At 41.5% G+C, this 144,179-nt stretch overlaps 5 protein-coding genes across 10 annotated transcripts; 3 read left to right on the top strand and 2 right to left on the bottom strand.

The window, feature by feature from the left end:
• The first annotated feature begins 9,966 nt into the window (after positions 1-9,966).
• Positions 9,967-12,398, top strand: LOC140104359 (germ cell nuclear acidic protein-like). Its single transcript, XM_072127883.1, has 8 exons — positions 9,967-10,100; positions 10,507-10,578; positions 10,703-10,784; positions 10,873-10,915; positions 11,098-11,248; positions 11,344-11,473; positions 11,556-11,763; positions 12,000-12,398. The coding sequence occupies exons 1-8, from the start codon at positions 10,029-10,031 to the stop codon at positions 12,085-12,087; spliced, it is 846 nt and encodes a 281-aa protein (XP_071983984.1). The 5' UTR covers positions 9,967-10,028; the 3' UTR covers positions 12,088-12,398.
• Positions 12,399-41,178: 28,780 nt separating this feature from the next.
• Positions 41,179-62,388, top strand: CSDC2 (cold shock domain containing C2). Of its 4 annotated transcripts, none has more exons than XM_072128101.1 (4): positions 41,179-41,334; positions 52,831-53,042; positions 55,035-55,157; positions 56,311-62,388. In XM_072128101.1, the coding sequence occupies exons 2-4, from the start codon at positions 52,873-52,875 to the stop codon at positions 56,471-56,473; spliced, it is 456 nt and encodes a 151-aa protein (XP_071984202.1). In that variant the 5' UTR covers positions 41,179-41,334; positions 52,831-52,872; the 3' UTR covers positions 56,474-62,388. The 4 variants fall into 4 exon arrangements, with proteins under 4 accessions (XP_071984202.1, XP_071984204.1, XP_071984205.1 ...); XM_072128103.1 differs by having other exon boundaries at positions 41,210-41,334; positions 52,865-53,042; XM_072128104.1 differs by having other exon boundaries at positions 41,212-41,436; positions 52,865-53,042.
• Positions 62,389-65,204: 2,816 nt separating this feature from the next.
• PMM1 (phosphomannomutase 1) lies at positions 65,205-90,195 on the bottom strand. Of its 2 annotated transcripts, XM_072127178.1 has the most exons (9): positions 90,001-90,106; positions 85,724-85,893; positions 76,097-76,214; positions 72,937-73,013; positions 72,051-72,142; positions 71,702-71,801; positions 71,146-71,221; positions 67,177-67,292; positions 65,205-67,035 (listed from the first exon to the last, which is right to left on the bottom strand). In XM_072127178.1, exons 2-9 carry the CDS (start codon positions 85,766-85,768, stop codon positions 66,913-66,915), a joined length of 747 nt encoding a protein of 248 aa, XP_071983279.1. In that variant the 5' UTR covers positions 85,769-85,893; positions 90,001-90,106; the 3' UTR covers positions 65,205-66,912. The 2 variants fall into 2 exon arrangements, with proteins under 2 accessions (XP_071983279.1, XP_071983278.1); XM_072127177.1 differs by lacking the exon at positions 85,724-85,893 and having other exon boundaries at positions 90,001-90,195.
• A 9,764-nt stretch (positions 90,196-99,959) lies between these two features.
• On the bottom strand, positions 99,960-117,851 carry DESI1 (desumoylating isopeptidase 1). Its single transcript, XM_072127044.1, has 6 exons — positions 117,593-117,851; positions 117,376-117,397; positions 116,593-116,662; positions 108,442-108,551; positions 107,214-107,336; positions 99,960-104,458 (listed from the first exon to the last, which is right to left on the bottom strand). The coding sequence occupies exons 1-6, from the start codon at positions 117,681-117,683 to the stop codon at positions 104,365-104,367; spliced, it is 510 nt and encodes a 169-aa protein (XP_071983145.1). The 5' UTR covers positions 117,684-117,851; the 3' UTR covers positions 99,960-104,364.
• A 69-nt stretch (positions 117,852-117,920) lies between these two features.
• Positions 117,921-140,229, top strand: XRCC6 (X-ray repair cross complementing 6). 2 transcript variants are annotated; one of them, XM_072127043.1, is made up of 13 exons: positions 117,921-118,048; positions 120,221-120,314; positions 121,406-121,515; positions 121,911-122,049; positions 126,374-126,628; positions 126,824-127,007; positions 127,784-127,970; positions 129,315-129,483; positions 129,979-130,140; positions 131,873-132,002; positions 137,320-137,420; positions 138,028-138,141; positions 139,816-140,229. In XM_072127043.1, exons 2-13 carry the CDS (start codon positions 120,233-120,235, stop codon positions 140,016-140,018), a joined length of 1,836 nt encoding a protein of 611 aa, XP_071983144.1. In that variant the 5' UTR covers positions 117,921-118,048; positions 120,221-120,232; the 3' UTR covers positions 140,019-140,229. The 2 variants fall into 2 exon arrangements, with proteins under 2 accessions (XP_071983144.1, XP_071983143.1); XM_072127042.1 differs by having other exon boundaries at positions 117,934-118,126.
• The last annotated feature ends 3,950 nt before the right edge of the window (positions 140,230-144,179 follow it).

Raw genomic sequence — 144,179 nt, 5'->3', positions numbered from 1 at the left:
CTTCCCATAGACCTCTATGGGAAGGTCTGATCCACAAATACAGAAAAGAATAAGACCTCCTTTGCGTTTTCTACAGCCTTCACACAGATCTGCGTAAAACGCATGAGTCCGTTGCAGTTAAGGGAAGAGGGTTATCATATGTCAGCGCTTTGCTATTGTGTGCATGTAGCCTTATATGACTTGGATGTGAAAGGATTATGAAAAAAATCTTTGAGCTTTGGTGCCACCGTTACATTTGCCACCGGGTGCCCAAACTTCAACCAAAACTCCTTATTTACCTTTGAGTGCCAACTTGACGATTTATACAGTAACTTACTGCTCTCTTTTGTTCTACAACAGTCAATCGTATCAGCCTCCTGAGGACACCAATACCACTGAAAGCAGGAAGGCAAATTCAGACATCATTGTAGCATCTCTCCAGGGTCTCTCTGTACAGGAAGAATCATGGGGCCAGTAGTAGGCCCTCCAAAAATATTCTGGCACTGTTCACACCTTCTTACTGTTCACTTTAAAAGAGTGCCAAGAGCTGCATCTCATTTTTCTAGGACTGTAGGAAGATTTAAGCCCTGTCTGGTGAACATTGTCCTGGGGCGACATCCTGGGTGCCCACAGAAAGGTCCCCGAGTGCCATCTCTGGCACCTGTGCCATCACTGTCTTAGGTCATGCAACTAAACATATGCACAAAGTAATAAAATGTGAATACGCATTTCTGGATCCTTCATTAGTTTGTTAGTGTCATAATTCAGAGTGGTTTTCAGGTTTGTAAAGTGTACTTTGCATTGTTTTCATACATTTTAGTGAACATGTATAATGCTTTCAAGCAGTTATATATTACTTCCTTCATTTATACTAATATAATGGTATGTCGGCTATTTCCCAGAGAGAACACTGTGTGTAGGAATATAATGCTCTGTGTCCTTGGGAAGTGTGCAGCACAGGATATACAGTGGGCAGTGGGTATTTTGCCAGCTAAACGAGATCACGTGAAACTGACTTAAACAAAGTTCATGTGAATTTATCTGTGAACTCTTCCCCTATATTCACATATTTATATATGTTTTAGCAATATTTAATTTTGTAAGGGTATTTCATGTAAATGTGTTTGGATCTCAAAATATTGATTGGCCAGGTACCTGCTGCTAGTCTAAAAATACATATGTGCACTTAGAAAAAAAATAAAATAAAGAAAATGTTCATGTACGATGTTCAGTCTTTAGACTGGATGCAGTATCAGGGGCATAACTACAGGAGTAGAAGCCATAGCAGCTGCTGAGGGGCCCAGAGTGTCAGGTGACCCAGCCATCCTACCTGCCACACTACAAAATGGAGGAGGTGCACTGTTATACAGTCATGGCCATAAGTTTTGAGAATGACACAAATATTATATTTTCACATGATCTGTTGCCCTCTGGTTTTTATGTGTTTGTCAGATGTTTTTATCACATACAGAAATACAAGTGCAATCATATTATGGGTAACAAAAGCTTTTATAGACAGTTAGAATGAGTTACTGCAGCAAGTCAATATTTGCAGTGTTGACCCTTCTTCTTCAGGACCTCTGCAATTCTCCCTGGCAGCTCTCAATCACCTTCTGGACCAAATCCTGACTGATAGCCGTCCATTCTTGCACAATCACTGCTGCATTTTGTCACAATTTGTTGGTTTTTGTTTGTCCACCCGTCTCTTGATGATTGACCACAAGTTCTTAATGGGATCAAGATCTGGGGAGTTTCCAGTTTATGGACCCAAAATCTCTATGTTTTGTTCCCTGAGCCATTTAGTTATCACCTTTGCTTTATGGCAAGGTGCTCCATCATGCTGGAAAAGGCATTATTCATCACCAAACTGCTCTTGGACGGTTGGGAGAAGTTGCTCTTGGAGGACATTCTGGTCCCATTCTTTATTCATGGATGTGTTTTTAGACAAGACTGTGAGAGCCGATTCCCTTGGCTGAGAAGCCGCCCCACACATGAATGGTTGCAGGATGCTTTACAGTTGGCATGAGACAAGACTGGTGGTATCGCTCACCTTGTCTTCTCCGAACAAGCTGTTTTCCAGATGTTCCAATCAATCGGAAAGGGGATTCATCAGAGAAAATTACTTTACCCCAGTCCTCAGCAGTCCACTCCCTGTACCTTGTGCAGAATATCAGTCTGTCCCTGATGTTTTTCTGGAGAGAAGTGGTTTCTTTGCTTTTCTCCTTGACACCAGGCCTTGCTCCAAGAGTCTCCACCTCACAGTGCATGTAGATGCACTCACAAATACCTGCTGCCATTCCTGAGCAAGCTCTGCACTGCTGGTAGCCCGATCCCGAAGCGGAAACACTTTTAAGAGACTGTCCTGGTGCTTGCTAGTTTTGTGCAGTGCAATGATGACTGCACATGTTTCTTTAGAGATAACCATGGTTAACAGAAGAGAAACAATGATGCCAAGCACCAGCCTCTAAAGCCTTTAAAGTGTCCAGTGGTGTTATTCTTACTTAAAGGGGTATTCCGGGAATATGAATGTCCGACACAAAAAACCATAATGAAATAAATAAATGAATACAATACTCAATGTAATTAGTCGCAAAATGAAGCTTAATTAGTTTGATTTTATGATTTACTAAATTTAAGGCCTCTCTAAAGTAGGTGGAGTTATTACTAAGATGGCCGCCACTGGAAAATACAAGGTCCATGATCCTTTAGTTCTCAGTAACTCCTCCCACCTCTTATGCTCTGCTCTCAGTGATGATGTAACAGACTTTCTTGCTCTGTTACCATAGTAATGATGTGTAACTGCCATCACCACAACACCGGCCATACTGGATGCACTGCAACCAACCAACCACAGCCAAACATAGTGTTGATCACATGACCTGCCCAGGCAGGTACAGGACATGTGATGTGGACATGTGACCAGCGGCCATCTTGTGTCCTGTGTATGCTCTGCAACGGACCGCGCGGAGGAAATTAACGGACTGATTAAAGGGCCAGTAGTATTTTAATTCTTCATTACAGTCTATGTCAGCAGCATTTTTCATCTAAGGGGAGCAAAATTTTAAATAACAACTAATTACACATTAGCTTATATTTTGAGTGCCCATTTGTATATGAATTATGTTTATTCCTGGAATACCCCTTTCATGATGACAGATTAATCTCCAGCCCTGTCCTCATCAACACCCACACCTGTGTTAATGGAGCAATCAGTGAAATGATGTTAGCTGCTACTTTTAAGGCAGGCCTGCAATGAAGTTGAAATGTGTTTTGGGGGAAAAGGTTCATTTTCTAGGCAAATATTGACTTTGCAATTAATTGCTGTTAAGCTGATCACTCTTTATAACATTCTGGAGTATATGCAAATTGACATTATAAAACCTGATGCAGTAGACTTTGTAAAAATTAACATTTGTATCATTCTCAAAACTTTTGGCCATGGCTGTTTACATATTGGGACACATTTACTTATTTACTTACTTATTTACTTACCTGGTCCATGGAGTTCACCGAAAGTACATTGTCCGAAGATAATGCACTCTGCCGCAAATTCACTACGATTGTGCGCCCAATATCCTGCATGTGGCGACTGAGTTCTTCTTCCTTGTGCATGTAAGTTCCTGGTCCTGAATGTTAAATCCCGTGCTCAGTCCGAATCAGTCAGATTGTCCGACGGCCCGCCCTCCGATTTCTGTCGCAGCGTGCGTCACATTGCCAGTGCAAACCCCTGTTAAATACCTGTTGAAACCATGCAAATCCCGAAACCGTCGGAAATTTTGGCGAAAGTGCGATCTGCGACCATACAGCAGTGCACATCTTCCCCAGCACTAAATTAAGCCGGGAGCTCAGGATAAGAAATGTTGGTGCAGGGCAAAGCAGAGGGGCAGGACAAGGAATCTCCTTGTAGTCTGCAATTATTGGGCTGCATGAAGTCAGATGTGCCCTTTTCATAAGAATAGACCAGGAAAAAATAGACCAGGATACCATGTATGGGGTATCAGCATATTCAGGAGAAATTGGGTACCAAACTTTATGGAGCTTTTCATCATTTCATCCATTATGAATGTTTAATTTTTGGGCAAAAATGAATGTATTGTCCAAATAAATTACAAATTGTAAATTCAACATCCATTTTGTTTTAACCCCTGTGCAACACCTAAATGTCAGGGTCAGAAGTAGTGGACCCACTGAACCACTGCGGGCAATGATGTAAGCTGACACCTGGGCGTGGAGTTTAACCCCTACGGGACTCGGCCTCTTTTGGCCTTAAGGACGTGGTCCCATTTTTCAAATCTGCCCTGTGTCACTATAAGTGGTTATAGCTTTGGACCGATATAAGATATCCAGGGGATTTTGAGATTGTTTTTGCGTGACACATTGTACTTCAAATTAGTTTAAAAATTTTGATAAAATCTTTTGTGTTTAGTTATGAAAAAAAACTGTGGCAAAATTTGGAAAAATTCTTTTCAAAGTTCTAAATTCTCTACTTTTGATGCAGATAGTCATATCACCCAAATAAGAAGACTCAGAATTTGGGTGCCATTTTTCAAATTTTTGGGAAAATCACCAAAACTAATATTTAAATGGACCTGCTGAACTTTTAATTGACTGTGAGAGGCCTAAATAATAGCTAGAATTGTTAATGACCCCATTATGGAAACTACACCCCTCAACGTATGAAAAAGCTTTTTTAAGAAGTTTGTTAACCCTTTAGGTGTTTTATAGGAGTTAAAACAAAATGGAGGTGGGGTCTACAAATTGTAATATTTTTTGACAATACATTCATTTTGGGTGGAAAATTAAACATTTGTAATGGATTAAATGAAAAAAGGCTCCACAAAGTTTGATACCCAATTTCTCCCGAGTACACTGGTACCCCATATGTGGTGGTTACCTGCTGTATGGGCGTACGGCCGGGCATAGAAGGGAAGGAGGTGCCATGCAGATCAGATGTCACATTGTACAGGCTATATATATATTTTTTTTTTTGTGGACCTATAGGGGCTTATTTTTTTGCCACATGAGATGCACTTTTATGGTACATAATTTTGGGGCATCTATAGCTAATTGGTGAGATTTTATTAACTCTTTCTTGGTGGAGGAAATGAAAATCATCAATTTTAAGGAACATTTTTTTGTGTTTCTTTTTTTGGCAGTTTACCATACTGTAAAAATAGTAAATTATTTTTATTCTATGGGTCACCATGATTACGAAAATACCTCATTTATATATTTTTTTAAATTTTTTTCCCCATTTTTACTGAATAGAAAGTAATTTGGCAAAAATGGTAATTTTAGCATCACCGACTTTCATATGCATAACTTTTTTATTTTTCTGCTTACAAATCTGGTTAAGGTCTTATTTTTTGAGAGAATATTTGTTCTTTTTAGTGGTCTTATTTTAGAGTACATAACTTTTTTAAATCACTTTTTAGAGCATTTTTTAAAGGGTATTAATTAAAAATCATCTTTTTTTCGGAGCATTTTTTGAGGTTGTTTTTTACGAGTTTCACTTCGTGGGTCCAATAACGATTCTGTTTTATTATGCAGATTGTCACGGACGTAGCGATACCAAATATGTGGGGGTTTTGCGTATTTTATTCAATTTTACTGAATAAAAACTAATTTGGAGAAAATTTTGTTCATTTTAGCATCGCCATCTTTTCATATGCAGAACTTTTTTCTTTTTCGGCTGACAAATCTGGTTAGGGGCTAATTTTTTGCGAGAAGAGTTGTTCTTTTTAGTGGTTTCATTTTAGAGTGTGTTAATTTAAAATTAGCTTTTTTCAGAATGATTTTTGCGTTTTTTTCCCCTGGGGTTTACCGTGCGGGTCCAGTAACAATTCTGTTTTATTATACAGATTGTTACGGACACGGCAATACTAAATATGTGACGTTTTTTGTGTGTTTGTGTTTTTATGGGAAAGTGACATTTTAGGGCTTATATTTTAATGTATTTATTTTTTATTTATTCTAATGTGTTAGACCGCGGCGTGTAAGGGGTTAACACCAGCGATCGGAGACGGTTCCGATCCCAGGTGTTAGCGCATGGTGTCAGCTGTAATTGACAGCTGACAGCCGCTTCTTCTGGTACTGGCTCCATTCGTGAGCCGGTGCCAGAACCAGGACGTTATAGTGCATCCTGGTGCGCTAAGTATCTAGCCACCGGGACGTACTATAACGTCCAGGTGCGCCTAGGGGTTAAGTGAGATCTAGTTTTCACCAGAGTTTGCAAAGTGGGTTGCACTTGCTGCGGTGGGATACCACCAGGTCGCTCCACAGGCGTGACTTTCGCTTGCAGTGGTGGCTAATGCGAGGTACCAAATCATAAGGCAGAGACAGAGTTGTGGGTAGGCAGGAGGTCAGGACAGGCGGCACAGGATGGGAGTCAGGAACAAGGCAGTTTTGGGATTTGTGCAGATTTGACAGGTATTTAACATGGCTTTGTGCTGGGATTGTGTCGCACGTGATCGGAGTGTGACGCCTCCAGCTTTCATGTGACAGAAATCGGGGGCGTGCCGCCTGACTGATTTGGACAGAGCGCAGGATATTCTGTAAGATTCAAATTGTGTCGTAAAACAATGCATTTATATGCACCAGGAAGAAGAAGGTGACCTGAGCAGGGAAGCAACACATGCAAGAAATCGGGTGCACAATCTCAGTGAATCGAGGTAAAGTGCATTATCACTGGGGAACTCCAGCAGATGGGTAAATAAATGTGCCCCATAGGCCAGAGATTTATTAGAAATCATCTCAAGTCTTGTGTACTTCATGAATTTGCAATTATTATTGCAACTATGCCACCTCCACGCCATGTGGGCATGAAGAGGTGGGTTGACATGGGGTGTCCCAGCCCTGTGCCTGCATACTTTTAAAAAATCTGCAAACTTTATTTCGGGTCGGGTCAGACCTGGTGTAACTTTGTCTGGCAGATGTGCCACCCGATGGATACATCAAAAGGACTAAGTCTCTTGATGTATCCGCCTGGACATGGGGGGCGGCACATGAGCGCTGGCATATGATGAATTCCCCAAAAAGTCAAGAGACATAAATGTAAATAGAGGAGGCTCTGGGTGCTGATTATGATCAGAGAGATTGACATGTGTTGAAGCTATGAATTTACAGAACTGCAAATACAGGCACCATTAGAAAGCAAAATTGAGACAGAAGTCATAAATTATAATGCACACACATTCATAGATGATACATTTGATGATACATTAATTAAGCCAAGAAATGTTCCTGTACTCGTTCAGATGAGGGAAAATTCTTTATTGTATAAAAGCCATTAACACAGAAACCATAACAGAATTTAGAACCGCTGAATTACGCATTTCAGCATGACTAAGGTGTTGCCGAAACGCATAGATCAGCAGTTTTACATTCTGTTATGCTTGCTGTGCTAATGGCTTTTATACAATACAGAATTGGATTTTTAGTTTTATCTGGACGAGTGCTGGAACATTTCTTTTCTACTGCTTCCTCCCCTCAAAGCCTCCGGACTAGTCCGCGCACCTGCATAGGTGAAGAGTTGGTGCTGGAATATGTTTTTCTATTAAACCAAGGTGAAAATTACATGACAACCTGCTCACAGCATCAGATGTAGATGTTGTGCATAACCACTGGGGCAAAAAACTCCACTGGGCTTCAGGACCACAGTGGTGTGTACTGCTAGAGCTGAGCAATGGCAAGGTACAGGGCAGTTAGAGCCACCTGCAACCTTATGACATATTAAGAGTTTTTCAGAATCAATGAAGAGGGGAAATATTAAAGAAAATGTCAAATTAATATACTAAAGTGATACATATATGATTCCTATAGGTCAATATATTCTAAACTATTGATACATAGAGGAAACATTTACTGCAATTCCAGGTTATGAGGCATCTCTCAGCAGATGCATGGCAGAAATGAGGACTGCTCATGAACCCTTTCATTTCAAGGATGATCTATTTAGATCTGATCTTCCTTTTTACTAGATTTGTTATTGCTGTCCTGCCTTTACAAACAAATATTTTGCATACATTTTTTTAAACATTTTTTGATGACCATTTGCATATTTTTAATTAAGAGTGATTTAAATTTATAAGGTTCATATTACTTGAGTCTCATCCAGGTCAACATCTGCAAAGTGTTTGTGTTTGCATGAGTTTCCTCCGGGTCCTCCAGTTTCCTCCCACACACCAAAACATATGGTAGGTTGATTAGATTGTGAGCCCCATGGGGACAGGGACTGATGTGACAAGCTCTGGGCAGCGCTGCATAATCTGTGTGCACTATATAAATAAAAAATTATTAAATTATTACCTTGTGTTTTGTGGGGTTTTTTAGGTTTGTTTCAAGGAGCATTTATACAATTTTGTGTTTTATTTTTATAAAAAATACGCAAATTGTGATTACTTTCAACAAAAATGACCAACCGATGTTAAAAATCGCAACATACGATTAATAAAATAAACCATTTGTATTTATGTTTTAAGACAAATTAGAAGAAATTTAAAAACATAGAACATGGAGACGTTTATCACAACATAAAAAAGACTATGTTAAATTAGGCACATAAATAGAACAAGGTCTATATCAATACGCCATTTCAAAAACAAAATAAATGTTAAATGTCCCCCTGAATATCTAGTTTTATCCCTATTATGCATTTTATTATTATTCATGGAGGAGGCAGGTTAAATGTTACCATAATATATCTATAATATGTATGTGATACGGTGCATGATTTTGCACAGTATTTGCATTTACGGAGCCCTGAAAATCCTGATGGCAGCGCTGCTCCTCCTGCTCTACAACATGCTGCTCGCAAATAAGACTGCATTTTTCAGGGACCTCCCTATCACACATGGTTGGAAACAACTACCCACATCTTGGAGAAGCGATGAGGCTAGTTTAACCTCTTCACGACCACGCCACATAAATTTACAGCAGCTTTTACTGTGACAGTCCTAAAAATAGAAGCATTGAAAACGGCATCAAAAGTCGCAAAAAATGACACCAAACACAGCTCCGTACACTGAAGTATGAAAAAGTTATTAGCACCAGAATATGGCAAAATAAAAAAAAATTGTACAGGAGGTTTTAATTTTAGTGTATGAAAACATTATAAAACCTATACAAATTTGGTATCCCTGTGATTTTACCGACCCAAAGAATAACATGTCATTTGGGGCGCACAATAAAAGCCGTAAAATCCAACCCCACGAGAAAACTGTGCAAATGTGTTTTTTTCACCAATTCACTGCAATTGGATTTTTTTTTCTGCTTCCCAGTACAGGGCATGGCATATAAAATACCGTCACTATGAAGTGCAATTTCTTACGCAGCCATCACACAGCTCTTTACATGGAAAAATAAAAAAGTTATGGGGTTTTGAAGGTGGGGAGTGAAAAATGAAAATGCAAAAACTAAAACAACTAAAATGGGCCTGGACGCTAAGGGGTTAAAGAAGTGCATAGCAAAACATCAAAAATTGACCTGATCATTAAGGCACCAATGACCATTGGCCATGAAGGGGTTAAAAAGTGGATTTTTTTTTTTGTTTTTTTTAAATGTTGTACAAACAAAAGATTTGACAGTGAAAAAAAAATTATGCTTTTTCATTATGTAGATGATGTGGTCGAACGTTTAAGCTCCTGTGATTAAGGTGTGAACCAGCACATGGATGTCAAAGAAAACTTGGAGCCTGAGGCCCACTATCTCAGTCTTCTATGACCCTATGACAAATTCAGCCGCTTTATATTGTACCTGTTACTACCTATATTATATAATGATATATCGCTGTTAGGTGATTTTATTACAGTTTTGCTTATATTTTTATCATCACTATGGATGTCTATATACTATCTATCTATATGTAATGTACGTGTGAGTATCATGGTAACCGTGATGTAACAACAGCCATCATGTTCCAGAATATGAGTGATGTCACACAAACTATGATTTCACAATATGAAGGACCTCCAAAGGTTCTGATTCCGCCCAGACCCGCTGAGGGTTATAGAGTTCGTGGTGCGAGACATTTGCTATCCAGTTGTGTAGAAATGTCCAAGCAAAAGCGAAAACATTGCATTGTTATTTCTTCTGATTCAGAAGACAGCGGCAGCGAGGACCAGGTAAGTTCCATTTTTTGGCCAAAAATTGCATCATTTTCATATCTTACATATAATATAAAAACTGACTACATCCACATTCCTGATATTATATCTGACTTTCCATGTTCTAGTTACATGTATACAGCAGGGTCACCCCTATCCCTAGTACTAGGGTCCTCATAGGAGAACTTAGGGGTCACCGCAGGAGCTGATTCTGGAGCTTTCTGCCCCCTCCATATACTGTAGGAGGGCTCAGACTTGTCCCCCAGCCATGTATCAGGGCACATATCCTCATGATAAATCACTGCACAATCCATCGTATATTAGTAGTAATAGTGTCAGTGTGATGTCCCCTTATACTAAACAACATGTATCTAGAATTTATCCAGGTAAAATTATGTCAATTTGTTAATATTTTCCTTCCTAGATTCTGGTCAGTAAGAAGCGCCGCACATTTATTGAGTCCAACACATTGGACGATGATGAGACTCAACATCAGGTAGGTGGCCGCTTCTCTACAGTCTTCTCTATGGCCCTGAGCGGCTCTACAGGATTTATTACACTTTTATACGGTTTCTTTTCCTTCCATTTAATAATCTGTCTCTTATATTTCTTTATTCCAGTCTCATCCATTTACTCCAAGTTCTCCATGGAGCCTTGAAGAGGAGGATGGTGGCTCTGGTCCCTACCAGCCACCCATAGCAGGTATAGAGGACACTTCTATAATGATCAGGAATATAATAAATTACACTTTTATTACTGATATGATGTTATTACTTGTTATATTTTCCAGATCTGAATTCTCCATCCTCGAGCATTGAGCTGGTGGAGGAAAGGTACAGTATTTATATATTCCCCATGTTATCAGGTTCATATTATCTGGTCGCTAGGTGGCAGTATAATTAGTTACACATTATATTGTCAGCTTAGCTATCAGATGTGTAGAGTCTGCATGTTGTGTATGTTCTTAGAATATATTGATAATTGATCTGTGATCCTCTATTATGTTTTCTTACAGTTTTGGGAGACCGGAGCGTCCCATCAATTACGGTCTCCTGACAGATCTTGCTTCTCCTCATTCAAAATATGTGAACAACTTCCATGAGAACAAAGAGGAGCTGACAAAACTTCTTTACGAGTTTTTTAACCATACCGTCTTTGACGATGAGGTATACAATGAGTAGATTGAGTGTATACATCATAGAATTATAGACATAAAGCTTATATTTCTTATATCTATATTGTTATTCTTCCTTCTTTGTAGCTTCCTGCAGACATGGAAGTGAGATGGAACAAAAGGATGACGTCAACAGCCGGTGTCACCAGATTGCTAGGGGACAGCGGCGATCCTTGTGCCATCATAGAGATATCAGAGAAGATCTGTGATTCTGCAGGTATGTGTCTCCTTACAGCTGCTCTGAAATCTTCCATGTCTCTTTATATACTGATTGGAAGTTTCTCTCACATTCTCTTCAGCACGACTTCGGGACACATTGATCCATGAAATGTGTCATGCTGCCTGCTGGGTCATTGATGGAGACGGAAACGCTGGACATGGCTGGCGTTGGCTGTTCTTCTGCCAGACGGCTGCACAGGCTCACCCTGACCTCCCACCGATCTCCAGATACCACGACTATGAGATCCACTACCCGTTCATGTATGAGTGCACAGGGTGCCAGTCCAGGTAAGATGCCACCTGTTATAATGTCCAGCATCGTGTCCTGGAGTGTGAGGTTCTTGTATTCCAGGAGTTTCTCTTTATAATTTGATCATGTACAATGTGTTAGTTACCACCACTGCTTGCTTCACTGATATCTACAGACTGTTTTCCACAGTAATGAATAAAGGAGGCTCTATAATTGTTTATATATTTTTCCTCTTATATATTTTACCATCAATATAATCTTTCTATCTCTCTAGGGTTGGACGCTGGAAAGCCTCTCTAGACACACAGAGGTTTGTGTGCAGCCGTTGTAAAGGAGACATCATCCTCCTAGACTCCACCTGAAGACATCAGTCAGTACATCTCCGACTCCATCATCAGTCAGAGTAAAGATCCACCCAAGATCCCAGCAGAGAGAAGTCACCCAGAAGACCCGTGATATATAACATCTATCATCTTACCATCTGGGCAGCACGGAGGCTCGGTGACTAGCACTGTGGCCTTGCAGCACTGGGTCTTCAATTCACCATCGTCTGCATGGAGTTTGTATGTTCTCCCCGTGTCTGCGTGGGTTTCCTCCGGGTACTCCGGTTTCCTCCCACATAACAAAAATATACTGATAGGTTAATTGGCTTTAGTAAATTTTTTAAATTTGGCCACAAATATTTGCAGAGTGTCATTAATTATTTTACAAAATAACTCAAAGCCGGTAGAATGGGGAGTTAAATGGAACAGTCCAAGTGATTCTATAACAGGTGAGGTGTATTCTAAGCAAAGTAACAACAGCAAAACTGGGGTGTGCAGGGTGTATACTTGGGTAGTGGCAACTCTCACATGGGGATATTAATAAGATAGTGAAAAGGATACGGCACATGGGGCACTGCACAATTTTTTGGCCTTTTGCCCATTTCTGTATGACACACTCCTAAACTACTGCATATCATTCACAAACAATATATATGACATCAATGAGCAGCCTATTAGGGTCCATAGCCACATTAGTATTTTTTAAGGAACTGGGTGTCCGTTCCATCAAAAAGTAGAGTAACTCCTTGTGAGTAAGTTTTTGGGGAAAAAATTAGTTTTTTTGCCAATTTCACCACATTTGGAATTTTTTTTCCAGCTTCCAAGTATGCGGCATGGAATAATAATAACATCACTGAGTAAGTAAAATTTGTTACGCACACATGTACTCACACAACAGAAACATTAAAAAGTTATAGTTTTTAATGTTATATAAGTTATAGTTTCAGCAGTACACATCCATACACTCAACTCCATAGAATCTTGTCACTCAATAGTTAAAATCAATCAGTAGCGTTACAGCCTCTACATAGCCCATGACTAATTGTCAACCAGGCGTTACTTTGTGAGAAAGTGTAAAGAGGACAACCCTCTGATTGGGGGGGGGGCATTTATTATTTTTGACCCTAGGTGTTTTTTGGTGCCCAATTTTAGCAGTGTTTTGCATTGTGACTATACATTGCAGCACACTGCCATAATCAGGCTTATTTACTAAGGTGGGCGTGCCATTAGGCGATGCGACTGATTTGGACTGAGCGCAGGATTTAACTTTCAAATTGTGTCGCAATACAATGCACTGACATGTATCACAAAGAAGGTGAACTCCAGCGGAATACTAGATAATCTTAGTGAATCGTGGCACCGAGCATTATCGTCGGACAATGCACTTTTGGTGAACTTCTCGGTCTGGGTAAGTAAATGTGCCCAAATGTGTTTGGTGCAGCATAAAATGAACAAATGAGAATCAAAAATGAAACTCCACATTCATGAAGGGGTTTAGAAGTTGTTAGACCTGCTTTTTGTTTGTCTTATTATTCATCAAAAATTGCACCAAAAAGTGTCAGAAAACTAGATGAGAAGGGGTACGACCCCCAAAAAATACGAAAAGAAAGTAAACCAAAATTGACAATTTTCTTTTCACCCATACATTCAAGAGTTAATAAAATCCCATCAATAAGCTAATGACCCACTAAAATGAAGTATTTGTAAAGTGCATCTCATGTCGCAGAAAATAAGCCCTTATATGTCCAAATTGCCAAAAAAATAAAGATTGTATAGCCAATAAAAATTGACTATGCATAATCTGCTCTGAATGGCGCAGCTCCCTTCGATGCCCTGGCGTGTGCCCATACAGCAGGTTACCACCACATATAGGGTATTATTATACACGGAAGAGATTGGGTATCAAATTTTGTGGAGCGTTTTGGTATTTTATCCACTGAGAATTTGTACATTTTTTGAAAAACATATTAATTTAGCCAAAAAAATTTTACTTTCAAAATTGCATCCGATTTTGCTTTAACCCCTGTAAAACAATTAAAGGGTTAACAAACTTCATAAAAGTTGTTTCACGTACGTTGAGGGGCGTAGTTTCTATAATAGGGTAATTTATGGGGTTTACTTTTATTTAGGTCTCTCAAAGTGAATTGAAACCTGAGCAGGTCACTCAATAGCAGGATTTTGCGTTTTTTATGAAAATGTGAAAAATCGCACCTAACGTTCAAAGGCCCATACCATCCTACAAAAATAAGAGTATGCATAAAAAACCATGTCCACATAAATTAGACATTTAGTGAATGTTAGTTATTACGTTTTTTTGCGGTTATGACTATGTATGGAAAAAGTAGAACATTTTGAAGTTCAAAAATAAAATTTTTTCACAATTTTCACCAAATATCTGATTTTCTCATAAATAAATGCAAAACATACCACCAAAATTTTTCAAATAACCTGAAGTACGATGTGTCACGAGAAAACAATTTTAAAATCACTTGGATATGTTAAAGCGTTCCGAAGTTATAACCACTTATAGTGACACAGGGCAGATTTGAAAAAATGGGCCGTGTCAGGAAGGTGAAAAGTGGCTTCAGCGTTAAGGGGTTAAGAAGTGTCTGCACCACAAATGTGTCACATACAACCCTTTTGTGGCGCATTAGGCATTATGCAACACAAATTAGGGGGCGTTCTTGTGCTCAGTCGGACCGTGCGCCAGATTTAACATGCAAAGTCTGTTGCGCGCCCCTTGTTAAAGGTGCACCACAAAAAGTTGGTGAACTCTGAACTCTGAACTCAAAAAGTGCAGGGAAGCAAAAGATTCATGATTTCTGGTGCACGTTCTTAATGAATCTGTCACACTGAGCATTATACACGGGCAGAGAACTTTTACTGCAGTTTCCTATATCTTACTAAATGTGCCCCAATGTGTCCCTTTATCAATATACCCTACACGTTTATTCTTACTTTATATAGAACACCCTTATATACAGAGCAACATTGACTAATATATATGTAGCCCCCCTAATGATTTAACATATAGACCCCTCTAATTCATTTATATGCAGACTCCTCTAATTTATAAATTTATATAAGGCTCTTATGTAAATGCCTCAATATGAAGAACCCCCACAATTGAAATTATTAAATTAATTAAAATATGGCCCCTATATTCCCTACCAAGTTTAATTATGTACAAAAAAACCCATATACAGCCCCCCCCCAGTTTAAATATTTATAGACCCCAGTTTAACTGCAGTTTATCATATACATATCCCCCAATTTAATAAAATACAGCTCCCCCAGATTAATAAAAATCCTGCCCTATATACAGATCCTCCTGTATAATTATATACAGCCCCCCCCATGTAGAGTTATAGAAATTCCCCTATACACAGTGTAATTATATGCAGATCCAATTTAGTTATAAACAGCCTCTCCAGTTTAATTAAAAGCATGCACCCATATAGATACCCCATGTAAAGTTGTACACATATATACTTATATACTGATCCCCCACACAAGTTTAACTAAAACTCTACCCTCCACTCCTGCCTCCTATATACAGAGCCCAAGTCATTTTATATGGTCCATAGCAAAATAATAAAACTGCATACTTGTCTCACCTTCCAGTGGTGAGACACTTCTGGCATGCAGCAGCCGCGCCGGCGCCCCACAGAGGATACAGCCGGAAAGGGAGAAATGCCAATGATGGACATGCTTATGGGTGCTTTAGATCCCGCTTGGATATAGTCAGCGACTCAGCTCAGGTGAGTGTTGAAACTAGTGGAGGCCTCGGGGCGCACACCCCGGGAGCCCTACCTATTTTCCGGCTCTGGGACTATCTCTTTTTGAACAGAACCATTGGGCTTGTCAAAATCAAGAATACCCAATGCCTGCATCTGAGGGGTAGATAGGAGGCGCTACACACAATACAGGGTCGACTTATCCCTCGGAAATCAGAGAGATATCTTACATGTGTTGTCACGGTCACCCACAGTTTACAATTCGGATGAAATATAATTGAAATAGTTGGGTCTTGATGGGTCTTCCTGGAAGCTGCCCTCCGAAAAGTGGGTTTAGGGCCTCACTCTCGCTCTTTGCTGATGATCTCTTGCTGTATGTGACCTTTCCCAGAACATCCCTCCCATCTATACTAAAAGAGTTCCGCGACTGATAGTGAGTAATTTCAAAATCAACACATATAACTTTGAGTTTCTCAACATCTCATTAACCCTCAAGGAACATAAACTTCTACAATCCACAATTCCCCTTCAAATGGTCATTCCCAGCTATCTATTATTGTGGGGCATATGTTGGACCTCAACTACACCCCTCTGCTGAGGAATATTGAACAGGATCTTGAGAAGTGGTCTAAGCTATCCGTCTCATGGTTCAGCATCTTGAAGATGGACGTTCTCCCCCATCTTCTTTTTCTATTTCAGACCATCACTAACTCCATTCCAAGATCCTTCTTTGATAGACTTCCTCCTGACCGCCTATTAAACGTTCCATACTGTCCCTGCACAAATCTGACGAGAGCACGGGGCTTACTGACTTCTTTACATGCCATAAGGCAGCCATTGCCACACATGTACTCGACATCTTTCATAAATGCTCATTTAAACTGTGGGTTGAGAGGGAACTGGAATTGAACCACGCAAATGCACTTGGAGCATTTTGCTGGAATACAAGCACCCCTTTGTGGGCGTCTAATGTATCACCTCTCCTGCACATATGACTGAAGACTTGGTGCAGAATTGTGCGCTCTTCAGCCTTAATAAAGGTTCTGGGCCCTCTCACCCCACTAATTGGCAATCCAGACCTGCCTGAGATACCCGCTGCTCTGACGGACATTTCTGCCCCCCTTCCTAGAGTTAAAGAGTTAATCTATGAGAACTGAATACGCCCCATGTCAGAGGCATCTGCCATCTTATGGGTAGCACCCTCCAGATGGTTCCACTTTGGATTCATATATTTATCTCTTAATAAACCTGAACAATGGCAGAAAGTGTCCTAACTAGAGATGAGCGAACATACTCGTCCGAGCTTGATGCTCGATCGAGCATTAGCGTACTCGTAACTGCTCGTTGCTCGGACGAGTATTTCGCCCGCTCGAGAAAATGGCAGCTCCCGCCGTTTTGCTTTTTGGCGGCCAGAAACAGAGCCAATCACAAGCCAGGAGACTCTGCACTCCACCCAGCATAACGTGGTACCCTTACACGTAGATAGCAGTGGTTGGCTGGCCAGATCAGGTGACCCTGGGATAGACTAGCCGCTGCCCGCGCTGCTCGGATCATTCTCTGTCTGGATGCCGCTAGGGAGAGAGCTGCTGCTGGTCAGGGAAAGCGTTAGGGTGTTCTATTAGCTTACTGTTAGGCAGGAGTGATTCTAAAAGAACCCAACAGCCCTTCTTAGGGCTACAATAACGTTATAATTTTTTTTTTTTTTTATTTGCAGCTAGTACCATATTGTGAGGAATTAGCAGGGGGACTTGCTACCGTTGTGTTTAGCTCTTAGTGACACACATATCCACCTCAAACACCAAAGTGGGAAAATTTATTAGGGGTTTGAGTAGAATTAGGCACAGTCTGCCAGTTTCTTTTTATTTTACGTTTATTTTTTTCATAACTCAGCGTCATCTCATCTGGCATAGTAGTGTGCTGTAATACTTGGCTAGAAAATAGCCATAGGAGAATACAAACGGCTTAATTACGCCTACAGTAGCGTTATATATATTTGATTTCTGGTTGATCTGCTGGTGGCTGTAGTTGTTGCAGTGCATCTACTAGCCAATTGTGAGCAATTTGGAGTCAGACTTGCGACCACTGTGTTTTAGTGACGCACATATCCATCGCAAAGACCGAAGTGGGAAAATTTATTAGGGCCCGGGGTTGTATTTCAATTAGGCACAGTCTGCCATTTCCTTTTTTATTTTACGTTTATTTTTTTCATAACTCAGCGTCATCTCATCTGGCATAGTAGTGTGCTGTAATACTTGGCTAGAAAATAGCCATAGGAGAATACAAACGGCTTAATTACGCCTACAGTAGCGTTATATATATTTGATTTCTGGTTGATCTGCTGGTGGCTGTAGTTGTTGCAGTGCATCTACTAGTAAATTGTGAGCAATTTGGAGTCAGACTTGCGACCACTGTGTTTTAGTGACGCACATATCCATCGCAAAGACCGAAGTGGGAAAATTTATTAGGGCCCGGGGTTGTATTTCAATTAGGCACAGTCTGCCATTTCCTTTTTTATTTTACGTTTATTTTTTTCATAACTCAGCGTCATCTCATCTGGCATAGTAGTGTGCTGTAATACTTGGCTAGAAAATAGCCATAGGAGAATACAAACGGCTTAATTACGCCTACAGTAGCGTTATATATATTTGATTTCTGGTTGATCTGCTGGTGGCTGTAGTTGTTGCAGTGCATCTACTAGCCAATTGTGAGCAATTTGGAGTCAGACTTGCGACCACTGTGTTTTAGTGACGCACATATCCATCGCAAAGACCGAAGTGGGAAAATTTATTAGGGCCCGGGGTTGTATTTCAATTAGGCACAGTCTGCCATTTCCTTTTTTATTTTACGTTTATTTTTTTCATAACTCAGCGTCATCTCATCTGGCATAGTAGTGTGCTGTAATACTTGGCTAGAAAATAGCCATAGGAGAATACAAACGGCTTAATTACGCCTACAGTAGCGTTATATATATTTGATTTCTGGTTGATCTGCTGGTGGCTGTAGTTGTTGCAGTGCATCTACTAGTAAATTGTGAGCAATTTGGAGTCAGACTTGCGACCACTGTGTTTTAGTGACGCACATATCCATCGCAAAGACCGAAGTGGGAAAATTTATTAGGGCCCGGGGTTGTATTTCAATTAGGCACAGTCTGCCATTTCCTTTTTTATTTTACGTTTATTTTTTTCATAACTCAGCGTCATCTCATCTGGCATAGTAGTGTGCTGTAATACTTGGCTAGAAAATAGCCATAGGAGAATACAAACGGCTTAATTACGCCTACAGTAGCGTTATATATATTTGATTTCTGGTTGATCTGCTGGTGGCTGTAGTTGTTGCAGTGCATCTACTAGTAAATTGTGAGCAATTTGGAGTCAGACTTGCGACCACTGTGTTTTAGTGACGCACATATCCATCGCAAAGACCGAAGTGGGAAAATTTATTAGGGCCCGGGGTTGTATTTCAATTAGGCACAGTCTGCCATTTCCTTTTTTATTTTACGTTTATTTTTTTCATAACTCAGCGTCATCTCATCTGGCATAGTAGTGTGCTGTAATACTTGGCTAGAAAATAGCCATAGGAGAATACAAACGGCTTAATTACGCCTACAGTAGCGTTATATATATTTGATTTCTGGTTGATCTGCTGGTGGCTGTAGTTGTTGCAGTGCATCTACTAGTAAATTGTGAGCAATTTGGAGTCAGACTTGCAACCACTGTGTTTTAGTGACGCACATATCCATCGCAAAGACCGAAGTGGGAAAATTTATTAGGGCCCGGGGTTGTATTTCAATTAGGCACAGTCTGCCATTTCCTTTTTTATTTTACGTTTATTTTTTTCATAACTCAGCGTCATCTCATCTGGCATAGTAGTGTGCTGTAATACTTGGCTAGAAAATAGCCATAGGAGAATACAAACGGCTTAATTACGCCTACAGTAGCGTTATATATATTTGATTTCTGGTTGATCTGCTGGTGGCTGTAGTTGTTGCAGTGCATCTACTAGTAAATTGTGAGCAATTTGGAGTCAGACTTGCGACCACTGTGTTTTAGTGACGCACATATCCATCGCAAAGACCGAAGTGGGAAAATTTATTAGGGCCCGGGGTTGTATTTCAATTAGGCACAGTCTGCCATTTCCTTTTTTATTTTACGTTTATTTTTTTCATAACTCAGCGTCATCTCATCTGGCATAGTAGTGTGCTGTAATACTTGGCTAGAAAATAGCCATAGGAGAATACAAACGGCTTAATTACGCCTACAGTAGCGTTATATATATTTGATTTCTGGTTGATCTGCTGGTGGCTGTAGTTGTTGCAGTGCATCTACTAGTAAATTGTGAGCAATTTGGAGTCAGACTTGGGACCACTGTGTTTTAGTGACGCACATATCCATCGCAAAGACCGAAGTGGGAAAATTTATTAGGGCCCGGGGTTGTATTTCAATTAGGCACATTCTGCCATTTCCTTTTTTATTTTACGTTTATTTTTTTCATAACTCAGCGTCATCTCATCTGGCATAGTAGTGTGCTGTAATACTTGGCTAGAAAATAGCCATAGGAGAATACAAACGGCTTAATTACGCCTACAGTAGCGTTATATATATTTGATTTCTGGTTGATCTGCTGGTGGCTGTAGTTGTTGCAGTGCATCTACTAGTAAATTGTGAGCAATTTGGAGTCAGACTTGCGACCACTGTGTTTTAGTGACGCACATATCCATCGCAAAGACCGAAGTGGGAAAATTTATTAGGGCCCGGGGTTGTATTTCAATTAGGCACATTCTGCCATTTCCTTTTTTATTTTACGTTTATTTTTTTCATAACTCAGCGTCATCTCATCTGGCATAGTAGTGTGCTGTAATACTTGGCTAGAAAATAGCCATAGGAGAATACAAACGGCTTAATTACGCCTACAGTAGCGTTATATATATTTGATTTCTGGTTGATCTGCTGGTGGCTGTAGTTGTTGCAGTGCATCTACTAGTAAATTGTGAGCAATTTGGAGTCAGACTTGCGACCACTGTGTTTTAGTGACGCACATATCCATCGCAAAGACCGAAGTGGGAAAATTTATTAGGGCCCGGGGTTGTATTTCAATTAGGCACAGTCTGCCATTTCCTTTTTTATTTTACGTTTATTTTTTTCATAACTCAGCGTCATCTCATCTGGCATAGTAGTGTGCTGTAATACTTGGCTAGAAAATAGCCATAGGAGAATACAAACGGCTTAATTACGCCTACAGTAGCGTTATATATATTTGATTTCTGGTTGATCTGCTGGTGGCTGTAGTTGTTGCAGTGCATCTACTAGTAAATTGTGAGCAATTTGGAGTCAGACTTGCGACCACTGTGTTTTAGTGACGCACATATCCATCGCAAAAACCGAAGTGGGAAAATTTATTAGGGCCCGGGGTTGTATTTCAATTAGGCACAGTCTGCCATTTCCTTTTTTATTTTACGTTTATTTTTTTCATAACTCAGCGTCATCTCATCTGGCATAGCAGTGTGCTTTCATACTTGGCTAGAAAATAGCCATAGCAATAGGATAGCATCGTTTGGTTTTAAAAACTAAAAAACACACAAAAAAAAAAAAACACAAAAAAAAGTTAAAAAAAAAATTAAAGTTATAACTCTCATTTTCAAAATGTTTAACCCGAGGGCTAGGGGTAGAGGACGAGGGCGGGGACGTGGGCGTCCAACTACTGCAGGGGTCAGAGGCCGTGGTCCTGGGCGGGGTGAGACACCACCTGCTTATGAGGGAGCAGGGGAACGCCGCAGAGCTACACTCCCTAGGTTCATGTCCGAAGTTACTGGGACTCGTGGTAGAGCACTGTTGAGGCCAGAACAGTGCGAACAGGTGATGTCGTGGATTGCCGACAATGCTTCGAGCAATTTGTCCACCAGTCAGTCTTCCACGCAGTCCACCCATGTCACCGAAATCGGCACTCCTCCAGCTCCTGCACCTCAGCCTCCTCCCCCCCAGTCTGCCCCCTCCCAGCAAAATTTGCCATTTGAACCGGCATACTCTGAGGAACTGTTTTCTGGACCCTTCCCACAGTCACAAACCACTTGTCCGGTTGCTGATGAGCAATTTTCCGATGCCCAGGTTTTCCACCAGTCGCAGTCTGTGGGTGATGATGACCTTGTTGACGTACTGGAAGAAGTGTGTAAAGAGGTGTCCGACGATGAGGAGACACGGTTGTCAGACAGTGGGGAAGTTGTTGTCAGGGCAGGAAGTCCGAGGGGGGAGCAGACTGAGGGATCGGAGGATGATGAGGTGACAGACCCCAGCTGGGTTGATAGGCCGGGTGAACACAGTGCTTCTGAGACGGAGGAGAGTCCTCGACCAGAACAGGTTGGAAGAGGTAGTGGTGGGGCCAGACGGAGAGGCAGGGCCAGAGCTGGTGCATCAGCGCCAAATGTGTCAACTAGTGAAGCTCCCGTGGCGAGGGCTCCTGCGGCGAGGGCTAGATTTTCAGAAGTCTGGAGGTTCTTTAAGGAAACACCGGATGACCGACGGACTGTGGTGTGTCACATTTGGCAAACCAGGATCAGCAGGGGTTCCACCACTACTAGCTTAACTACCACCAGTATGCGCAGGCATATGAATGCTAAACACCCCACTCAGTGGCAACAAGCGCGTTCACCTCCGGCCGTGCACACCACTGCTCCTTCCCCTGTGTCAGCTGATAGTCAGCCCCCTGCCCAGGACCCTGCCACAAAAACCCCATCGTCGCCTCCACGATCCTCCACAGCATCCACCAGCGTTCAGCTCTCCATACCCCAGACGCTGGAGCGGAAACGCAAATATAGTGCAACCCACCCGCACGCCCAAGCCCTTAATGTGCACATCTCCAGATTGCTAAGCCTGGAGATGCTGCCCTATAGGCTAGTAGAGACCGAGGCCTTTCGCAGCCTCATGGCGGCGGCCCCCCCCGCGGTATTCGGTCCCCAGCCGCCACTACTTTTCCCGATGTGCCGTCCCAGCCCTGCACCAGCACGTGTCAGACAACATAATCCGTGCCCTGACCAACGCCGTTTCTGACAAGGTCCACCTGACCACGGACACGTGGACGAGTGCTGCCGGGCAGGGCCACTATATATCTCTGACGGCACATTGGGTTAACTTGGTGGAGGCTGGGACCGAGTGTGACCCTGCGGCTGGTCATATACTGCCGACGCCGAGGATTGCGGGGCCTACCTCGGTCCAGGTGTTTGAGGCCTACTATGCCTCCTCCTCCTCCCACCCCTCCTCCACCTCCTCCTCCGAACGACCATCCGTGGGCATGGCGCCATCAGTCGGTAGCTCTAGGCACAGCAGCAGTGCCGTCGCTAAGCGACAGCAGGCGGTGCTCAAACTGCTGAGCCTAGGCGATAAAAGGCACACCGCCCAAGAACTATTACAGGGCATCACGGCGCAGACTGATCTGTGGCTGGCACCGCTGAACCTGAAGCCAGGCATGGTTGTGTGTGACAACGGCCGTAACCTGGTGGCGGCTCTGCAACTCGGCAGACTGACACATGTGCCATGCCTGGCCCATGTGTTAAATCTGATAGTTCAGCGTTTCCTCAAGACATACCCCAATCTGTCTGATTTGCTCACGGAGGTGCGCCGCATCTGTGCGCATTTCAGGAAGTCCAGCACAGATGCTGCCACTCTCAGGGCAGCGCAGCGCCGCCTCCAACTGCCCGCTCACCGACTGTTGTGCGACGTGCCCACGAGGTGGAATTCAACACTGACCATGTTATCCAGAGTTTACCAGCAGCGCCGAGCGATTGTAGACTGCCAGATGTCAACTTCCACCAGAACTGGTAGTCAGGTCAGTCAGCTTCCTCAAGTCTACAATGAGGAGTGGACGTGGATGTCTGATATCTGTCAGGTGCTGAGTAACTTTGAGGAGTCAACACAGATGGTCAGTGGCGTTGCCGCCATCATCAGCCTCACCATCCCGCTGCTTGGCCTGTTGAAAAACTCTCTGGTCAGCATGAAGTCGGAAGCTTTGCGCTCCTCACAAGAGACGGGGGAAGAAGATTCCCTTGTTGATAGCCAAAGCACCCTTAGGTCTGTTTCTCAGCGCATATCGGAGGAGGTGGAGGTGGAGGAGGAAGAGGAGGAGAATGTTGGCGAGACACAAGAGGGGACCATTGTTGAGTCCTTCACTGTTGAGCGTGTATGGGCAGAAGAAGAGGAATTGGAGGAGTTGGAGGAGGAGGAAATGGACAGTCAGGCCAGTGAGGGGAGTGAATTCTTACGCGTTGGTACTCTGGCGCATATGGCAGATTTCATGCTAGGCTGCCTATCCCGTGACCCTCGCGTTCAAAGAATTTATTCCAGCACCGATTACTGGGTGTTCACTCTCCTGGACCCACGGTACAAGCAAAATCTTTCCACTCTCATCCCTGGAGAGGAAAGGAGTGTGAGAATGCATGAATACCAGCAGGCCCTGGTGCACAAGCTGAAACAGTATTTCCCTTCTGACAGCGCTAGCGGCAGAGTGCGTAGTTCTGCGGGACAAGTAGCGAGGGAGAGTAGGCGAGCAGGCAGCTTGTCCAGCACTGGCAAGGGTACGCTTTACAAGGCTTTTGCCAGCTTTATGTCACCCCAGCAAGACACTGTCACCTGTCCCCAGTCTCGGCAGAGTAGGGCTGATCTTTACAGAAAGATGGTGAGGGAGTACGTAGCTGACCATACCATCGTCCTAAATGATCACACAGCTCCCTACAACTACTGGGTTTCAAAGCTGGACATGTGGCACGAACTGGCGCTGTACGCCTTGGAGGTTCTTGCCTGCCCTGCCGCTAGCGTCTTGTCCGAGCGGGTTTTCAGTGCAGCTGGTGGCATCATCACCGATAAGCGTACACGCCTGTCGACTGACAGCGCTGACAGGCTGACGCTTATCAAGATGAATAAAGCATGGATTTCTCCTAATTTCCAATCTCCAGCAGGTGAAGGAAGCTCAACCTGAATAATTTATCCACTCCTCCTCCTCCTCCTCATTTTCCTCCTTCTCCTGCTCTTTGTACAGTAAAGCAGAGGAAACTGGCTATTTTTTGACAGGGCCCACTGGCTCTACCTATAGTACTTTATGCATTTCATTTTTCTGGAGGGCCACCGACCCGGTCCTCTGTTTTAAACAATTTTTGGGAGTGCCACATACAGGCACTCAATCTATTCAATTTTTCTGGAGGGCCACCTACCTGCTCCTCTGGTTTGAAAACTTTTTTGGACTGCCACATACAGGCACTCAATCTATTCCATTTTTCTGGAGGGCCACCTACCTGCTCCTCTGGTTTGAAAACTTTTTTGCACTGCCACATACAGGCACTCAATCTATTCCATTTTTCTGGAGGGCCACCTACCTGCTCCTCTGGTTTGAAAACTTTTTTGCACTGCCACATACAGGCACTCAATCTATTCCATTTTACTGCAGGGCCACCTACCTGCTCCTCTGGTTTGAAAACTTTTTTGGACTGCCACATACAGGCACTCAATCTATTCCATTTTTCTGGAGGGCCACCTACCTGCTCCTCTGGTTTGAAAACTTTTTTGCACTGCCACATACAGGCACTCAATCTATTCCATTTTACTGCAGGGCCACCTACCTGCTCCTCTGGTTTGAAAACTTTTTTGGACTGCCACATACAGGCACTCAATCTATTCCATTTTTCTGGAGGGCCACCTACCTGCTCCTCTGGTTTGAAAACTTTTTTGGACTGCCACATACAGGCACTCAATCTATTCCATTTTTCTGGAGGGCCACCTACCTGCTCCTCTGGTTTGAAAACTTTTTTGGACTGCCACATACAGGCACTCAATCTATTCCATTTTTCTGGAGGGCCACCTACCTGCTCCTCTGGTTTGAAAACTTTTTTGGACTGCCACATACAGGCACTCAATCTATTCCATTTTTCTGGAGGGCCACCTACCTGCTCCTCTGGTTTGAAAACTTTTTTGGACTGCCACGTACAGGCACTCAATCTATTCCATTTTTCTGGAGGGCCACCTACCTGCTCCTCTGGTTTGAAAACTTTTTTGGACTGCCACATACAGGCACTCAATCTATTCCATTTTTCTGGAGGGCCACCTACCTGCTCCTCTGGTTTGAAAACTTTTTTGGACTGCCACATACAGGCACTATCCAAATTAAATTGTCTCCATAGCAGCCTCCACACGTTGTCTCCATTGCTTCCTCCAAAAGTCGTCCATATAGCTGCCTCCATACATCGTCCCTTTATCAAACGAGGTGTGTCAGGCAGAAATTTGGGTTGTTTTCATGGATTCCACATCAAAGTTGTTAACTTTGTCGCCACCCTGCTGTGTTATCCACAAAATATACTGGCAAACTTTTATCATTTACCAATATTATTTCAGCGCTTCTTGCGCTTCTGTTTACATTCCCCTCACCCGCCATATCCTAAACTTATAAGAACGCTACTACACTTGATCTTATACAAAAGGTTCTTAGAAGTGCTGTTTGGGGAGTAGCCTAGAGACACGGGCTTGGATTGGCGAAAGCTCGCCTGGCAGCGGAGCGCCAGCTCCATGCCAAGATCCAACTAACATAGTTTTAACTGCAGCACCTTTAATCTACTACTAGTTCACTGCCTCCATACATGGTCCCCTTATCAAACGAGCTTTGTCAGGCAGAATTTTGGGTTGTTTTCATGGCTTCCACAACAATCTTGTTAACTTTGTCGCCACCCTGCTGTGTTATCCACAAAATATACTGGCAAACTTTTATCATTTACCAATATTATTTCAGCGCTTCTTGCGCATCTGTTTACATTCCCCTCACCCGCCATATCCCAAACTTATAAGAACGCTACTACACTTAACTTGGTGCACGCTGGGACCGAGTCTGACCCTGGGGCTAGTGATATACTGCCGACGCAGAGGATTGCGGGGCCTACCTCGGTCCAGGTCTCAAAGGCCTACTATACCTCCTCCTCCTCCCACCCCTCCTCCACCTCCTCCTCCTCCGAATTACCATCCGTGGCCATGGCGCCATCAGTCGGTAGCTCTAGGCACAGCAGCAGTGCCGTCGCTAAGCGACAGCAGGCGGTGCTCAAACTGCTGAGCCTAGCCGATAAAAGGCACACCGCCCAAGAGCTATTACAGGGCATTCCACATCAAACTTGTTAACTTTCTCGCCACCCTGCTGTGTAATCCAGAAAAGATACTGGCAAACTTTTATCATTTACCGATATTATTTCAGTGCTTCTTGTGCATCTGTTTACATTCCCCTCTCTCGCCATATCCCAAACTTATAAGAACGCTACTACACTTGATCTTATACAAAAGGTTCTTAGAAGTGCTGTTTGGGGAGTAGCCTAGAGACAGGGGCTTGGATTGGCGAAAGCTCGCCTGGAAGCGGAGCGCCAGCTCCATCCCAAGATACAACTAACATAGTTTTAAGTGCAGCACCTTTAATCTACTACTAGTTCACTGCCTCCATAATAATAATAATAATAATCTTTATTTATATAGCGCCATCATATTCCGTAGCGCTTTACAAATCATAGGAAACAAATACAAATGTAATGTAACAGAGCACAACATTTGTATGGAACAACAGGAGTGAGGTCCCTGCTCGCCAGAGCTTACGGTTTATGAAGATGATGGGGTAACACGAGGTAAAAGAATTTTTAATGGTCAAGCCATTCTTCTTAGGGAATAGAACAAAATATAATAAATGGAATTGCTGTCGCTTGAACCACTCAGCCGTCACCAGGTCCAGGGTGAATGGGACTGCATAGAAGTCTGGTGCCTGTTGGTTGATGGATAACAGATGGGAGGACGACACAGGACGGGTTAGTAGAAGAGTTAAAACTTCATGCAGTTAATGAGTGTTATAGGCTTGCCTAAAGAAATGGGTTTTAAGAGCACGTTTGAAACTTTGGAGGTTAGGTATTAGTCTGATAGTCCGGGGCAGAGCATTCCATAGAATTGGTGCAGCTCTAGAGAAGTCTTGGAGACGCGAGTGGGAGGTCCGCACTAGGGTAGAGGTTGATCTAAGATCACTGGCGGATCTAAGAGCACGGGTTGGGCGATAGACTGAGATAAGAGAGGAGAGGTAGGGGGGTGCAGCATTATACAGAGCTTTATGGATGAGGGTTATTATTTTAAACTGTATTCGAAAGGAGACTGGCAGCCAGAGCAGCGTCTGGCATGAACTGTAGGCATACATGGTCCCCTTATCAAACGAGCTGTGTCAGGCAGAATTTTGGGTTGTTTTCATGGCTTCCACAACAAACTTGTTAACTTTGTCGCCACCCTGCTGTGTAATCCACAAAATATACTGGCAAACTTTTATCATTTACCAATATTATTTCAGCGCTTCTTGCGCATCTGTTTCCATTCCCCTCACCCGCCATATCCTAAACTTATAAGAACGCTATTACACTTGATCTTATACAAAAGGTTCTTAGAAGTGCTGTTTGGGGAGTAGCCTAGAGACAGGGGCTTGGATTGGTGAAAGCTCGCCTGGCAGCGGAGCGCCAGCTCCATGCCAAGATCCAACTAACATAGTTTTAACTGCAGCACCTTTAATCTACTACTAGTTCACTGCCTCCATACATGGTCCCCTTATCAAACGAGCTGTGTCAGGCAGAATTTTGGGTTGTTTTCATGGCTTCCATGTTAACTTTGTCGCCACCCTGCTGTGTAATCCACAAAATATACTGGCAAACTTTTATCATGTACCGATATTATTTGAGCGCTTCTTGCTCACCTCCTTTGGTTCCTCTCTGCCACCCATTGGTTTGAAGCCTGAGTCCATTTAGGGTATGTCGCCATGCCACTCTCTAGCCTTCCGCTGCTGCCGCTGCCTCTGCATGAAGTCCCCTATAGTGTCAGGGTCAATTATTGGATGTTTTAGATGCTATCTAGCTTCATTCTGTCACTCTGTCATGGCCATGCTGTTGCCCATAATTTTGGCATAATGGTGCGATTAAGCAGCCTCAGAGGCATCCATGCATGCTGCCCCTGCTGTTTCCTGTCCATTTCCGTGGTGTTTCCATCCTTTTCTGAGGTTCCCAGGTGTTTGGCCAAGCTTCCCTGTGCAGAGCCTTGGTCCCCTTGAAAAATGCTCGAGTCTCCCATTGACTTCAATGGGGCTCGTTATTCGAGACGAGCACTCGAGCATCGGGAAAAGTTCGTCTCGAATAACGAGTACCCGAGCATTTTAGTGCTCGCTCATCTCTAGTCCTAACACATAAAGCTTCTCTTTGTAGCAGGCTTCAGGAGCTTAAAGGCGAGGAGTGAAAGGTGAGCCAGGGAAGCCAAATATTATGAAACATCTCATATTTGCCTAGATCACTAGCCCTCAGCTCCTCCATATGCAGTATTTGGTTAAGGGCTTCCTCCCATTTGGGCACATTTACTAAAAGGCTCACTGGAGTTCACTGTGCATTGTCTGTGTATAATGCAACAAGCGACTATTCACTAAGATTGCACGCCAGAAATCATGGATGTGTCACTTCCCCGCTCAGGTCCGACAGAGTTCACCATCTTTTTTGTGATGCACCTTAAACATAGGGCATGCGACACAATTTCAAAGTTAAATACGGCGCTTGGCCTGAATCAGTCGGACTGTCTGACAGCACGCCCCCTAATTTGTGTCACATGGAAGCCAGGGCAACTGTGCCACAAAAGGGTCACGTGTGCCACAATACAAATGCACACACTTGTGTGCATGCCTTTTTAGCCCCGAAAAAGGTGCGCAGTCCAACTAAAGTGCGCAGTGCGTCCCTTAGTAAATGAGCCTCTATGGGGCAGATTTACTTACCCGGTCCAATCGCGATCCAGCGGCGCGTTCTGTGTGGAGGATTCGGGTCTTCCGGTGATTCACTATGGTAGTTCCTCCGACGTCCACCAGGTGTCGCTGCTGCGTTGAAGTTCATCGGAATGCACTGAAAATCACCAAGCCGGTCTGGGTGCAGGTAAGCACGTGTCCAGCTACACTTTTTTTTTAAAAAAAATGCGGCGGTCTCTCCGAATCTGTCGGTTTTTTGTATGCGCCACAATCTGATGATGTGCGCCAAAATCTTGGGGCAATTCGGCGCAAACCCGTAATTTTCGGGAAACCCGACGAAAAAGAGTGATTTGGGCCCTTAGTAAATGACCCCCACTGTGTCTTAGAGGGGGGATCTAAGGATCTCCATAGCTGGGGGATAATTTGCCTTATGGCCATGAGAAAATGGTGTAGCAAGTTTTTTTTAAATTTGGAGATGCAACCCGGATAGTGTGTCAACAAAACCAACTCAAAATCAACACACCTCCTTCCAGAGGGCTTGTACAGGAGGGCAATCCCACTATGTGGAGCATGTTGCCCTCGCCATCACCACAGCGCAGCATGTCCTCACACAGCCCCTTAGTAATGTACCAACACAACCCCCCAGTAATGTCCTCAGACAGCAGCCCAGTAATGTTGTCACATAGCCCCCCTGTAATCTGCCCACACAGCTCCCAGTAATGTCCTCACACAGCCCCCCGTAATGTGCCCACACAGCCCTCAGTAATGTCTCCAACAGCCCTCAGTAATGTCTTCACACAGCCCCCCAGTAATGTGCCCACACAGTCCCCCAGTAATGTCCTCATATAGCCCCCCAGTAATGTACCCACAAAACTCAGCAGTAATGTCTTCACACAGCCCCTCAGTACTGTGTTCAAACAGTCCCCCAGTAATGTCTTTACACAGTTACCCCCAGTAATGTTCTCACACAGCCCGCCAATAATGTTCTCTCAGAGCGCCCCAGTAATGTTCTCACGCAGCCCCCAGTAATGTTCTCTCACAGCCCCCAGTAATGTCTTCACACAGCAGCCCAGTAATGTGCCCACAAACCCCCTCAGTAATACCCTCCAGGAGCCCAGAAGAACACACCTTTGGGACAGAGGGACACTGATACACACTATGCACAGCCCAGAATACAACAGGCCATAGAGACCCGACCCGTCCCATGGTTACATACAAGATAGGTTCCATAGGTTTGTTCTTAAGTCGAATTTGTATGTAAGTCGAAAATTTATATTTTATCATTGTAGATCCAGACAAAAAATTTTTTTGCCCCAATGACAATCGGAGTTTCAACATTTTTTGCTATAATTGGACTAAGGATTATCAATAAATCTTCATTACAGACACCTTACAGCTGATCATTGCAGCCTGGGACTAAGAAAAAAAATACTCCATATTATGGGGTATTCTCCACATAAGCAAAAGATCCAGATTTCCAAAGAAGTGGAACAAATACACTGGGGCACATTTACTTACCTGGCCGCTGCTGTTCATCTAAAGTGCATTGTCTGATGATCATGCACTCTGCCGCGATTCACTAAGATCGTGCGCCCGATATCCTGCATGTGTCGCTTTTCCGCTCAGGTTTCACCTTCTTCTTCCTGGTGTATGTAAATGCACTGGGGCACATTTACTTGCCTGGTCCCTCGGAGTTCTCGAAAGTGCATTGTCCGTCCGTAATGCATCTGTCGCTTCCCCGCTCAGGTTCACCATCTTCCTCCCAGTGCATCTAAGTGCTTGGCTTGCGACACAATTTTGAAGTTAAATTCCGCAGTTTGTCCTTAGTAAATGAGCCCCATTGTCTTGCAAAACAGATTGAAAGTTAAATCCCGTGCTCAGTCCGAATCCATCGGATTGTCCGACGGCACGCCCCCCATTTTCTGTTGCATGAAAGCCAGCGCCGATCACGTGCGGCACAATCCCCTGTTAAATACCTGTCAAAGCTGCGCAAATCCTGAAAACCATGAACAGTCCGATGAAAGTGCGATGTGCGATCCGTGACCCTTAGTAAATAAGCCCCACTGAGTCTGATGTGCGCCTGTTGCAAATCTAGAGGTGCACTGAACAAGTTGAAGTCTTGCAATTATTAAAAAAACAGAATGAAAAAGTGCCTATTTGCCTAAGGAACTACTGGGGTTTTAGGGATGAAATCAGCCTATATAATGGCATTCTGTTTAATGGAGTCATCATACCAAAAAATGCACCTGGAAATGATAGCAGGAACTGATTCTAGTCTTCTAAAATTGAAGCAGGCCATCAGAAAGCCACCCATGGGTCCAGAGATAATAGAAGCACTGTGGTACTGGCAATGAATGTATGTGCACGCAAACAGATAACAACAGATGACCCACAAACTGCCTGTTCTGCCCCGGAGCTAGCTAGGAGATGACTATTTAATAAATGTTGATTATTATTCAGATTTCTGGGAGAATTATGCTGTTGCTGATATCACCATATTTCTTGGAGGCCATCACCATAAAATGCTGTGAAGCACATTTTATAATAGACATGTGATTCCTGACCCTGTCATGACAGATAACGAGGCCATGTTTGTCAGCTCGGGGTTTGCAAGAATTCAAGAGACTTGGAATATGAACTTATCACATTATCCTCATATCACAGTCAGTCAAATGGGAAAGCAGGAGCAGCTGTAAAAATAGAACACTTCAATAAAAGGCACCAACATTAGGATTGCACGGCAGCTAGTGCAAATAAAAATCTGGGACACTATTTGCTATAGCACATAAAATTCAGTTTCCAAAATTGCTAAAAGGGGTGGTGAAAAATATAACTTAAAGACGACATTGCGACTATGGTAGAGGAGAAAAGGAGCTACCTAAGCTGAATACACAGCGGTCCCCTACTTATGAACACTCAACTTACAGACAACCCCTTTTACAAACGGACTTCTGGATGTTGCCAATTTATTGTACTTTAACTTTAGGCTACAATAAACAGCTATAGGAGTTATCAAAGGCGTCTGCAATGAAGCTTTATTGTGAATCTTGGTTCTGATGACAACCCAACATTTTTAAAATCCAATTATCTTGTACTTAACCTGGGGATGGCCTGTATTGGCCAACTGATGTGCATGTCCATTGTAGAAAACAGAGAAAAAGTTGAACCTCATTACCAGCAAAGGCAAGATTGAAGCATGGACTACATGGCCAACCACCTGTCATCAGATCCTAAATTGACAATACATTTCTAGACTGTAGCAAACAATGGTGACAGTGGTGGTCTAATAATAGGAGGACAATTAGGCCCCTTCCACACTAGCGTTTTTCACGCGCGAGTTCTGTGCGTGCTTTTGACGCGCAGAACTTGCATTGCACTCTGTCCCATTGTTTCCAATGGGCCTTTCCTCATTTGCGTTGTTTTTCACGCGTGTGCTTGCGTTTGTTTGACGGGCGTCAAAATCGCAGCATGCTCTACTTTTGCGTTTCACGCGCGTTTTTCCCGCCCCATTCAAGTCTATGGAGACGCATCAAAAATGCATTGCACTCGCAAGCATTGCAAGTGCAATGCGAGTGCAATGCGTTTTAAATGGATGGGTTGCTAGGTGACATGAATAATTCCCCTGTTCGAGATCGAGCATTTAATTAAAAAAACACAGTGAAGAACAGTGAAGAATAGAATAAAAACAGTGAACACAGGATCATTTAAGTGAAAAACACAGTAAAGAACACAGTGAAGAAAAGATTACAGATGTTCGGCACATCTGCTTACTTGTCGGGAGATTCGCGCGGAACGGTGCGAACAAAATAGCATGTGAAGAACAATATATATGTGTGTAAACAACACATTGCAGATGTTTCCATACATCTGCAATGTCTTCTTCACACATATATATATATTGTTCTTCACATACTATTTTGTTCGCACCGTTCCGCGCGTATCTCCCGACAAGTAAGCAGATGTGCCGAACATCTGTAATATTTTCTTCACTGTGTTCTTTACTGTGATTTTCACTTAAATGATCCTGTGTTCACTGTGTTCACTGTTTTTATTCTATTCTTCACTGTTCTTCACATCTGCTAACTTGTCGGGAGATAATATACGCGTGGAACAGTGAAGAAAAGATTGTAGATGTTTGCATACATCTGCTAACTTATCAAAAGGCATTCTTTTTCAATTAAATAAAACATTTTATTCCCGAACCATGGTCCCTTTGAATAAGTCCCATTGACTTAAAAAACGCACGCGAAAAACGCACCGAAAATGCAAAAAAACGCGAACAACACGCGCATGAAAAATGCAAAAACGCTAATGACTCCAAGGAAAAATGGAACAAAAACGCAGCCAAAAACGTCAGTTTTTCACGCATTGCACCCTGACGTGAAATGCAACACTAGTGTGGAAGGGGCCTTAATGGGTGCTTTGAAAATAAATCTATTTTCTTTTTTTAAGACAGTTTTTATTGTTTTTACAACTGTAAAATTATACCCATATACAGTCTGTGCCCTGTGGGCATCATTTACATTACATTGTGGACAAATGAACAGAGCATAAAAGCTGAATATCGTATTGTTCTTACATCAATAACAAAATTATGTGCTCATAACATCTCTGAACATTTGGACAAAAGCTCATGAGAGCTTAAAGTAGATATAGTGTAATACCTAGGAGAAGGAGACTATGGGGGACATGTATTATCGTATCTGCGCCCAATAAATGCCGGGATTTTACTTTTTTTTGGGCGCATTATTGTTGCTGATCATTTATAATGAGTTTGCGCCAGAAAGAACAGATGTTCCCGACTATCCCGTTACCTCTGTGGTTTTTTTTGCGCAAGTGGGCGTGGCCTAACTTTTCCACACTATCCGTCACATTTATGTGTATTTTGTCTGCATTTTAAGGTGCAATAGACCATGAAAAAAATGATCAGAGAGCAAAATTAAGGCGCAGTCCATGTAAGATTTGGGCGTACACTTCATTACTCTCGGAATTTTTCTGGCGCACGACTGATAGGTCTACCCATTAATTACTAACAGCCGTGCACCACTTTAATACATAGGGCTGTGCTTTCCGGAGACTGATCTCTGATGCCGAAAGTCGTTCTTGCACCAGAAATTAGTAAATCCCCCCCCTATGAGAAAAAGGAAAAAAGTAAATAACAAAATATACTGTAAAAAAAAATATATAATGTATAACATTATGGCCTAGAACTGACCTTTAGTCAATTGACATTCCTGGAAGTGTGGCAATTTCATCCATGAGTTCTGTAGGGATATCGCTTTTCGTGGAACAGGCGGTGTTCATTTGTGTGAAGACTTCCATGATTTTGGGGTACAAGTGTCTTTCCTATGTCTTGTGATAAATACCAACGCATATGCGTTGTGAAGGTAGTTGAAGATTTCCCCTTGGGGTAAGCTAAATTCTTTGGTTAGCTTAGAGAAGGGAGCAATTTCCTGGTTTGCAAGTATGTTCGCTAAAGTTGTAATGTTCTGTGCCTGACACAGACGTTCTTAGGCCCCTTCCACACTAGCGTTGCATTTCACGTCAGGGTGCAATGCGTGAAAAACTGACGTTTTTGGCTGCGTTTTTGTTCTATTTTTTCTTGGAGTAATTAGCGTTTTTGCGTTTTTCACGCGCGTGTTGTTAGCGTTTTTTTTGCGTTTTCGGCGCGTTTTTCACGCGCGAGTCAATGGGAGACTCGAGCATTTTTCAAAGGGACCATGGTTTGGGATTAAAATGTGTTATTTAATTGAAAAATAATGTCTTCTGATAAGTTGCAAACATCTGCAATCTATTCTTCACTGTTCCCCGTGTATATTATCTCCCAACAAGTTAGCAGATGTGAAGAACAGTGAAGAATAGAATAAAAACAGTGAACACAGGATCATTTAAGAGAAAAACACAGTGCAGAACACAGTGCAGAATAGATTACAGATGTTCGGCACATCTGCTTACTTGACGGGAGATACGTGCGGAACGGTGCGCCCAAAATAGCATGTGAAGAACAATATATATGTGTGTGAAGAACACATTGCAGATGTTTAAATACATCTGCAATGTGTTCTTCACACATATATATTGTTCTTCACATGCTATTTTGGGCGCACCGTTCCGCGCGTATCTCCCGACAAGTAAGCAGATGTGCCAAACATCTGTAATCTATTCTGCACTGTGTTCTGCACTGTGTTTTTCTCTTAAATGATCCTGTGTTCACTGTGTTCACTGTTTTTATTCTATTCTTCACTGTTCTTCATTGTGTTTTTTTAATTAAATGATCGTTCTCGAGCAGGGGAAATACTGTTATTCTGGTCACCTAGCAACCCTTACGTTTAAAACGCATTGCACTTGCAATGATTGCGAGTGCAATGCGTTCTTGATGCATCTCCATAGACTTGAATGGGGCGGGAAAAACGAACGCAAGCACGCGCGTGAAAACCAACGCTAATGAAGAAAGACCCATTGAATACAATGGGACAGAGTGCAATGCAAGTTCTGCGCGTCAAATCCTCGACCTTGGCTGCCACCGGCTGCATCTGTGGAACGACCTGGTGGTACCACGCCGCACCAAGACCATCCTGCTTTGCGGCGGGCTCTGGTGAAGACCAGGTGCCACTTAGATTCTGGTCTCAGGTGTCGGCTTGTGTCATCGTCCGCTGTGGATCAGAGAATCCACTGCTTCCTGACACTACTTAGCACCTTAGTTTTTGTTTCTTTCATGGTCCAGTGTGGTGGCATCATCTAGAAAATCAACTGAAGTGAGCTTTAAATTGGTTGTTAGAGATCAAGGAGGAGGAGAGTTTACAATGAAGGGAGCTTTCTTAGGAACAGAGAGCTTGACTTCCGTGTTAAAATCTCAGCCTCCTTGACTTGACTTTCTGCATAATGCCAACATACTGGGTCATGAAAGAAACATGATCTGGAAGGTGTACAGCTGCTTGACAACATAAAGGTGGCAGATTATTAGGTCAATTTTTGCTCACAGATTCCCTTTAACAGCATGCAATGCATTTTTTCTATCTGTTCATAATTTTTGTCAATCAATTTGATAGCCCTAGACTGGTATTAAAAATTGCAGAGTTTTTCGGGTAAAACCCAGGGGTGAGATTAGTTTAAGTCATGACTGGCTCACTAGCCCGAGTGAACCAGATCAGAGAGCGGGCTCCCAACCCTTGCTTGCTGCAGTGGACCTTTTAACTCCGCTGCTTTCCATCCATTACACAGGCAGTCAACATGCGACCCGTGTGGTGGTGGCTGCGTGGCAGGTGACATGTGATGCCGCGTCACATCTCTGACGTCGAGGAGAAGAAGGTACAAGGAGAGGAACAATGTTTTTTTTATTTTAATATCAAAAGATAATAATTAACTTTAGGTTGGAAACAGATGGAGAAGATGTCTGCAGTGGAACTGGCTGCAGCATAAAAACCAAGAAACCCTGCACATACATAGTTGGGGGTTGGAGGGGGGGGGGGTCTGTTCCTCGTGTTTTGGATACTTTTAATAATACTCACACTTCCCCCACCATACACTAATTATGGGATTTTCATTTGTAGACCTTGGTAAAGTTTTTAATATGCATTAATAGGGTTTTCCAGTCAAAGGCAAGGGACACATGTGCTGGTCTAGTGGATGACATTTTAAGTCATTACAGGCAGTCCCCGGGTTACGTACAAGATAGGCTGTTTAGGTTTGTTCTTAAGTTGAATTTGTATGCAAGTCGGAACTAGTATATTTTATAACTGTAACTACAGACAATTTTTTTCTGTCCCTGTGACAATTGGATTTTCAATCTGTTGCTGTAATTGGGAACAAGAATTATCAATAAATCTTCATTACAGGCACCGTACAGCTGATCATTGCAGCCTGGGACTATAGTAACATCCAGAGAGCTTCTCTAGAGGTCACAGGGGGCAGAGAGGTCCATCTGTAACTAGGGCCTGTAAGTCAGGTGTCCCATCTACTCACTCAAGAAAAAAAAGCTGCCATATTTCTAAAATTAGCAGAATGTCAATTATTTCTGCTACGGTCACTACCTTCCACCATTCATGTTTACTATCTAAATACCCCTTAAAGAATAGTATGAAAAACATATGTACAAAATGTATTGTTTAAAAGAAATCAAGCATTATAAACTAGGGACGCTTACTCATAGATCCAAGCACTGTGACTGTGATATACATGGCCTCCTTCCTTCTAAAATCAACATTTAAAATTATGCTTATGAGCCAGAAGGGCTCTGGGGGGCGTTACCAAAGTTCCTCTATGCGTAGCTTCTCAGGCTTATACTGTCTCTCCTTCCCCTGTTCCCCAAGCACTATGCATGAGCACTTTCCCGGGTAAGGGGGGAAGTGCTTATGTATAGTGCTAGAAGTCTGTGATGCTACAGCACAAGGGCTCTGGTAATGCCCCCCAGGAGTCCTTCTGGCTCATTAGCATTAGTTGTTTTTAGAAGGAAGGAGGCCAAGGATAGCAAATATAAAATTACCACAGTCACAGTGCCTGGATCTATGAGTAAGTGTCCCTGGATTATCATGCTGGATTTTCATGATACTGATAATAATGGAATAATATATATTTATAAAGCCCCATTATAATACAGAGAGCTTTATGGACCATCGGGTACATATACAAACAAGACACAACACTACAGAACAATAACAATGTCAGATGAAACAATAAGAACAAGGGCCCGTGTCTCCAGAGCTTACAATCTATGAGGAGGAAGACGAGGTGAATGCTTGTGGCTGTTTTCTTTACAGACGCTTATGAGCCTGGCATTTTAAAGATGTTGATCAAGGAGCCACATGATTCAAGCAAAAAAAGCCATAACAATGTCTTATTTCAAGAAAAAATTTACATTTTCTGACACAATTCAATCCTTGAACACATCTGAAAATAGCTGTATGTTTGTATAGTTAGATTAAAGAAAATCAAACAAAGGATTTCTGAGCTCTGGCGGTGGATGGGTTAAATGTCCTATTAAAATTTTCTGACACAATTCAAACCTTATTGTATGTTTGTATAGGCGGCACGGTGGCTGAGTGGGTAGCACTTCTGCCTTGCAGCGCTGGGGTCCTGGGTTCAAATTCACCCGGGTCAACATCTGCAAAGAGTTTATACATTCTCTCCATGTTTGCGTGGGTTTCCTCCGGGTCCTCTGGTTTCCTCCCACACTCCAAAACCTACTGTTAGGTTGTTTAGATTGTGCGCCTCATTGGGGACAGGGACTGATTTGGCAAGGTCTGTGCAGCACTGGGTAATCTGTAGGCCCTATATAAATAAAGAATTATTATAGTTATAGCAAAGAAAATCAAATAAAGAATTTCTGAGTTCTGGCAGTGGATGGGTTAAATGTCCTATTAACATTTTCTGACACAATTCAAACCTTAACCCCTTCACGCTCCGTGGCGGATATATCCGCCACGGAGCGCAGTGACTTAGCGCTCAGTGGCGGATATATCCGCCACGGCGCTTATGCCGGCTCGGCTCTGGATCAGAGCCGAACCGGCATCGGGAAACACGGGGTGCCGGCTGTAACTAATAGCCGGCACCCCAGTGTAACACCCGCGGTCGGAGTCGGCTCCGATCGCGGGTGTGTAACCCGTTAAATGCCGCGGTCAGCACGACAGCGGCATCTAACATGTCTCTGGGGTGTCTTTCCCCCCCGATCGGCCCCCCCGAACCGTTTTCGGGGGGCACCGATCGCTGCTATGGAAGTGCTGGGGTCCGATCTGGTCCCCAGCACTGCCTGCAGGCACTGCCAGTAAGATGGCGTCTGTGACGTCATCTTACTGGCATAGTGCCAGCCTATGCAAGTGCATAGGCTAACACTGATAATACCCTGCAATACATGATTATTGCAGAATATTATCATGAACAAGCAATCAGATGATTGCTTGGTCATTTCCCATGGTGAAAAAAGTGAAAAGTAAAAAAAAAATGTTATTCAATAAAAAATAAAGTAATAAATCAATAAAAATGCCCATAAGCCCCATAACATATAAAGACACATATAACCCCCAAAAAGTCTAAATCATAACAAAAACCCCACATATATAGTATCACCGCGTCCGGAACAACCCATAGAATACAAGTAAATCATTATTGAACCCCCACGATAAACGCCGTAAAAAAAAACTGCTATAAACCTTCCAAAAATTATGATTTTTACCTTTTCAATCCCACAAAAAATGCTATAAAATGTGATCAAAAAACCATGTGTACTCCGACATAATACTGGTGCAAAGTACAACATGTCCCGCAAAAAATAAGCCATCAACCAGCTCCGTAGCCAAAAAAGTAACAATGTTATGCCACTTGGAAGACGGCAATACATAAATGATAGATTTTTCCCCACATTAGGGTTTTGTTTGACAAATTTAGTAAAACGTAAGAAAATATATTCAAGTCTGGTATCCCCGTAATCGTATCGACCCATAGAATAAAGATAACAGGATTATTAGTCTATACGGTGAACACCAAAAAAAAAGAGTAAAAAATCCAGTACAGAATTGATGCTTTTCTACTCCTGCCCTCAAAAAAAGTTCCTAAATTTTCAACAATAGGTGATACTAACCCCAAAATGGTAACAATGGAAAAAGCATCTCATCGCGCAAAAAAAATGGCATCACATGGCCCCAATAACGCAAAAGCGAAAATTTTATAGCCTTCAAAAGGGGCCAATGAGGAAACTAAAATCCTGGAAGCTGCAGGGCTCTCCTTCCCTTCTGCGTCTCGCTGTGCCCCCATAACACAAGTAATGGCCACATGTGGGGGGTCTTTGTACTCAGGAGAAATTGCAGAACAAATTGTATGGTGGGTTTTCTCTTTTTATATTTTGGAAATGTGTAAATTTTAGTGCTAAATGAACGTATAAGGGAACAATTTGACCATTCTAAATTTCACCTCCATTTTGATTCAATTACTATGAAGATCTCAAGGGGTTAACAATCTTCGTAAAAGCGGTTTCTGATAGCTTGAGGGGTGCAGATTTGAAAATGGGTTGGTTATATAGGGGGTTTTGATGCTAAATATGTAAAATTTCATTCAAAACTGTATTTATCCCCAAAATAGTCAATTCTGAAAATCCGGAAAAGCGATATTCTTTTTGTAAGCCGCGTGACATCAAAATAAATTATCCAAACATTTCAGAAATTATGAAAATGTAAAGTAGACAAATGGGAAATGTTATTCTGCAAGTTATTTAGGTGGTAAATCTATCTGCCTGAAAACGCAATGATTTTGAATTTCGAAAATGGCAAATTTTTCAAAAAATTTATCATATTTTCTTTTTTTTTGTAAGTAAACGCAAAACTTATCAGCCAAAATTTACCACTAAAATGAAGTACAACATGTGGGGAAAAAACAATCTCAGAATCGTTTTGATAAGTAACAGTGTTCAAAAGTTATAACCATATAAAGCGACGCAGGTCAGAATCCAAAAAATCGGGCTGAGCCTTAAGCTACAAAATGGCTGCGTCCTTAAGGGGTTAAACACATCTGAGAATAGTTGTATTTTGTATAGTTATGTTAAATAAAGAATTTCTGTGGTCTGGCAGTGGATGGGTTAAATGTCCTATCCACCTGGCATAAATGAGTGTTTTTTTAGCTAGGTAATCTCTGCAGCCTGGCACATTGCTATTCAGGCTGTGGCTTGTAATGGGACAGCCTCATGTAACTCCTCCTTTCTCTCTTCCCCCTGTCACAGACGTCACCAGCGAGGGGTGTGCAGGAGAATTTAGATGCAAAATAACAAGGAAGATTTGGATCTAGGAGAAGGGTGCCCTTTAAGTGTCTCTAGAAGGTGAGGACTAGGGCTTACTAACATAAGGTGTTCCTATTTGTTTTGGGAGGAGGAGACCTGAATGACAGCTGCGTCTGTCATCTATAAGTGGGGGAAGACAAGGTAAGGAAGACCCTTTAAATCCACCATATCTTCCTATCATCTAAATCAGCTGTGGTATGCAAAGGGTGTCCAGGCACGTACCAATGTAGGGATCCTTAATCCCTGTAATATTTTCATTCCATGTAACGTGTACACACGGGGGGGTCATTGTTTTTTTTTTACAATGCCAGTACATGGTGCAATCATTTGTATATTGTTTCCTGAATGCTGAACAACCCTATATATATACGTGCAGTACCCCCAAAAAATGAAGATCATGTGACTAGGCAAAGCATTTGTCTAAAATGACCATTTATATAGAATTTAGATCAAAGCGATATCTTGTTCTTTACATTTGCATTGCAGTCACAACTGCTGTGCTGTGCATGTAATCTTAACCCTGGAGCTGATAACGAAATAGCACACGCTTCTACTACCACCATGAAATGTTACGATATGTGATACGTTGAATGTTAAGTATCAAAATCCATACTATGAGAGGCTTGAGTGTACGATTCTGTCCATCACTACAACAGTGATTGTTGAGTGCGTAGATCCTTGGAGACTGACAGGCTTGTTCTGCCCTTCTAAAACCAGATATTTTTTCTTCCTGTTGGCCAAATAAGGGCGGATTTCTAGATGTGTCACAATCCCAGTAGATCAGAGTCTGATTGTAGTAGCGTTGCTTTTTTAGCTGCTCTATTTGCTACTGTGTCAGCGCACCATAGGTCTTGTATCCTTTATACATATCATTTCTTCACAACAAGCACCTGCTGGAAGAAAAAAAAAACCGAGACACAAAAAGGATCTAGACATTTCTACAATAGGGCGTTAAAAATAATCTGGTGACAAATCCTTTCGCAATAACACCCCCAGGGACAGTCCTCATAATCAAGGCAGGCAGCTTTTTCCAGAGCGGCTCGAAACAATACTTATTAAATGGCTGGCAGTGTCCCTAGTGCACAACGTAAGACAATGGGCCACATTTATTAAAGCATTGGCGCCAGTTTTCTGTCTGACTTTGCACTGAAAAGAATGTGCAAACTGCTTGTACATGTATTTATAAAGTGTCTACGCCAGTTTTGAGTCCAACAAGGCAAAAAAGTGCGCATCTAAAGGTGCATAGTGAGGGTTTGCACAACATTTATTACTGACATGCACCACAGTTCTGCACCAAAAAAATTCACGAAGACCGTGCGCCACTTTTGATTAATCTGGCACACTCTGCACACTACATAGGCAAACTGCTCATATTGCAGTTTGCACTAATTTTGATAAATGGGGGACAACAGGGCACATTAAGGGTGATGCCACATATGGCGTTTTGAACCCATTTTTGGTCCATTTTTAAGCAGTCTGTCCAAAAATGCATGCATTAAAAAACGTATACGTTTTTTGAATAACACATGCGTTTTTTGACAGGTTTTACCAATTATCTTAATTAAAACTGGTCAAAAATGGATGTGTTTTTTAATGGACTGCTTAAAAACGGACTAAAAATAGGTTCAAAACGCCATGTGTGGCATTACTCTTACTAAGAACAGTACAGTCTGTACTATGTGGAGTGTCCTGTGTAGTGTAGTGTGCAGGGTGCGCCAGATTCAGGATTTGTGTCCTGAATCCGCTCCGACAGAGTGCACCATTTTTTTCTGGTGCACCTTTGCATGTTAAATCTGGCGCACGGTCCAGCTGAGCACCAGAATGCAAACAGTTTACACTAAAAAGAATATGCAAAGTTCGACATAAAACTGACGAATTGGCCCTTAGTAAATGTGGGCCAATGTTTTGGTCCTGAAGATTGGATGTAAACAGATTTCTGAGAGAACAGATGACTCATTTCTAAAATAACTGAGTCACAGGCCTGGACAATAATATAAGGTATATACTGTAATCCTAAAAGTTTTTGTATGGCATACACTAATGCAGTGTGATCCGACATACAGCTGTACAGGCAGTCCCCGGGTTATGTACAAGATAGGGTCCTTAGGTTTGTTCTTAAGTTGAATTTGTATGCAAGTTGAAACTGTATATTTTATAATTGTAGATCCAGAAAAAATGTAGATTCTTTTGCCCCTTTGACAATTGGAGTTTTAACATTTTTTGCTGTAATGGGACCAAGGATTATCAATAAATCTTCATTACAGTCACCTTACAGCTGATCATTGCAGTATGGGACAGTCTGGGTCTGTATTTAACTAAGGCTACATTCACACGAACGTATGGAGGACGTATATACGGCCAATATACGTCCCCCATACACTCCTATGGGCGCACAGCACCCTACGGGAGCGGTACGGTGCAGCACCCGGGAAAAAGATAGGACATGTAATACGGCGCTGTGCGCCATAGGTTGCTATGGAGAGGGGCGGGGGTGAGCTTCGCTCACCTCCTCCTCCTCTCCCCGTACACTGCCGTTGCCCGCTACGGTACGGTACGGGCGGGCAACGGCAGTGTGAATATAGCCTAAGGGTCATCTGTAAGTTGGGTGTCCTGACGTAGGGGACCGCCTGTATTCTGCTTTCACTCTAAAGGACAGATGAGTCAGATATTTGTTTTACCAATTTCAATTCCCCATAAGAAAATTGACAAATGCCTTTTGCAGTAATGTGTATGGCGTCCTCTTCATGTAAGGGAAATCCCCTACATGATGACATTTAGGAGAAATTCCTATTTTGACTGATACATGCTAATGTTCTAATACTCATCAATCCAAAGAAACAAAAAATAGCATTTTATGCTTTAGAACATAAGACTAGCGGCCTAATAATGTGTAGCACCCCCCCCCCCCCCTCAATTATTGAAAGCAGCTCTGAACCATCAAGACCTGTAATGCCTCCTGTGGTATCTGGTATCAACAATTAGTAACAAAATCTTTCAAGGGGTTTTCCAAGGATCTATTCTTAGAATTGGTGGCAGTCCAGCACCTGACACCCCCAGCAATTACTGTATATACTGGCGTATAAGACTACTTTTTAACCCCTTAAAATAATGGCTACAGTGGGGGGTCGTCTTATACGCCGGATATACGGGGGCCGCACTGTGTGAGGTGTTTTTTTTCCCCGTCAGCGCGCAGAGAGCCGCTTCCTGGGACCGCCGCGCATGTGCGGCAGTCCGCCTCTCACAGTCATTAGAAGAGGCTTAGTACGCGCTGACGGGGCGGCACGCTGTATGCTAATGCAGCCGCCCTGTCACAGCGGTCGGCGTCACAGAGCTGGGGGTCACAGGCGGCACTTACAGAAGCATGTCGGATCTTCATTAATATCGCAGCTTACAGTTATGATCATGTTATGATATGTTTGTTTTGCAAAGTTTTAAGCAGACTTTTTTCATTTGGGAGAGGGGTAGTCTTATACAGTGAGTATATACCAAATTCTATATTTTTAGGGCAGAAGTTGGGGGTCGTCTTATACGCCCAGTCGTCTTATACGCCGGCATATACGGTATCTGTATGAAGAGACAAGCACTGCATCCTCTTCACTTCCTAAAGAGCACATCACATTGTATAGACATTGGGGGATTTATCATGTTTTCATACAAGGCATGAAAAAGCGGCAATTCCTAATTCAAGGCACAGAAATTGCTAATTTTTTTTGCCCTTTCTTTACCACTACATCACTTTTTTTGAAAATGTATGTGGGGAGGGTGCAGAGCAAGGCAATATTTACTATAGCCTGCAACAGAAACCTGGTAGAGAGTATAGCTGAATTGTACCCGAGGCTGGACCCCCAAAAGAATTGTGTGGCGAATATACCAAGTGGTAACAGGCTTAATAAATTCCCCCCACTGTGCACTTGGTATTGCACCTCATACCCCATCAATGAAACACCACTTGGTCGGGGGAGCCTTCTTCCATCTCTCCTTAGTCCATCTGTAACGCTTAAGGCCCGTTCACACGTTCCGCTATCGTCGCGTTCATAACGCGACGCTAGCGCACATTGGGCGGGGCTCAGGACGATCGCATATGCGTTTCCCGGGAAACGCATGCGATTAATAACCCGATCGCATGCGTTTCTCTGGAAACTTGTATGCGATCGCCCCAAACTCCGCCCCCTGTGCGCTAGTGTCGCGTTATGAACGTGGCGCTAGCGGAACGTGTGAACGCGCCCTTAGGGTGCTGTCACATAATGGGTTCTTGGACAGTTCTTGAACGGTCTGTAAACACGTTTTTGAATGTTTACCATGTGTTTGGCTGGTTCAATGTTTCACTGTTTTGGCTGGTTTAATCTGTTTCACAGATTAAGACCCCACACACAGCCAGCTATGATGCACTTATATATCCTGATACATTTCAGTTGTAGCCAGCACCCACATTAACCACCACCCACCACTGCAAAACTACTCCCCAACTCATGACTCTTTATTGAAGATCATGACATTTTCCTGAGGCATGTCAGTAAAGTGGCAGAGCTTGCAGAAATGAATACTTCCTTCTGTCTAAGAACAGAGGTTGTTTTTGCACCTTTGCAGAAGCATCTCTGTGCTATTACAAGCTGGGAGTGTCAAATGTCAGCTGTGGCTATCTGAGTGGTATCACAGAACTTTACTGATGTTACAGAAAGCAGCATACTAACATTTCTCCATAAAAATGTACCTGGTTAAGATAATTTTCATAAATGTAGTCATCTGGCTCCTTAGAAATGGAGAACAGCTGTCTTTGGATACGACCACCTCTGCTGATTACACAAAGAAATACATTGTTTTTAAGTATACAATAGCCCAAAGGTCCCACACATCTCCGATTGTAAAAAACGCTGTATTCGGGAGGCCAGACAGGACTGGCCACTGCTGCCAGAGTGCAGTGGTGGTCGTATCCTAGGATAGTTATTTCATTTCTGATGAACAACATTTCTACCTTCATGGGAAATTGTCTTCAAACAGGTAAAATTTTTTAATAATATGTAATTGAAGAAATGTATATATGTGGCAGATGAATAAAATTAAATGTCTAGATGGGAATATCCATTTAAGTCAAAGCCACTTTTTTATGTACATAATCCAGGACAAAGATAACCACAAAAACGATTATATGACATTTAATGTAACTCATACTACAGTACTAAAGCTTTCATTATTACAAAAGATGAATGCTATAAAAACTTTGTCAGAATTGCTGATCAAAAAGTCATATATAAACCTAAATAGCAACAACTACATCCCACAAGAACCTCATCCTACAAAAAAAATCCCTCTTACAGCTCCATCAATGGAAAAATGCAGGTTATGGCTCTCAGAATATGGTAACATTATTATAACTATAATAATAATAATAATTATTATAATAATGCTGTATATGTGCATTTTATTTAAGGTTAATAGGTTAAAAACTTGTCGGTGACAAAATAGCAAAATAGTAATTTTTTTACATCCCACTGTGAAAAAGTTTGGCTTAGAATAAGGCCTCATGCACACGAATGTATGTTCGTCCAGGGTGTAGACTAGGTAAACATGCAGCGGGGAGGGAGAAGGGGTGAGCATTCCTCACCTCTCCACTCTCAATTGAAAGCCGAGTGGCTGCACCGTAAAATCTAAAAAATATTGATTATGACTTATATTTTTTGGCGCAGCCACCTAGCTCGATCAAGTTGCGGTGAGACACCGTTTGCTTACCACACTTTGACCTGGAGCCATAGACCTCTATGGCGGCCATGATGTGGTTGTAAACAGTGCAACCATATCTCCAGCCCCCATGTGGTCATGTGCATTGGGGCCTTAAAATAATGCCCCTGAAAAATACAGCTCATCACATGCCATCACAACTTTTTCCAACATGTAGTACAAGTAATCTAATCAAAGTGGGTCCTACCACTGGGACCCACATGAGTATGAGATTGGTGGTCCCATTCTTATTAACAGATGGAGGAGCAGGCTGCACATGAGTCCTACCACTCTATTTACTATGGGAGCATAGTAAAATCGCCCATCACCAAAAATCTTGGCTACCTCCATCAATTCCATGCACTGTCTATGAGAGTGTCAGCGATAACCGATTGCTGTGCCCGGCATTTTCTCAAGCTTCCATAGTTTTGAATCGAGCAACTGCTAGACCTGCTGCTCCTTCAGTTAGTAAGAACAGGATCCCCATTTTCACAAAAGTGGAGATCTATTGTTGTGATCTTTCGGGGTCTCAGCAATCGGACCCTCAACGATCAGAGTGTTATAAGTGCTTAGATCGGATTGGGTCAAATTGGATAGGGGATAACAATTGAATTTGTTACAACCCCTTTAAGAGTATGATCTGCGCTGGGACAGAGGGATGAGATATGTTTTTAACCTTGTTTAGTTTTTATTCAGGTGGTTTATCAGAATAATGATTATAATGACCTTGGATGTTAATATTCTAGATCACCAGCAATCAACTCATACTGCCAACCTAACTGCAAAACCTGAAAGTCCAGCTTCATTCCCTCTATAATGCTGGAAATTTCTTTTGAGCTCCCACATTTTTGGACTTCTACTAATCTGAAATTGATGAGCTATACTGGAAAAACCCATTTAGGCCTGGTCCAGGACATGGTCAAAGCTATATCTACATAAGCAGCACAGTGGATGGGATTGACGCACAATGATGTGCTATAGGTGTAAAATCTGCTGCAGGATAGATGGCTGCTGCAGATTCCTGCTATTCCTGCTATACAAAGCAAAGGTTGAGTTCTGCATCTCTGCTGCAAGAGAATCAATGCTTAAAGCCATCACATCTTTGGAATCGCTGCGGAATATAGACTGTGGGCGTTCTCCATTGATGTGTGTCTTCGGCTATAAGGGGGGCCTTTAAAAATAGGATTCTAATAGCTTTCTGTAAATAGCAAATCAGAAGTATATTAATGGGTTTTGTAGATGAACCACCTTTCAATTCCTGATCTTTCATATGAGGCTTGTAGGTTTTTGAAGAGCAAACATTATTTCAAAATAGTTGACATGTAGGAACTCGCTTAAGATTTGTAGTTTATGTGTTTGCACTACTGCCTTGTATGTAAAAATCTCAGAATGTGATATGTACATTGCCAGAAGGATTTTCATTTCGCAATAAAATGTATAAACTTTACAAAGTTAAAGTGTAAGGTTTAAAGGGAACCTGCCACCATAAAACTCTAAAATAAACCATGGCCATTACCTTATTATAGGTGACTCTAATTGTGTTGTAGTGGTGTCCGTGTGTCTCCTCTACGTTGGTACTTTGGCACAAGAAACACTTTTATTCTTCGTTGCAGTCAAGGAGGCAGGAGAGAGGAAGGCTCCCACGCCTCCTCATAGCCACTGTGGCTTTTAAACTCACGGGGTCCCAACCCACAGCACCACATGACTACAAGGGTTTTGAAAACTCTTCCGCATGCGCGGTGCATCTGACAAGTTCATGCAAGGCGGCTGCAGCAGTGCATCATGTATGCATGAGTATTATATGCAGGAAAGCTAGCCAATTTTATGCTCGCCACCTCATAGCCGCTGTGGCTTTTAAAATCCACCCATCTACACTCCCTAAGTCCCAGCTCCACATTACTACAAGCTATTTGAAAACTCTAGGGCATGGGCAAGAGAAATCTAGCCGATCCAATGCTTATGAATAACAGAGCATAAAATTGGCCAGCTCTCTTGCATATACGTAATACTCATGCATGCATGATGCACTGCTGCAGCCAATCGGGGACAAGCCGCCTTGTATCAACTCTTCAGATGCACTGCGCATGCGCAAGAGTTTTCAAGACCCTTGTAGTCATGTGGTGCTGTGGGTTGGGACCTGGTGAATTTACAAGCCATAGAGGCTATGAGGAGGCGCGGGAGCCTGACTCTATCCTGCCTACTTGTCTGCGTCTAAGAAGATAATCAAGATAATCAAGGAGTATAAAAGTGTGTTTTGTGCTGAAGCACCAATGCATAGAATACACAAAGACACCATTACAACACAATTAGTGTCACCTATAAGACAATGGTCATGGTTTAATTTTAGAGTTTTGTGGTGACAGGTTTCCATTGCATAACTTACATAATAGCACAAGCTGGGGATGGGTATAGGGTCTTATACGGGGTATTGTCCCTGCCCCTATGGAGCAGGGTCTACTCCTTCAATCAAAGTGATCACTTGACAGGCAAGGTAAGAACTTGAGTTATCTGACTACTTTTATACTCTGATTAGAAAACTGGCAACAACACTACTGTGTTAGTTGTCTGTAAATATCGCACTATGTGAAGGAGCAGTGACACTGTGTAGACAATGGGCTGTTTGTTTTCGTTCCTTCTAGGTAGAGTGTGCATGGTATCAAAACTGGGGATGAGTGGATCCCGAACCTTCATTGTTGAGGACCCGAATTACAGACAGAAGTTTGACGTTCCTGCTCACCCCGCCAGCAACACCCGAGATTGGTGCTGGCACCTATTGAGGGTGTTAACTCTGTAAAAGCTGCCAGCATTTACTCTAGGATTGTCGCTCCCTAATGATGACATAGGGAATGACGATCCTCTGGAAAATAGTGGTGCGCTCTTGCCAGTGACATGTAAAGGGTAACATCCATGATTGGTGCAAGCAGAAGAATTCTGCTATTATATAGCTAGTACTCCAATAATTATATTCTTTTGGCCCACTAGATTGTGGACTGAATTACAAGACATTTTTTAGATTTGAAAAATAAAAATGTTTGTGCCTGAGCAAACAAGGCGGGTTTCGTGCCGGTTTCCTTGTGGTCGTGGAGGTGAGCTGGTGTTTTCTTCCTTCTGATTTTTTAGATTTATCTGAGGTAAAACTGTTCTAGGTGCCACGGAAACCAATCAGAGCTCAGCTTTAATTTCATAAACAGCTGTAGGAAAATGAAAACTGAGCTCTTGTCCCCTCTATATATCTCTAACCTGATGACCAGGAGAGACAGGGCCCCATAGCAGGCTTCTGAATGGGCCCCCTTCCCACTTCAAAAATATACTTATTTCTATACTCACATGTGTGAGTTACACACCATACATTGTATTCATACACATACAGCATATATACATCACATATATGTGCAGCATAAAATGTATATAATGGTGCACATCCTCCACTTTTTAGTTTGTCAGGTCAGATGATGGGCCCCCTTACACTGTGGGCCCCATAGCAGCTGCTATGGCTGCTACCATCGTAGTTACGCCCCTGCTGATGACCCAATACCTTCCTGCATGTAATCTCACCTCCTCACAGGACCTCCTCTTACCATCTGCTCCTTTAACAAACCCCTCCAAGACCTATTTATCCCCCATACTATGTAAGTCATTACCAAACAACCAAAACATTCAGGGTGGGGTGGGGGCGTGTACGTGGCAAACGCATCACAGCAGCTGAGAAGAGGAGATTTATATAATAACATTGCTGTTAACTTTGAGTTTACAAAATGCATGCGTCAACAAATCCATATGTTACAAAACCCATGTGTTAACGCAATTTTGATAGCAATGTAATTAGACAAATCTCTTCTTTTCAGCTGCTGTTTTGAAAATGCATGTGTTATTTGATTATACTTGTTTGTGCTATGTATGTCAACCCCTTTTCATATGTAAATCAGCATTGAATAAATGGTGCTCTATAAATAAATAATAACAATAATGTATATTGACACAGATATTAACTTCCAATAGACATTCTATACAAATTTAAAAACGTGTTTGATTATAAATCATGTTCTTGTGCCATCAGTTCCCTGGATACTGCCACGAATCACCTTCTCATTCCAGTCATGTTCTCCTTCTCCATTATCTGCTCCTATAGAGGAGTGCCAATTTCTAAGCCCCACTCTCCTCCCAACATGGCTCATGTGTACTTTTTTTAATGTGTTTTTTACCCCATTTGAGCAAGCCAGTCCACACGGCACAACAGTCCACAATACATTTTACCTCTGTAATTCATGTAATATGTGATGTGTGCTGATTGACCCACTAGTTACCTGAAAAGTGACACATATTACCTTGCATAATGGGTTGTTTTACCAATAAATCAAAAGTTCCAGATGCGGTTATAACTGAATATCAAAAATAAGATTAAATAGATATTAAATATCATTTTCACCCAAAAAATGTAGGGCAGAAATACGCAAGCGGAGACAGCTATATGTAGTTAAATGAGCATAGTTTTAGTGAATAGTTTTATATATGACTGCTTAAAAAAAGGAAAGAAAGAAGAGTCACTGCTAATAACAAATCATGACATTTCTTTGCCCTTATTCTGTGCATGTGAATTTACATTAGTAAAAACCTGCAAACATTGAGGAAGAGGCAGATGCGTATCCTGAGATCACATTAATAATACAGGCAGTCCCCGGGTTACGTACAAGATAGGGTCCGGAGGTTTGTTCTTAAGTTGAATTTGTATGTAAGTCGAAACTGTATATATAATTGTAGATCCAGACCAAAAAAATTTTGCCCCAGTGACAATTGGTGTTTAAACATTTTTTGCTGTAATGGAACCAAGGATTATCAATAAAGCTTCATTACAGACACCTTACAGCTGATCATTGCAGTCTGGGACTATAGTAAAGCATTCAGAGAGCTTCACCAGAGGTCAGAGGGGTCTGTCTGTAACTATGGGTTGTCTGTAAGTCGGGTGTCCTTAAGTAGGAAACCACCTGTAATCATTGCAATCAGAAAAGGCTGCTCAAGTACCGTTAATGAGGCTTAAAGGGGTTGTCCACTAATATAAAGTTACACAATTTTCCATGTTTCCTATATCAATTTTTTTGTTCTTTTTTAGATCTCTGCTTGCTTTTAGATCTCTTTACTTCCTGTGAAAAAACACTGGTCCATGGTCATGTGATGTCACACAGGTGCGTTACATTGAGTAATCAGAGCTGTGTTTTCTAACGAGCTGTGCACCTGAGAGACATCACATCACGTGATCAGGGGGCCGAAGGGTATCCACAGGAAGAAGACAGTGAAGCCTCCTGTTAAATGACAGCAAGCAGAGATCTAACTATGTGGAGTAGATACAATCTATATATATTGGAAAATTATATAACATTTAATTACATAAACAATATAAATTATTTGCGAGCACTTCTTTTAATTAGGTCATTACCCCATCAGTGTTCCATTGAGGATGGAACCTGTGGGAACATGGCCAGGTAAGTGAATACATTTTTTTTTATGTATGGTACTATACATAATAATTAGTGGGGGAAATTAAGTATATTTTATTGACCTCTGTGGCGGAGGAAGGGGGATGGAGGGTTTTTATTTTCCATTCATCCTGATGGGTATCTGTATGGTAACTGCATCAGAGGTCTGGTCCGCCAACTATAGTCGATACACAGGTTTCTATCAAATGTAAAGCTGGGATTTGTATGTATCCTTGTGTCATGAAAGCAAATACTATGGCTAAGCAGTTTATATAAGTACAATAGTACAATAGAGGGATGTTCATATATCTTATGCCATTTTAATATGTATTTTTTCAATTTATTTTAGAAACAGGTGTGTAAACTATCCCTCATCTTGATAGTTGCAGACATGTCTTCTGACCCCACCACACCACCACAACCTCTTCAGTCACCAAAGTCACCAATAGTACCATCATACCCATTCCACAGAGAAGGAAGCCGACTTTGGGACAGAAGTCACCTTCTTCTGGGAGATTTGCCAAGTCCTCTTCCGACTAAAAGAACCCGTACATACTCAGCGTATGTATTAAAAAAAATGATTTTGAAGTAATGTACAGCTGTGCCTATGATTATGTTTTCTCACAATTATTTAAATGGATAAATGAGTGGCTCCACTCCTTATAATGGGTTAGTATGCTGTCTGTTTAGTGTCATTCACAGCACTGGGATAACTAAATCCGTACATTAGGGCTTATTCACATGTCCACTTTTTGTTTGTGAAATACAATCCATGTAACAGACGCATTTACGGAACAAGCAGAGCCCCAGCAGCAAGTCATGGAACTACATTAAATAATGTTCATATTTCATCCCTTTTAGTATCTCTGTGATGCAGTTGTGGGGTTCAGTGTGATACCATTCCTAATGGGGGCTGTTGCTTGTTCATAGGCCTGTCATATGGAAAAACCTATACCTAATAGGCCCTTATTATAACATAGTGGCAATGTATTATGGAAGAAGCCAAAGGTTTAAATCCTCTAGTGCACTAAAATTAAAGTTTATTTAGAAAATGTACAGCACTTAAGAATGCACTCAACATTACATATTAAAATTCTACCAGATATTACCAGACAGACATAAGGCTTCCCCTTCTCAAGGCTGCGAGGAGCTTCCAAGTATATTGTGAAATCGTTTCAGAATGCTGATGTACCAATAACATGTGAAAACATGTATGCATGAATGTTTTTATTGGACACTAACAAGGAAGGAAAGTATACATTTTCTCAGTTCAGCAAAATTGAGGTCACGTGGGTATTTTTTTTTTATATTTGGTATAGTCAATGTTACAGGAAATCTACCATCAAAATCCAGCATAAAAATACAGGGGACATATCGATCTAGGCACTGTGGCAGTGGTAATCTTCTTATATTTGTTAAGCATGGCATTGTTTCTTATAAAATCAACCTTACTTATTTACAGCGGCATTGTTTGGCCACTTTCCAGCAAACTCCTGCTGCATACTCACTCCTCTGTCCTTGCTTCTACAGCTCCCTCGGGGTTCGAGCAGTGCAGTGGCGTAACTAGAAGCTGATGGGCCCCAGTGCAAAGTCTGTGCCAGGCCTCTGACTATAATGTATGGTTTATAGTAATAGTCTTCTCATATGGGAAAGTGACACCATAAGGGCTCCCTAAACCTCTTGGGCCCTGGTGCGACCACAACCTCTGCACCCCCTCAAGTTACGTCCCTGGAGCATTGCCTCTCTCTCCTTCCTAAAGGAACAGGACGTATTTCATCAATGGCTGTTCAACCTTTCAATGCACAGCTATAGCCATATAGCCCAGCATGCCCTGCCTCCACCCTCTGCCTGTATCCTGACCCTGCTTGTACACCGCTTGCCTTGACTTTCAACTGACCTTGACCATTTGCCAGCCAGACCCCTTGGTACCACATACTGGTCTTTGTACCCACTGGGCCAGCTCTCCTCACTGAGACCACCACAAGAGGTAACGGCCTTGCAACCTCTCCACAGTCCAGATTTCTGTATATGGGTTAAAGGGTGAATACCGAAGAGGTCCGGAGATAACACTATTAGTGTGGCCCAAAGTCAAACCAGTAGGATAACACAGTGGGTTCACAACCCGAGCCCCTCTGTGCTTCCTCTCCCCACTGCTTACCCCTCTCTCGGCCTGATGTAATCTCCCTGAAGCAGAGGAGTTTTAAGCACACAGTGGGAGAAGGGAAGTGTTCCTTGCAAACTCATTGCAGAATCATTAAAATAATTTAAAAAGTTGATTTTAGAAGGAATGAAGCCATGGACAACAAATATAAGATTACCACAGTCACAGTATGTCACGTGTTACCGTAAAATACGGTTTACATGTTTACAGCTGGGCGCCATGCCTTGCTATGGAGAAGGGAGGGTTGAGTAGTGCTACAGCTAGGCGAGCATATGCTTGTGTGAAAGAGGCCTTACTGTTATTTATAGTATATAGGCAATTGTTACATTTGCTAATTAGATTGTACTGTAGAACTGGAATGTGCTTACCCAACATACCTAATTTTTTATTAGCACTGCAAGAGCATCTGCTGGACCAATTTACAAGGGTGTCTGCAAGCAGTTCTCCCGCTCTCAGGGTCATGGATTCATCACTCCCGAAAATGGAACAGAAGATATATTTGTACACATTTCTGAGTAAGTAATAAATATTATTAGATGTGATAATGTGCTTTTTCTACCTAATAAATGATCGATCATGCCCATTTGAGCATAGCCATAATAAAGGATTTCTGATATCAGAGCTTAATATTATACTTTTAGAAAAGCATATGGAGAGTCTTTTAAAGTTTCTGCCAATTTAACTTTATGGTTCTCCACCAGTTGTTAGATTAAAAATGTCTTCTTTCTGTCTTCTCATATTCCATTGTCGTCGACCATCTGTACACTTGGGTATTATAGTACTGGTTATCAGCTTACTGCTACAGTAAACTGATCTTACCTCTACACTGAAGATGTATCCCAATTTTTTTACCCTACTAAACTGGCAGAACCCATTGGTATGAAATATCCTTTCTGGCATTTCCTCTCTGGTGTTTACCTATAAAAATCTCTAAAGTCAAAACTGTTAGATGAGTCAAGGCTCTATCACATTGGCATTGGTGCTGTTCTTCCGTTGCATTGCTGTGAAAACATCACACCTGGTTTCTCAGCCTCGTCAATGAAAGAATACTAATGTTTCATCAGTTAGCACAACGTTTTTGTGCGGACCCACAGACTTCTATTGCCTTCCATGATCTACATCTGTTCAAAAAAAAAAGCCAGTGTGCCAGAGGGCTTTGTAAGGCAATCTTATAATGAGAACCTATTTTATTAACATTTTTAGTCTAGAAAATTATTTTAAGACCCAGGGCAATCTGGTAAAATCGTATCCACTATAAGGTGTCACTCGTCTGCATGCAGCGCATCTCTGTAAGCCAGAGCCAGTGAGTCACTGTCGCAGATTGGAGGTAGGCGCAGGTGTGGTGCGGTGGCACCGGCAATGTGCATCACTCCCAGAGAAAGTTGGCTCATAGCTGTGAGCTGACTGTCGGGCGCTGCTGGTGGGGGCCCAGAGCATGTGCCCTTGGAAACCTCCCTATAATTTGCCCCTGGTCATTGGTGCATGAGCAGAGCTCACACGCTGATGTAAAATGAAATCAACTAGCAGCCCAACTGTTGATGTATAACTTTTCCAGCAGCTTTTATTATATGTTTAGAAACAAAATTCTTTTGATGCTTAATATATTGCCCTCCAGGGATAGCACTTTACTTGACTCTAATTTTGACTTAATCTTTTTGTTTTCCCCAGCATTGAAGGGGAGTATGTGCCTGTGGAAGGAGATGAGGTAACGTACAAGATGTGCCCTATTCCACCCAAGAACCAGAAATTTCAAGCTGTAGAAGTTATCCTGACTCACCTATCACCTCACACAAAGCATGAAACCTGGTCAGGACAGATAATCAGCACCTAGAAATCATCAAAGCCTTCCATAGGTGATGGGGACCAAACAGAGACATAAAACTGCCATATTGACCCGAAGTCTGCAACTTCAAGAGTCATATCAGATCTTCTGGAAAGATTGAGCCAGTCCTGCTGGGATATGTTCTTTACTAATGAAGATGAGGACTAAAGACTGGTTCAAGCTGTCCTTAAGATCTGTTTAATTCCCAGGCTTGTCACTTGTAGTAATGTCACTAGCATTGAGCTGGATTTCCACCCATCAGGATTTTCCTGATTTTCTGCATATCAGCATATAGCAGTTAATAGTAGTAGGACATGTTGTCATCTGTTTTAACTTTTTCATCATACCGTAATTTCATTTGACTTTTCGCTTTGCCATTTTTGTCATTCAAAGAAATTTAATGTAACTAAGTGAATAAATCTAATTCGGAGCCAGGCCTTTTTTCACTGTTTAGAGGGTTCTGCCCATTCTAAGAGCATGTAACATTTCTTGGAACTTCAGGTGTTAAACACTTAACAATGGCTGCATTTCTAGATTTTATATCATCAGGTCAAAATTGCTTGACATTTGTATTTTACAATTTTGTAATGCATTATTGTAAACCTATATTATCAATAGCACATCTGTTCATTTTTGGGTTGCGTATACAGTACACTTGACCATGTTGGTGGAGGGAAAATTGAGCTTATATATTCATAGCTAACATGTATATGACCTGCTTCCAGATATCAGAACATTGTATTACTGCTGTTGAAAATATTGTGATTTTTTTCTTTTTATATATTTTTTTGTTTTTGAGTGCCTTAATTTTTGTAGTATTGTGCACTATTTTATATGGAAAGCAAGATGTTTTTTTTCTCCTCTTTTCTTATTTTAGTTGAATTAGATTTGTTTTGCTTGATGAGGGGGTTGTATGTACCAGTAGTGTAATTAGTATAGCAGGTCAATACTATAGCAGGTTTTTATTTAACAGTAAGGCTGTATTGAATATATTTCAAGATGATCTGAAGACATCTAGTTCAACATGTTCCCTTAAAGAGAATCTGTCAGATTGATTTGGGACCCTAAACCAACTATAGGTTCATACGGACCTCTGGTTTAGTGCCCTATATCAACCTGTATGAGTGCTTCCTGTGGGCTCACCTAGATGTGAATCTGAAGAGGCACATTAGACTCACATCTGAAGATCTCGGTACCGGCGCCTCCTCTTGTGTTGCTGGAATGAAGACGGATAATACCCCGACTTCATTGCGCATGCGCTTGTGCAGTATACGCAGGGTCTACTTTGTTGACTTCACTTTCACAATGCGCAGGTGCCGAACAGAATGAGGAACAAGGTAAGTATAAAAGGACAAAACTCATACAGTGAGATTTGGGACACTAAACCACTAGCTCACAGGACTGTGTGTGGTTTAGTGCCCCAAATTGTTGCCAGTGATATCTGTATCCTGTCATAAAAAACTTTAATTACAGCCATTTTTGGCTCAATAATTCACAGTAGCAGTTTGAATAAATCATTATAAATCACATATTTTTGTACATTATGACAAAGTAGTTAATTTGATCAGTGATTCAATAGCAAGATAGAAAATGCATGCCACCTTTGGAATGTTTCTCTAATGTGTATTGTATATTTTTTTCCTGAAGATGTTATCACTTTAACTTTGTTTGAAAAAAAAAAGAAGATAAATAATGTAAATGCAATGAAAGTCATCAATCTTTTTATTTACCTAATGAAAAACATTACAAGTTAAAACCGTCTTCGAATAAAATAAAAAGTCAGTGTTCATTTGCTGGCCGTTTCCTTCTTACATATAAGAGAAGATGATAGCAGGTTTTAAAGATCGAGTTATTTTCAGTGGTGTAACTAGAAGCTGATGGGCCCTGGTGCGAAGTCTGTGCCAGGCCCCGACTATAATGTATGGTTTATAGTAATAGTCTTCTCATATGGGAAAGTGACACCTTATGGGCCTCTAAGCCTCCAGGGCCCGGTTGCGATCGCATCGTCTGCACCCCCTCAAGTTACGCCCCTGCTTATTTTCCGTTCCACGAATTGGATAAGATAGTTGACATAATAGTACTGAAAAACTGAAAAAAAAAAAACTGTTTAGGAATTTAGGACTAACTTGTAGATGGTAAAGGCCACATAGAGTACAAATAGTTGGGGGTGCATAGAGAAGTATAGGATACAAAGGGAAACTATCTTAAGAGGGTCATTTGTTTGTGAACAAAGGACTTTTTATTCCCTTTGCTGCTGAATTCAAAATTGCAGTGGAGCTTATACATAAAATGCCGTGTGAACAACTAAAAAATCAATAACAAATAATGCTATTGTAACGCAAACTGCTCAGCTAATATTTGTTTAATTCCTTTATGAGACTCTTCTACAGGTGCGGCCACTTGTGGCGTTTGTATTGCATTTACAAATGCAATGCAATGGGGGCTGTTGCTGCTCTATAATGACCCCAAAATTCTTATACATGAGTCCCTTACTAATTGATAAAAGAGATGCTTCTGAAGAGAAGGGAACTTCTGGCTGAGCTGGGAGTGTCAGTGGACAACAGGAATATGTAGAGCAGGGTAAGTGCAAATTCTTTTCTTAAATATGCTTGTCCCTTAGTAGGTTTCCTGGAAAACCCCTTTAACTTTTTTTCAGAAAGACTGGCCATTTATTTACTGTATTTTTCAGATTATAAGGCGCACCATCAATAAATGCCTGCTAAAACATCTAGGTTCATATATAAGGCGCACCTGATTATTAGGATGAATTACCAGCAGGTGGCAAACCTGTGCACAGTTCAAGGCAGCTGTTGCCTGTAAGTATGGTTACTATATAAAGTGCACTGGACTATAAGGCGCACCTTTGATTTCTGAGAAAATCTAAGGATTTTTTTGTGCGCCTTGCAGTCCGAAAAATACGGTAGATACATATATATTGTGGTTTTGGTTCCAAAATAAAATCTCAGAAATTTCACTGGTAATACTGTAATCTCAGCTCCTGTACTGTAGGCCCAATTTAATGCTGCCAGAGGTTAGAAAAATTCCATTCATCACTATTATTGTATGTAATTAACCTTTTAAAAAGACACTAAGAAAAATAATTCAATAATAAACAATCCAATGATAGAATACACGTGTACGTACGTTTAGCTTTCTTTCTATTTTTTTTAATACCAATATTTTTTTTACCAAGAAGCACAAGTGTCACAATCTTATATAAAATACTATAATACGAATTAAAAATGCTGAATAAAAAGTTTGTTACATCTTTATTATCGGATAGAGACTTTAGCTAATTAGAAAATACAACCCCACTTATTATGTGTAAGTTGTCAACAGATCAATGAGATTTCTTTTGGGTTAGACCGCATTCACAGATTTATCAGAGGTGTCAGAGAGCAGAACCGTTCTAGTTACCTGTGGCAACCAATCACAGCTCAGCTTTCATTTTCCCACTTCAGTTTATGAAATTAAAGCTGAGCTCTGATTGGTTTCTATGGCCAACTTGAACAGTTTTACCTCAGACACTTCTGATAAATCTCCCTCACTTCGTTTTGATTGAGTTATGAGACACAAACCAAGGGCATCACATGTCAAAGTCATGTTAAATGGAAACGCAATGTTACCTCAACATGTGATGACGGGGGAAGCCCTTGGATTGTGTTTTAATACGCAATCAAAACGCAGCTTGTGAACACGGCCTTAGGCGGAATACAGGGTATACATCCATTCATATTCAAATTGCACTAGTTGCTAGCACACAGTTAAAACAGACATTTTGTATGCCCAAAATGTTCATTACATTTCACTGGAATTTCTTTGCTAACAGTTAACATACTGTAAAAAACAGGATATACAGTATTGTTGATCATGTATGTATAGACACAGATTAATCAACTAGGAAATTTAAGAAAGAAAAGTACAAGTCTTTGGTTAGAATACAAGTCCTAGGTATGCTCCTGAACATGTCCCCACTGCTGGTTTATCTCAAATTGAAAACGGTCCTTTCCCCCGACATTTAGGATTCCCCCCATAAACATAGATGTGAGCAATCTATTGGTTCAACTTAAATTAATTTAATGTTTATTTCTTTAGGTCTAGAGGCCATTGCACAATACAGGCAGTCCCCAGGTCACGTACAAGATAGGGTCCATAGGTAATGGGAACAAGGATTATCAATAAAGCTTCATTACAGACACTTCACAGCTGATCATTGCAGCCCGAGACTAAAGTAACATCCAGAGAGGTCACCAGAGGTCACAGGGGGCAGAGGGATCCGTCTGTAACTAGGGGCCGTCTATAAGTCAGGTGTCCTTAAGTAGGGGACCGTCTGTAATGGTTGACGGCACATTATAGGAATGCTAGGTTTTCTGTATATTTCTATTTCACTCCTTGCTTGCCAGAAGGATGTAGTTTTGATGTGCTGTGGTTGCATACAATGGACTGCACATGCACAGCTTTTGGACCCATAGTAGATCACACTTTTTTTTTTTAGTCCTCGTCACAAAATACAATGCAGGGGCATTAGTGAATATTTTGTGCATGTCCAGTGTGTGATTTCTGTAAGGCATGTGCCTGATTTAAGATTGATTTGGCAGATTTTTAGAAGAAGTTTCACTGGTTTTATCATTTTTATTGCTTGTCTAGAAAAGTGGAGGTGGATTGTTATCCAAAGTAGATCAAGATTGACCCATTGGGGCAGATTTATCAAGCTGTCTGAAAGTCAGAATATTCTTAGTAGCCCATGGCAACCAATTACAGCTCAGCTTTCATTTTACCAGTGCTCCTGAATATTTTAAAGGGGAGCTGTGATTGGTTGATCAGAAGAATATTCTGACTTTCAGACAGCTTGATAAATCTGCTGTGCTAATTTAAACCTCTACTCCCAGAGTTATGTTAAAGAAGCCAACAAACCTGTGAAATGTGACTGCATTTTTTTCTTGGCGGCTTCCCCTTTTTCCCCTCCCCAAACATAATGGAGCGCATTTACTAAGGGACATGCGCCAGTTTTCTGGCAGCTTTTGCACCTTCTTTTAGGTGCAAATTGCTTGCACAGGTATTTAAGAAGTGTCTGCACCACATTTGTGTTGCAAACAACCGGTTTGTGGCACGGCTGCACTATCCTTCATGCAACACAAATTTCTGCACTGAAGGGGGTGTTTCGGTGCTCAGTCGGACCATGCGCTAGATTTATCATGTAAAGTCTGACGGAAATGTGTTGCATGCCCCATGTTAAAAGTGCACAAAAAAAAGTAGTGCACTCTTCCAGGGCAGTTTGCACTGTTCTTAGTAAATGTGCCCTAATGAATGCACACTTGTATGTAGAACTTATATGTCCTTGTAGACTGATTCCTTCTCTTACACTCAAAGTAACATATTGGGACAGATTTATCAAGCTGCCTGAAAGTCAGAATATTCTTAGTTGCCCACGGCAACCAATCACAGCTCCCCTTTAAAATATTCAAAATATTCATGAGCACTGGTAAAATGAAAGCTGAGCTGTAATTGGTTGCCATGGGCAACTAAGAATATTCGGACTTTCAGCCAGCTTGATAAATCTGCCCCACTGTTTGGAAACAGATATCAAAAGTTAAATTGCTATCAGCAGCTTGAAAATGAACTTAAAAGCAGCATTTAATATGGCTTTATTTAATCACTAATTTCAATAATCAAAGCAAAATTGAAACATGAAATACTACAGCGGCTGTCATTCTTGATGTCTGCTTTCTGAAATGTAAAATTTACAAGTACATTCATTTTTTTCACTATTTTCAGTATTTTATGCTTATTTAATCCATATTCTGATTCTGACACAGTATGCTAATGTCTTGTTGCAAGGTTCTGTTTCCATCTTATCTTGTCTGTCTGTTTTACTGTTCATGTGTTGGCAATAAATAAAAATGCAATAAAAAAACCTTTTTGTATTATTGGTAAACACAACACAATAGAAACACTCTAAAATATAGGTTGAGGAAACGCTCTGATGAAAATAATATTATTACACAGTTTTATTTCGGAGGTGCAAGTGATTTCTAGAGTAAGTATTGTCAAGTTACAGCAGTATATGATGTGTGAGGGATTAAATTTACACAATTGACATACTGGTATTTATTTTTTGTAGAAGCAGTTGAGGGAACTCATCAATACAGAGGGATGGTGCTGTATTGGGCTCTATAATTTCAGGTGCTAAGAAGAACAACCATTAGGACAAAAAGAAGAAGAGAGTGAAGATAAAACTTCAGCACAACTCTAAAATATATGGTGGATACGGAAAGTATTCAGACCCCTTTACATTTTTTACTCTTTTTTTCATTGCAGCCAATTGGTAAGATCAAAACAGAAAAAAACAGAAATGAAGATATTTTTGCTAATTTGAAATATGACATGGTCAGCTTCCTCCAACAGTCACCATCCAACCTGAGGGAACTGGAGAGGATCTGCAAGGAAGAGTCAGAGGATCCCCAAATCCAGGTGTGAGAAACTTGTTGCATCTTTCCAAGAAGACTCATGGCTGCACAAGCTCCAAAGCTGCTTCTACTCAACACTGAGCAAAGGGACTGAATACCTATGACCATGTGATATTTCTTGCTTAATAAATTAGCCCAAATATCTACATTTCTGTTGTTTTCTGTCAAGATTGGGAGCAGAGTGCACATTGATGAGCAAAAAAAAATAACTTTTTTGATCTTAACAATTGGCTGAAATGAAATTTAAAGGTGTCTGAATACTTTCCGTAACCACTGTAGTAAATAATATTTTATTATGTATATAAAATAAATTATACAAGAAATTCAAGATATAAATAAAACACTAATCTGAGAATCTAAATCTAAAATGTAATTTACCATACAGTATTTCATATGACCAGTCACCAATTAAATTTCAGGCCGTAGCCCAGGGGTGTGAAATATTGGCCGCGCTCCGTCCTGCTTTTTATAAATAAGGCTAATACCCTTACCGCAATATTCTCTTCTTTGAAGTTCTTTTATCCTAATATGCAAGTGTATATTGGGTCTTCTTTTTGTTATCTATTGTATCTTTCTATCCCTGTTCTTTGTAGGGGTTCCACCACTGTGATAATAAACAATTATAGTACCTCTATGAGACCAGCAAAATTGATTTCCCTGTTTGACAATTGATATACCCAAGGGCAATGAGGAAGGAAACATGCATATTTATGGAGGAACAGCTAATGGTGCAGATGCTTAGAATCCTATGACACTTTTCTACTCTTTCCATGTTCTGACCAGGAGATTTGATTCTGGTTGGTTATCTGCTGGTACATTTGTGCAGAAAAGCTCAGGTTCTGAGACCTTAAAATCTACTACTAGGTATGAGAAGAAACAGTAACCAACACCATATACACATACATCACATATACAGTAAATACACATATACATACAATTAAATATACAGCATATATACACACACATAGAGCATATACATATCAAATATATATAGTACACACATACATATACTGCATATACACATACATAAAGCATGTATACATCACATATACAGTAAATACACACATACATACAGTAATATTTACAGCATATATACACACACATAGATCATATATACATATCACATATATACACACATACATAAACTGCATATACTCTCACCGGCCACTTTATTAGGTACACCTGTCCAACTGCTCGTTAACACTTAATTTCTAATCAGCCCATCACATGGCGGCAACTCAGTGCATTTAGGCATGTAGACATGGTCAAGACAATCTCCTGCAGTTCAAACCGAGCATCAGTATGGGGAAGAAAGGTGATTTGAGTGCCTTTGAACGTGGCATGGTTGTTGGTGTCAGAAGGGCTGGTCTGAATATTTCAGAAACTGCTGATCTACTGGGATTTTCACGCACAACCATCTCTAGGGTTTACAGAGACCAAAATCTCTGAGGAATGCTTCCAGCACCTTGTTGAATCTATGCCACGAAGAATTGAGGCAGTTCTGAAGGCAAAAGGGGGTCCAACCGTTACTAGCATGGTGTACCTAATAAAGTGGCCGGTGAGTGTACACATCACATAAACAGCATATACAGATCTATACATTTATAAACACATTTATAAACACATATACTCACTGTCAGGCAGTCTTCTTAGCCCAGGCATCAGAAGCCATGCAGCCCAGTAGCTGCTGACCTTGGGAAAGTACAGATAAGAGATCCCTATGCCTGTTGTACTGATGTCCCCTTCCTCAACATTTCTTATCAGTGCTCCCGGCTCAGCTGTGTACTGTGGATGATGTGTACTGTTAAACATATTTTTATTATGCTGTACACTGTGCAGCATAGTCAGTATATAATGGTGGACATCCTCCATCCTCCACTGTTTTTCTGTGGTCAGGCCCCCTGACAGTGCAGGCCCCATATCAGCTGTTTTGGCTGCTATCCCTGTAGTTACGAACCTGGAAACAGCTGGGCTCTGCCTATGGTTATGGTCATCAGTCCCTTTAAATTGTTGCAACTTTTTCAAGAAGAAACTTTTCCAAAGCTCTCTTTTTTAATCGATAAACTCGTTGTCTGTTCCTTTGACATTCAATGGCACTAATGACACACGAGCATTACACTATGACACACTACACCATTCGCTCATCCCTACCTTATAGCGATACATCTAATAGAATGGGGCGTTACAGAAATAGAGCTGTACATTATTATGACAGTAGCATGTTATCTGTCAGAGTTGCATTTCCTGACTTGGCGAAAAAAAAAATTCCAATGTTATGTAAAAAGAAATCAATTTATTGTTTCACAGTACACAATAAAGTGACATTGTTTTCTAAAAAGTATTTTAGCAGCATAAAGAAAAATAAAACATATCCCCCCAAATCACATAAATTTGACATACGGTATATATTTACAAAAGCATCTGCTATGTATCTGTTTGCAGACTGGCAAGTTTATCAATCCTCATCCAATCCTGGTTTTACGATGGAAAGCAAGTGGTGAGCTCACCGATACCACTATTGAGACTATAAGCCATATAAATCCATGTAAAAAACATATAAGATAAGGAAAAAAAAACAAAAAAACACAGCCGTGTCCATTTAGTGCACACAAGAGTCATGGGAAAACCTTGCCAACTGTAGACTAGTGCAAAACCCATTCACTGGATCACTTAAATTGATATATTAATCTCCTTAAAACTTTGTGAGGTAAAATTGTATTAGCTTTCGGCTTTTTAAAAACCATATTAAAAAAAAAAAAAAAGTTGGGCAAAACATAACATTTTGTATGCAATAACTCCAAGCCCCAAAATTTACCACTGCTACCTTGCTTGGTATTGTGTTATTCCGAGATGCTATCTCTCGTTTTGGCAGTCATGCGGTCCGAATTTTTTATGTCATTGGTTGGTACACTTCAATAGCACAGTGTTTGTGGTAATATATGTAAAAGATTTTGGATCGCTTTAACACCAAGAAGAAACTTGAGCAGATATATACGCTTAAAAGGCCCCCTGCACCAATGCATGCTCAGTCCATGTGTGCTGGTGAGATCTAATGGAACAGGCACAGTGCAGTGGATGGGAGTCCTTGCATCATTGTGAAATATGATGCAATGAGCCCCTGTCTGCTGACAGAACAGCAATCCTGACACAGTAATAGCACTGATTTGACTAGTACACGGACAGAGCGAGTGCAGAGGTTAAGTTAATAAGGAGGCTTGGGAATACAGCATACATTCACGTAGAAAGAAGATTTTCAAAATCAATATTTTTATAAAATTATTTCATGTCTGTCTAGAACTTTATAGTAACAACCAACGCTAGGAAAAGTTGGCAGCAAGTAACACAGTACCCGCTGTAGTTGGGCACTTTCAGTATATATATATGTCTGCTTCTGTTGTTCTGCTCCATCTATGATCAAAAATAAGAAAATAACAAAACTAATAGAAATGTAAAAAATACAGAAAATTAGTAGCCCCCAAGAGAACGTTCTGAATTTGTAGGAATCTGTTGGGTTTTTTGTTGAGATGTTTGTTTTTTTTTACAAGAGCAAAAGGTCCAGTCACATAGTGTCTTCAGTGGATGTTCCAGCACAGATGTGAAAATAGACTTTCAACTAAAACCATTTTTTTTACACTAAAACACCAATGTTACTAGTGATTAGTCCATAAACGGCTTTCTTAAAATTTTGGTTAGAGATATACTTCATTATTATGTCTTTTTTATGAGATCACTGTTTATTCTCTTCCATGGTTGTAATAGTAGTGATGCATCTTGTCTGGACTGTTCTTTAAAGAAATGGCAAAATACTGGAGCTATTCAAGTGCAACTTCAAAGTTCGCTAGTATTCCTCAATGGTCTCATTCATATAAGTGACATAGAACAAGAAGATTTGCTCTCTGGTTCCCCATGATGTTTAGACTTCTTTAATAGAAGCAGGTTTAACCCCTGGTCCAATGTTCAACCAAATCTAAGGAAACGGTTTCAAAGTTCATGGTTTCTTTCTGGGAAGAAAAGCTGGCGACATCTCCGCACCGTGTCCTCTGGTGATTCAACCGTATGTCCAACTGTCCTTGGGTCTGCATAGATCTCATAGTCATTACCACCCTGTAAAGTAAATCATTGTTCAGTAACCATGATAAAGACCCAATAACTTACTATGTACTACAACTATTTGAACTTGATTTATTAAAAGATTATGGGAATATTGATATTCCTGAAGTTGAATACAAATGAGTTGAATCTCACCGGTGAAGTCTCATTGCCAAAGAAGTGAATCCTTAGAAATCGTTCCTCTTCCAGAACATCCAGACAGTACCTTTTGTCCCAGCCTTCTGGAAAAATGTCAAAGCTGATCATCCCTCCTAGGAAAAAATAATAATATGTTAATGAAAAGGGAATGTATAAATGGTAAAGCATATCTTGAAGCTTTATTTTTCGGAATAGGAGATATATTTTGGTTTTGATATATTGATAATACAATAAATGACAGCGTCATCTTAAAATGTAACTATATCTATTAAGATGGGGGCATTTATCACACATTTTATTCCAGCATCTGGTGAAAAATTAATGATTAAAGTCACAAATGTTGGCTCATAGGTTTATTGATAGTATCTGGTTGCTGTGGATCCTAGTTTATGGAAACTTTTGGAACAAGTAGAGCAAAATTAACCCCTTAACGACTTGGCCTTTTTTAGTTTTTTCACTTCCATTTTTCACACCCCACCTTCAAAAATCTATAACTTTTTTATTTTTCCACATAAAGAGCTCTGTTATGGCTTATTTTCTGCGTAACAAATTGCACTTCGTAGTGACGGTATTTAATGTTCCATGGCGCGTACTGGGAAGCGGGAAAAAAATTCCAAATGCAGTGAAAATGGTGAAAAAACACATTTGCGACGTTTTCTTGTGGGCTTGGATTTTACAGCTTTCACTGTGTGCCCCAAATGACAGGTCTACTTTATTCATTGGGTTGCTACGATCACAGGGATACCACATTTGTACAGGTTTTATAATGTTTTCATACATTTAAAAAAATTAAAACCTCCTGTACAAATATTTTTTTTTTGATTTTGTCATCTTCTGGCGCTAATAACTTTTTCATACTTTGGTGTACGAAGCTGTGGGTGGTGTCATTTTTTGCGACTTTTTCATTGCTATCATTGTTAGGACTGTGCTACCTTTTGATCACTTTTTATTCATTTTTTTATATTTTCCAAAATGGCAAAAAAATGTCATTTTTGACTTTGGACGCTATTTTCCGTTACGGGGTTAAACGCAGTGAAAAACCGTTATTATATTTTGATAGATCGGACATTTTCGGACGCGGTGATACCTAATGTGTTTATGATTTTTACTGTTTATTAATATTAATATCAGTTCTAGGGAAAGGGGGGTGATTTGAATTTTTAGGTTTTTTTAATATAATTTTTTTTTTTAAACTTTTTTTTACTTTTACTTTAACTATTTTTCAGACTCCCTAGGGTACTTTAACCCTAGGTTGTCTGATCGATCCTACCATATACTGCCATACTGCAATATGGCAGTATATGGGGATTTTACTCCTCATTCATTACAATGTGCTGATAGCACATTGTAATGAATAGGTTAAAACGAGACAGCTTCGGGCCTTCGTGAGGCCCGATGCTGTCATGGCAACGGATCACCGCTCCCCGTGACGTCATCGGGGAGCGAAGATCCGCGCCAAGATGGCGGCGCCCATGCGGCGCCATCTTTTTGAAGCCTCCGGCAGCATTGCCGGAGGTGATCGCGGTGAAAGCACCCGCGATCGGTGCTAGCACCGATCGCGGGTGTTACCGGTAAGCCTTTGCTGCAATATGCAGCAAAGACTTACCGGCTATGGAGAGGGCTCGGCCCGCGAGCCCTCTCCATGCACCGGGACCCGGCGCGCGCCGTACTAGTACGGCGCGCGTCGGGAAGGGGTTAAAATGTACATTAATTTCAATGGCTGTTGAAAGTGTTAGGCCCCTTCCACTCTTGCGTTGCAGATCACGTCAGAGTCTGATCAGGGTGCGATCAAGGTTTGGTTAGTGAAAAACGCACATTTTGCATCAGAGTGCAATCAGTTTTCAGTCAGAGTTTGTTCAGTGTCTCAGTTTTTTACGCGCGTTTTCAATGCAATTTCAATGCAATTTCAATGGGTTTTTCACGAGCAGATAATGCGCGTGAAATGAACTCAGGACTGAGCTCTATCTTTTCTATGGCAATTGATGCGTGAAAAACGCATTGCACTTGCAAGTGTCTCAGAGTGCAATGCATTTTTGATGCGTCTCCATAGACTTGTATGGTGCGTTTTTCACGCGCGTGACTTGCAAAAGTAGAGCATGTCGAGATTTAAATGCGCATTTAAAAAAACGTGCGTGTGTGCGTGAAAAAAAATGCAAGTCTGAAAAGACCCATTGATTACAATGGGTCAGAGTGCAATGCAAGTTCTGCACGTCAAAAGCACACGCAGAAAACGCGCATGAAAAACGCAAGTGTGAAAGGGGCCTTAGTGCTCACGTAGTTTGGCTTCTGTTATTTAAGTTGAAAATTGGACAGGAGCTACAGGGATGTTCTTTCCATCTCAAATAATGGAAGCATAAAAGACACGTGCAAATGGGCATTTTAATGGATCAGTCAAACTTTCGTTATTATCGCGTTAGTGATGGAAGTTAATAATGGAGGTCCAAATGAATGTGTGAACTAGTCCTAAGCCACTGTCACATATCTGATGTGCAAAATACACATAAAGAGCTCAAAAATCACTCCAAAAATTGTAGACAAAGACTTGCCTAATGGTACCTCAGAGTAAACTTTAAACATTCTGACTATTTGCATACTAATATAACAAAAAGCTGGGAAATATATTACAGATAGAAGCTATGTTTTAGGTCCCTTTCATGCGGATGTTCAGGAATGGATGCCCAGCCGCACAATTTGCAGCTTGATATCTGTCACCATAGACACCTATGGCGTGTGTCACCATACTGTACCATCGCAAAGTAAGAGATAGAGCATGATTTATCTTTTCCCACAAGTATGGCCGAGCACCATGCTCCTCTATGAAGTACTGGGTGTAGCATACATTTGTGTTAAAGGAGCCTTACATGTATGTATCCCCTATGAGAAATAACGCCCATTGTGGTGGTTTATGATTTTTAGTGTGTCTGGTTGCCCCATCTCTCTCATCATGCTTTCTCTTTACTTCAATGGAAAGAGGAAGCCGTGTCACATTCGTGTCTAGACAGCATTGGATCTTTTAAGTCAAAGACACTATTTGATCCAGGTGTCTGCAAAATTACACCTTCATGGAAAACTGACAATGATGCAATTCTGGGTTATTACATTTTCTTTCACTTTGTAGCGTTTTGTGCACGGAGAATAATCATTACGTCTTGGAAATATACTAATTGTACAGCATTGGACAATGATTACTTATGTCCCAAAATGCCAGATCCTTTACACTAATAGAAAGTGTCCCTAAAAGTTTGACAAGTTTATGACCTGCCGACTCGGAACTCCTGAGACCTCGCTGTAGCTTCTTGTTGTTTTCCTGTGCATGGCGGTGGAGTGTAGTGGAAGAGACTGTGTTTTATGTCTCGTGAGCCTAAATATTTGACATACATATTGTTGTATTCTCAGGTATTTCATGTATTTTGTTTCTAAGCTTTTAGTACATAATACAGGGTATAATGTACTTTCTTCTAATGGAAATGACTGACTAATGTCTTTTGTTCACTTGTTCATTGAAACATTTTATAAAAAGGTGTAATTCTGCTGACATTTGCTTGGGACTTTTAAAAGATCTGTGACCAAGGCTACTTATAGAACCTCTAACACATAAAAAGACAACGGGACAGATTTATCCATCTGTTTAGGACAGAATTCATTCATAATTTATAGTGTAACAGTCTTACAGATTCTTTTTGCCCCATTCCTTTTTGGAAAACAGAAATAAGGAGTCAACATAACATAAAAATAAGAAAGAATAATGGGGCAGATTTATCAAGCAGTCTGAAAGTCAGAATATTTCCAGTTGCCCATGGCAACCAATCACAGCTCCCCTTTAAAATATTCATGAGCACTGGTGAAATGAAAGCTGAGCTGTGATTGGTTGCCATGGGCAACTGGAAATATTCTGACTTTCAGACTGCTTGATAAATCTGCCCCAATGTGTTCTACTACAGAATAAAGAGAAACGTTCAAAATCACCTCTAGTAAATCGTAAGCCTTTTCCTGCAAATTCTTTCTGTAGAGCAGCCACAAACGTCTCCCTGATTCTTTCTTTCTGCAAAGTCAATAAATCAATAATTAGAGACCATGTGCGTTGCCACTGACAGGGTTAAGCTGCTTGTATTTTTATAATCTTCTACTAATAACTAGTAAGGAGCACTTTGAACCAGTTGTGTTTAAAACTCAGCATCTAAAAACCCCACTGTGATGATAGAATTTTTTTTTCTTTTTTTATTACTATCAATACCTACACAAACATTAAAGATTTAATGTAATGTCAAATAATTATGGATGGTCTAAAGTTGAAGTGATTTAATGTAAATTTTATTATATAAATGTACCATCACCAATGTAAAGGCCAGGTTCTGAACAGGCAATAAACAGTAAGATTGGATTGACACCAGTGGGAAAGCAATATCAATCCAGGTTTAAAACACTCTGTGACTATGGGGATATTAATAACATAATGTAAAAAATGCAAAGTATTCCAAAACTAAAGAAAAAGACAGTGTGATTATGTAGTTTCATAACATACTTTATCCAGTTCAGAGAATTCTATCCTTTCCTCCGGACTGCAGCTTCGGCCAATGGGTGAAATATTGAGCATTCCATTGCGAAATTCAATGAATGTTCCCCTGTAGATTGACAAAGCATAAATCTAAGATATACTTTATTTAGAATAGCTGCCAACAAATTACCCCTAATGTAAAAGCCGTCACATGCTCTCAGCAATATCTCATATACAGCACAGGTGGCTGCCGGGATATTCATTTATTACAGACAGTGTAGACAAGCACACTATGAAATAAATAGCAATATATCTTTCATTCACTACTCTATGACTGATACATGACATCATGCTATTAATCACATTCGTTAATTACCGTTTCTTGGGCAGCTTCAGCAAAGCAATGTAGCTGAGACAGAAATTAATGAGATCTTGTAGCAATTCCTCTCCAAGGTGATTTTGGATGGCCTAGAAAAAACATAAAGTTTGCTCATCAAACGCCGACCTATATTTGTCAATAGTGTAGTTTTTATGACATAATTAGTAGAACAGAAACAGGAACAAAATACACTTATACGATTGAATATTTAAAGTTAGGACAGCTAAACTGATGCCACACAGCTACACTAAATGCAAAACTTCCCCCCTCAGTCAGCTCCCTTTATTTATGACCCCCTCTCCTCACAGTCTGCCCCCCCCACCATATTTGCCGCCCCAATCACAGTCACCCTCCCTTTCCTCATAGTCACTCCTCTTCATGCCCCCCCCACCTCTCCTTACAGTCAGCCTCTCCCTTTCCTAATAGTGAGCAGCCCTATGATCTTCTACAGGCTGCTGTCTGTACAATGCATTTTTCATATGATGAGATTACTGCTGATCCTTAACCCTGGAAGATATAGAAAATGTATTTTTGTATAGATTCATCTGCTATATTCTTCCCAGGTGGCAGGACCTGAATGATGTCATGTCAGGTCCTACAGGCAAATATTTTTCATCATGTTTCTGCCACCCATGGTGCTTCAGTAACAGCTCTCAAGATGCCGTTCTGAGTTATCCAGGAGAGTGCACTGCCTGAGGCAAGTATCTCAGCTTGCCTCATTACAGGTGTGCCCCTGACCATGTCAGGCAAACCAGCTAGTTATGTAATTTGTATTGGTATCCTCTGAAAAATAGTTATTATGTGGTTGCTGTCTACAACAGATTTAATAAATATATACACACAGAGGTAATTTCAGGCTAAATAATTATTATTGTAAGACTACCTGACGTGAAAGGAGTCGGCCATCTTTGTACTGAACAGTTCCATTCTCAGCGAACACATAATCAAATTTCTGAATTACTGTATGGGGAGACAAAAGGAGCAAATCATAACCATTATAAGTACTATAATGATGTGGTTGTACATATAAACATCTTCTATATGGATACATTATCTTGTTTACATTGTTCACTGTATACAGTAATCTTTTTACCATGCATTCACAGTTTTACACACATTACAATAAGCTTACAAACACATTACTTTCATTATCTTATACCAGTAATGAGTTACAATTATATCTGTGACTTGACAATTCTACTGGTAGGTACTGAAAACCCAGTTGTATGCTTGTTGACAAGTACAACTTGCTGATATAACCATTTTTTCTATATCAGATCACTAGTGTCTTGTGTTAAGATAACATTTTCAACAATTCAAATCAGCAGAATAAGCTGCAAGCATATTTTGGAGTCTACCAGGTCAAAAACCTCACAAAGGAAAAAAAACTCTGATAAATGAGGTCTATATATTTTCTATAGAATGAATTAGTTAAAAACTGGCATATTGTACACTGAGGCATAGATTTGATTGGAGAAGCCAAATTTGTGAAAATGGATGAAACTAGGACTGTCCTCAGATTTTTCTATGTGGGCTATTATACCCGCTGGAATAAAAAATTACATGTGAATTTACTTATTCAGTTTAATGTAAGTTTTCAGTAAGGCTGGGTTTTGTGCCATACGTTGTAAGGACACGTCAGGAAGATTTCGACATGTCCACATAACATATGGCACAGACGTATCAGACTGTAAGCTTATAGAGTAGGATACTGGGGATCCCCCCTGAATGCCATGAACGGGGTGTTTCCCCAGTGATGTCACTGTCCTAATATGGACAATGACATCACCGGGTCCTCCATCCTGCAGCGCTTGGTGGGGCTGTGGGGAGAGAATCAATATGCTGTAGCCGCTCCCCATATCAATCTATTGCGTCTGCTGAGAGCATACGTTGCATACAGCTTGCTACGTCTTTTCATCCTTTTTGGGGTACGGGAGGAATAGTAGTCAGACGGAGGAAACAACTATGCCTCTGTCTGCCACTATTTGTCAATGTATACGCTAAGGGTATACATCGGGTGCAACATGATGTGAACGCAGCCCAAGTTATAAACATGCCTAGGAAAAAAGTATAGTACCGTATTTTTCGGCCTATAAGGCGTACTGGAGTATAAGGCGCACCTCTAATAAATGCCTGCTAAGACATCTAGGTTCATATAGAAGGCGCACTGGAGTATAAGGCGCAGGATCAAATGCAGTACCTAAAAATGACCAGCAGGTGGCAGACCTGTGCACAGTTCAAGCCAGCTACACTTCCCGGGAAACTTGTCTTCAGCGTGTCAGAGAGCTCCGATCTCAGAGGTATGGGCTGCTGGGGGTTAATGCAGGGTGATGCAGCAGGGGTTAAGCGGTCTCCCTCTGCTCCCTCTCCTTCCCTCCTCAGCCAGGGTGTTATTCCTGTGTGGTTCCCTGTGGCTCCTTCTCTTTCCCCTGTTACAGGGGTTTCAGATATGTGGGATTGTTACTGATGATGATGATAATTGGCTCATGGTCGTATGGCAGCTCCTGTCTCTCCGTGCTAGGGGAGGGCAGGATGGGCACAATGTTAGTTGTGGTGCCAGGGCACTTCAGGAGCTAGGGACCCTGTATACTGTGTGGGAAGGTGCAGGAAATTTCTGGGGATGGAGCTATTAAACACTGGTAAATGTACAGTACATCTTGTCTGTAGTACATTTCTGTATAAGTTCATATATAAGGCGCACCTTTGATTTCTGAGAAAATTAAAGGATTTTTGGTGTGCCTTATAGGCCGAAAAATACGGTATCAGACACAGGAATTATTATAGGAATCGCAACAATCTGATATCAAATTTATTAATTTTGCGTGATATTTTAGGCAGAATAAACTTGATATGCAAGGCTTTCCATAGCAGTTGATGCAAATCATAAATCCTGTGCATCCTCAGACTGTCTCATCTATGTTTCATTATGTTTTTTATGATTTGGGTCCAATTGTAAGAAGAATTTTGTCTAAAAGGAACATTTTTGTACACCAAAATTTACATTTATAATGTGTATGTTATCTTATTAACTTGGTTTCTGTTTCCTTACAGCAATATCATGCTTTAACACATCTACAAAGGAGGCTGTTGAAAGTTCATCCCAAAAAAAATCTATTTCACTCATCAGAAAAGGGTTGCTTCTGGTTTCCTCATTAAAATGAATCACGATTCATGTTCTGCAGAACTGTCTGCAAAAAAATCTTTGTTTCTAGGTAACTACAATACAGTACAACTAGTGGATGGTATATAGATGGTAAAATGCTATAGCCTATGGCACAGATCAAGGGGTGTAACAAAAGGCATAGCCAGTGGCGTAACTAGGAGAGACAGGGCCCCCTAGCAGGCTACTGTATGGGGCCCCCCTTCCCACTTAAAAAATATAAATATTAGTATATTCACACATGCGAGTTACAATCACATATAAATACACTCATGTGCATATACACATACATACAGTGCCATATGCAACATACAGTGTATACAGACACCATATACACATCACAGATACTGCATATATACATCACAGTATATGTTATATACATATTATGCTGGACATGTGCAGTACAATATAGATATAATGGTGCACATCCTCCATTCTTTAATGAGTCAGGTCGGATGATGGGGGCCCTTGACACTGTGGGCCCCATAGCGGCTGCTATGGCTGCTACCACTGTAGTTACGCCCCTGGGTGTAGCAACCATTTGGGGCCCTCAGTGTCAGGGGGACCGTGTATTGGATGTCTATTGGACTGTGTACATGCAGTATATGTGTGTGGTGTGTATATACTGTGGTGTGTGTATATGTGTGTCTGTATGTGGTTTTACATGTATGTGTGTGCATATGTGATGTGTATAAGCTAGATGTTTATATATGGTACTGTATGTATGTGTGCATATACAATGTGTGATTGTAACTCACATGTGTGAGAATACAAATATGTACATTTTGTAAGAGGGAAGGGGGGCCTCATTCAGATGTCTGCTCTCCTAGATGTGTCCCTGCACAGATGTAACAATTGTGTATAAGCGGTAATGCTATATTACCATCATCTCCATCTCCAAGCTGCTCTGCAATCTTTGAATAATCGGATCCACCCACCACACCAATCTTTACTCTTTGCCGGAGATCCTTTAAAAACAGGTCCACTTCAGGGTCCACTTTCTGTTAAAGAAAGTACATAACAGGTGAATTAAAGTTTTGTAATTTAGAAGTTGACGTACAGATCTAATGTTAACATTTGGATCATAGTATCATAGTTTATAAGGTAGAAAAAAGACACATGTCCATCAAGTTCAACCAAGGAAGGGAAGAGATTGGATGAGGAAGGGATTTAGGGGAAACAATTCTATATAACATAACATACGTTACATTTGTGCTTAGTGCATCAGCACATAATAGTGCCCCCGCCCCCCTGTCTGTCTTAAAAAGCCAACTCGGAATCCAAACCCTATTGAATTGCTGTAACATACCAAAAAATAGTTGAAAACACATTGCAACCCATATCTATTTTGTATGTGTATGAGTATGCATTTGCTATTTAACATTAACATCTTTATTATGTTTATTGGTATTATTGGCGTCTGTAATGAGAGCGACTACAATAAAAATCAAGCATGATAAACCAAGGGCACTTAATCAGATTACTTAGATCCAGACACAGCGGGGGTCATTTACTAAGGGCCCGATTCGCGTTTTCCCGACGTGTTACCCGAATATTTCCGATTTGCGCCGATTTTCCCTGTATTGCCCCGGGATTTTGGCGCACGCGATCGGATTGTGGCGCATCGGCGCTGGCATGCACGCGACGGAAATCGGGGGGCGCGGCCGAACGAAAACCCGGCAGATTCGGAAAAACCGCCGCATTTAAAAACAACGTGAAGGGAGTTGAGCGCCAGCTATCCTGAGGGAAACTTCGGAGGGAACCAGCTACTAGATGGTTCGATTAGTCTTTTGCCCCTATACCCAGGTCGGACGACCGATTTGCACGTCAGGACCGCTGCGGACCTCCACCAGAGTTTCCTCCGGCTTCGCCCTGCCCAGGCATAGTTCACCATCTTTCGGGTCCTATCGCGCGCGCTCTTGCTCCACCTCCCCGACGGAGCGGGCGAGACGGGCCGGTGGTGCGCCCGACGGTGACCGGGTCGCGGGCGGCGGGATCACACCTCGGCCAGGGACAAGCCCGGTCCTTCACTTTCATTGCGCCACAGGGTTTCGTTCGAGCCCTTGGACTCGCGCGCGCGTTAGACTCCTTGGTCCGTTTAAAAACAAAAAATTGGTTGCACAGGCCATACTCACATGCACCACGATGAAGACGATGAACTCCGGGGCACCTCGGCAGACTTCGGCGCAGCAGTGACACCTGGTGGACATCGGGCGCAGGACCTTCATGAATCGCCGGAAGATCCGAACGCTCGTCGGAGAAGCCGCCGCTGGAACGCGAATGGACCGGGTAAGTAAATGTTCCCCAGTGACTGTGGCAATCTTCTTCTACTTGCTATCCATTTCCTCTTTCCTTCTAAAATCAACAATTACAATTATGCTAATGAGTTCAAAGGGCTCTGGGGCATACTTCATGGGCTGTTATAGTGTGCAAACAGCACAAAACTGATCCAATGTGAGATTACAGCAGGCAGAAAGAGGGGGAGGATTGCTTAAGAAGCAAGGGGGGTGAGACCTGCACAGTGTGATAGCCTGTGAAGCAGAGAGCATGTAGATGCTCTGTTTTTGGCCAGCAGACAGGGACTCCTTGTATCATATATCATTATGATGCAAAGACTCCCATCTACTGCATTGTGCTCTGCCTGTGGGATCCAACCAGCACACAGGCTCTGTTTCTACGGACCAAGCAGTGTCATGTGCAGGAGGCCTATAAAACATAAACGTAAACTCTATGCAGATAAAGTTGCTGAGTGAAAAGGCTTTGATAGTAGTTAATGATTTCGTAGGATTGTTTATTTTAAATGAAATTTTTTTTATTCATGGCCCAGAGGTTTAAGTGCACTGACCTCATGTGGTCTCATTACATGTGCAGCGAGTCAGTATTCACGTCAGACCTACAAACTTGGAGTCGTCCTACAATGCAATGTTCTGCTTCTATTTAAGTACATGAATATCTATCGTCATGAATGTGAAGAGTTTCTCAGAAATGTCCAGCAGTTAATGATGCATTAATTCTTTATTCTTTGGCACATTTAATGTCTATATCAACCATGTATTTAAACCTGAACTTTAAAATCAAGGAATTCTTTCATTGAAAAAGAAAAGTATCTATTTTGGAATGCGAATAAAGTATATGTAGCGAGAGGTCTTGTAGAGTCACACTTTCTACCATTGTAGAGTATATTTGGCCGGTATTTAGAGTATATTTGGCTGGTATGCAAGAAATAGACAGAAGGGGTAATGTGTTTGGCACACTGGCAGCCCTCCAGGAATAAAGAGAATTCAGCAACCAGTATAACAATTCTTTTTATTCTTATATTGGCAAATCAGTGCTGGTCTTAAAGGAAATCTACCATCAAAATCCATCATGATAAACCAGGGACACCAGGCACTGTGACTGTGATCTTCTTTATATTTGTTATCCATGGCCTCCTTCCTTCTAAAATCAGCCACTCTGTGCTGAAGCTTCACAGGCTGTTATACTTTCTCCCCCTTTCCCAGCAGCAGATTTGGGAATACAGTGGGAAGTGCTCCTGTATAGTGTAGCAACCTTTGAAACTGCAGTAAGGAAGGGCTCTGGTAACATATTTAGCTAGTGGATTTTAGAAGGAAGGAGGCCATGGATAACAAATAGAACAAAATAGTCATAGATCCAGGCACTGTATTTGGTTAAGCGTCCCTGGTTTATTATTTTGATGGCAGATTTCCTTTAACCTCTTAACGCTCAGCGTCCGATATATCGGACGCTGAGCTCAGTGACTTAGCGCTCAGCGTCCGATATATCGGACGCTGAGCTGATGCCGGTTCAGCTCAAGATCTGAGCCGAACCGGCATCGGGAAAGACGGGGTGCCGGCTGTGACTGATAGCCGGCACCCCAGTGTAACACCCGCGATCGGAGTTGTCTCCGATCGCGGGTGCTTAACCCGTTAAATGCCGCGGTCAGCGCGACCGCGGCATCTAACATGTATCTGGGGGATCTTTCCCCCACGATCGGCCCCCCCGAACCGTTTTCGGGGTGCGCCGATCGTTGCTATAGTAACTCTGGGGTCCGATCTGGACCCCAGAGTTACCTGCAAGAATTGCCAGTAAGATGGCGTCTGTGACGTCATCTTACTGGCACAGTGCCAGCCTATGCAAGTGCATAGGCTGACACTGATAATACTCTGCAATACATGAGTATTGCAGAATATTATCATGAAGAAGCAATCAGATTATTGCTTCTTCATGTCCCATGGTATAAAAGTGAAAAAGTAAAAAAAAAAGTTATTCAATAAAAAAATAAAGTCATAAATCACTAAAAATGCCCCAAACCCCCAAAACATATAAAGAGACATATAACTCAAAAAAAAAGTCTAAATCATAAGACAAACCCCACATATATAGTATCACCGCGTCCGTAACAACCCGTAGAATAAAAGTAAATCATTATTGAACCCGCACGATAAACGCCGTAAAAAAAACCTGTTATAAACCCTCCAAAAATTATGATTTTTACCTTTTCAATCCCACAAAAAATGCTATAAAATGTGATCAAAAAACCATATGTACTGCGACATGAAACTGGTGCAAAGTACAACATGTCCCGCAAAAAACAAGCCATCAACCAGCTCCGTAGCCAAAAAAGTAACAAAGTTATGCCACTTGGAAGACGGCAATACATAAATGATAGATTTTTCCCCACATTAGGGTTTTGTTTGACAAATTTAGTAAAACGTAAGAAAATATATTCATGTCTGGTATCCCCGTAATCGTATCAACCCATAGAATAAAGATAACATGATTATTAGTCTATACGGTGAACACCAAAAAAAAAAGAAGTAAAAAATCCAGTACAGAATTGATGCTTTTCTACTCCTGTCCTCAAAAAAAGTTCCTAAATTTTCAACAATAGGTGATACAAACCCCAAAATGGTAACATTGGAAAAAGCATCTCGTCCCGCAAAAAAAATGGCATCACATGGCCCCAATAACGAAAAAGCGAAAATTTTATAGCCTTCAAAAGGGGCCAATGAGGAAACTAAAATCCTGGCAGCTGCAGCGCCCTCCTTCCCTTCTGCGCCTCGCTGTGCCCCCATAAAACAAGTCACAGCCACATGTGGGGGGTCTTTGTACTCAGGAGAAATTGCAGAACAAATTGTATGGTGGGTTTTCTCTTTTTATCTTTTGGAAATGTGTAAATTTTAGGGCTAAATGAACGTATAAGGGAACAATATGACCATTCTAAATTTCACCTCCATTTTGATTCAATTACTATGAAGATCTCAAGGGGTTAACAATCTTCGTAAAAGCTGTTTCTGATAGCTTGAGGGGTGCAGATTTGAAAATGGGTTGGTTATATAGGGGGTTTTGATGCTAAATATGTAAAATTTCATTCCAAACTGTATTTATCCCCAAAATAGTCAATTCTGAAAATCCGGAAAAGCGATAATCTATTTGTAAGCCGCGTGACATCAAAATAAATTATCCAGACATTTCAGAAATTATGAAAATGTAAAGTAGACAAATGGGAAATGTTATTCAGCAACTTATTTAGGTGGTAAATCGATCTGCCTGAAAACGCAATGATTTTGAATTTCGAAAATGGCAAATTTTTCCAAAAATTTATCATATTTTCTTTTTTTTTGTAAATAAACGCAAAACTTATCTGCCAAAATTTACCACTAAAATGAAGTACAACATGTGGGGAAAAAACAATCTCAGAATCGCTTTGATAAGTAACAGTGTTCAAAAGTTATAACCGTATAAAGCGACGCAGGTCAGAATCCAAAAAATCGGGCTGAGCCTTAAGCTACAAAATGGCTGCGTCCTTAAGGGGTTAACATGGCTAATGGTAAACACAGTAGGTATAACGGAGAAATGCTGCTGTTCGAAAAGGTGCTCCAGAATTTAACATACAGTACATTTATTTAATTGAAAAAAAAAAAAGATTTTAATTTTTAACATTTTGTACATATACAATAAACAGTTTAACCAACAAGAACACTAGCCGTCACTTATTTTCCCCACATTACAGAAGAATAATATGACAATTACAAGAAGTAGACAGAATGATATAATGCCCATAAAAATGTGTGTGGTACATAATACACGCTACAAAAAGAAGAGCAGAGACTAGTAACCAGTCCACTTGATGGAAGAAACTTAACCCTGACAATAGAGAATCATACATTCACACACGCACACCAATGCCCTCGTTCTCCTCTAGTATGGGAGTAGACGAAAACTATAGAGAATTATAGAGCAGTATGGGGATTAATACACCACCAAAACCAGATACACTCAAATTTCTGGGGGCACTTCCTATTAACGTACACTGAACAGTAATGGGGGATAACACTATTAATGAGCAATATCCACCTCTTCAGCGAGGGAGGATCTCGGTCCTTCCATGTCATCAACACCACTTTCCGGGCATAATATAAGGCAAACCTATAAAAGATTTTATCGTAGTGGCCATTGATAACCTCATTCATAACCCCAAGTAGACAGTACATTTATATCATAACTACCTTATATACTCGAGTATAAGCCTAGTTTTTCAGCACAAAATTTGTGCTCAAAAACCCTAACTCGGCTTATACTCGAGTCAACTAAAAAAATAAAGACAAAACTCACCTTTCTGATGTCACCCGTAGGTCCTCTTCTGTCTGAGACAGTCTGAGACAGAAGAGGACCTATGGGGGACGTCGGAAAGATGATTACAGTGTTATTTTTTTTTTCCTACTACAGGGGTTGGGCAGGCTCTATGCTACAGGGGCTGGCAGACTATATACTGGGAGGCTGTAACCAATGCATTTCCCACCCTCGGCTTATACTCGAGTCAATAGGTTTTCCCAGTTTTTTGTGTTGAAATTAGGGGTCTCGGCTTATACTTGGGTCGGCTTATACTCGAGTATATACGGTATATGTCAGGGAACATGAAAAACCCTAATACAAATAAGTAGGGGAGAAGTCAAGCCTTTTATCATATTAGGTTGAAAAAAGACGTTCAAGTCCAACTTATACTATTCACCTAACTATTGTCAATGCTCTTTAGCCCATTACAAGATTATCTTAGAAAATATCATTTGATAGACTTGTTTTGACTGTGCTTCTCTAGTTAATGACAGCTATGGCATGTATGCAATGTAGGTGTGCAGTCACATATGACATCATCAGAGCATTACCACCAGCCATATGTATGGTTAAAATGTTAGAATTACCAACTTACATCTGTATACACAGTAAACATGTACACACCAGGACCAAGCATGGAGACTACGCCTTTACCAGAAGAATAACAATAACAAAGTAATGACTAGTCCAAAGGTTGGGTGTTGCTACGATCGAGATAAGCAGAATTGTCTTAGTCACTGCAACTTTTCAGTTTACAGATCAATGAAGAAGCTGCCAAAATGTGCTGTTGCTCATGTTCTATACAATGTCGCGGTTTATCAGCAATACAAATTAGATTTTTGATGTAAAAAGTTGCTTTTTGAAGCATATCGAACATTTACACTGACACCTCAGCCAGTGTCTGTCTTGTCGCTTGCAAGACGGAATGTACAGAAATGAGTGAAAAGCAGATTAGTGAAGAAAGCTATGGTGGGAGCCAAATTAAGCAAATCGAGGAAGCACACAAATGGCAAAGTTTATTGTATTCATTTCTACTATTATTATTGTTTTCGTTTGAATTTATGCAAAGTTTGTTGAAAAGTTAGTGACTTTATAATTAGTTTTTTCCAGTTATCCTGGAAAATCCTTTGGGGATTGGTTGGGGGGTAACCAATAACATAAATGTGTACTTAATAACTGGCTGAAGCTGCAAGCTGGAGACCAGGATACTACTTCCGGTTGTAGGCTTGTGCAGTTTTCCTGGTTTCCCATTACTGGTTAGAACTGCTGGGGGTAACAGTGCTCACTTTGGCCAATTAGTGGTCTCTACGGTGCTTGGAAAACCCCTTTAATGTTAGTGACCCAATGGACAAGTGTTTAGTCACCAATAATTTGGCAGCAGCTATCCCATGCAATTTACAGGAGGGCAAATCCCATCCTTATGCAGCAATTCTTTTTGTTTCACCATGTATGACATTGGCCATAGTCTGCAGAAAAATTAATTGAAGCTCCAATTAAACATTTCTGTGATGCATGCTCGATGAACATGCTAAGGCAGTGATGGCGAACCTGTTAGCGACCGAGTGCCCAAACTGCAACCCCAAACCCTCATTTATCGCGAGGTGCCAACCAAAGCAGTAACTTGCTGCCTGTTCTTCAACAATGTTCAATCATACTGGCCTCCTGAGGACAGCAACACAGTAGAAAGAAGGAGGGAAAATTTGCGTCATTGTAGCTTCTTTCCAGTGTCCCTGTGTACACAGAGAATCATGGGGCCAGCAGGAGGTCCTTCAGAGATAAACCGGCCCTGTCCACACATTCTCCCTCTTCCTACATTCCCAAGAAGCCAAGTAAGTCACTTTAAAATATGACTGAAAGCAGCATCTTTGCTTCCAAGTTGCTTGGAACTGCAGGAAAATTCTTTGAGTCCTGTCTGGTGTGCTGGGGCGATGGCTTGGGTGCCCACAGAAAGAGCTAGGAGTGCCGCCTCTGGCACCCGTGCCATAGGTTCGCCACCACTGTGCTAAGGGTTTATATCAGCGGCAGTATATCACAGATAATCCTAGTATTATTATGGGCTTTTTTTTGTTAAAGGGTGGTGTTATAAAAAAAGTTTTTGACTTAAAGGGAACCTACCACCACAAATCTACCTATAAAGGTAGATCGGGTGGTAGGTGGATCAATGGGACGTGAGGATAGCCCTTTTAAGGGCTAATCCTCACGTCCCCGCACTTTTTTGGTAACTTTTATTAGACTAGTATGCAAATTTTCTTATGCGGCTACTGGGGCGTGGAGTAGCCGCATCTGAGGCTACATGGCGCGGCTACTCCACGTCCCGGTAGCCTATTTTCCCCTCCTACTCACCATCTTTGGCGCGCAGCTCCTCGTAGCTGCACGCCCTTGCCGGCGATCCTGCCATCTGAGCATGCGCAGAACAGCAGGCCCGCACCTGCGCGGTCACTGCTCCGAAGCTGGGGCTGCACAGGCGCGGGCCTGCTGTTCTGCGCAGGCGCAGACTGCAGGATCGCCGGAAGATGGTGAGTAGGAGGGGAAAAGAGGCTACCGGGGCATGGAGAAGCCACGCCATGTAGCATCAGATGCGGCTACTCCACGCCCCAGTAGCCGCATAAGAAAATTTGCATACTAGTCTAATAAAAGTTACAAAAAAAGTGCGGAGACGTGAGGATTAGCCCTTAAAAGGGCTATCCTCACGTCCCATTGAACCACCTACCACCCGAACTACCTTTATAGGTACATTTGTGGTGGTAGGTTCCCTTTAAAGGGGTTTTCACACAAAGCAAAGTAAGGCCCTAACTTGCTGATCAGTAGGGGTCTCAGTGCTGAGACCCCCACAGATTGCGAAAACGTGGAGCTAAGCAACTTCCGTCAGCTCCATAGAGATTAATGGAGCAGAACGGACATGCGCGGCCATCTGCTCCATTAGTCCGACGGAGCAGCGAGGGGTCTAGCACTGAGACCCCCACTGATCAGCAAGTTAGGCCCTATCCACAAACTTTAGCTTATAAATGAATCCCTATACTTTCTATTTATGTGTCCCAAAGTGTGAAAATCATTTACAGCAGGTCTATGGTTTACCAAATCCTGGAGGTCTCAAAAGACTCACTACAATCCATACCATCTGTTTTATATTTGCAGAACTGTGCTGTCAGTGTTAAATAAGCCCTAAAATCTCTAGTCTTGTTTTCATAGACCTTAATGGACAAATTTTGAAAAATGCACCCCCCTTGACATTTATTCTGAGTATATATCACACTCGCAATCTTTAGAAAAAGAAACAAAAAAGCTTGTAATTTAGACTGACAATTGCAGCAATGTCTTCTGTGATGACTTATCCCATTTTTTTAGAAGAGTGAATATAATGTTAGTTTGAAAAAGGAAATAAAAATGGTGAAAGTCACTCTTCTTCATATTTTATATGTCAAAAAACAGGATGTGCAAAAAAGATATGCAACACCCTCGCCGATGTAAGGCAGAGGAGTGGTTGCGAATACGTCCCACCATGTAGCTTGCAGCCTGTGTAGGGTCTGATCAGCCTCACAGCATGTCACTACATAACACTAGATAACACAGATGAGCACTGCAGTGGGAGATCCTGCCTGGCAAGGCAGGAGTTAAGTGTTTTGTGTGATGTCATATGTGTCAGCCAATCACATGTGTTACACTCTGTTTCTGTGAGCTGAGATGTAATTGGAGGAGTAGCCACCACCTGACCAGTGGGAGTAACAAAACCCCTGGTCAGGAAACTTCTAGAAGCAGAAGAAGACTGGAAGGAATCCAGTGAAGCTCAGTTCAGCTAAGCAAGTCTGTGCAGCCAGCACACCAGACAAGAGCAGGTGAGCCTAGCCCCTGCCTGCGTGTAGTGAGTTAGTGAGTGAGGAAAGGGGTATCATCCTACCTTTAAGGGTGATACCTGAAGCAATCCAGGATAAAGCTGAAGCATCCTTCCAGGACACAGCTATCTTCCAGCCTGCCCTTTGCATCCAGGCTGATGATCTACATCCTGTGGCTCCCTCCAACTACATCTCCAGCATTCCACCATCCTGTTAAGGCACGTTGCTAATGTTCCTGTCGGTTCCAATAAAGAACTGTAAGTTATTTTTGTTCAACGTCTGCCTCCATCTGGTCCCTGCTACTACGGCTGTCACCATCCCAGGCACCCCTATCCACTACACTGGGACTCATACTCCAGACCCCAAATGGTTGCCCCAGGGAGATCCGCTATAGCAGCCTCTCTCTCATCATTTCCTGCCAACACCACCCTGCTGGAGAGCTGCCAGGCTGTAGGACAGCCCCCCGGTTCCCTATACCAAGCACCGTGACACTAACGTGCCTAGGCCGCAACCGCCAGCCACTCAGGTACTGCAGGCCCCGGCTGACTCCAGGCCCCAAGAAAAGGCTAGGCCCCGGTGGGGGATGTTGCAGATACACAAGAAAAAAAAACAATAGCACCACTTAATTGGATTGCTCATTTTATTGTAGACTTTATGTGTGTCCTCTGCTAGGGGCAGCCATGCACAATATCATATTGTCATTACATATAAAAACCTGTCAGCCGTGATAGGAAATGATTTGATACAACTGTATTCTCTGCTTAATGATGCCGCCTATTATGCGATCAATGGCCATGTCTACAGATTATGAGCCGGTGATTAGGTTGAACATGCACAGCAGGTAGGAATGGTAAAAGCAGTCTTCATGGAAATAGTTTTTATATTGGCATTCCGCTGTGCCATTTCCAAGACAAATTCCATTATCTTTGTTACATTTCTCACTATAATACAAAGATTCTTTAAAGGGAACCTGTCATCAAGGAGGTTATTTTTACCTGAAGACAGGTTCTAATCGCCAATGGCTAAAAAAGGCTTAAAAAAGAAAATGTTAGCAATGTGAATAAATCCAGTGCTTTTTAATTGATCCATTTAGATTTTCCTGCCACCAACATGTGGTAAGTCCTGGGGTGGTTGGGGAGACAGTTCAAACAGCAGTTGTAAAAAAAAAAAAAAAAAAATCCTAAAGACAGGTTCCCTTTAACATTGCAGTCTAGGTATTTTGAGTTGCACTATAAGGATGGCTCACATTCAGTTAAGTACCAAAATCTAGTTTTCCACAAAAAGTCAAGTCTAATTTCAGAAAGGAGTCACAAGGAGCATTTCTTATTCGAGTAAGACACAGTAACCTGACCAACGTCTCCAGCAGCTCACTCATTCCCCCATCCTTTCAGCCGTAGTTTAAACAGATGTGTCTAAAAGCACAGGGGCGTAACTACAGGGGTAGCAGCCATAGCAATGCCCCAGCATCTGGGGTATTGGGTGTGAATATGTTTTATGTGTATATTTGTGATGTGTATCTGCTTTAAATATGTATACATATGCTATCTGTATATGCTGTATGTCTGTGTATATGATTCACATGGTGTATGTGGTACTGTATGTATGTGTATAAGCTGTATGTATGCAATATGGTGTGTATATACTGTATGTATATTCAAGTGGGGTCTCATTCAGAAGTCCACTACGGGGCCCTGCCTCTCCTAGTTAAACCACTGTAAAAGCAGGTACAGTTAGGTCTAGAAATTTTAACATTGACACAAGTTTGAACATGTCCTTATAGTGTTGATTCTCTACTTTGAGTTGTGGGTCAAAGGTCTTCTCATGAAAGAAAATTCTCAAATTTCAATTCCCTAGTGATGTTAACACAATAAAGATAATTTTTAACCATTTACATTAGTAACCCTTACTTTACTCAGTGATGGTCAGCGCAAAATTCCAGGGTGTGGGTGGGGACTCTCTTAGCAGACACATTACGATCCATCTAGTTCTGTGAGCTGACAATGTGGTTAGATTATCAGGGTACAAGGTTTATATACACTTTCATTTTGCTACTGAATGTTGTACTAGTATCTGACACAAAGAGAGAGACATCTCTGCTATTCCACAACATATCTGTATTCCACACTATATCTGCAGTGCCTTCCTCCCCAGATAAAGAACTTATCTGCCTGTAGCCTTACACTCCTCACGCTACTGCTGGCAGGAAGTCAGTGTCTGTTTATCAGTGTGAGCTCCATCCTGGAATGAAGGGGGGAGGGCTAGAGGCAGAGAGAAATCTCAGTTCCATGACTGTCAGACAGGAAAGAAAGTAGGCTTCCCCGAAGTCAGAAGATACAGGGTTGTGTCTAGGGGCAACTGAAACTGAAACTGAGCAGGACTGAGAGAGACAGGTTGGACTTATATCTGTGAAATGCTGTATTTTTGTTAATAACATTGAATTAGAGAATGTGTTATTTTTTTTATCCTGAGTACATTATGGGAATACCCCCTTTAAACCTTCTGCATGTAAAATGTCTGCAAATGTTCTGGTATTTGCATGCAGAAGCATTATTAGGTTGATAAAAAAGGATAAATCAACTAGAAAGGAAATGTTAGGAGTGATAAAATCAAGAGATTGAAACAGTCTGCCACAAAAGGAGTACATAGAGGAGCTCAGGGACTCAAAAAGGCCTGGACTTTCACAGAAGACACCTGAGGTGGATGCTTGCAGAATCTTTTCTGTGATTCAAGAAAACCCCTTTACATCACCAACCAGGTGAAGAACACTCTACGGGGAAATTTAGGAACAGGCTAACACCAGGACATAATAGACATAGATAGACAAGATAAACAAGAAAGAAACTAAAATCAGGAAATTTGCTCAGGCAGCTCCTCTTTGGAGCAGCTGCTTTATATAGGTTTTAGGAGATAGCCACTACATATCAGATATACAGTACTGTAGCTATTAAATATCAGAAAACAGGAATTGTAAAAACTGCACTTCACAATGCCAAGAAAGCTTCTTCCTTCCGTGAAGATTCATCACAAGAAAAGGAAGTTACATTGAGCAATCAATGACAAGACTCTCAGGTGTTTTCCCACTATAGGAGACATGTCTATTATAGAGGTATCTACAAACATAGATCTGAGCTACTGTATCTAAGCTCCCATTACAAAGGAATCTACCACACATTGAGCTGAAGCCCTGCATCTTTACTCCTATGTTAAAAAGTTGTATGGTAACATATAGTTGTATCTCTCTGGTTGTGGTAGGGCAAAATATTTCTTGTGGCTTGTTCTCCTAAAGACCCGGACAATGAACCTTGCTTCTAGTGCCAGGCACTGATGGGCATGAAGAGAAATTGGGCAAAGGTCCCAAGCCACACATTGCACCAGAGCCTTTGTTTTGTCACTTTCCTAGCTGTACCTGGATTAGGACAGATAAGGTATTAGGTATTCTTTAGTTCTTTTAAAACGATATTAGTAACTCATTATTTTGTAACGCCTCTACTGCAATAATTGCAGCACGTCTGCCACATCTTTGAACTGCAAAGGCTGGAAACTATGTGGTAAACCAATAGAAAAAAATGACATGTTGCTGGCTGATAACTCATAGTGAGATTTAGCCACTCACGGATGAGATTTAGTAAAGTCTTATCGCCTATACAGGTGGTCCCCTACTTAAGGACACCTGATTTACAGACGACCCCTAGTTAAAGACAGACCCCTCTGCCCACTGTGACCTCTGTTGAAGCTCTCTGGATGCTTTACTATAGTCCCAGACTATACAGACTATACAATTGTCTGTACAATTATAAAATATACAGTTTTGACTTGCATACAAATTCAACTTAAGAACCTATCTTGTACGTAACCCAGAGACTGCCTGTATTGGTACTCTGTAGTCGGAACTTCACTAGTATGAGCATTCATATAACAGCTACAGGTTCCAGCTGACTACGTCTCATCACTAGGTCTCTGACAGCTTCCAAGATCAAAGTCACGTTACAAGTTCAAGTTTTTATAACTGCAGAATGGACTCACAAACACTAAACTTTCCACCTTATTACAACTGTTTGAATGGGGCCTGAAATTAAAGACATACTTATTACATTAAAGTTTTAGAACACAAGTATTACGCAGGGAATTGTTTCATTTTGTGTAGACTGTCTCAATAACGCAGATTGTTGCGATTGCATTTTATCATCTTGCCGTCATAACTTCTATCTGTGCCAATATTTTTGGGATATTTAATCACGGTCTGGCGGAAGAAGTTTATCTTAGAGATATCCATTAGAATTCTTATAATTAGAGGTCTTATAATATAGTTATGCATGCAATATTTCATTTTTGCAGCACTTACCTTTCGTGCAGGGGTTAACGTCCCATCCACATCAAAAAGGCACAGAATGTCCCTCTGCTTTTTGCTCCTTGTATCTGCCATCGCCTCTCCATCTGCAGGGGCCTGCCGCTGGAGCAATGAATGGAAGTAGGGAGGGCGTGTTGGAGGCTGGTTCAGGAGGATGGGAGGTGTGGTAGTCATACTGGCCAATTATCTAGCAGCCTCACAGTCAGATGGTAGTGGTAAACAAGCTACAGATCACGTAGCACAGACCTCTTCCTGCAGCATGGAAGAAAAACACCAAAGCCAAGTAGGTTAAGGGTCACTAAAGAGACCTGCGAACCTAAACCTACTGTATGCAGAAAACATCAGACAAACAGAACAGATCGTCTCTTACAATTCCACTAAAAAAACATACGACAGCTAAGAGAACAAAGATAACAAGAGGTGTGCACTGTGGAGCAGAAAGCAAAGCGCATTCATACATCCTTTCATTTATATCATAGAATTTCCCCATGTGCAAATTACAATAATCTTTATATGGCCAACATATTCTGCAGCCATTTACAAATCATATAAAGGGGATCCCCAAATTAAAGACACCCGACTTACAGACGACCCCTAGTTACAGGGAGACCTCTCTGCCCCCTGTGACCTCTGGTGAAGCTCTCTGGATGCTTTACTTTAGTCCCAGGCTGTAATGATCAGATGTAAGGTGTCTGTAATGAAGCTTTATTCATAATCCTAGTTCCCGTTACAGAACAAAATTGTAAAAATCCAATTGTCACAGGGACATTTTTGTTGTTGCTGGAGTTATAATTATAAAATATATTAGTTGGGACTTACATACAAATTCAACTTAAGTACACACCTAAAAAACCTATCCTGTAAGTGACCCAGCCCTGCCTGTATAGATAAAATTATATAAAACATAACTAATCAACTAAATCTAGCAATAGGTACAGTTCCCTGTTTGCAGGAGCTTACAGTCTAGTAGTAGGTGATATATGTCAGTACAGGCGGTCCCCTACTTAAGAACACCCGACTTACAGACGACCTTTAGTTACAAACGGACCTCTGGATGTTGGTAATTTATTGTAATTTAGTCCTTGGCTACAATAAACAGCTGTAACAGTTATCACAGGTATCTGTAATGAAGCTTTATTGTTAATCCTGGTTCTTATGATAACCCAACATTTTTAAAATCCAATTGTCACAGAGACCAAAAATATTTTGGCTGCGGTTACTATTATAAAATATGCAGTTCCGACTTACATACAAATTCAACTTAAGAACAAACCTACAGAACCGATCTTGTACGTAACCCGGGGACTGCCTGTATATGATTTTGCCATCGATCGAGTTCATGGCTATTATATCCCATCTCCCAGCTCCTTCTGACTGCTCTACCAACCTTCTATAAGGTTTTGTATACAGACTCTTCTCTCCGCACTACAGCAAGCACTTTCATTCCAGCTCTTCCATTAGTCCATTATTTAGGAAATTGTTTGTTATATGTTTGAATGCGCACTCGGGTTGCAGTGAATTGAAGAACATCTCAAATTATCCGGTTAATTGTGTTTGTACCCTGAGGCCGCATTTACATGGTGCGATTTGAGATGCAATCCAAAGGCTTTCCCCGTACCGTAATCACGTGTTGAGGTAACATTGCTTGGAAACGCAATGTTACCTCAGCATTCGATCACGGTTGGAGATTTTGTATTGCATCTCAAAACGCAATGTACATGACGTGTGCTCACCCGGGCAAGCAGCTCACCCCACTGTGATTAGGTGGCATAGACATCCATTGTGGGCCAGATCATGGCCACAATACTCTTCATGTGCATGTAGCCTAATTGAATTCACTCAATCTTAGTGACGCTAAGACGCTGTGATGTCCACTGACTGCAGATTTACTGTCCTGTACTCAGAACATCAATTTGGTACAGGGCAGTAGACCTGCATCTGGGCTGAAACACAGCATCATACATCATAGTTTATTCAATCCACCATTGATCCTCCTGATGCAATATGAGGGAGACATTGCTGCTGCTTTTGAAAGAGGGGTGGTTGGGCAACATTGTCGCTGCATGTAGGGTGATGTTGCTGCTTGTAGGAAAGCATATTTACTTCCTGAGGTCGAGAGGGTAACCTTGCTGCTGCCGGTGGGGGAGGGGTGAGCGGCTGGATTACTACTATTTCTTGGAGAAGGGGTGACTGCGGGATGCATGGTGAACCTTCATCATGCATTACACAAAAAATTATATTAATTACATTCAAAAAACTTTATGAATCCCTAGTGTGTACAAATAAAATTGACCAGTCTTTTGGGAAAAATAAGCCCTCACACAGCCACAGTAACAAAAATGTCTATGCAAAAACTTTTCTTTTCCCCAAAAGAATTTCATTATGCTCATTTAAAAAAAATAGCATGCTATTTCTGTTTGACAATAAAGGCAGAAAATTTTTATTAGGAAAACCTTTTTACAAGACCACACAAAGTACAGGAAGGTACAGCAGTAGAAACTGAGGTCACAACTTCTATGTGGCTCCTGGTACTGCTAGGGTTCTGCACTGTGGTGTCTAGTACTGCTGAGGAGGTATTTTGGGCTCTGATGTTTTGGTTTTTTTTTTGTTATTCACCCTGATATATGTATAGATAGGGCCAGTCATAAATGTAGAATTTTCGAAACACAATTAATTTTAACTATAGAACTACAACAGCAGGACACAGCCACATGGAGATCTGAATATGTGTATCTCCAACTGTTTTGCACATCATAACTACATATTAGGCTATAATCGCACGAACGTATGGTTGACGTATATACATCTGCCATACACTTCTATGGGCTCACAGCCCTGTACAGGATCACACGTGCGGCACCGTACCGCTCCGTCGCTCATAGAAAGATAGGACATGTCCTATCTTTCTACGTAATACGGCCCCGTGCGCTGTATATTCCTATGGAGAGGGGCGGGGGTGAGCTGCGCTCATCCTCTGCTCTTCTCCGCAGCGCTGATGTATGCCCGCCGTGCTACCTGTGAATGTAGCCTTATGCAGAGTTCTAAAAAAAGTGTTCCAGAATAGTTATTTCATGAGATTTTTACAAAAACAGACGTCTGGACAGAGGACCCTAATTGCCATGTAGCATGTATTGAAGGCTGAAGCCAATAATGTGTATGGGTCGGTGGGGTTAGTGCAAAAAGACAAATTTAGGTAAAGTAGAACGCATTTCTGTGGTGAGATCAAATTCTATGGTACAAAAATCATGATATGTGTGACCCTACACCTATACAGGGTAAAAAGGAAAAACCCAAACAGTACTTGACCTTGACAGCAACTAACTTTAACCCTTTCACGACCCGTGACGTAATGGCACGTCACGGGTCGTCCGCGGGTGCATGGAGAGGGCTCACGCGCTGAGCCCTCTCCATAGCCGGTAAGTCTTTGCTGCATATTGCAGCAAAGGCTTACCGGTAACACCCGCAATCGTTGCCAGCACCGATCACGGGTGTTTTCCCGCTGATCACCGCCGGCAAAGCTGTCGGCGGCTTCAAAAGGATGGCGGCGCATGGGCGCCGCCATCTTTTCGAGGATCGCCGCTCCCCGTGACGTCATCGGGAAGCGGCGATCCGTCGCCATGGTAACCTCGGGTCTCACGAAGACCCGAGGCTACTTCGGGTTAACCCATGCATTACAATGTGCTATCAGCACATTGTAATGTATGAGTAGTAAAATAAACATATACTGCCATACTGTAGTATGGCAGTATATGATAGGATCGTGCAGACACCCTAGGGTTAAAGTACCCTAGGGAGTCTGAAAAATAGTAAAAATAAAAATAAAAAAAAAGTTAAAAAAAAAAAAATTTAATAAAAACTCAAATCACCCCCCTTTCCCTAGAACTGATATAAATATAAATAAACAGTAAAAATCATAAACACATTAGGTATCGCCGCGTCCAAAAATGGCCGATCTATCAAAATATGATAACATTTTTTCACTGCGTCTAATCCCGTAACGGAAAATCGCGCCCAAAGTTGAAAATGGCACTTTTTTGTCATTTAAAAAAAAAAATAATTCTATAAAAAGTGATCACAAGGTCGAACAGTCCTAAAATTGATAACATTGTAAACGTCATCAAAATCTGCAAAAAACGACACCACCCACAGCTCCGTACACCAAAGTATAAAAAAGTTATTAGTGCCAGAAGATGGCAAAATCCCCCAAAAAATTTTTGTACAGAAGGTTTTAATTTTTTTAAATGTATGAAAACATTATAAAACCTATATAAATTTGGTATCCCCGTAATCGCACCGACCCGCAGAATAAAGTAGACATGTCATTTGGGGCGCACAGTGAAATCCGTAAGATCCAAGCCCACAAGAAAACAGCACAAATGCGTTTTTTTACCAATTTCACAGCATTTTGAATTTTTTTCCCGCTTCCCAGTACACGGCATGGAATAATAAATACTATCACTATGAAGTGTAATTTGTTACGCAGAAAACAAGCCGTCACACAGCTCTGGACATGGAAAAATAAAAAAGTTATGGATTTTTGATCATGGGGAGTGCAAAATGAAAATGAAAAAACAAAAAAGGGCCAGGTCCTGAAAGGGTTAATGCATATTGAAAAGGATTGGGTTGAATTGCATGTTTACATCTATGCTGACCCTTGCCCTGCTAGTCAGCATGTTTGGGCTATAGCTATTGACCTAGTCCCTGAGCCTTCATAACCAGTGACACATTTACAAAAGGCTTAGGCACAAGAGGATTACATGCATTACAGAAAGCTGGAATGACCTCATGACACCGTCCTATAGTACACACACCTTTTATAAACACAGGCAAATGCCAATAGTGTTGGACGGGGGTACATTAACCCTATAAGCAAAGTTATTTTGGGCACTCCAAACTTCACAGCTACACAGGGGAGATTTATCATCAAGTTTCTGAGGTAAAACTGTTCTATTTGCCCATGGAAACCAATTGGAGCTCAGATTTAACTTTATAAACAGCTGTAGGGAAAATAAAAGCCGAGCTCTGATTGGTTGCCATGGGAAACTAGAACAGTTCTGCTCTAAGAGACTGATGATAAATCTCCCCCAATGAGTGTATGTCCTTTTAGGTCACATTTACATTAGTGTATTTAGAAACCATTTAGTATTAGAAGTGACGACCATAGTTCCTCTAGACACAGGTAGAGGTGGGTGCAGTGATGATGGAGTGAAGGTTTGCCATGGCTGTATGGTGCCATGTGATGATGTCATCTCGCTTACGGGCTTTAGGCCTATCAACAGACGCAGCAGAGGAGGCAGCAGGACTGCTGCAGGTGAACGAGGAGAAGCGAGTATTCAATTTTTATTATTTATTTTACTGCAAAATGGGAGTGGGCCACAAAGTAAGGGGGCACAAAGAGAGAGAGAACAGAGAAGGGGGCAACAATGATATTTGAGGTGGACCACAATGTGAGTAGAAACAGATAGTAAGCTACAAAAAGAGGGGGGCACAAGGAGGTGGGAAAGGGTTATTATACATGATGGGGGCATTTGTAAAGCACTACAGAATATGGTGGTGCTGTATAAATAAAGATTATCGTTGTTATTTAAAGTTTGGGTGGGAGCAATATGTGGGACTGTACAGAAGGTGGCTACAATGAATGGGTAACACAAATAGAGGAGGTGCAGAGAGGGACAATAAAGGGGTAGCAGAGAAGGGGGTCACAATGAGTGGGCGGGCACAATGAGTGGTGGTGCAGGGAGGGGGGCCACAATGAGTGGGCAGGCACAATGAGAGGTCATGCAGGGAGGGGGTCACAATGAGTGGGCGGGCACAATGAGTGGTGGTGCAGGGAGGGGGGCCACAATGAGTGGGCAGGCACAATGAGAGGTCATGCAGGGAGGGGGTCACAATGAGTGGGCGGGCACAATGAGTGGTGGTGCAGGGAGGGGGGCCACAATGAGTGGGAGCAATGTAGAAACCATTAAGATGGGTCAGGGGCTTAACTAGGAGAGGCAATGCCCCATAGCAGACTTCTGAATGGGGCCCCTCTAAAAAAATAAATAAAAAAAATCACATGCAGTATATACACATACATATATGTACTGTAAGCAGATGACCAGTCAGATTCTGTAGGGTATGTATATGAGAAAATCCAGAATGCTGGCTTCTCAGCAAAAAACTATGTTTTCTGAGCATTGTTTATATGCTATGCACTGGGTGGATTTTTTAGGGAATGGCAGGTAGACTAGTAGTGAGAATTGCCATTCCCATCCCCTCCAGTCCACAACATTCCTAGGGAAGCCCAAGTGACTGGGATTGTCTCCATTAGTGAGGAATAAGAAGTCCGCTAGCAGAGCGACAATGGCAGAGCTTGGTTGGAAAGCCAGAAAGGTGTTTGCTCCCTCTGGAGACTGTCTTGCACTGTCTGAAATCTTTGTTATTACAGGCAATGAAACCAGTGTCTGTTTAGTCTTCGTGCAGACGGGCAGGTGTTTATTTTATGTTTTATCTGCTGCATTTGAATACCACTGTTTGGGTGAATAAAACTCAACATTTGGTCTGCTAACCTTGGCGTCTGCATAATTTTTAAACCACCAGCACACACATTTGCTGACAATACATACATAAAGCATATACAGACAGTATATACACCCATGCTTCAGACATAAAGCATGAATACATCACAAATGCTCACATGTATAAACCATACACAGCATATACAAATACAGTATATATTACACAATACCCAAGAATCGGGGCCCTCGACAATGCGGACCCCATAGCAGTTGCTATCATTGTAGTTATGCCCCTGAGCTGGGTATCATACTGTGTAGGAATACTGGTGGGTGGGATAAGAGCTGTGGCAATGTGCATGGCATTTAAGTCAAAAAATATTATGTGCCACACTTTTTATTTGGAATGGGCTGCATAATCTTAATTTTAAACATCTGATCAATTTGACTAAATTACATTAGCGCAGAATAATTTCATGATAAATGTGAACTGTATCCTTCAGTGTAAAAACTGTGAATGTGTACTTACTAGAAGCTCAGAAAAGTAACACACAGGTGGAATATGTCTGACAACATTTAAGTAATGTGAGCATATTTTTCTTATGATGGAGACAAACCTTTGCTGCGCAAACATGACCTCTTACCTTTCTGGAGAGTAAACATCTGTACAATTGCCAAAGGGCATGCTTGACATTGTAGTTAAAGTTTTCTTTATAGTTGTGTTTTTAAGTTAACTCTTACATTTTTATCATAGTCTTATTCTTTGTAGGTGAACAAAAACTAAATGTAAAATCTGTAAATTTGGTCACAATATGAGGGTGAGCTGCTGGGGGGGGGGGGGGTGTCACAATATGAGGGGACCACAATGTAAGAGGAGGTTGGGGGACACAATGTTAGGTGGAGATGGGGGGGGGGCACTAAGCAGGGAATTATACTGTGTGGGGGTAGAGTAAGGGGCTGGGCAAAATGGCAGATCAGAATGACATATTTTTATATAAACAAAATATGGCCATTCAACAGTTATGTCCCATGAATGTTTGTACAAAAACAGAATGATATAAAACCACGTCCTCAACATAAAGTCCTTTTAGAGTTTTCCCATTCAAAGTCTTACCAGTACCAACCATCCATACACTTTAGGCAGCAGTCACACAAATGTTTGACCGATGGACCCCCATATGTCCTGCTCCCCGATTATCCTCAAGAGAAGGGAGGAAACAGTAGGCACTTTCCTACTCATCACTAGGTAGAATTTACAGTGGATTGATTTATTCAACTACTATTGAATGCAATGGTAAATTAAAGGGGTTGTCCAAGTTTAGACAAAAATGTTGTGGTGGCGGGGGAGCTTGACAAAACAATAAACCTTTACTTCCGGCAGCCCTGGTGTACCACGCCACAGTCCCATGATGCCGTGCTCCTGTTTGCCTACAGCGGCATGGCACCTCGGCACCGGCAACTTCAGGCCGTCTGACATCCCCACCAGTCTTTTGCACCAGGGCCTGATACTTAGTGGTTAGCATTACAGCTTTGCAGCGCTGGGGACCTGGGTTCAAGTCCCAGGGTCAACATCTGCAAAGAGTTTGTATGTTCTCTCCGTGTTTGCGTGGGTTTCCTCCGGATTCCTCCCACACTTGAAAACATACTTGTAGGTTGAGTAGATTGTGAGCCCCATGGGGGCAGGGACTGATTTGTCATGCACAGTGCAGCGCTGCGTAATCTGTGTGCGCTATAAAGGAATTATGATTATTAATTTGGTGCAGATGTTGGTACCTTCAGCAAAAATGACCTTAAAAGATCCCTCCTTGTGATTAATCTCTTTAAACATCTCTTTGCATTAACATTCCTATGTGTCTTATGGGGCCAAGTGAGGCAGTAACTTACTTTCCCTCTTTTTATCGACCCATAAATATTTAGGTTCAGTTGAATATGTCTGTAGACAACATATGTGTGTTCCCATTAAAATGTAAGTTTGGTGACAAATTCCTTTAATACATCCTATACTGTTTATCTTGAAAAGAATCAGTAAGAAATTCTGGATTGTGAAACATATTATATTTATTATACATTCAAATCCCATATTTTCATGGGAAAATACATAAGGAATGAGTTCTTAATACACAGATACTAAAATAAACCATATTACAAAGAATGTATAAAACATAATACTACATCATGCAAGATGTAATATCCACAGTCACGTTGTAATGTTATGACACAGAGGTATAAATGTGTATAAGAGTAAATAACCTTCACTCATGTCAGTACGCAAGAAAGAGGGGGATCTAATACCACGTATACAGATCTAGTATTGTAAAAAAATAGGTTAAAATTCACAATGATAACTTGTCTGTTTATAAGGAAGGGAAAAGAGAGAAGCAATTTTTGGAGGATGCATTTGAATGAGTTTTTCAATAAAATCTTTAGAGTTAGGTTATGGGAATACAGACGGTCCCTGACTTAAAGAACACCACAAGTTAGGGTTTATTCACACTAACTTATGCTCACCCAGCTGTAGCCACTCCCCCCTCCATAGGAAACAGTGGCGCAGGACTGTACACACAAGTGTGTGGCAACGCAGTTTGTATAGTCGTCTGTGGGGACGTATATGTGAATCCGGCCTTATAGATGGGCTCTCTGCCCCCTGTGACCTCTGACGCTGGTTACTCATTAAACTTTAGCCCCAGGCTCCAGTTCTCAACTGTAATAATTATCAAGGTCACAGCAATGGAGCTTTATTGTTAGGCCCATTTCACACTTGCGTTTTTCACGCGCGTTTTCTGCGCGTGCTTTTGAGTGCATTGCACTCTGACCCATTGTAATCGATGGGTCTTTTTCACGCACACATGCACGGTTTTTTTAATGCACGTTTAAATCTCAGCATGCTCTACTTTTGCAAGTCACGCACGTGAAAAACGCACAATACAAGTCTATGGAGACGCATCAAAAACGCATTGCACTCTGAGACACTTGCAAGTGCAATGCGTTTTTCACGCATCAATTGCCATAGAAAAGATAGAGCTCAGTCCTGAGTCCTTTCACGCGCATTATCTGCTAGTTAAAAACGCATTGAAATTGCATTGAAAACCCACGTGAAAAACTGAGACACTGAACCAACTCTGACTGAAAACTGATTGAACTCTTACAAAATATACCTGTTTCGACTTACATACAGATTCAACTTAGGAAGAATCCTACAGCATCTTTTTTGTAACTTGGGGACTGCCTTTATATGGGATTCACACAGAACTCAGCTGAGTTTAGATGATTGCTGCCTTTTCCTGAATTTGTCATGCACATGGCGAGGAGTCCCTTATAGCTCCATGCCACATTAGACACTATGAGATGCTGAGCAAAGGACTGGGTATGCCGACCACCAGGACCCTGGATAAGATACAGATACTCCACTCCATATATGATAACTTTGTGTATACCACAACGCTCCTTTATAGGGTCCCCAATAATGCAGGTCTGGCCAGTACAATTCCGGAACCTGAAACTTTCTTTCATGTTTTTTTTTTGCTATATGTTCAGCGGGACTTATTTATACAGCCCGACTTAATGTAACCACTGAACGCCGTCTGCACGGATATGTTACATGTCAAAAAAGAGACGGTAAGGCTTAGCAGTAAAGTGTGTGATGTGTAACTACCTTAAGGTAACTACCCTAATAGATTCTGAAAAGCAGAAAAAAGTATTTTGTCTTACACATACAGTACATGACATGTATCCATGTTACCAAATGATTCTAGAAGTCTTAACTTAAATAGTGTTGATGAATACAATGTAAGAGTTGTCACTGTGGTGGTACATGATCTCACACTAAATGGCAGCAATGGCTTCATAATGTTATACTTGGCACAGATATCATCCTGTACCACATATATACACAGGGTGTAACAAAGAGGTTGGGACGGTCGAATATCTTGTGAAATACACATTGAATCGAAAAACTATAGATATACAGTATGTGTCAAATTTTTTTAACAAGCTATCCAATGATATGAAACTTGGGGGTGGTGTAGGGGGCAACCTACTACATCCACGTAGCTGTTCCTCGGTTACCCTGAATGTAGTTTCTACATATAAAATTAGACCCCCCTCCCCCCACCTCACCCTTGGAGGAGGGGGGAGGGTTAAAATACAGGGTCAAATTTAGTATAATTGGATAGATTTTTAAGAAATATTCCTTGCCTTTTTTTGATCTGCTGTTTATTTCTCAAGAGATCCCCATTTTTGAACTTTTTGAATTTTTTACGCATTTTAATTTTTGGAGATTGCTGTGCCATCTCTTAATGAAAATGAGCTGAATCACTATATTTTTTCAGGGGAATCCCAATCTGCAATTAAAAATTGGGGTTACCATTTAAGATGTTACAGTTGACTACCACCCCAACCCCTGGGAGGTAGGGTAAGGATAGGAGGACAAGTTTGGTATCACTGAAGACTTATGAAAAATATTTGACATGTATATTTTTATATACGATGTGTATTTCACAAGATATTCCCCAGTCCCGGATATTTTGTTACACCCTTTACAGTATATAACAAAGTGTAACATCCCATTACTTTATTCAGGCAAACGTGCACATTCAGCACGTGTAGGGCCTCTTTTTTTTTGTCACAAACTTCAATGGCCAATTTGGGTTCTTCAAAAAGGGCCTGTATACTGCATCTTTATTCAAATTTTTTTCATGGATCTTATAAGTTAATGGACATCATCAATAGTTTTTAGCCTACTGAACTACTACCCCCCTCAGGTACGCCAAAATGTCCTTTCTAGAATTGTTAAATCTCCCCTGTATCTTGGGTTCTGTAAATCAGTAAATAAGCCCCTATATGTCTAGTAGTTCTCTAAGTTCCCACAGCCACATTTTTCAAAGTTTTTGGGGATTGCGGCAGGTATTGTGCCACACGCGATCGGATTTTGGTGCATCGGCGCCGGCTTTCACGCGACTCAAATCGGTGGCGGGCCTTCGACAATCCGACAGATTCGGACAACGCATGGGATTTAACATTTCAAATTGTGTTGCAAGCCATGCACTCACATACAATGGGAAGAAGAAGGTGAACTGAGCGGGGAAGCGGAAAGTCCAGATCGGGAATCGCGACAGGACCGGGTAAGTAAATGTGCCACATACAATCTGAAAGATGAGATTTTTATCTTTAATATGATACCAAGCATTTTTGTAGATTACACAGAACTGAACATAGAGGCGTACAAAATGAAACTTCTCTGCAGCCTCTAAAATGTGTCCTATCTCAGGGCTCATGCAGTTAACGTGTGCCTGGCCGTAGCCGTAAGGGCACGTCGCGCGTGCTGGATAGGAGGAGAAGCTTTTATGCGGCCACACCACGGTTCGCTGAGCACATTTTGCCCAATGTACCGAGCACGGGCGCCATAGACAACTATGGGGGACGTATATGCGACTGTAAAGTTATTGCCGTATATACGTCCCCCATATGTTAGTGTGCATGGACCCTCAAGTAAATATCTTCTCTGCTCATTTTCACATGACTTAAGAGTTCACATAAAAGAATGAATTTTATATTTCATACCCTTCCTGAGTGGGCTAATAGTTTAATGGGCTAACAGTATCCCTTTAAGCTTGTTTGGACATGTAAAAAATCAGAAGGGATTTAGGCAAGTCCATTTGAGACTCATATTGAGCCGTTTCTGTAGATTTCACCCAATGTGTTGCAAAGAATGAAATCCACAGAAAAAACTTGCAACGTAAAATGACAGAGCAGATGGAGTTACCCTGCAGACTGTCTGCTTCTTTGTACCGCTTCGCTTTTTAATGTTCTGCGCTGCCGAGATTCCACATGCAGTTGCTTGGAAAAATCTGCGGCGTCTCATGTATGACTATTTTTTTGAACCATGCAAATGTGAGAGATACCGGCACACTGGGTGCCGATTTAAAAGGAATATTAGCAAGGAGATCAGGTCATAATAAGGCTTAATGCTGATAAATTGGAACAATTTAACATACATTAAAAATTAACTCGCAGAAAAACAACTCTAAAGCGAGAAAAACACTGGAAAGCACAATTACCCTGCACTTTGTCATACGGTCTTCACTGAACAATGAAGGAGCAAAGTACAAATACTCAATGTTCAAGATGTAAAAATACCATTAGCACCTTAGAAAACACTGCGTGCTGCAAGACGATGGTTATGTGCACAACGATCTATATCTTGGTTGTACTGCCTGTACATAACCTGTACCCAAGTGTAGGATTTACCCAACACAAAGTTTGCTTACATGTATTATATGTGTGGGGGCTTTGGTATCCCCTAATCTCATGGTTACAAGATATCTGTTCTTAAATACATTCCTATTTAAGATCAGACTTGTATAGGGCATATGTTTAGCTTAGCAGGCAATTTTTTTTCTATTTCTTAGTGATCTAACTTTCTGGAGAAATCTCAGTGCACAAGGGAAGATGCCATAACTATTGGTTCGCCTCTGTATTCTTTCAACATTGAGAGAGAACAACAAGCACAGATTATAATATAGGTGGATTGGGCAGTAGCCTGGGGCCTAAACTTCTTTGGGGGCCAATGATCACCTAGACCACCCACCAAGTTTACCAAGATTACTTCTCAATAGAGATCGATATAAGAGGTACCCCGAGCACTAAAATCCTAACACATGCTGTTTTCAGAGCCCCTCCATGACCTCCAGAAGATGGTCTAAACTTTCTGCAGAATTGAGATCCAACAGAAGGAACCCATCTTCCTTTCTCAAGTTGCTTGGTTTGGCTTATGTTTGTCAAACTAACTGCTGCTTGGTGGAGTGCAGCTTGGAATAAAGAAGTAAATGAGTGTACTCGGCACAGCCACATCCCTGGTGCACTGACACACTGCTTAAAGGGATTGCCCAAGAATATAAACTTTTTAAATATAAACTTGTACTCACCACCTACGTCGCTCCCGATGTCCTTTGCCTTGGTCCATCAGAGCGGTTCCAATGCATGTTTACAGGAGCATGGAAGCTCACCTCCGACAACTTCCGGGCAGCCTGGCACACCTACCCTTCCCTTGTACTGGAGCTATAACAGGTGCTGGTACAGGACACGGATGGATGTCCCTGGCCGCCCAGAAGTTGTTGCGGCCAAGCTTCTGTGCCCATGTAAAATACAGTGACACGGCTCCAACGGACCACAGCATAGGACACTGGGAGTACAGCCCTCCTCAGCATGGCTCCTAAGTTTATATGAAAGAGAAATAATACTAGAATGACACATCACTGACAGAAAGGAAATGTATGTAGAGAAACCCTATACAGTGCCCTACACAATGCTTTTATGTGTGTGGTGGTTTGGGCTGGTATACTTCCTCTCAACAAAATTTCAACATGTAGAAATCCAACTCCCAATCCATCATAACCCAATTTCTATAGTCAGAGGAACGTCATGTATAATGCTGTGAGTCACTGCTTCCTTACCTTTCTATACAACAAGCCTGAACAGGAACCTAGTCCAACAGGGAGGCAGAGACTCATAACATGAAAGATGCCAATAATGCTGTGGAAAGGCTCAGCCTGGATAATATGGCCGACATATACTTAAATACCTGTCTGAGATAGGCCTTGTGGCTGGTCCTCATAAGATCTGTAGGTTCAGCCGACATTCACCTGCCGTGTATGGCCACTGTTGCTAATAATTCTGTACCCAAACCTGCTTCTATTGATTTGAACAGGATGGTTTGTTAATGATACAACTTAAACAACAATGAATATTCTGAATATATCATCTTACTGCAAAATGTAAAGGAACCATTAGGATCAGAAATAGATAATAAATTTATATTAAGTTAAAAAGCGGGGCATTGCCCACATTAGAGCTCTGGGCTTCCTGGTTAGCTTGGTCCATTTTGCCTGGTAAAACTGTTTCCCCCAGGAGGCTGAATCTGAATAGAATCCAGAAGGGGACGGAGGGCTTGTCCAAAGGGCCTGGAGAAAAAGAAAAGAAAATTAATTAAAGGGAAGGTTTAAAAATCTGTGAGGGACAATGATAAAGCTCCCTTAAAGGTGCCAGGACAGCGGTGTTATTGGACATCAATAGGCTGCCATGACTGCCTTCATCATTCACATGGGGAAGCAGTATATTTATTAATATACTGAGCCAAAAAATAAAGGGGATGTGAAATGCATAGAAAAAGCCATAAAAACAAAGGCCATAATACAATGAAACAGTTTCTTTGTCCGTTTTACTGCATTCAGAGTTTAGTTCCAGCTTTCCAGTAAGTTGCACAGAATATTTAATCATGTCACTGGGAGGTAAAATTTGTGATATGGTTCTAAAAATGTAAAGATCAAAAAATATTATGTCTGTATAAAGACGAGGTGTAATAATGGAAAAGTGCTACAGAGGGAAGCGGTAAAAAGTTTGCCTAGTTTGCCATGTTACAAATCTCATAGAGACCATACCCCACTTAAATATACACAGTGTAGTAGTTACAATGAAGATTAGTTTTTGCTCCTAAACCGGCGCTAGGTCTTATTTTCAGGGGATGTCTTATATTTCCATAAAAGATAATTCACATTTATTGTTGGACAAAAGAATCAACTTCTCCAACATCCTTATAACTCTCCAAACTCTGAATTTCATGCAGAATTTCTTGTGACTCCATTACTATTGGAATCATTGTCAACAATCTCTCATGTTTAGTAATAGCGCTTTCCTTAAATGATCCCCTTCTTGTCAGCACTTCTTGTCTGGGTAGCTGCTTGTATCACATTTGCAGCGCAACAGTCAGAGATTTTATCCCATGAATTCTTCCCGCAGGTCACAACCTCTTGTGGTATCTAAATGATCTACTAATACTAATGTACAACATGGGGGGAGCAGACGCAATGGCTGCCGCTAGGTCTTATTTTCAGGGGAGGCCTTATATTTCTAAGCTTGAACAAACTTCTACTAGGTTTTATTTTCGGGGGATGTCTTATTTTAGGGGAAACAGGGTAAGTTATTCTATGGAAGCATTAAACCGGACTGACCAATCTATTGTGCAGATACACTTAACCTCTGTCCACATAGAATAAGTGTTGGATAACTGAGGGTCCACTTCTTCATTCACTTTATTCACTTCTATGGTTAAATCTATGTTCCCCATAAAAGTGAATGTGCTACTGATTTTCATGTACACTAGTTCTAACTTTTTTGGTGGACAATCAGTGGCACTTGTAGGCCCTTCATCTCATGATCACTGGGGTCTCACTGCTGGGACCCATAGATAGGATATACGTTTCCTTTTTGGTAAAACCCCATCAGCTTTGTGCTACAAAAGCACAAACTAGCCCCAAAACACCAGTGGTAAAAAACCACACAAGCTTCCATCACTACACACCACGTAGCGAATGTTAAATTCCACACTTTGAATCTGTAGAAGCAATTGACAGACTGAATTGTAAACCGGCAGCCTAAATTTAAATTTAATTGTAATATATCCTATTTTTTTTAACCCTTAATAAAGGTTCTCATGGGGAGAAAAGGCGATTTTTGAGAAGTTTTTGCTTTCATTAATTTTTAAAAACCTTATTTTAACTTTTTTTTTTCTTTTCTGCTGTCCCACTAGGGATACCTTAGTATAGTATAATATGTAAGGCTGGAAAAAGATGCAAGTCCAACCTTTAAGAATTAATTAAAAGTTTTTCCCCCATAACCCGTGATATTTTTTCTCTCCAGAAAGGCATCCAGGCCTCTCTTGAACATGTACATAGAGTCCGCCATAACAACCTCCTGCGGCAGAGAGTTCCATAGTCTCACTGCTCTTACAGTAAAGAACCTTTGTCTATGGTGATGGTAGAATCGCCTCTCCTCTAGTACTGCAGTGTATTGTATTGCAGCTGTTTCACTGACAGTTTGCCTTGGACTGGACCTAACAGGCCTTTGTACAGGAGGTCTTTTTCACACCTCTAGCTGCCAGGGGAACCCCTTGGTTACAGAGAAAACCATTTTTCTTCTGTCTCTCTCCTTAGCTGCCGCCATCAAGCTTGATCACAAGATAAGTGGTTAGATTTGGGGCATAACTACCTCAGCTGCTTTTGGGGCCCACAGTATCATGGGGCCCGGACATTTGACCTTACACACTAAAAAATGAAGTATGTGTGCCATAATTTACATATTATGCTGCACATTTTCCACAGTGCACATCATGAATTGTCAGCTCAGATAAAAAAGTCGGAGAGAGGGAAGGGACAGCAGAACAACAGGACTGGGAATCTCTCATCTCTAATTCCTGCTGTGTACTTCCCCCATGTGGTAATCAGCTACTGGGACAGATCTGTGCTAAGCTGCCCAAAAGGTTTTTTGTGAAATCAGTGCTTTTAATCTTGGCACCAAATATACCAATTAGAATCTCTACTGCCAGGTGGGCTTTGCCACGCCGTCCCCTTCAACCCCAAACAACCCAAAGTACAGAGACTAGATAACATAATGGATGACAAAACTAAAAGCACTATTGGCTTCGGAATGGTGAAAACTAAAGAAATAAATTCTACCTGCATCAGAATAAGTGGAGTGGAACTCATTTAAGAATATAAAAAGTTGTAGTACGTGAAATTAATTTTTTTCCTGTAATAACCAAAGCTATAGAGTTTCTTTATTAAATTAAAAATTGTGGTAACATGTCCAATTCTTTACCAGGTTACAAAACATCCCCCTGATACTCAATATACAGAAAGAAATAAGGAGTTATCTACTTACGTGGAAAGCACCTCAGAAGGCAGCTCTGTAATATAGGAAGGAATCTTCCGCCCAGTCAGAAATTGTGCAACTTCATTGCTAAATGTATTGCAGTTGTGATCAAATAGATGGTAGGACTCCCCGCTGTGGTGACAGAGCATATAACACCAACAATCAGTGGTCTGTGCTACAAGCTAAAAAGTATTGGGTTCTTGAAGAAGAAGCAGTGTTGTCATAACAATACCATGGTTAATCTAAAGAATGACATTATGTTTAATTCATTTAAAACAACAATAACCAAAAAAAAAATAAAAAGTCATAAAAAAACTTAAATAACTGTACAGAAAGCTTAAAAGTATTAATTAAAGGAAATCTACCATCAACATCAAGCACGATAAACCAGGGGCACTGTGACTGTGATAATCTTCTTATATATGTTATCCATGGCCTCCAGCCTTCTAAAATCAACTTTAACAATTATTCTAAGCCAGAAGAGCTGTAGGGTGCATTTTCACAAGCTGAAGAAAATGACCACAATCACAGTGTCTGGATCAATGATTAATTGCCCCTGGTTTATCATGCATGATTTTGGATAGTAGATTTCCTTTAAAATCAGTCCCACAAAATAGGACATTGTATGGTGTATAACCACACAGAGCCACCCTTATCATGGGCTTTATAGCACCTAGAAACAAGCTTCTGGTATCATTTTATGTTAATGTTTTTATTATTATGATAACTTGGAGATGTAGGTAACACAAAATTTCCCAAAAGGCATGAATAAAGTATTATTATTGTTATTATTTTAACACATGAAAATTGAAAATGTGATTCTTTGAGCCCCAGAACCAGAGATACTGGCAGTTAAAAACATAGTTGGGATGGCAAACTGCATATACAGATCCAAATCACAGATATGTTTTAACTGCCTGCATCTCACAGAACCCCAATACTAATTCTCATCTTTAAAATGATACCAGAAGCTTTTTCCGAGTTGCTACCAAGCCCAAGATAAGTGAAGCCACCCTATTGCCTCTCAGCATGACTAATCTCAGTTACTCTACCTCAAAGTCATGTGACTGGTAGTTTAGTGGTGTAAATGCGGGTAGCGTCTACCAATTGCAATGACTATGGTCCACACATTGCCTGGCACCACTGCATGTGGCACATATTAATGATGCTTTTGTTAATATGAAGTGTACGTGCAGTCATATCAGATCCTAGCATTCATATAAACAGCAATTCCTACCTGAATCCAGATTCTCCTAGAGATGATAAATAGTCTAGAAAGATGTCCTCTGTCACTTCAGTGGTGCCAAGGTCTATTACATTGTCTGGTTCACCCAGCATTGTGCCCCCCTAAGAAAAATTAAGCAATTGTCAATAAGAAAGAAAACCCCAGCATTTTAACAGTAGTGACACATTGATCATTATGAGTACAGCAGTTCCTACAGCGAGTAAACATGCAGATTTATTACCTTATGATGACAATGTAGAGTTCTAAATCTACAATATGCCTTTCTTGTTGTTATTTACATTAGAAATATATGAATAAATTGACAAATGGGCGTTACTATTCACCTTATAGTTTCATAGTAGATTAGGCTGGAAAATGACCCAGGTCCGACAAATCCAACCCATAAAATCACAATGTTACTCTAGAGGAAGGAAATAACCCCTAAGAGGTTGATGCAAAATAGCCTAAAGTAGGGAACATTTTCTTTCCCAACCCCAAAATGTAAAAAAAAAAAAATCTCTGGATCAACATCAAAATAAAGGACATCTACCAGCCTTAAAAAAGGCTTTTAAAAATTTGCAAATGAGCCCGAGGGGCTCTATAGGTGTTTATGAGACCTGGAGCCACTCAGGCTCATTTGCATGATTTTAAAGCCTTAAAGAACACCAGAATGTCAGTGTGCTTGGTTTACAACCCTTCATTCTGGTTGTAGATGTCATTTAACAAAATGTTTTGTTCCCGTAACACCCTGTTAAAGGAAACCTACCATCAGTAATCTACCTATTAAGGTAGATCTGATAGCAGGATGCTAGACTCTAATCTATTTTTACCTAATCCTAAAATACTTTCTAAGCTACACTTTATATTGCAAATATGCTAATTATCGGGAGAGGCTACAGGGTCGTGGAGTAGCCTTTGCTCCCACTGCCTGGAGAGGACACTGCATGTCCCTGTAGCCTCTGCCAGTAATTAGTTTAGTTTAATTTAAATAGTATTTTAAGATAAGGTAAAAATAGACAAGGGTCCAGCACATTAGTAGCCACCTACAATCAGATATACATTAATAGATAGATTTCTTATGGTTGGTTTCCTTTAACGAAGTATGTATCTGGGGTATGGTGTAGTGATCATGTGGCACATACCTGGCCAGCACGGGAACAGGAGATCAGGATGTGTGAATCCGGGGGCCGGTAATGACCAGAAACAGGCACCCAAAGCCGACGGAGAAGCTGGAGTGTAGCTCCCAAGAAGGTGCCTGGCACACAACACCAGGCCGGATGTCAAAGCTACTGCATGCCGAGACGCAGCTAGATTGAGTGGCTTTGTGCGGTCGGCAGCAGCACCAGAGACAGACCCGGGCAAGTAGCTGCTCACCTCAGCCTGGAAAGCCAAGTCAGTCCGCGGGATCCCAGTACCTGGCCCTGCTGGAAGTTGGGTGAGGAAGAGGAGGTCACAGGGGAAGAGGAAGCTGGAGGGGAAACCCCAGAGCCAGACGCTGCTGCTGAACCCACAGTGGCAGACATCCTCAGAGCTGTGCAATATAACACTGAAGTCCAAGAATAGTCGGAGGCTGTGCTGGCTCTTTAGGCGAAAGCTGATGACCAGGAAAATTGGCGATGCCGCAATTATATGAGAATTGTTGGGATGCCGGAGAAGGTAGAAGGACAGAACCCTGATGGCTACTTTGAGAAATGGCTTGTTGAACAAGATGCCTTACTCCTTTCTTCGTGGTGTGACGGGCTCACCGTGTACCTACGATGCCAGTGCAACCAGGCAGACCACCACGACCTGTGCTGTTTAGGCTGCTGCACTACAAGGACCGTGACTGGATACTACGCATGGCCCAGGACCAGAATGAGATCACTGTCAACGGGGTGAGAGTCGCCTTCTTCCAAGACTTCTCAGCTGAGGCCCAAAAATAAAAAGCGGATGCAATTCTTGGACATTAAACCACGCTTAACCCCAGAGCGCAATAAGACGTACCCTTATGTCTTGCTGCGCATGGGGAGTATGAAGAGGGCTCACGGGCTGAGCCCTCTTCATACTCACCGGGCATTTGCTTCATGATGAAGCAAACGCCCGTCGCTAACACCCGCGATCGGTGCTTGCACCGATCGCGGGTGTTAACCCTTTGATTGCCGCCAGCACAGCTGCCGGCGGCATTAAAGAGCCGGCGGCGCGTGGGCGCCGCCATCTTGGCTCCGATCGTCACTCCCCGTGACGTCACCGGGGAGCGGCGATCCGTTGCCATGACAGCCTGGGATCACATAAAGATACGAGGCTGTCATGATCGAGGCTATCTATTACAATGTGCGATCTGCACATTGTAATAGATGGTATGCAAAATCCCCATATACTGCTATACTTTAGTATGGCAGTATATGATAGGATCAATCAGACAACCTAGGGTTAAAGTACCCTAGGGAGTCTGAAAAATAGTAAAAAAAATAAATAAAAAAAAAGTAAAAAAAAATGATATTAAAATAACATAAAAATTCAAATCACCCCCCTTTCCCTAGAACTGATATAAATATAAATAAACAGTAAAAATCCTAAACACATTAGGTATCGCCGCATCCGAAAATGCCCGATCTATCAAAGTATAATAACCGTTTTTCACTGCGTTTTACCCCGTAGCGGAAAATAGCGCCCGAATTCGCAAATTGCATTTTTTTGCCATTTTGAAAAATAGAAAAAATTCTATAAAAAGTGATCTAAAGGTCGCACGGTCCTAAAAATAAAAGCGTTGAAAACGTCATCAGAAGTCGCAAAAAATGACACCACCCACAGCTCTGTACACTAAAGTATGAAAAAGTTATTAGCGCAAGAACACTGTAAAATGAAGAATTTTTTTTCTGTACAGGAGGTTTTAATTTTTGTAAATGTATGAAAACATTATAAAACCTATACAAATTTGGTATCCCCGTGATCGTATTGACCCAATGAATGAAATAGACCTGTCATTTGGGGCGCACAGTGAAAGCTGTACAAACCAAGCCCACAAGAAATGGCGCAAATGTGTTTTTTCATCATTTTCACTGCATTTAGAATTTTTTTCCCGCTTCCCAGTACACGGCATGGAATATTTAATACCATCACTATGAAGTGCAATTTGTTACGCAGAAAATAAGACATCACACAGCTCTGTACATGGAAAAATAAAAAAGTTATAGATTTTTGAAGGTGGGGAGTGAAAAATAAAAACGCAAAAACGAAAAAGGGCCTGGTCCTTAAGGGGTTAAGGGCCTTGGAGATCTCGTCTTCTATGCTGTATCCTAGCCTGGCTTATGGTGGTGGCCCTAGGATACACACATTTATTTGAGTGGCGCTACAATGGCAGGACACCCATGAGGTCCGCCTGCAGAGACAGGATAAAGACTCGGAGGGGACTGATCTGCTGTCTGATACTCCCAAGGCAAGACAGAAGATACCTGAAGGGAATTCTGCTAAGTTCCTTTGTTTCACTTACTGATTGCTGGTTTTAGATAAATAAATGCATTAATTGCCATGTGTTGTGCCTGAAGACGTGCCGCTGCTACGGTGGTAACATGGCCAGGCGATATCCTGTCTACAAGACGTACACATGTGCTTAATGCGGAGAAGGTTCTGCAACATATGATAGTGGAGGAGATGGAAAGATTCTATGATAGTAAATGCTGCATGTAGCCTGTAGAGGAATGGGAGACGACCCCAAGAGGCCGCAAAACACGATTATATCTGTTTGACATTCATGTATATCTGCTAGGATGCTTAACGTTAGCCCTGGCAATCTTCAGAGGGGAGAAATGTCTTTGTTGGGGTGACTGGAGGGGGGGGGGGGGAATATGAAGGGCAGGAGTTTGGTCTCCAATTCTGGAGGTGCCCATCTTCTAGGGCTCAGGGAGGTAGGAATACCAGAGGAGGTAGAAGGAAAAAGTGTGGAGGGTGTGATGATGGCAGACACGTTAAAAGGGTTGTCCTAGAATGTCCAGGGCATGGGGAATGAAAAGAAAAAAAGTGCTATATTTTAGTATACAAATGGACATGCAGCTACAGTGATAGGGCTACAGGGAACCCACTTGTCGAATGATACTGTTTCCCTGGTTCATAAGCCGTGGGTGGCCCACAGCTACCAGGCATTCAATAATACATATTCAAGGGGGGCGAGTCTGTTAATTGCTACATCGGTACCCTTCATGTGCTATTACTCCACTTTGGATCCAGAAGGATGACATGTGGTGGTACAATGCAGACAGTGGGACTGTGTCCTGGTGGTGGTGCACACTCTGCCACCATACTCTAGCATGCCGTTGAGGGAACTGCTGGGGAAACTGGCGACATTGGGGCACATTTACTTACCTGGTCCCTGCGCGATCCCTGAGGTGCGTTGTCCAACGAGGATGAAGTCTGATGCAATTCAACAAGATTGTGCACCCGATAGCCTGCATGTGTCGCTCAGGTCTGCCGGAGCTCACCTTCTTCTTCCCGGTGTATGCGAGTGCATGTCTTGCGACACAATTTGACTTGTTAAATCCCGCGCATGGTCCGAACCCGTTGGAGTGTCCGTCGGCCGTCCCCCGATTTGTGTCCAGTGAAAGCCGGCGCAATTGCGACACAATCTGATCACGTGCAACACAATCCCCCACGCGACCCCAGAAAACGGCGGAAAACCCGACAGAAATGTGGCAGCAGGACCCATTGTCTGATGTGCCCTGGATTATTATGGGGGATTTTAATATGGTGCTATGTGAGGGGGTGGTTATGCTCACTACTGGGGGAAATACAGTAGAGGGGGAGATAGCCTGACTTCTCTGAGGAGGTGGTGCATACAAAAAAGCTTACACGACCTTTGTCTCCATATAGATCCCTATTTCGAATAGACGTGATATTGGGTACGGTGAGAATGTTAACAACTGTGGATCATTCTGCTCTCTTGATGACAGAGAATTGTGGGGTAGGGGGCACATGCTACAAAGGTGGGTGCGCATGAATGCTTTTTGGCTGCGACTGATAAGATGATGGTTAAGGAACGTCTAAAAGAATATTTGGAGTATAATGAGGGCCAAGAGCGGTGTTCTGGGATGCCAAGAAAATGTTCCTACGTGGAGTTTTAGCCAGAGAAATTAAAAAGGTTAAAACTACTGCCAAAGCCTTTGATAGTATAGAATGGGTGTACTTATGGGCAGCACTACGTAAAGTAGGTATTGGCCCTAATTTTATTCACTGGGTTTGTATAATTGCACAAGTCGCCAGTAGCTAATGTGAGGGCGAATTGGGCTGTATCAGAACAATTCTATCTTCAGAGGGGCATAAAGCAAGGGTGCCCTCTGTCGCACCTTTTATTTGCACTGGTCATTGAGCCTCTGTCTTGTATGGTCCGACAACATGCGGGTGTAAGGGGATTTGGGTACAAAGGGGAGGAGAAGATCTCGTTATACGCAGATAATGTCTTGCTATTCTTTTCTGATGTCCAGCGATCGCTACCAGTGGTAATGGTGGTTTTTGGAGGTTACTCTGGTCTCCAGATCAACTGGACAAAATCGCCAATGTTACTTTTATCTAGGAACTATCCGACCCAGCTGCAGGAGGGAGAAATCCCGATAGTTGAGGAGTTTAAATACGCGTCACCAGGTTGGTGTTAGACTATGTTGATCTGGCACCTATGGTGAGAGAGGCACATTCTAGGATTCAAGTGTGGGGTAAACTTCCTATATGCTCCTTAGGTTGAGCAAACTTTATTAAGATGCCACAACTCCTATACATTTTGCATAAAGCCCCAGTCTGGATACCAAGGTTCTGGTATAGGAAGATGCATAGCCTATTTAGTTGGAAAAACTGCAGCTGCCAAAGCTCCCAAAGGGGGGGGGGGGAAAGATGGTTCTAGATGATGGGTTTATTATATGGCTGCCCAATGTCAGCACTTTGGGGGTGGGCAAGACCGGGAGAGGAGACGTGGTACCCAGTAATGGTACACCATTTCGGGGAGGCGCTGGAACAGGTGGCTGTATTAGTAGCGGGGAAGCTGGCAAATAGGGGGAGTCGATATCATTAATGCAGAGTGTATGGAAGGTCTATAAACAGGATTTGGAGGTGGACTCCCTGGACTAAATCTACTCCACTGTGGGATAACCCACACTTTCTAACAATGGCGATGCAAACAGCAGGGGCTTTGCTACCTACAACAATTATTTGTGGGATCAATTCTTAAATCTTTCAGCCAGCTAGAGGAGGGATTTGGGATACCTATGTCTATGTTCTACCAGTGTCTACAGCTTCCGAATACAGTTTGAACCTGGGGATGTTGCGTTCTCGTCCCTAGGAGTCATGGTGAGTGGTGCAAGCTTAGAATCTGAGAAGTCTCAGAAGGCTCGAGCTAAGAAAATTGTGGAAAAAATGGAGTGGCTGGTACAGTATTTGGGGTCAGGATTCAGCAGGACCCCAAAGTTTGTGTGTTGGGATACCTGGGTGGGATAGATATTTCTAGAGCTCTGCAGCTGGCTGTGGCGACACTGTTGTATCAGGTATAAAAGACCATTGCCAGGCATTGGCTTTATGCTGACCCACCAAAAATGTCAGAAATTAAGCGATTGATGAATAATACTATTAAGATGGAGCTGGAGGTATATCTCAAGAGGAACGTGACTGGGAAGTTTGAGAAACAATTGGGAAAGTGGTTGGAAAGTCCAGGATTAGGGACAGAAGATTTATTACGGAGATGGCAGAGGGTACGCCCTGAAGGACGGGGAGAGGTATAAGAGGGATAGGTATTGCCAAAGTTAATTTTTAGGGCTGTGGAGATACTTCCTGAGGAGAGCGGATATGTATATCGATACTGTAAAAATTACAGGCAGTCCCCAGGTTATGTACACAATTGGTTCTGTAGATTGTTATTAAGTTGAAGTTGTATGTAAGTAGGAACTCTATACTTTATAATTATAACCCCAGTCAAAAAAATTTTTGGTCTCTGTGTCAATAGGATTTGAAAAATGTTGTGTTGTCATAAGAAGCAAGATTAACAGTAAAGCTTCATTACAGACACATCTGACTATTATAGCGGTTTATAGTAGCCTAGGGCTAAAGTACAGTAAATTACCAAAAGTCTGGTATCGGAAACACAAACTGTATAATATCATATCCTGCATGGTTGCCCCTACAAAATAAGGTATTAATATAATCCACGGACTTCAATCCCTACCATATTGATCAGTCCATGGCATGGAATAATGTGAAACAGCCCTTAAAGTTTTTCTCGCTGCAATCGTCCTCATAACAATTGAGGTCCCATTTGTTGCAGATAAACGAGTGCCATTCCTTCCCAAAATGGCGACGCGCATGTGCCGTGGCTGGTAACGAGCCCAGTGGCTTAAGTTATTTGCAACGGTGTTGAGCCACACACAAAAAGTCTGAAGTTCTTGTCCTGGTTTGGGGACCGAACTAGTAAAGTTGGGTACAAACCCAAGGTCCAGGCACGCCCAACACTATTCAATAGATATAGTTATATATACAGTTACATATAGATATATAATTGTACAAAGCAATTTTCGGAAGTCCCACTAAAGGGAACAAAGCAGCTGCTCAAGGGCGAAAAGGCTCCCTATTTCTTCACGGCATACGGCGCCGTGCGCCATGTATCCCTATGGAAAGGGGCGGGGTGAGCAGCGCTCTCCCCCTCCTCTTCTCCCCACGCGCTACCGTGTGCCCGCCGTGCTACGGTACGGCGGGCAACGTTGGTGTGAATGCAGCCCAATTTAGGATTTAGAGGAAACCTTTAGTTATAAAGATGCAGTGCAATATGCAGGAAGTACATTATAGAGCAGGAGGAGCTGAGCAGACTGATATATAGTTTTATGAGAAGATATGCATAAAAGAAATTTGATGAGTCAGGGAGGCGGTGCTCAGTGATTGACAGCCATGTTTGTATGCACAGTCATAGTGAAGAAGCTTTCTACCACTCACAGAACCACCTTATTTACTTCTCAGGATAGAAAAAGAAGGGATTTAACATTGTTAAGAATCTGCTCAGCCCCATCTGATCTATAACCTGTTGCTAGCAAATGACACTGCGTTTTACACTATATTACTTTTATGTTGTCATTTTCTTAATCAGATTAAATTCACAAAATATTTTATTCTACAACAATTGCATTTTGCAGAGATTATGAAGAACTGTCAATGAGTTCTTACCGGCGCACAGCTAGTGATCCCTCCGCCACCATAGAAGAATTCTTCTTTAAAAACAATAATGGAGGTGTGCCTGGAAAGCAAAACAAGAACTGTTACCGAATGCTAAGTGACAAGTAACTTTTCTATGTGTATACCTCTGCTGGATACTTTATTCTTCAGGACAACTGATCGTTCCTGGTAAGATTCTGTTTGTTCCGAATGAATCAGTGTCCCAGCAGACCACACACTATAGTGTAAATGATACAGCAGACCGCAGGCTATAGCTTATTATCATAGTAGATAAAGACCCAGGTCCATCAAGTCCAATCTATAAATCATACAGTACTGAACCAGGGGAACTAAGGCTGATGCCAATTTCTCCATAGTGGGAAAAATTACTTCCTGACACGTATTATAGTGTACACGTACGTCACACACTATAGAGTACAGCATACGTCCCCGTAGATCACGCGCCGTAGCGAACATGTCCCCGTAGATAACACATTGTAGTGTACACATCCCCGTAGATCACACGCTATATTGTACATATCCCTGTACATCACACGTTATAGTGTACACATCCCTGTAGATCACACGCTATAGTGTACACGTCCCTGTAGATCACACGCTATAGTGTACACGTCCCTGTAGATCACACGCTATAGTGTACACATCCCCGTAGATCACACGCTATAGTGTACACATCCCTGTAGATCACACGCTATAGTGTACACGTCCCCGTAGATCACATACATCGCTATTACCAATACATACATCCCCAGTAGGAATACAATGGCCACTTACCAGATTCCTTCCAGCTGTTTACCTGGGAGAAGGGGACATAAATGACGCTGTTAGTAGAAGTTTTTCCCCAGACATGTGATAAGATGCAGTAACTACAGCACAAGCCTATGTCTCCCCAGGGCAGATTTCTAGGATTCCCCCCACTACACCAGCAGGCGGCAGTATGGAGCAGTCACATACAACCCTGGGGAGATCCATGCAGGTGACATACACATACCCAGCATGACGGGGCTGAGGCGGCGGGCCATGCCCCGGGACAGGTCGTACACGTAGAGCTGCACCGGCTGCGGGCCCTGTGCAGGTTCCATGGCGGGGACCGGACACTGCTGCTCTACAATCACACAGCACAGGAGAGCCTCTGACAGGCCGGCAACACAGGGCGGCGCTACGTCTGTATTCTACACGCCCACTGCGGTGAGGTCAGCCAATCACAGTAACGAGGAAGAAGGCCAAAACACGCGAACCAAAGGAAACAAAACACTCTGCATTGGACACGCCTATTTGCCATGTCATGACCAATGAGAACAGCGATTTGTGCGGAAACAAACGTGCTGATACATCATGCCACGCCCCCCCAGTGTGGTGTCGCCGGGTAATGACGTGCGACGCTCCCTGTCACCGAGGAGTCACGGATAGCGCTAGCAGTGGCGGGAAGTAGTACCTACCTTCCCAGGTATAACCTCAGGCTCCGGAGTTGTGGGGGAAGTCATCTCCGACTACATAAGCCACAGCTGTCGGGGTCACCACAGCGGTAATAACTTTTTTTTTCTCCTATGACATGTGAGGGCTTGTTTTTTTTACAGTAAGTTGTATTTTCCAACAGCATGATTTTTAGTTTTACAATAAAGTTTAACAAAATTATTAAGTAAAATGTTTATGCAGTTTACTGTACAATATACAACATAATATACTCTGTAGGTCGGTGCGGTTGGGTATGTGCATGCCATCCTATGCTGCAATACTTTTTGTCTATGATAAAAGCATTATTAGGGTTTTTGTGGGATGAGTATTAATAAATATTTTGTGGTATATTTGACATTTTTATCCCTTTATTAAATATTTTTGGGAGGAAAGAAGCGCATGATTTTTTTTATTTTCATGTTTATGCCCTTCCCACATTGGGTATAAAAACATAATACCCGCCAAGATTGTTGAGGATCAGACATTGCCAATTTATTTTATTATTAGTTACACACACAAAAATAATAAAAAAAAAAATAGTTTTATTACTTTATAAAATCTTATCTTGCATCCAAACCAAGCATGAAAAACTAGGGGCACTCGTAGATCCAGCCACTGTGACTCTGGTTATCATCTTATATCTATTATCCATGGCCCCCTTCCTTGTAAAATCAACTTTTATAATTATGCTAATGATCCTGAAGGGTTCTATTCGGGGTTTACAGAACCCCTCACTACTGTAGCTTCACAGGCTGTTACAATGAGCTGAGGGGGGTCTCCACTCCCCATGGACTCATTTCCGCTGCTTGATTATACAGGCAGGGGAAAACATATTCTGCTCATTGCAAATCTGCAGCACTCAGAGGCTCTGCTATCGCTCCTAGAACCTTTCAGGCTTATTAGCATACTTTTAAAAGTTGATGATAGAAGGAAGGAGGCCAAAATCAAGCCTCAATCTGCAAGGGGAATGGCACGGTATCCCGCAACATTATATCAGGGGGCCAAGGGGATGACAGACAGGCTCTTGTTCTGTCTTATCCTTTCCTTTTTGATACTTAGGAAAGGCGGACAAGGAGAGACCAGAAAGCGTTCATAGAGTAGTATTTTGCAAAAAAAAAAACAATGATACAGATTTTGGTGAGGTGATTGGAGTGAGGCTCACCGGAAAGAGTTGTGCTGAAACCAGGCACAATGCTAGTGCAAAGTTTCAGGTAGGGTATCGTATGGTGCTGCCCGTTGACAGGATCCTTAAAACCCAGTAGCCACACCGCGGAGGAGCAAGTATGTTGGGGGGAGGGGGGGTTGGCGTTACACAACATGTTTTGGAATCTCTAAGGATTCCTTTTTCAAGTGAGAGAAGACTAAAAGAAAATAGATATAAAAAACATATACAACGTATATATACGCGAGTATAAGCCGAAGCCCCTACTTTTACCACCAAAAACTGGGAAAACCTGCTGACTCGAGTATAAGCCAGGGTGGTAAATGCATTGGTCACAGCCAACCAGCCACCTGTAGTGTATAGCCAGCCATACTTTTTCCTAACAGAAGAGAGAGAGAGCCGCGGCCAAGCAGCAGGAAGCCGTGCCGAACATTGGGGACGGCAGAAGGGGAGTATGTAAGTTTATTTGTTTTAATGACTTGTGTATAAGCCGAGGTGAAGTTTTTCAGCACTTTTTTATGCTGAAAAACTCGGCTTATACACAAGTATAGAGAATTGAAATGGGGATGGAAAATATCGTGTAAAAATAAATAACTAAATGACTGCATATATGAATAAATACGTTGGAACGATAAATCCTTAATAAATAAATTAATCAATTCATTTAAAAAATAATATAATAATAAATAAAAATAATATTTAAAAAATAAATAAATCAATTCATAGGTTAAAGTGAACATGTATATGCAAATGAATAGACATATGAAAAATGGAGTCCAGCCCATACAAGGGGATTAGCATAAAATCAGGCTTGATACAACACAGATAAGTGAATTCATAAGTAAGTAAATAAATAAACAAGTAAATGGGTAAGTAGCATCATTGATACATCTGTGGAAAGAGAAGAAAACTGCGATTTCCCGGAAACGATCTCTCCTCTGGCTCTATCACAATAACTTGGAAACTACGCAAATGTATAAATTACATCATCATCCCTTGCAGATTTCCTAAATAATGCCGGAGTGGGAATCCTATTATGCTAAAGGAGAGGAGGATGAGGATGAAGAAAATGAAGATGGAGAAGCTGAACCCGGTGGTAAGAAACTGCATTTGTACAGACCATATTATGTAAATAATGGAAAACAGCCACTTTTAGAGGCTTTTGTTATTGTCTCTCTGCACCCTTTCTGTTACTACTTCAGTTATTTTAGCAGAAGTTTGATGGAAGCGACAGTACAATTTATTCCGTCTCAAATAACAGAAGCCTAGCGGACGTGGTGCGAACTGACACTAATGGAAGTCATTAAAAGCCCATCCAAATCAATATTTATTTTATCGGAAGATATGAACAGGTGTGAACTGGGCCTTAACTGTACATGAATGCTTTTCTCTGTACCCTGCTGCATAGCAATGTTTACTGGCAGGAACTAATCATCTCCAATAAGGGGAAGATGCTCAGTGTCAAGGTTAGTGGTATAGACTAAGAAGTGTTATGGTGTGTGATAGATTTATGGTTATAACCTTTGGGTGAAGTTTTGCTTTATGTTAAAGGGGTTATCCAGTATGAAGATATTGATGAGCTTGCATAGGAGTTACACTAAGTTCATACTGGCACTGGCCTCTATCCTGACAACTGAGCTGGGATTCTGGTTCCATAAAATATCTTTTAACTAAAAAACAATCCTTTACTTGGAACCTATCAGTTCCCTTAGGTAGAGTATGAAATGTCCTTTCTAAATTGTCAAATTTCAATGGTTTACCTATTAAAAAATGCACCTATTAACACCCACCATTAAATGAAATCTACCACTAGGATTGTAAACCAAGCACACTGACATGCTGGTGTGTGCCCCCTCTAGCATCTTCTGGTCTTCTTTAAGCTTCTTATGCCCTGGTTTTAAGAAAAAAAGGCTTTAAAAATTGTGAGAATGAGCCTTGTGGGGGGGGGGGGGGGGCTGGGCTAGAATAAGAGCAGATCCTGCTAGAGAGGGGGCACACACCAGTAGTATGTCTCTGTGCTTGGTTTGCAATCCTTATTCCTGGTGGTAGATGTCCTTTAACACCTGTGATTGGTGCTGACACTGATCATGGTAGCATGTTGGTATTTCAATGACTTACTATTTTCTGTATACTAAGTAAAAATGATTTTTATATTGATGTTTTTTTTTTTTTTCTATTCTGGAGTAGAGTTTCGTTATGGAGGCAGGGACAGTCTGATCTTCCTTGTTGATGCCTCTAAACAAATGTTTAAGAGCACAGCCGATGATGATTTAACGCCGTTTGACATCTCTCTGCAGGTAATTTATTAGATGGCATTTATGAACTGAGATACTTAATTGAAATCTAGCATCAAAATCAATCATAATAAACCAGGGACACAGATCACAGAGGGGCTAGTGTAGCTTTACTGTATTGTGGTGCCCCTCCAGCATCTTGACTCGATAAGAAGGCAGGGTAAAAAGTGTTTTTATTTTTTTTAGTCACGTCTGCAATCTTGGCAATTTTCTTTAGAACCACCTCTTGAATCATAGATAACATTTTTCATAGATTAACCCATTTTCTGAACAAGTTATGCAACCTGTGCAAAGGCCAATGTGCAGTAAAGCTGTGGGATTTCACCAATTGATTGCAATGTACAAAACATTACAGAATAGTATATCTACCGGCAATGTATTGTGACTCTCTTTCTCAGTGCATTCGAAGTGTCTATACAAGCAAGATCATCAGCAGTGACCGTGATCTCCTGGGCCTGGTGTTTTTTGGTACAAGAGAAAGCAAAGGCTCTGAAACTTTCAAACACATTTATGTTCTCCATGATTTGGATACTCCAGGTATGAGTTTATAGTTAGGAAAAAGTATCCTTTACCATAGTGGTACACAACCTTCTTGTATTTGGGGTCTGGCTGCGGTGGCATTTTTTTTTTTTTCCAAGGACCGGAAACATGTACCCTGGAATAAAATTGCATGCCCTGCAAATACCTCGTATCTAAACCAAAATCATATAATGTGCCAATTCCAATCTAAATGCCACCTTTTCTGTAGTCCCACTTTATAGTTCTGCTCATTTTTCTGTAGCCCCCACCCCTCTTTTATAGTGCGCTCTTTTATGTAGCCCCTTTTTGCATACCAAGTACAAGCTGTTGCAAAAAATACACTGAGAAACTGATTGACCTAGGGTGGGAAATGCAGCTGCTACTCATGAACAAATTGTCCAGCAACCTCCCCTCATAAAATGTCCGGAGCAGTACCCCGTTAAAAACACACAGCCCCCAATAGTAATGTCCCCTGCACAGCCACCATTAGTAATGGCAACTGCCCAGCTCCCTTTAAAAATTAAAAAAAAAATCTATATACTTGCCTCTGACACTCCACTTCTCCTGCGGCTCTAGATTCTTCTCCTTCCCGGCAGACGGCCAGTGGTCTATGCACTCTACCCACTCGTACACACTATGTTGTAATCTGCATTATTAAATTCCAATTAATATGAAGCTAGTAGATCAGTTTATTCGCCATTATCTTTTCCTATTGATGAACCCTTTAAGTCAGGGGTCTCAAACTCAATTTACCTGGGGGCCGCTGGAGGTAGATTCTGGGTAAGGCTGGGCCGCATCAAGTTTTCCACACAAAATGCGCTTACAAAATATCATTATTCAGATTCAAATGTCATGGCGTCTCCCAGCGCAAGGAAAGCCCCGAGCTGGGAGACGTGTTCTCTCTATGAACGCGCCCTGTGCACCGAGGGGTCCCAAGCTCCTACCGCACTGAGCCCAGTCAGGGACACTCCATCCCCCCCTCCCCCCCGGTACTTGCCTCCCATCGAAGAAGATGAAGTCGCCGCTCTGACCTGCACCAAGTGCGTTCAGAGCGGCGACTTCATCTTCTTCAAGTACCGGAGGGAAGGGGATTAACCGGTTACGGGCCCTTTCCTGTTTTTTCATGTCCATTTTTCACTCCCCACCTTCAAAAATCTATAACTTTTTTATTTTTACACGTAAAGAGCTGTGTGATGGCTTGTTTTCTGTGTAACAAATTGCACTTCATAGTGATGGTATTAAATATTCCATGCCATGTACTTGGAAGCGGGAAAAAAATTCCAAATGCAATGAAAATGATGAAAAAAACGCATTTGCGCCATTTTCTTGTGGGCTTGGATATTACGTCTTTCACTGAGCGCCCCAAATGACATGTCTACTTTATTCTTTGGGTCGGTACGATTAAGGGGATACCAAATTTGTTATAGGTTTATAATGTTTTTTACAAAAATTAAAACCTCCTGTACAAAAATTATTTTTTTGATTTTGCCAACTTCTGGCGCTAATAACTTTTTCATACTTTGGTGTACGGAGCTGTGGGTGGTGTCATTTTTTGCGAAATTTGATAATATTTTCAATGATATCATTTTTAGGACTGTACGACCTTTTGATCACTTTTTATTAATTTTTTATATTTTTCAAAATGGCAAAAAAGTGCCATTTTCGAGTTTGGGCGCTATTTTCCGTTACGGGGTTAAACGCATTGAAAAAACGTTATCATATTTTGATAGATCGGGCATTTTCGGACGCGTCGATACCTGATGTGTTTATGATTTTTACTGTTTATTTATATTTATGTCAGTTCTAGGGAAAGGGGGGTGATTTGAAATTTTAGGTTTTTTTATTATCATTTTTTTTTTTTTTAACTTTTTTGTATTTTTATTTATACTATTTTTCAGACTCCCTAGGGTACTTTAACCCTAGGTTGTCTGATCGATCCTATCATATACTGCCATACTACAGTATGGCAATATATGGGGATTTTCCTCCTCATTCATTACAATGTGCTATCAGCACATTGTAATGAAGGGGTTAAAACGAAATAGGAGACGGACCATGGAGACGGATCGCCGCCCCCCGATGACGTCACGGGGAGCGGCGATCCCAGGTAAGATGGCGGCGCCCATGCGCCGCTATCTTTTTGAGGCTGCCGACAGCTTTGCCGGCAGCCATCGCTGTGAAAACACCCGCGATCGGTACTAGCACCGATCGCGGGTGTTACCGGTAAGCCTTTGCTGCAATATGCAGCAAAGACTTACCGGCTATGGAGAGGGCTCGGCCCGTGAGCCCTCTCCATGCAGCGCGACCTGCCCTCTCCATGCAGGTGGGGGCCGCAAAATATTGTCCCGCGGGCCGCAGTTGGCCCGCGGGCCGCGAGTTTGAGACCCCTGCTTTAAGTTGATGTTTGCTAATGTAAGTGCCAGCAGCATTTAGAGTACTGTAGTATATCCTAGTATTTGTCATTTACCTTTTACATGCTTTATTTAAAAAAGTGTATATACTTTAGGACCAATTGTAGATGGTTTATAGGGGCTTTCTCATTGCAGACACATATCCTTTAGCTATTGGTGATGGTATGTTGTGGAACGCTTACTGGTTTCAAGAACAGAGACACAAATGGCTTTTCATTGTTCATTCACCTCTTGGGAATTAAAACAACCTAAGGCTGCATTCACACGACTGGTGCCCGCCGTACCGTAGCACAGCGGGCACACGGCAGCGTGCGGAGAGAGGAGGAGGGGGAGAGCGCTGCTCACCCCCGCCCCTCTCCATAGGGATATATGGCGCATGGCACCGTATGCCCTGAAAAAATAGGACATGTCCTATTTTTCACGGGGCACGGAGCAGTACGGTGCCCATTGCCGTCTATGGGGGACGTATATCGGCCGTATATACGTCCCCCTTGCAGTCGTGTGAATGCAGCCTAAATAGTTGAGTCCAATCTTTGTTCAACGTAAGTTTCAGAAGTGGAATCCAATCACACACTTATTCCCTATCCTAAGTATCTGGTGATAAGTGTGGGATAACTCCTTTTTAAAGTAGGTTTAAAATGCTGTTGGGGTATATGCATAATATGAAAGACAATTTGTAATGTGTGTCTGATATTTCTGTGCAGATGTTGTTGTCAGATGTTGCCACTTCCTGTGGTGTCTTGTTCAAAGCTACAGTCCAGGCTCTGAACTGATGGGTGCTCCCCCATTAATGTGGAGGAGGGGAGAGGAATAAGTAAGCTCCTCTTTTGCACTCTATCACATGGCGTCACATACTGAACTGCAGTAAGAAGAATATATGATCTGCCGTGTGCCTGTTTACATGATTTACATCATGGGACAAAGGAAAGAGCTCAAACATTCTGCTTCTCAGGCTGTTATGAGTGAGAAGACAAAGAGATAGGATAAGTCTCTGCAGACATGTGAGGAAGGGGGAAGATGAAGCTCATGCTTGTACAGAAGATAACCGAAAAGAAGGGGGAGGCAGGGGACAACCACACAAAAAATGAGGGAGTGCCTTGTGGTTACGGAGAGGGAGAAGGAGCTCATTACACACAGCCTGCTGTGCAAGGTTTCATGGGAATTGTAGTCAAGTCATGTAATCAGACAATGCAGGTAGGGAAATATTCAGTGGGTGAGGAAATCATAGGAACAGGTGAATAATTGTGTGTTTTCCTGGAATAGGCTAAACATGTGTGCTAGGGCAGTGGTGGCGAACCTATGGCACGGGTGCCAGAGGCGGCACTCGGAGCCCTCTCTCTGGGCACTTAGGCCATCACCCCAGCATGAAGTTCACCAGACAGGACTGAAAGAATCTTCCTACAATGATAGGCAAATTTGCCCTCCTCCTTTCAACTGCGTTGGTGTCTTTAGGAGGCTGAACGATTAAAAGTTGTCAAAGAACAAGGAGAAATAAATTACTGCTTAAATTGCTGTGCTGGCACTTTACAATAAATAAGCGGCTTTTGGTGGAAGTTTGGGCACTCAGGCTCTAAAAGGTTCGCCATCACTGTGCTAGGGTATGGGGATGAGATTTTCAAAATGTTATTTTTTAAAGTGATTTAAGCTTTATGTATTAAATATAATGCATACTTCCCAAATGTGAAAGAAAAACTCTTGTCTACAAACAATGGATTGCGGTCCAATGTTTGTGGCCTGTGTGTCTTTAACATGTGAAGAAAGACTGTCCACAAACACCGGCAATGATAGGACTTGCTCTGAGCTTTGTTTGTGCATGATCCCATGGAAATGAATTTGTCCACCTGCATGGAGTGTAATTTGTAATGTTCTTACTTTATTACATGAAGACAAAATGAAAAATGTGGCCATTGTTAACTAATATGTGTTTATAGGTGCAAAGCGAGTTTTGGACTTGGATAAATACCGAGAAGATAAAGGAAGGTCATACTTCTCTGAAACCATTGGACATTCATCAGACTTTTCAGTGGGGGAGGCTCTCTGGCGCTGCGAAAAACTGTTTAGCAATGTTAAGCTAAAAATGAGTCACAAGCGTATAATGTTGTTCACTAATGAAGACGATCCACATGGAGGTGAGCCTGCCAAAATCACACAGGCAATAACCAAGGCAAAGGACCTGCGTGATCTGGGTATGTATTGGCTAGACCTCTCTTTTTTTCCTTTAATATGTACAATAGGAGAAACGGGGGGAAGTTTTTGGTTGTGGGTTTGTTATTTTCTCTTTATGTGTTGGTGTCTATGTAGAAGTACTTTGTACATTTTGCAACAAAAAATTATCTAATAGAAAGAACTGAACTTGATGGATGTGCCGGCATCTTTTTAAGGAATTTTCTTGGATCTCATGAATCTTGAGAAAGAAGGGGGCTTTGACTTCTCTCTGTTCTATCGTGACATTGTAAATACTGATGATGATGAAGACCTTGGTGTGCAGTTCAAAGCTTCCAGTAAACTAGATGACCTCATGAGAAAAGTGCGGGCTAAGGAAAGCAAGAAGAGATCTTTGTGCAGGTAAAAGGCCAACATTCACATCCTTCTTAGTTGAATTACCCTTAAACATGTTTTTTAGGGCTAACTTTTGATGGCCTATCCACAGGATAGGTTATTCATAGTTGATCGGTTAGATATCTACACCTAGTGTTTAACCTACTTATTTGAACTGTACTTTAAATATTGCTGTAACTTACATTTATAGGCTGCTTTTAGAATCAAAATTGATCTTTCTCTTCCTTAAAGAGGACCTGTCACCCTGTATAAGCCCACTAGGAGCTGCTTACTAAAGTAAGCAGCTCCTACCCTAGTGTTAAACTGCTAGCCATATCTGAACCTTCCGATAATGCTAGGAAACACTGCAGTACAAAGCTTGGTCCGGCGTTCACAGCGCTAACAGTGGTGCAGTGTATTCGTGAGGGGTTGGTCCAAAGAGACAGTGACTGGTACATGAAGCTCGGCCTATGGAGTAGCCCCGGCTTTAGATCCGAGTCTGCGAAGCCTGCGCTCTGCGCAGAACCCATCTTCGCAGCCGAGTTACCAGGAGCTGTGTGCTGAAAATTCATTGGTAGGATGATCAAAGAGAGCTACTACTCATTGCTAATGATCTAAGAACCTACAATCCATATAGAAAGAACTTTTCTTTTTTTAAGTTATTATTGGTTTCTATGGACAAAAAGTTTTAGACAGTAGTTGAATTTGGCCATTTATTACCACTTCTCTATGCATTATAGCACGACTGCTAGAAAAGTCCTCTATATGTGCTGTTTATCTATATTGTGTTTTATCATATGCAGAATCCCTCTGAAGTTGGACGATGGCCTATACCTTACAGTTGGAGTGTACAACTTGATACAAAAAGCTATCAAACCTGCTCCAGTAAAGTTGTACCGTGAGAGCAATGAGCCTGTTAAAACTAAGACGAGAACGTTCAACAGGGAGACAGGAAGCCTCCTACTTCCCAGTGACACAAAGAAGGCTCAGGTATCTACAGTAAAGCCATAAGTATATCAAACCCTGAATAAAAGCACTATGGGAATCAATGAATAAAGGGATTGCACCACTACAGACAATTATGCCTTACCCACAAGGAAAGAAGAGTCATATCGCTAAGGTCTGAGTGCTGGGTACCCCAGCAACTGGAAGAATGGGTCCCCAAAAGACACACTCTACAGCAGCCTCAGGAAATGACACAAATGCTCTGGATTGGGGGGAGGGGCTTTGAGATAACACAGCATTAAGTGTCTATTGTCATAATAACCTTTTAAGCCGACATAATAGCGGAATATATTTTTTCATGTTCCCTGCTGGCATAATTTACACATCAAGGCATATTCTCACATCACAAACAAAGATGACGGCCCTGAAAAACTTGCGCATGCGCAAGATGTCTCTTCTTGCGCAGCCACCAGTTTACTAGTGAGGCTGTGGAAGAAAAGACATCTTGCGCAGGCGGGAGTTTTGCAGACAGCCGGATGATATCATTAAGCAGGAGGATCCAGGGTCATTATAAAGTTGGAGTGGGGCTTGAATATTTTAGAACATGGCGGAGCCATGAGCCTTAGGGCGCGTTCACACGTTCCGCTATCGTCGCGTTCATAACGCGACGCTAGCGCACAGGGGGCGGAGTTTGGGGCGATCACATATGCGTTTCCATGCGATCGTGTGATTAATCGCATGCGTTTCCCGGGAAACGCATATGCGATCGGCCCGAGCTCCGCCCACTGTGCGCTAGCGTCGCGTTATGAACGCGACGATAGCGGAACGTGTGAACGCGCCCTCAGGCTTTAGGAGCCTTAGGCTCTTTTATATGTTTTTATAAACTTAATTTCTCTGTAATAAAGATCACCTGGACTTGGTGAAAAATGCTGTGATCCACCCCTAGAGGTAGCATCTATGTGAGGACAGTCTACCATCAGTAATTTGATTGTAGATGTCCTTTTAAGTTGAATTTGTATGTAAATTGGAACTGGTCTAATTGGAAATCCAGGCATTGTTTTTTTTTTTTGTAGCTGGTGAGTTAGATTTTTACATTTATATGCTGTAATGGGAATAAGGATTATCAATAAAGCGTCATTACAGACACCTTCCAGCTGAGCATTGCATCCTGAGACTTTTGTAACATCCAGAGGTCACAGTGGGCAGAGATGTCCGTCTGTACCTAGGGGGGTTGTCTGTAAGTTGAGCTTCCTTAAGTCAGGGACTGTCTGTATACATGATTTTTTGTCTGTTAAATGACAGCTTTTCTTGCTATGGGGAGCATATTGATATTTTGCTGTTAGCATTGATGTACTAACCAGAAACGCTTATTAATCCTTCTCTGGTCAGATTTATGGTAACCGGCAGATTGTCCTGGAGAAGGAAGAGACGGAAGAACTGAAGAGGTTTGACGATCCCAGTCTTGTGTTGGTTGGTTTTAAACCAGTGAGTTTGCTGAAGAAACATCATTTCATCCGGCCTGCACAGTTTGTTTATCCGGAAGAGTCTCTTGTCAGTGGTAAGTCTAATTGTGGACCATGACATCATCACTAATCACTTTTCATACTAATAAGATAACCTCAGGACAGGTTGTCTAATGTGTGATTGGTGGGGGTGCAACACCAGGAACCCGCTCTAGTCAGCTGTACCCCGCAACTTTAGACTATTTGCACACATTGCGGATTACTTTAATTACTTGCTGAATTTCCGTGCAGATTTTGTTGCACAATTTAAATGCATTATTTTGAATGTGAAATTGTTGTGTGTTGTAGAAAAGCCTTAAGCTACCTGCATTCTTAGGGCCTAACGCGACTGACCGCTGAACAAAAGTGTGTAATAACTATTCCTCTTGACATGTACGCTCCTCTTATAATGTATATTCTTTATAAAACTGAAATCAAATATTTAATTTAGTTTGAAAACTGATTTACCAGATATTCACTAAACAAGTGAATGAACTCTTGTTTTAGTTGTACACTATGTTGTATATATGATAAATATATTTCATCCCTAGGTAGCAGCACGTTATTTCATGCTCTACTCATTAAATGCTTGGAACGACAAGTGATGGCCATTTGCAGGTACACCCCACGCAGAAATACACCACCGCGTTTTGTTGCGTTGGTTCCACAAGAGGAGAAACTGGATGATGAAAATGTACAGATTAAACCTCCAGGTAAGGACAACCTTAGAACTAGAACTATAATAGATTGTAATTATGCAAAACACTATGTAAAAAAAAAAAGTTTTCAAAAAAATGTACTGAATAATATTTCTTTAGTGAGTCTATAAATTTGTTTTTGGAAACAATATCTCCTCCATTAGATCCCCCTTCATAGATGACCTTTAGGCCTCATGCACACGAACTGGGCGGCCATACGTCGGCGCACTGCTCACCCCCGCCCTTCTCCATAGAAAATAGCCGTTGATACGGCCAAGGAACTACTTGTGCTCACCTTACCGACTCCAGGCTCCATAGCCGTCTATGAGGGACGTATGTATGGCTGCAAGATTGTGGCCGTACATATGTCCCCCAGACGTTCGTGTGCATGGAACCTAAGTCTGACCTGTCTAGAGAACAGCCTTTTTACGCTGACTTGGGTTGGTGGCGATGCAGTAACCACACAAGCAACATCTCTAAAAATTTCCATATAAAGCGGGACTGCTTCATGAACAGTCAGTTTTGATAAAAGGTTGTCCTTTCAACACCATACTTTTCTTTGGGAACAGCTCACTAAGTGTTTCACATCATAATAGTGCGCAGTCTAGTGGAGGAGATTCAGTAATGAGCATGAGAAAAAAGTGCATCCACATTCATCTTGTCTAAAAGCCTACATCCGTAGATCATAATTTCCCCAAATACTAATGAAGAAATATTCAGCACATACTGCAGTGAACTAATAGGAACAATTATTTATTTTTTGTGCCGGTCCATTTTATTCGGACTCTGATTCCGCCAAAATGGTCCCCTTAGGCTGCCCTATAATTCATAGGACTTTCAAACTATGAACTATACTTGTGTCCTATGCTACATAGGGTTGTCGCTCCTAGCAGTTGCACCACTTTTGATCAGACATTTATTCCTTTTTCTGTGGAGAGGGGATAAGGCCACTCGCACACAACCGTGTTTGTTCCATCCAACTCGGGCCCCATTCACGTCTTAATGGAAACCAATGGCAAACAGTCTATGGACAATGTCCCACCACACAGCAACCTAGCTGCAAAATATTGGACACGTCCTCCCTTATCCGACCCGGCTGTGGGTTCCAGCCCAGGCAAGCACACAGCAGTGTGAATGAGGCCTTTCTGTGCGCATGTTCCAGAGTATCTGGACTGGACACTGAGCCAGGGATTTGGTGTCCAGGTCAGTGTACCTGGCATGCACCGGGTTTGATGGAACAAATTTGTTAATGTGCAACCAGCTTAGAAGTGGTTTTCTGATCGCCCAGAACACACAGGAGTGTGCGCCATCCTCACCCAGTGACTCTAAAGGTGTCTTTTGTGACACATCTGCCTTGCTTGTTTGGCTCAGCATTTCATGGAAAGTTTACTTTTGCCTGCATGTATTCTATTCTATACATTTACATACATTCTAAACATTTTGTCCACACAAAATACAATTTCTCTATTGTGAAATAGTAATCTTTCAACAAATCATTAGTATAGTGTGTACGCGCATGTTCAATAACACTGAGTATTAGATAACCGGTTATAAACTATTGTAATTTTCCCTTTTGCCTGCCTTTACCTAAGATATGTATGTATTATGGCAGTGTTTTTGTTAGAAAATTGACTGTTTTATAACTTATACCTGTATAATGTCTAGCTCATGGGGATTTGCCTAAATATGTACATTTATATTCTGGAGTTTTCATTGTTGATAAGAAATATTCCTTATTTTTGTTTAGGTTTCAATCTCATTTTCATGCCATACGCTGATGATATTCGTAAAATAGACTACCCTGAGATTGTTCCAGCAAATGATGAACAAGTGCATAAGATGAAAGAAATTGTCCATAAGCTGAGATTTAGATACAGGTATGATGTGCTGGGTGTGAGTTTCATTTAGTGCATTTCATTAATTAATTTTTGAAACTGTCATTCTGCCTTGTAAAAAAAAAAAAAGAAAGTCCTGCAGATTAATTTGCCGAACTTAGTGGATGGAGGAGGAAAAAGGTAGGTAGCAAGTTATCACACATCCACAGGAAAGCTGATCACTTGCTGATCACCACAGAAACCCCCAACAATCTTGAAAACAGAAATATATTGGCAGGTCACAATTGTGCATTTCTGCTATAGTCATCTATATGGTAACAGCTGGAGATAAATGAAAAATATGCCAAGAGATGAAGGTTGACATCTTCGATAAATTTTGTTAAAAGGGTTGTCCACAACCTGTAAAACATGGCTGTTCTCTATCAAAAACAGCGCCACATTTTCCCTTGGTTTGTGCAGGTATTGCAGCTGTGTAGCAATGAATAGCATTTAGGTCAGAAAACGTGCTGCTTTCAGAAAAAAAACAGCCATGTTTTCACCCCCTAGACAACCCCATTAATACTTTCTCGACAGCCTTCAGTTTAAATCTGTCAAAATTATCCATGCATATTTCAGTCAGTATACATAGAAGGTTGTCAGTTAATAGATCTGATGGGGTTAATAGTTTATGGGAACCTGTCACTAGCTGTATAAGTGAAAAAGGTGGAGGCTATTGCCAAACCAGTTCCTTACGCTGTATGGAGGAGACCCAACCAGGTTGAAACAGTGTTGTCTGTTCCTTCTGGAATAGATATACTGGTTTGGCTTAATCCCACATCATGTTTTTAGACTTCTTGAAGGTCATACTTAGTGTTAAGGGGGCTGCCTTTTAAGGTAGCAATAGGAGGCATTGTTTTCCATTTAACACCTTTGAAAAACGTATTTGCATACTTCCCTGAAAAAGGTGGAGACAGATTCCCTTTTTGGCTTTATGAATAGGGTTGATGTGCTATACAGCAGTGTTCCTCAATCACCGGGCTGCGGCCCAAGACCGGGCTCTGGAGCACCTGGCACCAGACTGTAAAAAAAAAATTCAATGGACAATGGAAGCAGGGGAGGCACTGAACAGGAAAAGGGCCGATATAAGTGTGGGGACGGGGTGCTTCTTCGGACAGTAAAGCCATACATTTTTGGCTAGACACCAGAATACCTACCCATTGCTATTGGTCCCTGGGCGAAATAAGATTGGGGACAACTGCTATACAGGACAGTCAACTACACAGCAGATACCCACTGCTAACACCCACTAGTGTTAATCCTATAAAAGAAGCCATTAAGAAAATTATGCAACCGGAATTTTTTTGTCAATTATTCTGCATTTGGATTTTTTTTTTCAGCAGTTAATTTTCTGTATAATACTAGTAGTTTTACTTCTGCAGTGTAATAAAATATTTATATTTTCTACATCATGTATTGTTTAGCCTCATTTTGTAGGTTCTATATATTCTGTGCGGGTGACCCACAGTCAATTTAGGACTTTCATGTAGTTGGGTAGACCCTAATCTAACCTATGCCACCATAGAACCACAAAACCTGCCACCAACCTGTTATACTGGTCATTGTCAGGATAACAATGATGTCCTTCTATATTGTGCGAGATTTAGCTATATGTAAAAATAGATCTTAGAATTCAAATAAGTAAATAGTCGAGGTGGTAGAATGTTGGGGTGGTGATACAAGAGGATCACTGGGATGTTCCCCTCCTGGCTTCTTTCATGAGGGCTTGAGAAAGGCTCACAGACCCAAAACATTACCTGTTGTTAAATAAAGGACCGCTTTTTCCACTTGAATAGCTGGTTTTGGAGTGCTGCTTTTTTAAATTATTATTATATGATATCTGTAGCAGCGGGATAATAAATAACTGCTCTTAACAATTTCATATCTTAGCATTTCATATCATATATTCAGCACCACAGATATGAAACACAGATTAACTAAATGATCACACAAGTAATTTAAAGTACTTTATCTGCAACTCCTTATTCCTTCTGGTAAACAACACATTCAGCTTTATCTATTAGAAGAAATTGGTATATATACATACAATGATAGCGAGATATATGTATATAGAAGTATAATGATAGTGGTACAGCACCTATATTCCTGCCACCAGGCCTCCCCTTGCTCTGCTCCTGTATGTGCCCATCACACTACCTTCCCCTGTACCTCTAGTTGGGCTGTTTCTCCTGATGCTATAACGATTGGGCTTGTTAGAAGGCGGCCCTGAGGTGGCATGATGTTTATACCACCATGTGTCTACATGTTGACAGGCTCTGGGAGAGGGTACGGTTGTTAAAGTAAATATCCCCCTGCAAAGGGGTGCCATCTCTGTGTCTAACACCCATAGATTCCAATAGCTCCCCATCTCCCATTGCTCTTCCCCTGTGTCAATTTTAATGAATTGCCAACATTAGAATGAAGGTCACTGTTGTCTTCTCATCCCTTAGAACAGTGATGGCGAACCTTTTAGAGACTGAGTGCCCAAACTACAACCAAGACCCACTTATTTATCGCAAAGTGCCCGCACAGAAATTTAATTTGTGATTTATACTCCCTTCTCTGTCACAGCTTTTATTGATACCAGCCCCTGAGGACACCAATAAAGCAGAAAATAAATGAAATTTGGATGATCAAGATCTGTCCACAACTTCCCACTCCTCCTGTAGTCCCAGGTAGCACAGTTACCTTAAAATAGCTCTGTGCACAGCAAGTCCTGGGCTGCAGGAAGATACTTGGAGTCATCTCTGGTGATGGCCTGAGTGCCCACAGAAAAGGCTCTGAGTGCCACCTCTGGCACCAGTGCCATAGGTTAGCCACCACTGCCTTAGAACAATGGATTGTGTAAGATGATTCAAGAAGTACTTGCAGCTCTGGATGTGATAAAATGACAGTTTGATACTCCAGTCACATCCAAAGCTGCAGTCATATAAGTTTATATAATGGTAGATAGATGATTGCAGCTCTGGATGTGACTGGAGTATTAGAGGTGATCTAATACCGCCACAACAACGTTGGCCAAGTGTCGCAATCGAAATAATATTAACTTGCATATACACTTATAATAATAATGTCCTACATTACCCATAATAACCAATCCTAGACCATATTATTGACCTGTTGCAAAATAGAAGCTGGGCTGTGATTGGTTGCTATATGCATCCTGGCAAACATATGAATATCCAGGAAAATTGTCACAACCGACAATGGCTCTTATAGTCTGGCATTAGGTTACCAAGTGTATTTTGGAAAGCGTTGAGTGAAAATTTCCACTCTAAATTTAGTTTACGACCTTTCCTGGCTCACAAGAGGCATCTGTGCAAAATTTTGTGATTGTAATTTTGACAGTGGAGCTTCCTTAAGCAGACATACATACATACATACATACATACATACATACATACATACATACATACACTCAGCTTTGTATATTGGATATATAGATATCTATTCAATATATAAAGCATGGTATGACAAATGTCTCTTTATGGTTCTAGGTATTATCGAACCAAAATATAAGCATCTGAAACAAGGCTCGCACTCTCTTTGCCTCAGATAAGTTAGGCTAAGAGGGTGGAGTAGGTTTGTCACTAGAGATGCCATATATTGGGTTTTATAGTACTTGCTGTGCTCTTTTTATCAGATTAAATATAAGATGCTCATCTTTAAAATCGCATAAGGCTTATGATTCTGTGATCTACAAGGGCGGACAGTTTTCCTTCATTCAAGCCCTGCAATAATCATAATTCTTGGAGCGCTGGCAAGAATTGTGATTGTATCCCCCTTAATCTCACTTCTATGCCAAGTGGGTGTGGAGGAGTGTGCACTAACTATAGCTTACGTCTGTTCGGGTCTGAATGGGTGAAAGTCATTGCACGTTTCTACACCAGGCAATACCCGTGGCTGGAGGATGGAGCCTTATGATATACAGGCAGTCCCCGGGTTACATACAAGATAGGGTCTGTAGGTTTGTTCTTAAGTTGAGTTTGTATGTAAGTCGGAACTGTATATTTTATCATTGTAATCCCAGCCAGAACTTTTTTGGTCTCTGTGACAATTGGATTTTAAAAATGTTGGGTTGTCATAAGAATCAGGAATAACAATAAAGCTTCATTACAGACACCTGTGATAACTGTTACAGCTGATTATTGTATCCTAGGACTAAAGTACAATACATTACCAACATCCAGTGGTCTGTTTGTAACTAGGGGTTGTATGTAAGTCGAGTGTTCTTAAGTAGGGGACCGCCTGTATCCAGCGTGGCAGAGGTGGGGGTGGGGGGGATTTCATTATATGCTGATACACGATAAGTTCCCCCCAAAGGGTTAGAACATAGTATGGAATTGGATGCCAACTATGTAGTTACCTGCCAACAAGCCTAATGCAGATGGAAAGATAAAATTCTATTCTTTAATATCGTATGGCTGTAGCTGCTGTAAATCCCAAGACTCTCTTCTCGCAAAAGATGAGTTTTCTGCTCAATTTTTGCTTAAAGGGGTTTTCCAACGGACAAAAGTTAGGCCTTACACGGGATAGGGCCTAACTTGCTGATCAGTGGGGGTCTCAGTGCTGAGACCCCCACAGACCATGAAAACGTCGACACCTTGTTGCTTCGTCAGACTAATGGAGTGGCGCTCGGCAATTTCTGTCAACTCTATAGAGATTAATGGAGCAGAACGGTCATGTGCAGCCGTCCGCTCCATAAGTCCGAAGGACACCTCGTTTCTGGGATATGTGAAGTAATCAGTACTGAGACCTCCACTGATCAGCAAGTTAGGCCATATCCTATGAATAGGGCCTAACTTTTTTCTTCGTGGGGAAAACCCCTTGAACTTGTAGGATATTTTTTTTATAGGTAAACGGGTGAGCGGATATTTCATACCCTTCCTGATGGTGCTACCTTATAAACCTCTTGATACTGAGGGATAAGTAGTCTACCCTCACTCAGGTTAGCACTTTATATATAAACATCATTTCAATTATTCAATAACCTCTTGGTTTTTAAATTTTTATTGCATTTTCAACTAAAGAGTCAGTTTTAGAAGACTTATCGAGGTCAAACAATTTTGAGTTCGCAATGGATGGTGTCCCAGCCATTCTAGCCTTTCTGTACTGGCAAGTGTGCTTAAAAAAAAAAGGGCCCCTTTCTGACTTCCACTGAAACCCATTAGGTCGTGATTTGTGGAGTTTGCAGATGCCAAATTTTCAGAATCAGATTGAAATAACATAGCATATAGATAAAATAAAATGTATATAAAAATGAACCTTGTTTTAATTTTGCATTTGTTTTTCTGGTTGTACCATAATGTGCTTGTCTGCCTAGGAGCGAGTCATTTGAGAACCCTGTACTACAACAACACTTTCGTAACTTGGAAGCACTTGCTCTGGATTTGATGGAGCCCGAACCCATTGAAGATCTAACATGTAAGATTTTCTCTTATTTGTTGCTTTACTGGATTTCCCTTACTAAGCTTTTGTGAGCTGAGAGGCTTACTGCACAGTGACTGGGTGCCGTAGACTTCTGTAGTGGCCATTATCTTCTAATGCTTCGTTTTGGAGAAAGTCCCCTATTTATGTTATGCAAATGAGCCCCAGGGGCTCCTGTCTTCATCGCAGAAGCTTCTTCTGCTAATTATGACATCACCTCCTCTCGCTGGGAAAGGGGGGGGGGGAGTAATGCCCAACAGAGGCTATGAAGATGGAGCCAGAAGGGGATTCTTTGACATAGAGGCTCATTCGCATGACTTTCTCCACAACTAGGCCATTAGAGGATAAAGGAAGAATGGATCCTGTTTCGGGTGCAGTGTGCCCCCCTCCAGCCTGTCAACTGAAGGTAGACAGGGAAGTACATGGACTCTATGTAGCTGAACCTGGGGCGTATACAGCAATATTTATGGTTACCTTGAAACCATTTCGAACAATATGCTTTATATGTTGGTTAACTTTTTTTATTTTTCATCAAGTGAAGACTGGTACAAGGGACTTTGTTTAGAATGATGATGAATTTTTAATTTTTCGTTTCTTATTCTAGTGCCAAAGACAGACATGATAGATAATCGCTTGGGTTCTCTTTCAGAAGAATTTAAAGAACTGGTTTATCCACCTGGGTATAACCCAGAGAGCAAAGCTGTAAAACGTAAACAAGGTGAGATTGACTGCGCAAGAGGGTTATTGGTATTGGTTATTAAAATTGCATAAAGCATTAACGCCTTCCTTTGCTATTACAGTGGAACATCTGGGCAGGAGAATGGAGAGGGCTTGCAGACTAAGCCCTCTCCATACATGGTAGATGTTTGCTGGATATTGCTGTAACCTCCCACCGCTTACAATGGTGGCACCGAACATGGGAGTTAAGCTATTAAAATGCTACTGGTAAAGCGCTGCCATCTTATATTGGATCGGCCCCCACAGTAGCATAATTGCCATATACTGAGGTACGGTAGTACTGCAGTATATGGTAGGGTCTATGTAGGATGGGTTCAATAAAAGTGTTAAAAAATAGAAAATAATAAAAACCTAATGTTTAAATTGCCCCCTTTCCCTAGAACTGATTTAAAAAATTATAAACATGTTTGGTATCATCACATCCCTAAATTATTCCTGTCTGTGAACTCCGTAAAAGAAAATACCGCCCAGGTGTCTAATTTTATAGTAGTGTGTATAGTATTTTAGTGAGCAGCCTTAGGAACAAATATACAATATTGGGTTGAGCCAGCACAGCGGCTTAGTCAGGACATCTGTAGTGTCTGCACTAAGGTGTGATTGGGATCTGATAAAACTGCTTTGGAGCTGACAGATTAACTCCATCTGGCGTCCTATGAAGTGACAAGCGGTGATGTTCTGTGTAGGAAATACATACAGTGTGCTTCTTTAAAAATCACCCTCCTAGTCCCGCCCCTAATGAATACGCTGGAGTGCTTTGAACTTGGTCGACAGTTCCTATTGTACTTCACGGCAGTGTCTGCTAGCGCTCGGAGCTGCTTCAATGAGCTGGTATAAATTATAATAGGACACCTTACACCGCTCCAAACACTAAAGTATGAAAAATGTATTGTCGTCAGAACATGGCGAAATGAAGAATTTCTTGTGTTTGTTTTTTTTTTACAAAAGTTTTTTTTTTCAAGCATAATCAAATGTATGTAAATTTGGTGTCCGCTTGATTGTCCCCAACCTGAACAATAAAAGTGAGTGCACACTGAAAGCATTAAGAACAAAGCCCACAAAAAATGCAATGTGTTTTTTTTGTAAATTTTCTCGCATTTGGAATTTTTTTCCAACTTCCCAGTACATTGCATGGAATATTAAATACTGATGGCAAAGCGCCTCCGCCTTTGTCAGGGGGTCGGTAGCAATCTGTTGCTTTGACAGTCTATAGTCCTTACAGTACTCCCCGGCTTGTCATTCAGAGTGATCTCTGCCATTCTCCTTCCTGCTTCTGTTTGTATACAGCAATGTCTTCAGCCACGTGCCTGCTACTGAACTTAAACTCATACAAACAGAAGCCGGTGGTGATGGCTGGGATTATTGGATTTTTTTTTTCATGTATGGCAGAAAATTGGCATATAAGGTATAATAAAGCTGTACACCAGGAGCTCTACACCACCTGTAAACGCAAGCAGACATCAATCAACAATCCTTACAATGACAAGGCCTCTTCAGTTTCTTGATGTTGTTGGGCAAAAAGTGCAGCTATACGGAGCTGTATTGTAGCTTGATGTGTCATAAGTTGAATCTCTGCCAGTTCTAAACCCATAGCCTTATGCTTGTCCATAAAAGATAAGGATACCTAATTCATGACTTTATACTTAATATTTTGTAGGTGACGGCAGTAGCCAAGCTGGAAAGAAGGCCAAGACCGAAAGCTCCATTTCGGAAGCAGAGCTTAAAGCTTATGTAAAGAATGGAACATTGGGAAAACTGACGGTGCCGGTGCTGAAGGAGGCGTGCCGTACTTACGGACTGAAGGGTGGGAAAAAGCAGGAGCTTGTGGATGCACTTGTAGATTACTTTAATAAAAACTAAACCTTTATTCCATATGATGGAAATAAGTTTTTCAGACCATTCTATTGATTTGTTAAAATGATTGCTTTTTGATATGATTACAGAAGACGTTCATTTTAGTGGAGCTTATATACCTGCATATATAAAGTATCAAAATGTTACCTTCTTCTGTCTAGTTTCAGATGTCAATATTGCATTCTAGAGCTGGAATAAAACATTTTTTGGGTTAATAGCTGAGTAGCACTTTATTTTCACTAATCAGAATAGGAATTTTTCATTTTATGAATATCTGTTATTTCATTGTCTTTTGTTTCTAGATGCCAGGCAACTGGAGATATCCACATTTAGTTTCAACATAATTTTAATTAAGGAGAACAGAATGGTGCCTTAAAATGGCTCACGGCAAAACACATAACCCTCGCAGGGGGAATTGACAGAGATTAGTTTGGTATGATACATAGCCAGCTACTGTATCAATCAAAGAAAAGAGAAAATAGAAGGGGGGGGGGGGGAGGTAATGGTGTCGATATATTCACATTTAAAGTTAGAATTTCAGGTGCAATTTTAATTTATAGAAATCATATCCCGCTGCACTGCAATTGAAAGGGGGGTTCTCTTCTTTCAGAGGAAAAAAAAGTGAGATTGTAGGTGCCACAGATCAGGAATTATAGCCCTCTGAAGAGAGGATGCATTACACATACATCCTTGGCCATACATATGCCACACTGTCAGGACATATGAGATATTTCCTTGGCAGGGCCTTGGCCTATGTCTATAAACTCGGAGCATAATGGGGCAAGTGTGTGTATTCAGAAAACATATGGCTTGTTGCAGTTTAGTATAATTCTTTATGCTGTAATTTTGATTTTATTTAAACATGTCAAAATTGTGAAAGTGATATTCAGATTTTGATAAGGAATAATATTAACTAATTCCCTCCTATCCAGAACAATTTGTGAGCACACTTGGTCATATATTGAGCAAACGTTTTCTTGCATAAATTGAGCATAGAATAATATATCAGTGTGAAGCTCAGTGCAATTTTCTGCAAAAATAGTTTGATGCCCCCTGTGGATTTAACGTTCCCTTGGTATTGTGTATCAATAAAAAAAGTTTATTTTTGTATATGTACTAGGCTGTTAACGTTCCCTCCTAAAGGACACCCGACTTACAGATGACACCTAGTTAAAGACTGACCCCTCTGCCCCCTTTGACCTCTGGTGAAACTCTCTGGATGCATTACTATAGTCCCAGGCTGCAATGATCAGCTGTAAAGTGTCTGTAATGAAGCTTTATTGATAATCCTTGGTCCAATTACAGCAAAAAATTTTGAAACTCCAATTGGGGAAAAAAAAATTGTCTAGAACTACAATTATAAAATATACAGTTTCAACTTGCATACAAATTCAACTTAAGAACAAACCTATGGACCCTATCTTGTATGTAACCCGGGGACTGCCTATACTGGACTGGCCCCTTTTACCATCCTCATGGAGTTGGTTTCTAACCGTTACCGCAGACACTTGCACATTTGTGGCCACTGGAGGTCATTTTGTAGGGCTCTGGCAGTGCTCCTCCTAGCACAAAGGCGGTGGTAGCGGTCCTGCTGCTGGGTTGGTGCCCTCCTACGGCCCCCTACTCGTCTCCTGGTAGGGCCTCTGGACACTGCGCTGACAGAGACTGCAAACCTTTTTGCCACAGCTCGCATTGATGTGTCATCCTGGATGAGCTGCACTACCTGAGCCACTCACAGGGACTGGCATGACATATACATCTCCAGGATTCCTGATGAATCGCTATAACAGAGGGAATTATGTCCTCCCCTTTAATATAACATAAAGTTGTGTTTCTGAGACATCCATTTGCAGTACAAAATGCAATTTTTAAATAGATTTCTATTTCCTGACTGTAAATTTAAAACAGTTTCTGTGTTAGAAAGAAACACATTAGTAATAATAAATTCTCCTGTAAAATATGACAAAAGGTCTTTGTTTCTAGGTGCTGTGATTCAGAAGTTTCTAGGCATTTGAAGTGTTCCCCAGCCAGGCGTGAACTTATCCTCTCAGCTTCCTGAGGCAAATTATAGAAAGGCGCCCCCCAACCATTTGGTAAAATAGTTTTATTCTGTGCTTAGTACTGATAATCAATTAGTGTATTCATGGAAAACCAAAACGGAGGTCCGTTGTTTTGTAAGTTGGCAGAGAAGTCAGTTGCCCGTGTTTCCTGCTGCTCTTCTCATCTCTATGGCAGTGATAGCCGAGTGCTGTACTCATATATCAACATCAGTTCCACAGACAATGAATGGAGCATCAGCACAAATGTCCAACCTGCTGCTCCATTCATTTGGATACAACGGACCTCTGTTGCTGTGGATACAAGAGAACTGATAATGACTGGACAACCCCTTTAATATATCATCCCTTTTTACCGCTTCCATAGCTGTATGAGGCTTGTTATCTGCATGACAATTTATTCTTTCCACTGCCACCAATTAATATTTAATGGAATGGAATGTTTTTATAGCAATCGCTGCATGGTCCAGATGACACCTCTCCCTTATTGCTAGGGGTGGTTCTGAGCAATATTCTCCTGGGGCAGCAGGATCTGAATAATGTTATTTCAATGTGCTTGCTGCACCCTTTCATCATGTTTTTGCTGTGATTTGCGGAACAAATGAGACGAAACTGGCAGGGGATGCCTCACTAGGTGATTTCTCAGATTGCCCAATGCAGGTGTCCCCAAACCTTTTACATAGGGGGCTGTTCACGTTCCCTCTCAGACCGTTGGAGGGCCGGACTAAAGTTTAAAAATAAATAGCGGTACATGTGCCTGTGTCCATAATACACTGGGCCCCCCCTTCCAATAAATTATTTAATATACTGCACCCCCTTGTGAACCATTTTATATATTGGCACAATTAATAAATTGGGTCAATTAATTATTAAATATTGAATAATGCTTCCTCCTCTCCATCAATTACTAGACTGCCCCTCATAATTATTTCCTGTGCCACCCCACCATTATTTCCTATGCTACCCCTCAGAATTATTTCCTATGCTGCCCCTCACCATTAATTATTTCCTCTGCTACCCCTGATAATTAATTATGTTATCTACTGCTTTAAAAAAAAAAAAAACACAAAAAAGCGGTGTACTCAACTCAGTCTCCCACCACGTGTCTTCTATCTTCTTGCCACATTCGGGCAGGAAGGACTGCACAACCCCGTTCATGGAGCGATGTGCACTGGGAGCTGGCGCTCCAAGTGAATGGGGGGCGGATAGAAATGGTCCCCGGGTTGTAGTTTGGGGACCCCTGGCCTAATGGGTGCTGCCCCCCTGCCCACAGCCTGCACGCTCTGCATCTGTAGCTGAACCTGGGGTAGGACGACAAGTTGATACCATACTTATTTTTAAAGAAAATGTTTAATACGTTTTACTACTACACTTAAATGGGAAAAATGACAGAAAAGAAGCAAATTTTACAATTGAAGTATTTGCTTATTTTATTACAAAAACAAATCTATCAAGTTATAGTCTCAGAACAAAAGAAAAATGGTTATGATATATAAAGCTGCTCAAAAGATATTCTCCTTTAAAGAAGGTCATGAATGGGGTTAATGAATAGAAGGGGTGATGATACTTCCATTCTGGACAATGCATTTTAATTAGGGTGAACTATAGCAGTAGCTTGAACTTTTTGGCTACGGTCACAAGTGCGACTAGCATTTGGTTTCCTAATGCAACACCAGCACATGGGGGGTCCTCGGGCCAATCAGTAACCAGAGCCCGGTGTCTTCTATTGTTTAACTCCTTTCCGACATTGGACGTACCATAAAAATAATATGTTATTTTTATCGTATGGGTCGTCACAATTACGGAAAATCTAATTTAAATGGCTTTTTTATTTTTACCCAAATTTACTGAAAAAAATAAAACAAATTTGGAGAAAATCTTGTAAATCTTAGCATCATCATCTTTTCAGAGGCATAACTTTTTTATTTTTCGGCTGACAAATCTGATTAAGAGGTTTGTTTATGTGAAAAGTTGTTCTTTTTGGCAGTCATATTTTGGAGCGCGTAACATATTTTAATTAGGGTATTAATAAAAAACAATCTTTTTTTCTGAACCTTTTTCAGGTTTATATTTTACGGCATAAAGGTCCAATAATGAATCAGTTTTTTTT

Source organism: Engystomops pustulosus, chromosome 10 (genome assembly GCF_040894005.1).
Source record: "Engystomops pustulosus chromosome 10, aEngPut4.maternal, whole genome shotgun sequence".
NCBI classification, from domain to species: Eukaryota; Metazoa; Chordata; class Amphibia; order Anura; family Leptodactylidae; genus Engystomops; species Engystomops pustulosus.
Note: the sequence above shows the minus strand (reverse complement) of the source record. Positions and strands in the feature narration are given on the sequence as shown.

Excerpts from the sequence above, each read along its gene's own strand:
- DESI1 (XM_072127044.1), bottom strand. The coding sequence starts at position 117,683 with ATGGAACCTGCACAGGGCCCGCAGCCGGTGCAGCTCTACGTGTACGAC. Across the intron at positions 117,398-117,592 it reads CCTCAGCCCCGTCATGCTGG|GTAAACAGCTGGAAGGAATC; the intron begins GTATGTGTATGT and ends CCCTTCTCCCAG. Across the intron at positions 116,663-117,375 it reads AAACAGCTGGAAGGAATCTG|GCACACCTCCATTATTGTTT; the intron begins GTAAGTGGCCAT and ends TTTGCTTTCCAG.
- PMM1 (XM_072127177.1), bottom strand. The coding sequence starts at position 90,180 with ATGACTACCACACCTCCCATCCTCCTGAACCAGCCTCCAACACGCCCT. Across the intron at positions 73,014-76,096 it reads GCTTGGAGATGGAGATGATG|TAATTCAGAAATTTGATTAT; the intron begins GTAATATAGCAT and ends CTCCCCATACAG. Across the intron at positions 71,802-72,050 it reads CTGAAGCTGCCCAAGAAACG|GGGAACATTCATTGAATTTC; the intron begins GTAATTAACGAA and ends GTCAATCTACAG.
- LOC140104359 (XM_072127883.1), top strand. The coding sequence starts at position 10,029 with ATGTCCAAGCAAAAGCGAAAACATTGCATTGTTATTTCTTCTGATTCA. Across the intron at positions 10,579-10,702 it reads ATGATGAGACTCAACATCAG|TCTCATCCATTTACTCCAAG; the intron begins GTAGGTGGCCGC and ends TCTTTATTCCAG. Across the intron at positions 11,764-11,999 it reads TGCACAGGGTGCCAGTCCAG|GGTTGGACGCTGGAAAGCCT; the intron begins GTAAGATGCCAC and ends CTATCTCTCTAG.
- XRCC6 (XM_072127043.1), top strand. The coding sequence starts at position 120,233 with ATGCCGGAGTGGGAATCCTATTATGCTAAAGGAGAGGAGGATGAGGAT. Across the intron at positions 120,315-121,405 it reads TGGAGAAGCTGAACCCGGTG|AGTTTCGTTATGGAGGCAGG; the intron begins GTAAGAAACTGC and ends ATTCTGGAGTAG. Across the intron at positions 126,629-126,823 it reads AAAGGACCTGCGTGATCTGG|GAATTTTCTTGGATCTCATG; the intron begins GTATGTATTGGC and ends CATCTTTTTAAG.
- CSDC2 (XM_072128101.1), top strand. The coding sequence starts at position 52,873 with ATGTCTTCTGACCCCACCACACCACCACAACCTCTTCAGTCACCAAAG. Across the intron at positions 53,043-55,034 it reads AGAACCCGTACATACTCAGC|CACTGCAAGAGCATCTGCTG; the intron begins GTATGTATTAAA and ends ATTTTTTATTAG. Across the intron at positions 55,158-56,310 it reads ATATTTGTACACATTTCTGA|CATTGAAGGGGAGTATGTGC; the intron begins GTAAGTAATAAA and ends TGTTTTCCCCAG.